Source organism: Lycium barbarum, chromosome 3 (assembly GCF_019175385.1).
Source record: "Lycium barbarum isolate Lr01 chromosome 3, ASM1917538v2, whole genome shotgun sequence".
NCBI classification, from domain to species: domain Eukaryota; kingdom Viridiplantae; phylum Streptophyta; class Magnoliopsida; order Solanales; family Solanaceae; genus Lycium; species Lycium barbarum.
The window spans coordinates 77,638,410-77,767,244 of NC_083339.1; the positions used below are offsets into that span (position 1 = coordinate 77,638,410).

Here is a 128,835-nt window from a genome sequence, read left to right on the forward strand (position 1 = left end):
CACTGTGATCATGGAGCCAATCCTTAAATTGCTCAAGAAAGATGCCCCGACGAACTGGATGGAGGAATGCCAAAGGGAATTCAACAAAATCAAAAAGTATCTCTCCAATCCCCTTGTTCTAGTGCCACCCAGGCAAGGGAGTCATTTCTTATTGTACCTCTTGGTATCAGAGACCGCTTTCGGTTGTATGCTAGCCCAGCATGACCAAGAAGGCAAGAAGGAACATGCCATCTACTATTTGAGCAAGAAGTTTACATCCTACGAGGCGCAATATACGCTCGTAGAAAAGACCGGTTGCGCTCTGACTTGGATCGCTCAGAAGCTGAGGCACTACCTATCGGTGTTCATCACCCACTTCATATCCCGAATGTATTCATCAAGATACATTTTTAGGCAACCAATGCCCGTGAAAAAGTTGGCTAAATGGCAGATACTGCTAAGTGAATTCAACATCATATACATAGCACAAAAGGCAACCAAAGGACAAGCCATGGCCGACCTGCTGGCAGAAAGCCCCGTCGACGACGAGCTTGAGCCTTTACAGACTTTCTTCCAGATGAGGAGGTACTAGCTATGGAGGAAGAGTTGATGGAACCATACACAGGGTGGAGGTTGTACTTTGACGAGGCGATCAATTACAAAGGGTCAGGCATCGGGGCGGTGTTGATATCAGAGACAGGACAACACTATCCGATGGCCGCGAAGCTCAACTTTAAGTGTACTAACAACATGGCAGAGTACGAAGCATGTGTCCTCGGTCTCAGGATGGCATTGAACATGAACATACCGGAGTTGTTGGTAATCGGGGACTCTGATTTGCTCATAAATTAGGTAAAAGGAAGCTGGGCGACCAAAAATGATAAGATACTCTCGTATGTGAATCTGGTGCAAAGACTATGTGGGAGATTCAAGAATATCAATTTCAGGCATAACCGGAGAGCCCAAAATGAGTTTGCGGATGCGTTGGCTATGCTAGCCTCTATGATCCAACACCCTGAGAGTACTCACATCGACCCTCTGGGGATCACAATAAGGGAAGAACAAGCTCACTGCACCCACGTCGAGGCCGAGCCGGATGGCCGACCGTGGTCCACCGACATCAAGACATACTTGGAGAAGGGAGAATACCCCCCAAAAAGTTCAGCAAATCATAAGAAGACCGTCCGAAGGCTGGCCAATGGTTTCTTCCTGAATAAAGAAGTTTTGTACAAAAGAATAGACCTCGACTTACTCAGGTGTGTGGATACTAAAGAAGATACAAAACTGCTGGGGGAGGTGCATGCAGGGGCATGCAGTCATCACATGAACATATTCGTCCTTGCAAAGAAAATCCTAAGAACAGGATACTACTGGATGACCATGGAGCATGATTCATGCAAATTCGTGCATAGATGCCATCAATGCCAAATACACGGGGATCTAATCAAGGTTCCTCCTATCGAGTTATAAGCGATGAGCTCGCCATGGCCCTTCGTGGCAGGGGGGTGGACGTTATAGGACCTATCGAGCCCCCAGCCTCCAATAGACACCGTTTCATTTAAGTCATCATCGACTACTTTACTAAATGGGTGGAAGCCACTTCCCGCAAGTCAGTAACCAAGATAGTCGTGGCCGACTTTGTCAAAAACAATCTGATATGCCGCTTTGGTGTACCGGAATCCATCATCTCAGATAACAGCGCCAATTTGAACAGTCATTTGATGAAGGACATCTGCGCGCAATTCAAGATAACCCATAGGAACTCCATCGCCTACCGGCCGCAGATGAATGGAGTCGTAGAGGCCGCCAATAAAAACATCAAAAGGATCCTGAGGAAGATGATTGACAACTACAGGAATTAGCACAAACAGCTGCCTTATGCTTTGTTGGGATACCGAACAAGGACTTGCACTTCCACCGGGGAAACTCCATCTCCTTGTCTACGGTACAGAAACGGTCATACCCGTAGAAGTGGAAATCCCCTCGCTCCGGATCATCCAAGAGCCGGAGCTGCAAGATGTGAACATCTGGTTACGATAGAGGAGAAGAGAATAGTGGTCGTATGCCACGGACAGCTATACAGGCAAAGATTGTCTCGAGCCTTCAACAAGCAGGTTAGAACCCGACTCTTCCAGATCGGACAACTCGTGCTCAAGCGAGTCTTCCCTCACCAAGAGCAATATAAAAAGAAATTCGCGGCGAACTGGCAAGGACCATACATGGTCAGGAAAGTACTCTCAGGCAGAGTCGTAGTCCTAGCTGAGATGGACGGACAAGAATGGCCCAAGGCCATCAACGCAGATGCGCTCAAGAGATACTACATTTAGGACTCCATTTTCTTGTGACTGCATTGTTGTTTCCTTGTAATCGTAGCTTCTGCTTGTAATCGTACTAGAATAGGAGAAAAACAAATCATCTATGTAATGAACTTCGCAATGACCTGACTTCCCCACGGTAGGATACATAGGCAGTCCATATCGGACCCGGTCACTTTATTATAAAAAACCAAAACTCGATTGCTTTATCCCGAACTACGTTTGACCTGAGTTCCTACTGCGACAGGATATATAGGCGCTTTCGAGCTCGGTCGTCACAAAAGAAAGACCCAGAAACCATTAAGAAAACTCCATAGACAATGAAGCAGGATAGGATCGACGAGATCAAACAAGGAAGACCGAGACACAAAGACTGGTCAGTATCGACCTCACACTGGGGTAGAATTTTTTAGAAAGAATTTTCTATTGAATGGAAGATGATTTTACATCAACAAGTAAAGGAAAAAATAAATTATTTAGTACTTACTTTTGATACTAATTCAAATTGCGTTGCTGTGTCAGAAGAAGGATAGCTATACTGATTCGGTATACTCTAAAGACGCCCTCGGTACAATATTGACGATCTCACAAAGATGCAATTTCAGTCAATTGTCATTTACTGATCTCATCTTTTACGGAATCGATCTTCTTTAGGATCTAAAAAATTCCTATCAGGAACAATCAATAGGGAGATAGCAAAATAAGACCCTATACTGGGGCAGAATTTTTTAGGGAACCTCAAAAATTGCCGCATGATGAGAAATAGCAGGGGCCGTTAGGGACAAGCCCAAACTTAGACAGAATTTTTGAGAAAGGTCTTAAAGTTCTTCCATCAAGATCAGGGATCAGCAGTCATACTCCCAGGAGATCCGAAAGACCGCACTCAAAGTCACATGTCATGACAAATATTTTCAAAATAATAATAATAATAATAATAATAATAATAACAAACATATATATATATATATATATAGAGAGAGAGAGAGAGAGACAGATAGAGAGAGAGAGAACAATGCTCTTCGATAATCCGTACTGTAGGTTTCTAAAAGAGCATACACCCTTAGTGTAAGTACGCTCTGAAACCATCTCTAGGAATACCGAGGCCAAGAGGGTTCAGAAGGACGCCTAGAGGAGCCACCAGATGGGAGGAAAACAAGGTTGATTGACCTTTTAGGAAACTCACAATTTTTCTGTGGATGCAGGTCTTAACAGGAAAGCGAAGGAGCTGCGAAGACCAAATCCGGTGAGAATAACTCGTTGGGCTATCATGTACGCCACAAGACGAATGGACGAAAGAAAGGCGCATTGGATTGAAGGAAGTAACTGACCAAAAGGGTCATGAGATGGACAAAGGACAGAGACACCGCTAACCAAAGGGTCCCAAAAGGGATATATAACAAAGGTGCAGTGGACCAAAAGGGTCATACGAAGAATAAACGACAAAGACCTATCTGGCCGCAAGGGCCACACAAAAAGCGAATAACAAAGACATATTCGACCAAAAGGGTCATGACAAAAACAAAGGGGCATATCCGGCCACGATGGGTCACAGCCCACACTACGGACAAAAGAAAGATCATCCTGCCGCAAGGTCCACATCCGTCGTCTTTTAATTACTTTCAATTCTTTGATTCTTTAAATTCCTTTCAATTCTTTCATTTCCTGCTGCCAAGAGGGCCATTGCACGTTTACTTTTTGCTGCCAAGAGGGCCATTGCACGTTTACTTTATGTTACCGAGAGGGCCATTGCACGTTTACTTTATGTTGCCGAGAGGGCCATTGCACGTTTACATTTTGCTACCGAGAGGGCCATTGCACATTTACTTTCTGCTGCCGAGAAGGCCATTGCATATTTACTTTCTGCTGCCGAGAAGGCCATTGCACGTTTACTTTCTGGTGCCAAGAGGGCCATTGCACGCTTACTTTCTGCTGCCACGAGGGCCATTGCACGTTTACTTTCTGCTGCCAAGAGGTCCATTGCACGTTTACTTTCTGCTGTCGAGAGGACCATTCACTCATTCATTCATTCATACTGCCGAGAGTGCCATTCATTCATATATACTGCCATTGCATATTTAATTTCCTGCTGTAGGGAGGTCCATTCATACAAGTATCGTGAGATGCCAGCAATATTGTTGAATTTCGGAAGCAGGCGCACAATCTCGGAGAGAGAGCCAACTTGTTGAACCGGATCCGGACAAATTGCAGAGCAAACGTGGAACTTTTCTTACATAATCGGCCAAGATAGGGTGCCCATGAGAGTCAAGCTCTCTGGCCAAGACTTAGAAGCCGTCCACTCTCAAACTCAGCTAAATTTTGTTTGCTTTACTAAAAATCGCGACCAGTCGAGTACACACCGGGAAATACGAAGGTGTTCCTGCATAAGAGACATACTCTTCTCCAGCGGATCGAACTACATGCGGCCTGATTCCCAAAGACCAGGGATATGTAGGCGGGCTCAAAACCAGAGAGTCAGCCACCCTCCGACAAGTCTGGAAAAACGGGCACAATACCGGTAATCTCAAGATTCTTCAGCTATGCACTTAAAGGTCTTTAGTTGAGTCGAACTATAAGTGGCCTAAATTCTCGTACAACCCGAGATACGTAAAAAACCCAGCAGCCCGGGTTCGGCCGCACTTATGTGATTTGCATGAAAATTTAAAGACATGATGAGTCGGGTCCGTCAAAAATTAGGGTTAGTCAAATTTCATTGCTCAGGGATGGTCCTTCCATCCCCGAACACCGAAGGAGCAGTTGTTGACACCTAATTTTTTACCTCCCGTAATTTATTTTAAGTGCTCGAAGTCCTTGGAAAATAAATAAAATCAGTTGCACGCCCTGAGGGGTCTGGGTAATTCTTATGAAATTATTTGGGATAATATTTCACCTTTTTTTAAATTGGTAAATAAATCTCTCGGGTAATTTTAATTTTTGTGGAGATTAATGATATTCAAAGAATTTTCTTTTATTATTGAAATTAATCTAAGGGGCAAGAAAACTCTTTTGATAATTATTTGTTTAATTAATTAAATCAAGAAAAATTATTAGTTTTATTTCGGTTTTATTGTCCAAGGCACTTTGGGTAACTAAAAGAAGTGATCATTTTGCCCTTTAAATCTTGATTTTGTGTGCATTTGCATAGTTGATTAATTATTATTTTTTATCTGGTTAATCCAAAGCAATATCTGCAAAATGCTTTCTATTTTCATTTATGAGTCATGTTTTAAATTATTTAAGTCCTAATGGACTATTAATTAGTTTGCTTTATTTATTTATTAGTTTATTTTTCCCCGACCTTTTATGCATATATATGTATAGACACCATGTATATACCAATATACATGGTGCATATACAATATATGTGTGTATATATAGAGAGGCCCAGCATTTCAGAAAAAATAGAGGACCAGGCCCGGTCAAAAGGACCAGGACCCGGTCCATTTAGAAGTTAAAGGGGGGGGGGGGGGGGGAGTATTATACTCCTCCACCCGTTTTAACAAAAGAAGGCCCTAGGGGGTCTGTTTGCAAATAAAGAAAGGAGAGGCGGCTAGGGAGCAAAACCCTAGCACAACCTCCTGTTCACCACCTACCCCGCTCCTTTTTGCGGTCCCGTCCCATGTCAACACTGATGGAGTGAAGAGAGAAGGCGAAGCCATTAATTCTTCGTCCTTCTCTCCACAAAATCAGGCCAAACAAACCATTAAAGGTACAATCTCTTCATTTTATATTTTTTCTGTCGTTGTTGTTAATATAGAGGCTTCTAAGCCGTTGATTTCATTGTTGTACCATAGATCTGGACCGTATGTTTGAGTTTGTGAGTAGGACTTGCATAAATTTGCAAGTCCCACATCGGTAGTAGTAGTTTTCAAAGCCATTCGGGGGTTTCTATAAATAGAAACCCCCATTCATTTGAACAAAGGAGTTGGAAACCACATATAGTTTGTTGTTTTCTTATTTATGTTGTGTTAGTTTAGTTTAGTTAATGAGATTCTACTTAAGGTAGCATTTTAGTCCATTGTTTTTCTTACTTGAATTCTTCTTATGTGGTGCATAGTTAATGGGAATATGTAAGATTTTATGAAGAAGATTAAGTAGTTATTGCTCTTTATGCTCAGTGTCTGTTTGGTGTGATGTTTAGGTAGCATAATTGTATGGTCTATGATGGGGTGTGAGTTAGTGTATTAGCTGGTCATCCTTTATATTTTGGTTCTTCTTGCATTATATCTAGTTAAGGTGGGTGTATATGGTTTAAGATAAGATGTCTAAGTCAATATTCCTGGTTCATTCCTTTTTCTTTTTAGTTTTGTGTCCACATTGTGCCTAGTCCATGTAATTGTTTGTGGTTCAAAACAAAGCTCAAACCTGGTGTACTTGTTGTGATTCCCTTTTGATTTTGTCTGCATTTTTACTCAATTAGGGAGTCTAATGTGAGCTATAGAACAATTTTCAAACTGAGTAGATTATTTTGGACTCAGCTTCTTAGTCTGGATTTTGTTCTTGCTTTGTATGACTAGCAGCTTCTTTTTCCTTATACCTAACCTAGGCTATAATACTAAGCTAATGAACCTGCCTCACTTAGATTTCCGTTTAGCTTCCCTACTTGTACCCTTGGTTGTTCACTTGTGATTAAGGACTTTTAAATGTGGCTTGGGACCATAGTCTGAGTTGAGAGAGTTTTGTCTAATGTGGATTTCCTTCTAAACTTTCTTGTCTTATCATGACTGTCTAAATATTTTTAAGTGTTCTATGTAAGGGTCTGGGTTGGGTTCATGCTAGTGTATTGCTTAGTATAAGTCCCGTGTTATGAATTAAGGTCAAGATGGGTCTGTTGAAGTCATGAATGGTCTAGTCCTGTGTATCTCATATTATAAAAATTAGGTTCATGAGGTTAGTTTGAAGTCACAAGCTCTTTTGAGTTACTTGATTTGCCTTGTGTCTTGTCATTTATCAGTGGGGAGTTTTGTCCTGGACTGGGGACTAATAAAGGGAAGGACCGTGAGGTCTGTCTGAAGTAGGTTACCTAGTCTGGTCATAGTTTGTTCTATGTGGTTATATGTTAGTTAGGAGTTTGATATCTTGAATCAGTTGATCATGATCTGTCCTGCTTGATCACAAGTGTCATTGGAAAGTTAAGCTTACCTATGTGTGAACCCAACATGATTATTGCTTGTTTAATGTGGTTATGTGTCAAAAATATAGTAAAGGCTCATCATGTTGAGCCTCAGCCTGGTTGCTAGTGTCTTGCCTGGTCATATACTTGTAGGAGAGACTGAAAAGTCTAAGTAAAATTAAACCCAGTCTAGGTATCACATTGTTAATTAGACCCAGTCTAGGTATCACATTGTCTTTTCTTAAATGATTTGGTCTGTTTGAAAGTTTGAAGTTGTCATGCGTTGGACCTGGCCAGACCATGTCTGTTCTCTAATGGTATTTTGATTCCAAAACTAGTAAATGTCATGTATGCTCTTTGTGGATTCCCACTTGTTTTACTTGGCAATTTGTTTGGCCTGATTCTTGTTGTCTCACCTAAACCTTACCCATTTGATAAAACTTGACACTTTGGGGATGCAATAAGGTATTGAAACAAAGGTTTTAAGGGGGGGGGGGGGGTAATTCTGGAGGGGAAGGGCTTTAGCTGGACCAAGGTGCCTCACTTAGCTTTGCTTTTTGTTTGGTTGTTTATGTTTATGGTAAATATGGGAATCTATTAGACTGCCTCTGAGTACAACATGTGGAGTGAGTGGATGTGATGTGATTAAGTCTAAACGGTTTCTCTAAAAGTTGTTATAATAAGTTAGGTCCAGGGCAGCTTTAAGATAGCCTATGTTTAATAAAGAGAAAGGGGAGGCAAATCATCTAGTCTAATAGGTTGGTTAAGGGGATAACTACCATGTGCTTGTCCTCACCTAGCAGATGGAATATGGCTTCTGATAAAACAGGTATAAAAAGGATTTTAGTGTTGATAGTCTTGTCTAGGAATGTATGCATGTGTGTGTGATCCATGGACCAGGTCTATGTCCAAGAAAACCTTTTGCTTTAAGAACTTGCCACCTAGTTGCACTGATAGGTAAATAAGGGATAAAAGAAAGAAGGATGATAGGATCTTTGGTACACCAGACACAAATATTTCTTAACTTATCCCTGTGTGGTCTTCTCTGAAAGTTGTGTTGTTTCCTTTTGATGTTGAGAGATAAATTCCTTTAAAAAGAGTGGTTATAAGGCTAAAATGATGATGTGGAAGTCTGTTGATTGTCCTCTTGTGTGGCCTGATCCCGATGGACAAGAAAATGTGTATTCTTTCCTTTTAATTACAATGTGGTAAAAAACAAAGACTTTTTCTTTTATCTTGGCTTTATGTTTGAAGCTGTTAGGGAAAATTGGTTTGATTATCATTTGTTATACGTCCATGGTGTGTCAGTTTTCCAGTACTCACAAGGGAATCTAATAAAAAGACTGTTTGGCTTCATTTTGTAAACTGTGTGATATAATTGAGTTATCCTAGATCTTCCATGGCCCTTAGTAGAGTCACTAGGGTATGAGGGGGAGGGCATAAAGGACAGGAAAGAGGTCTTAGGAGAGTGAAGGTGAGCCTGGGCGTGAACTAGAGGTAATGACCAGTGGAACCCAGGATCCCTTTGCTGAAAAGGAGATTCAGGAGGAGGAGATGGGGAGGTGATGACCCCACCCTATCCTGCTTCCCCTTTCCTTACCCTGAGATCACTTACTTTTCTTTTAGAACTCTTTTTCATGGCCTTGGGACACATAAAGGTACAAGGTAATTTTGGAACAGCTTAACTATGTCTAACAGGGAGGGAAAGACACACCTAGAACCAAATAAGCAACTACAAATACTTGCCAAGTCTGAGTGTTATGTGATCCCTACCTTTTTTTCTGAATCTTTTTGTCTGAAAGGTTTGTAGGTTTCCTGAGCCTTACTTAGTTGAAAATGGTTGTGTGTTAAAGGAGAATGGGGGATGATAGTTGTGCTATGTGAACCTGAGTTCATCTGTGAGAAACTGAGAGTTAATGTGTGTTATGTGTGTCATGTGCTTTGCTGTTGGCTATATGCCTTTGTCTATTTTTCTAATTTACTTCATCCGTGACTAATTTTAAAACCTACCACCTAGTCTGTTCGGTTTAGGCTTGTCCTTTATGTGGTGTTTGGTCTCTTTATTTTGCCAAAACTGGGATCATGCTGTCAATTCATTTCTTGCCTTTCTCTTCTTCCTCTTCTGTTCTTTGGGAAAACCCTTGAATCAGTCTAAAATATTTTGAAGGAAAACTTTTTCTTTTTGAATCAAAGTTGTTGACAAATTGTTTTAGTTGGCTTGTCCATTGAGATTTCCCTCCCCTTAGTAGAGTCTTTTCAAAGTTCACTTGCCTATTAATTCAGGGTCTTGCTTTATGTATCAGTCTATGGTGTATTAATAAAGAGGAGTAGCTTCAAGGGATGCCAGTCCTGAATATGTACTCTAAAAAGGTTTAAAGTTGGCCATGAGCCTTCGCTATCTATGAGGTCTTCATGGGTTTTCTTTTCTTTCTTTCCTCTGAAAATACTGTGTTTGTTTCTGGACCTGTTTGTGAGAAATCTTGAATTTGACTAGGATAGGATGAATGCTCTCAATTGAACTAGTGTCATCAGCATTATATCCTCTGGGCAGTTGGTTTTAGAACCTCAACAAATAAGTAGGATAGGCTGTTTTAACTTGGAAATCTGGGACCTGTCTTTTATGAGAAGTCCTGGGTTGAGTGACTGCTTGAAAAGAGACCAGTTGTGTTGGACCATGAATCTCTTGAACCTGTTTTGATACACCTGAAGTGTTCCAGTTTACTCCTTCTGTTTTTTTATGATTATCTTAACAAGTCCATGGTTTTGAGTGATCATCATCAATGTTCCTTTTATAGCAGTTGCATTTATTACCTTTAATTATGAAGCTGGATTTTCCCTCGTTTGTTCTTATACTTGCTGGTTGTCTAGTCTCACTTAATGTGCTGTTACTATTTGGGTATTAATGTCTCCCTTTAGAGTATGGCACTTGGCTGTTTGTTTGTATGAATTTGCTTGAAATATGTTGCTGCTCCCAAGTTCCATACTCCATTTTCCTCTTGTTTGGAGGCACTGGTTGGAGCTAAGCTATGATATTTTGGGATCGTTCAGGCCTTCTTGGTGTTAGCCATGCCTGGGGTTCTTAGAAGCCTCTTGAAACTTATGCGACATCAAGGATATAAGGCAAGGACTCAGCCCCCATGCCATTGCAAAATTCCCAACCAAGGCAAATCCATTCAAGGAGGAGAGGGGCAAGTATAGAACAATGCAGGTACCTTTTGTGTTTTTATATACTATTCATAGTCTTTATTATTTTGGTGATAAGTTCAGTGTTTTATAAACTAATCGGGTCCCCTTTTTCTTTTCCTCCTCCACTTGCATGACCATTCGGGTCAAAGACTAGCCTCCTGTTGTGCCAAAGGCCCAATAGGACCTCTATTCAATTAAGATCGAGTCCGAGAAGAAAATAACAGCGAGGGGCGCAGAAGGCCCAACCGTGGGTGAAAATGGCCACTAAGGGCTTGGTACGCCCTAGTTTAAATTTATTTCCATATATGTATGATTTTATTTGTATGTATTCATGTGTATTCAACTCATATTATAGTGGAAAATCCTTATGATTGGAATTAGACATCTTAGGATAATGGTTCTTATGTCGTTTAGTCGACTTTAGGTCCCCGTACGCGATTTTCAATAAACCACGAACTCAAACATAATGCCTTTTATAAACTAAAGTACAAAAAATGAGACCTTTGCGAAACTGCTTTCAAAAAATAAATCACTATTAATTTTCTAAGTTTAAAGGGTAATCACGTTTTATATAATAGAGGTATTTTCACAAAAAATGAGTTAATTAACTTAATAGATGAATTTCTCAAGATTCAGTTTTAAAAAGATAGATTGAACGCAATTGTCTTTAACGGTTTAACCTATATTGATAAGTCGCAAATCCTTTTTACAAAATATTGGACCGAGTTTTTTTAACTTAAACAAAAACCAAATTTTTTTTTACCAAGTTATGAATGCCCCTTTCTGGATCATAGAGGCAAAGGAAGGAGTTTTAGCACGAAACATTATTTTTGGCCCAAAGTTGGCCCAAGTTAGCTTACATTTTCAGATGTGAAACTTACATAAACAGCTACCTTTTAATAGCTTCTAGCAATTTATAGCTACTTTTTCTATATTTACAAATCGTAGCTAGTTTTTGTTGTATTTGGTTGTATTTCGCATTTTTGAAATATACGGAAATACACGGAAATACAAAATCTGGGAGAGTTCGCATTTTTGAAATACAATGAAATACAAAATCTGGCAGAGTAAAAATAGGTTGTATTTATGGAATAGATTCTCTTCTTTCATTTTAAATGGTAAGTCAAATTAAATCAACCACGTATGACGCATAACTGTTAAAGTTCCATAACAACCCACGTTTCTCTCTCCAAATTACTCCATTCTAAACTTTTAGAAATACTTTCAATTACAGAAAAATATACACTGAAATACAATGAAATATGGTTGATTGTTTAAGAAATATAAAATTGTAGTATGTGTATGTACACTGGAATACAATGAAACATATCAGAAAATATTTCATAAATTAGAAATACATAGAAATACAACGAAATATACAACTGTTTCATTTCACTATTTCTAACCACCATCAATCATAGTCGTCCAGCCAACATTACCCTTGGTAGAAACCAGACGAAATTCATCCATTGCCTTATTCACCAACCCATGATCAAGATAACATGATATCGTAACAGTAGAGGCAACAATATATCTTTGAGGCATTTCATCAAACACCTTCTTCGCATCATTATATCTCTGAGTGCCATACTTACTTGAAAAGATTGTAACTTGAGCATATGCATATCTTAACGAGAAGGAAAAAAAGATATTAACAGGAATGAGATTGAGGAATAGTTGTCATTTGGTGCATTTGCAGGAGTAGTTGAATGTGCTGCTCACTAACGAAATTACAAAGAAGATAGAAGATATCAAGAATGTGATGCTCACTAACAAAGAATGTGTTGCTCACTAACATGTCAACAAAGACAAATCAAAGAATGTGCTGCTCACTAACGAAATTACACTTGAACCACCTAATCTAGCAGAAAGAAGATAGAAGATATCAAGAAAAACACGAAAAAAAACTCAACAGATTTGAGTCGCATTTACATGTTGGTAACAACTCCAAGAAAAGTAGGGAATTGAAATCAACTTCTACTAGATCATTGAATCAGATATATACTGTGCAATCACAAAAGCTTAAGCTTTACGGTTGTGATGTTCATTATTCCAAATCCGATCAACTTGTTTGAAGGGAGCTCGATCTCAACCGATGGCAAGAGGAGAGAGAATTTTTTTCTAGCATCACCGACGGCAAGAGCAGCCTTAGCTGCGGTGGCGCTAAGGAGATGTCTCAGCCGAGGCGACAGTGAGGGGAAAGGGAAAGAGGAGAGAGAATTTTTTTAGGGTTTGGAGAAGATGATAAATCTTAATAGTGAGGGAGAATAAAGAGGTACATGTATTTCAAAAGTTACTGGATTAGTTATGAAATGTAATTTTGGAAAAATAAAGCTACAAAAATTAAATAAAAAATAAGGTAGTTATTATTCATAAATAAGTCTTAGAGGTAGCTATGACAGGTAAATTTTCCTTTTCAGATGGGATATACTTGTTCAAATATAAAATGCCTTTATAAACATTTAAAGAACCTACGTGTAATATAAAGTTCCGAATAAAACTGAAACATACCAATGCGAGTCAACCCAAGCCCCGGTGTATGAGTTCAAAATAAATAACATAAAAAGCGAATATATTCAAATTCTTCCAAAAAATATGATATGCATGACAATTCTTTTTTACGGGAAAATAAACACAAAATAAGCAGTTTAAGCAAATACTCATACACTAGAATTCGAAGGTCAACCGTATAGTATGGATCCTTAATACTAAATGTGCCTAACACCTTCCCCAGGGGATCATCAGAACCCTTACCTAGAACTTTGGATTACAAAGGTTTTCTCACGTTATTTGAATAAACCCTTCACCCCTAGTTTTCCTAATTTCCTAAAAATTAGGTGGTGAATCTTTTAAAACAAAGTCCGAAAGAGCACCAACAAGTTCGTAGTAGCCTCTTTACGCCCTAAACCCGCATGAAAAAGCGAACCGCGACAATCATCTGTGCTTGAGTTTTAATAGTTAGGTTCTTGTTGTTCCAAGATAATATCTTGATTGCCTTCATAGTGATTGTAGTAGGTATTGTGTTGTGTTTGTAAGGGACTTCTTTGGCTGTGTAAAGTCATTAAAGAGAGTTAGGGAGAGAGTAATAATTGAGAGAATTGTCTAGGAATAGAGAGAGAGGGTGGGAAGGGCTGTTTGGAACAGTTTCTTAGGTGTAAAAGTTGTCGTAACCTTAAAAGTTGCTCGAGTTTATTAGAGAGTTTGAGAATCCTACAAGAGGCAGGTCTTGGTTTTTCCTCCTTTGAGCAAGGAGTTTTCCATGTGAAAATTCTCATGTTGATTTACTTATTCCATACTTTACACTCTTGCATATCTGCTCAAAGAGCCTGGTTATTTGAGTGCACAGGTCGCAGTTGAACTAACACTTTCTTTTGGGTATAATGGGGGCCTTGTCTCAGCATTCTTTTCATTCACAACGTCACGGAGGGTCCATAAACGTAGTGTGCTAAATTATGTTTGGTCATTTATATTAAAGTCTCACAGGTTTAAAGATTATGATGTTTTATGGTATTTCAAACCTTTAGGCCAATGGTGTCACTTTTTATGATTGGAAACGTTTCTTCCAATGTTTAAGAATTGTAATCATGAAAGGATTATGTTAAGTATACTATGATAGGTTGGTTAACTCGATAGTAATTGTAAGGCATTGGGTGTCAGTCCCGCTTGTCCAATTTGAGGCGTGACAACCACTCTTTATAACAATATTTGGCTATATCACACATGTTTTCTTTGGAACAGGTTTTACGTTATATTTAACCTCTTTATAACAATCTTTTATCTATAACAACGTCTATAATTATAACGGTACACACTTTGTAAAATTACCTATCTATAACAGTCTTACTCAAAATATATCAAAAAAAGTTATTAATTATATTTTGTTGAATTATAAATTTATTAAATGTCTAAGTTCCAATGTGGAATCAGAACGTAAAAACTCTTTTAAATTTAGAACTGAAGAAATTAAAAGATGAAGTTGGGGACCTTTTGTATTCTACTATTTTTCTTTATTAATATTGTATTAGTTTCTTACATTTCTATATGGTTGGAGATACAAGAAATCAGTAGAGTTACGCAGATAAGGTTTTACCACATATTAAGGGAAGGACACAAATTGGCGGATGCTTTGGCAAATCAAGCACTTGATAAAGGTATTGTAATATGCCAAACATTCAAGGAACTAGAGGTAGAAGAAAGGATGATTCTTAACAATGACAAATCTCAAATCCCCTATCTGAGAAGTCGACCAAAAAAATGAACGAGCAAAATCATATGCATCTACAATACTCAAAAGGGGTGGGGGTTCCTTACATGAATATAACAACACAGATCAACAAGAACTACACAGAGTAGAGGGAATATGGAATATGGGGTACAGAAGCAAGTCTTATGGTACAAAGACACGACATATCACAAACAGAGGTCAAATAGGCAAATCAACAAGAAATACAACAACACAGATCAGATGCAGATCATTTTATCATCATTAACATCCAACACAGAGAAAAGATAGAAGAGAAGAGTGAGAACTCACCTGAGCGATAATAGTCGAAGCACACAGAAAGAAATACGTGAGATTCAGCTGCAAGAGATGAGGAAGAGCATAGATCGGCAACAGATAAGTTCAGAGCTCCTGGATTCGAGCTGATTGTGATGGAGGATTATTTCCATGAGTATCCATGGAGACAAGCCAGCCGACATAGTTCAGGAGCTTTGGAACAAATTAGGGAATTTAGATTCACTTTCCTTTTTATACTTTTTTCTTATTTTATTTATTGTTGTACTCCTCTACCTTTTCTGAATTTATAAAAGAGCCCCCGAGGGCTCTTGTCACGATTCAATTAGAGGGCACCCGGAGCTAACCTACCGAGTGCCTCCAAACATACATCTCATAATCATTTCCAAGTGGTCCATAAGCTAGCTCATATGCGTCATACTCTGTAAGGACATGTATCACAAGATAATGGCACGTCGCTATGTAATCATCAACAACCATACCCATAACATAAGCCAACAAGGCTGTCTAAATACTATACATCAATATGTACTGATAAGACTACGAAATATCTAGATACATGCATCGGTCTATGAGCCTCTATATATAGAATACATGAATCCATAAGGACGGGGCAGGACTCCGCCGTGCCCAAGTATATGCACAAAAGAGTAGTACCAATAAGCTGCAGCTCTAGGGCAATTGGAGCCTTTCTGAAATTCCGCTGATAAGGCTTCTAAGGATCAGGTCCATCTACCTGCGGGCATGAACGCAGCGTCCACAAGAAAGGACATCAGTACTGTTACACCTCGGAAGTTTTCCCGTACTGGTATGATGAGTGTATGGTGTTTCACTAAGTCGGGAATGGCTAATTATGAAATCTCGGAAAAATAATAAAGTTGCAGAGAAATTCACTGCCAGTGGTCGTATATGGCACTATACGGACCGTATAGTGGTTTACGGACCGTATAGTGCACTCGTCCTTCAACCTGCCAAAAATCTCAACTTTCTGGAATTTGTTGAATATGGCTAAATACGACCCAGTTTACGGCCCGTAAACTGGTTTACGAACCGTAAACCAGGTCGTAAACTGCCCTGTCCACCAGCCAGACTCTCTGTTTTGGAGAATGCTTAAATACGATCACTGGGACGGACCGTAAATCAGAATACGGTCCGTAAACTGCACTTTACGGTCACTGTTCATCCCGACAAAAATTCATTAAACATTAGCTTTTGAGTTATTAAAAGGAACATTTGGCCTCATTTTATTTCATTATTCATCAACACAACTCAAGAAACCTCTAGAACATTCCAAATTATTCCTCCACAAGAATTCAAGAGAATCAAAGGGAATATCAAGATCATCACCACTAAATTCATGAAAATAAGTGTAAGAACACATCAAAGGATCTTCTAAATCAAGAAATTCTAAAGAAGGGTGGAACTAGGGTTTTGGCTAAGTGAAGAATTTCAACTCAAGGATTGTTCAACCACTATCCAAGGTAAGTTTCATGATCATTCTATGTTGTTTGAAGTATTGAAAAGCTTAGACACTTGAAATGTAGAAGAACATAGAAATGGACCATTATTGAGTGAATAGTGCCATAAATGAATGATAGTGGGATTGAATTATGAATGTTGAAGTGTTGTGAATACAAATACATTATGAATGATGTTTACATCATGAAACAAGCATTAAACGCATGAAAACGCAATGACGAGTCATAAGGCTAAAAATGGGGAAATTGGAGGAAAATGGTGGATTTGCTAAATGTACGTAAATGACGATGGTCGATTGTGATATTATGAGTAATGTTAGGAATGTTAAGAGTTGAGATAAAACATGAGAAAAATAGTATAAACAAATGAAGCGCTGTCCGACTTCTCCTAGAATTAGCGATGCATTCTTGTAGTTAGTATGCTAATGTTGATATGAATTCTTATGAAGGTAACGACGCGATATTGAAGGAGAACGAGTGAGCGATATCTTAGATAAACGACCAAGGTATGTGAGGCTAGTCTTTCTTTCTAATGGCATGAATCTTTGATGTAATTTCCTATTCCCTTCATGAGCTCTCACTTTCTAAGAAGTTAAAAGCCTACGTTTATGAATGTCCATATGAGATAAGTTATACGATATGATGATGCTAGTATAATGATGATGTTAATTATTGCTTACACTCACCTTATGTACTAGTTCCTTCAAGGTGAGGCAGAGTATCAATAGTTGTTCCATAATGGAATCGGGGGATCACGACCTTACGTCACCCCGATAGAGTAAAGTTGATCTTGAGCCTTATGCATGTATTACAATGAGATAAGTATTTTATGAGGAGTATATTATTATTATGAGCATTTTATGATAAGCATGACATGAGCATTTCACACCGTGCCTAGTTGGCCGGGCAGTCACCGCCAAGGCGGGCATCTATACGGATACACCATGACCTTCGGGCATGGGCAGACACCACTAGTGGGCGGCATGAGATGGTACCCCGGATGCGGGAGACCTGGACGCGGGCTAATGATATTGATGATTACACCGTTCCGACATGGACGGGCAGCTTGCATATGATGCATACAGGTTATGATGATGAGTATGAGTACGATAGCATGCAATACTGCATTTATGATTACCAGTCAGATCCATATGTTTTATGTTGATGTTTTCCTTCTTTATGTATGCCTCTCATACTCGGTACAATATTCGTACTGACGTCCTTTCTTCGGACGCTATGTTCATGCCCACAGGTAGACAGGAAGGAGAGCTTGGCCCAGGTCATCAGTAGCTGTCAGCTAGAAGATAGCACTCCTTTGTTCGGAGGTGCTTGTGATTACTCTCTTTTGATGTACACTCATATATGTATATTCTGGGCATGACGGAGTCTTGTTCCGTCTATGTATTCCTTATGTTAGTAGTGGCTCGTAGATACTCAGTGTGGGTTAGATGGTCCCATAAGACGGTTTTCTATGTGTGTATATTATTTTGGCGGCCAATAGGCCAATGTATATGCAGTATGTATGTTTTAATTATATATGATTTTCCCACAATTAGTATGAAAAAAAAATTCATAAGAGAGTATTAAGTGAGCAGAATAAGCAGTAGAAAGAGCGGTGCTTGGTAAATTCTCCGGGTACCCGTTGCGGCCCCTAGTCGGGTTGTGACAAGTACGAATAATGTACTGAGTATGTAAGGCATGAAAATAACATAAGAAGAAGTATGGAATATAACATGAGATAAAGTTAACATGTACATCTGATTGCCTCGTAAGGCGGATATCATGCATGCTTAGCTTTCTTAAAAAAAAACATTTCTCATACATATATAACACAATCATTAGCCCGCGTCCGGGGTAACCATCTCACGCCGCCCACTAGTGGTGTCTGCCCGGCCATATAGGCACGGTGTTATTACCATTATCCATAGCCGCCCACTACAGTGGTGTCTGCCCGGCCATATAGGCACGGTGTTATCAAAATACATCAAGCATGCATGAGAGCCCAATTAAAAGCTACAATTCTATCGGAGTAACGTAAGGTCGGTAACCTTCGATTTATTTTATGAAGCAATCATCATCGCTATATCTCACCTTGAAGGAACAATTATCATAAGGTGAGATCAATAACAATAGGTGAAATCAAGGAAATCATGAAATAAGCTCAATAATCTCATAATAGCATCAAGACTGTAAACTTTGGAATCTCTAGAAATGGGATCATCATTATCATCATTATCATCATAGGAAACATCTATCTTTAGCAATATAAGAACTTTGAGAATCATGAACTTCTAGTTTTTTGGGAATAAGGATATTATGGAAAACATGTGTGGGTTCATAACAAAGGAATCATGCCTTTGGAAAGAAATGGACTAGCCTTAACATACGTGTTTGATCTCCTAATACTTAACGCTTATCCTCCTAAGCTCGTAAATCTACATTCAAGAGAATTCATACTACAGTTAGGCTTATTGACATATGCCTATCTTATGTCTTTAAATTAAACTCCTTTAGACTCTGTCGAAATTCGGGCAGTATCTCCCCTGTTTATATTCCTAGCCCGAAATCACAATACCAACAACCGACATAACAACAACAACTCTAACGTCAGCAACATTATCATCCATACCAAAATATTCCATAAAACATCCCACACGATGTTTATCCAATTTCTTAACCAACAATTTCATTATACGATCATTGAATAGCTTTTACCCCGTAAATAAACTTAAATCAATGTCAATAAGGAGAGATTCATACCTTGCTCCCGCTAGAGCCGCAATATCTTTAATACCCGCCTTGAATCCAAGCCAAAATCCCTCGCAATACGATATTATAATCGCAACAATACGCTGTCCGAACCTAAATTCGGAGACTCCACTTAATTCGCGCTAAAATTTATAAACGGAAGTTGGGGGAAAGTTCCAGAATGTTTGGGAAGTTTGGAGGGGTGTTTGGATGAAAAATGAGGGGGTAAGCTGTTACACCCCGTAGTTTTGTATGTTGAGATTCGACCTACCTTTCAGGAGATATATGAGATTATATGTGTTTATCTTATGATTGTGAGGGTTTAAGTTCATATAATAAGATATGGAAGGGTTGAACGGCAAGTGAATCAAGGAAATTAAGTTTGTTGGAACTTTGGAGAAAATATGAAGGGGCCATTTTGGCCCAACATGGAGAAATAAGACCTTTTGGTATATCAAAAGTTTCGAGGCAAAGCAAAAGCCTAAAGTGAAGTTCATGAAGTCTAGTTTCCAACGCAACAAACTGCTCATCGATACGACATCAGAGTAAAGAGATACGGACATTGCAAGTTTGACTAGCAGGCTAGGAAATTGCTCTGCACGAACGCGCCAAGAGGTGGCGCAAACGCGCAGAAGGGTGACAGGCAACCCAGCGCGAACGCGCTGAGTACTTTCTAGGTCGGTGCAAACCGACTCTAGACAAGTATAAAAGGGGGATTACCCCCTTATTTTCAGACCGAACACCCCCAAAAAGCTCCCAAACATTCTGGAGAATTCCCTCAACTTCCGTTCATTAAATTTTACCGCGCATTAAGTGAAATCTCCGGATTTAGGTCAGGACATAGTTGTTATTATAATATTGTATTGTGGCGAAACTTGGCTTGGATTCAAGGTGTTAATTGAAGATATTGCAATTCTACCGGGTGAAAAGGTATGAATCTTTCCTTATAAATATTGATTTAAGCTTATTTACGGAGGAAAAGTTATTAAATGATCATATGGGTTGAGAAATTAGATAAAACATCGTGTGGGATGTTTATGGAATATATTGGTATTGATTATATTGTTGTTGATGTTGGTATTGTTGTTATTGTTGTTGGTTGCTGGATTGTGATTTCGGGCTAGGCATATAAACAGGAGAGATGCTGCCCGAATTTTGACAGATTCTAAATGGATTTAAATTAAAGGATTAAGACGAGTGTATGATGGTGAGCCTAACAATAGTATGAATGGTTTTATATGTAGATTACAAGACTACGAACAATCGTAATAGATTGCAAGACGGGAGGTAGGTTGGAAAGTCGAGAAGTAAGCTTTCAGGTATGTTAAGGCTAAACCTTTCTTTCTTAAGGCATGATTCCTTTGTTGTGAACCTATATATGATATCCATGTTTCTAAAAATACCAAAGCTTAGAGTTCCCGATGTTCCTGTTATATCATTGAGCTTGTTTCATGGCTATTGATGTTATTCATTGATGTTGATCTCACCTTACTCTCTTGTTCCTTCATGGTGAGACGTGTTCATGATGATGGTTCCCTAATAATAATCCAACGAGTTTAGGAACAGGTTCTTAAAGAATGTTTTATAGGACATGAATAGAGTGCTAGTAGAGGATCCCTAATGAGGTATTTAATGTTCGAAGAGAGGTTTATGTTGTATTTTAGGACTTGGTTAATGTTTAGTCAAGCGGGAAGAAGTACTAATGGCCTGAGCTGTGCTTATAAGTCTTATGAGATTATGTAGACCCTACGGGTTAAGTAATGACTATGGGAAGTGTATAGAGAGTACTTGTAGAAGTTTGGTTATGATGTCGATTATAATTACCACTGGTCTACAACCAGTCGGGCAGATGTTACCACCGGGCTATGGTCGGTTGGGCAGATATGTGTTTACACTAGTCTACGACCAGTTGGGCAGCTATGTATTTACCACCATGCTACGGCTGGTTGGGCAGTTATTACCACCGAGCTACGGCTGGTCGGGCAGTTACCACTGATCAGTCGGGCAGTTGCGCTCTACCGTCGAGCGATAATCGAACGAGCAGTTACCATCGTGCTACGACCGGTCGGGCAGTTACCATTGATCAGTTGGGCAGTTAGCACTAGGACGATAAGTAAGTAAGAGATACAGTATTGTTCATGGATGTAGTGGAAGATATAAGAGTATTAAGGGACATGCGTACTAGATTCTCATTGGTAAGTCAGAAGTGCCATGTTGACTCTTATCCTTCTACTTGCAGTATATATTTATTGTATTACATTTCTGCCTTTCATACTCGGTACATTATTCGTACTAACATCCTTTCTTTTGTGGACGCTGCGTTCATGCCCGCAGGTGTAGATAGACGGGACGAAGATCTTCCGCGGTAGGCTGCTTTCAGGTACTAGTTTTGATTGGTGGGTTCCACTTCTTCCCGGAGCATTGCCGAGTCTGGGTTGTATATGTATTTTGTGTTAAGGGTATGTCGGGGGCCCTGTCCCGACTTATGTACTTCAGTCATGTTCTTAGAGGCTTTGCAGACAGATTCCTATGTACAGCTCAATTATGTTTTGTTAGTGGACATGTTGACGTCGCAGGCCCATTGTACATATACGTATGCATGATATTATATTCATAGTTGACCTTCTTGGCCTTATTTTGCCATTGGAGACATAGATGATGCAAGTACAGTTTGGTTCACTCGGCCCCAGTAGGGTGCCGGGTGTCAATCACGCCTCACCAAGGTTGGGGTGTGACATAAGCCCCCTTTTATAATGTTCTAGAGTCGGTTTGCACCGACTTAGAATTTGCTCAGCGCGTTCAAGCCACCTTGGGGCGCGTTCACGCTGAGTCATCCCCTGGCTCCTCTGCGTGTTCGCGCCACCTCCAGGCGCGTTTGCGCAGAGTTAATCCCTGCTCTGGCAGTCTGTCTTAAAATGCTCATAGCAGTTGATTCCGATATCGGATCGACGCGCGGTTTGTTACGTTGGAAACTAGACTTCCTGAACTTCAATTTAGGCTTTTGCTTTACCTCAAAACTCTTCATATGTTAAAAGATATTCTTTCCGTAAGTTAGACCAAAATCATCGTACAAAATCTTGCCTAACTTCTCTCCAAAGTTCCAAAAACTTAGGTGCCGTTTGGCCATAAAAATTATTCACTTTTTTCCGGAATTTTTTTCACTTTTGGGCGTTTGGCCATAAATATTCCGAATACAACTTGAAGTTGTATTCCGGAATACCAAAAACTCAAAAAACTTGTTTTTAAAAAAAAAATCACTTTTTTCACTTTTTTACGACTACATTTCACCAAAAACTACAATTTCAAAAAATATGGCCAAACACAACTCCAACTCCAAAAATTCCAAAACAAGTGAATTTATTTTTGGTATCTATGGCCAAACGCCTACTTAATCTCCTTGATTCACTTGTTCTCCAATCCTTCCATGACCTATTGCATGAGCTTAAACTCTCATATCCACAAGATAAGCACATATAATCTCATATATCTTTGTCAATAACTCCAGTGCCTATAATTGAACAACTAGCACCTAGCGAATTTCAACATACAAAACTACGAGGTGTAACAACTTTAATTTGTTTAAAAAGTAATATGTAAAATACTCCAAGAAAACAACTCTAATCAATCAAACAATTAAAAATGTCAATGAACTAGAAAGAATTATCGCAAGATTATTACTTTCTATTCACTAATAACCTTGTGATGCCCTGATAACTAGTAGTAGCATCTATTACTCCATAAAATTCAATTTCTTACTGACCAACGTAATGTAATGCTTTTCATATATATTAACTATATTTTCCAAAAATTGGGATGGGTTGAGTTGATCCTCTTTTAATTGGGATTGTATTTGTAAGATAAAAATACAACTGGGTTAAAATATAAAAGTTAAAGAATTGTCACTCATCGGAATGCTAGATTTTCAATCAATTGTAATTTTTGTGTTAGCAGGTAAAAGTTTTTTAATTTTTCTATTAGAAAACATAATTACATGACTCAGATGGAAAAAAGTCATAATTATGGGCTATTTACTTAAATGGACTCATAAGTTTTTCGAGTTAGAAATTAGGAGGGGTAAAGTGATATTCTCATAATTTGGAACTGTGTCAACCCGCGGATGAAAAGACGGTTCTTGTTCTTCTGCTACTCATTTTGAAATAATAAGGAAATTATACATAAAGGATGAGAAATCACAGGTTTTGGCTACCCATCATTGGGTCATTTAAATTACTCTCCAATCTAAAGAAAGATTTATCAACCAGAAGAATCCCTTTTTCCAGTCTTGTTCGTTTATATTCTACAGGTTCTTTCTACTTCCTTATATGCTTCTTTATAATTCAAAAAAACATGCTTGTTGTGTTATTTATGATGCTATGTACTAATTAAATGAAAACTATGCAGTGATTTGATAAAAATGGCATCTTTTTCGACTATATTGCTATTAGTACTAGTATGATTATACTACTTAATATTCTTGAACAACCCAATTATTTTGGTAAATTTGGGTTCTAAAGTGGGGGAAGCTATGAACTGAATATTAGGGCTTAGCATTTTAAACTGAAAAATGTGTGTGTACCAGTTAAAGAATTTTTATTTAATTCATGGCCATTGATTTCAAGTAAAAGAGCTTTAAGCTTATAAACAGAAAATGTGTGTACCAGTTAAAATATTTCTATTTAATTCATGGCCAGTTAACTATGTTACTTGATTCTTATAAATGGCAGAGGTGCAGCCTCAATTGTCTATTGACCTCATTAAAATAATGGAACAAAGGTTATCGGCAATTGAGAACGGGAGTGCTCAGCTTCAGCGTTTTTTAGATCAGGTGATTGACTATTCCTAGATGTTCTGCTCTTGTTTTCTAATTTTTATTTTTGATGACAGTGTGTACGGGCTACTTGTCTCGACTAGTCCATCGGCAGCTTGCTAGAACCTATAAGCATGAGTGTCGGGTAACTCCGTCCACCAAGGCTGAAGCAGGTGGGCTCACCCTATGTACTGCAATCAAATGCGTGAATGTTTCTTGTGACTGGTGCTGATGAATTTGATTGAACATCAATTGGAGGAGTGCCATCATTTTTGCACTTACAACTATTGAAATGTCTTTTTCTAAGAATTACCTGGTACTTGTTGCTGGCGGGAGGTGACAGGTATCCTGTGGAATTAGTCGAGCTGAGTGCAAGCTGGCCCGGACACCACGGTCATAAAAAAATGTCGCTTTCTAAGAAAGAAAGATAAATTTTACATTCTAAAGGAACTAACTTTAAATGTAACAATTCAGATTAACTCTACTGTGTGCTTGCTATATTGTTGTCGTCTACTAGTGATGTCGGAAAATAAATGCTTCTATTTTCTTTAATCTTTTGTATTAAGTGCACTCTACACCTATCTGAATCTTCTGTTTTTCTCCTTAATCTTTACCTTATATATTGGTTAATGGCAGCCAGAATTAACTCCTTCTGAATATTCAACGGCCAACAAAGAGCTCAGGAAGCTCAGAGATTCAGTAGATCTCATAAGCGAGTTAAGAGCGAAACAGAAGGTAACTCAACTTGATCTGGTGCAGGTTGACATCTTTAATGAATTCTTTCTAATGAGAAAAAATGATTGCTTAGTTAACTTGGCTATAGATCTGCATGCTGTATGAGCTGACGCTTTCTATAGTTCTGGTGTGCGTTTCATATGATATTTTAATGTTGGTAACTGTCTATACATCTCCTCCCCTACCCTTCTAACACAATGCTTGGTGTGGCTGGAAGGGAGACCAAAGATTCTACCTTCCTGTTTTACATCCTCTGCGATGACCCAAATTCTAAGGATCCTTGACCGGAGCCGGCGACTAACCTGCTGAGTGACCAATTAGCCATAGCAAATCTAGAGCATTAAAGAAAAACTTAGTCTTTTACAAGAAAGTACTAAGCCATAGTCCAATACATGAGTCAACGGAGCATCTAAGAGTACTATGACATTATAAAATAAACAACAATTGAAATTAAACCTTGCCGCCACAGTAGAAGAATGTACGACTCACTGCTGAATGAAAGCTCAAAAACTTTGCTAGCCACGTTGCTCACTAGTACCGAAACTGCATAAACATAATAAAAGAAACGGAAAAGGCTCAAATATGCCATCGAACTATCGGAAAGGGCTCATTTATGCCACTCGTCAATAGTTTGGCTCATTTATGTCATCGTCGTTACCAAAATGGCTCATCCATGCCATTTTTCATTAACGCCAAATTTACAATACAAGATATGATACGTGGCCTCCAGTTTTTCATGATCAGTAACTTTAGGATGAATATGACCATACTATAGGCATACAAAGAACTATATTTCGTATGCGGAAAAGGCTCAAATATGCCATCGAACTATTGGAGATGACTCATTTATGCCACTCGTCAGTAGTTAGCTCATTTATGCCATCGACGTGGACCTCTAATTGGAGGTCACGTGTCATATCTGGTATTGTAAAACCGGCGTTAATGAAAAATGGCATGGATGAGCCATTTTGGTAACGGCGATGGCATAAATGAGCCAAACCATTGACGAGTGGCATAAATGAGTCATTTCCGATAGTTCGATGGCATATTTGAGCCTTTTCCATAAAAGGAAAAAAAAAAAGGGAGGGCATAAACATAATACTCCCTCTGTCCCAATTTGTTTGACACTTTTCGCTTTTCGAGAGTCAAACTTCTTAATTTTGACCATGTGTTTGAACACAGAATCTTTAAATTTCTTGATATAAAATTTCCATATTTGGAAACTACGTAAAACGCACTATAAGTCACAATAATTAATAATTTAAAATATTTAAAGACATGAAAAAATTACAATCAAAGAACAACTCGTTTGACGCTCGAAAAGCGAAAAGTGCCAAACAAATTGGGACGGAAGGAGTAAAAGAAAAAAAGGGAGGGGGTGAGTGCAAACGTACTCAGTATGCATCATCAATCGTCCCCTAAAAGGTGAGACGATGCTTCATACATACAGAGAATAGTGCCATAATCAGTATCCTATATCATAAAGCATAAAGCATTTGAATTTTATATACATGATGAATCTGTCATTTAGCATATACGAGAATATGCATGAACATAAATGCAATCAGTAAGTCATAACATTCTGAACATGTAATGCAAGGAAATGAGTTGTCAAAATGATCATTTAAGGTGCGCTTCAGCCCTTAAACTCAGAAAAGATTAGGGAGGGTACTTCGCCTCGCTTATCCTGCGTTTTAGTATAGGCAAGGCTCTACGGCGTGTTCCTCAATGCCAAGAGATTTATCCTTAATAGCAATGCTAAACAATAAATAATCAGCAGAAGAGATATACTAATTGTTAGGAAAACATTATAACTGAATTTGCTACTTTCTTCTTGCATAACATATATACTTTTACTTTCTTCTTCATTGCTCCTTTGTTTACTGAAGCCCACTTACTGAAGCCAACACTTTAATTGCGCTTTGCACTTAAAGCCCCAACAAACCTGGAGCACTTTTTAAAGCTTTTTTCCTTTGACAGTACTCGCGAGAAGATGCAATAAAGTGGTAAACATAGATGAATGCAATCGAATAAGATGCTCTGTCTTTTGCGCATCTGGTATGTGCACTGAAATTGGAGGGAGAACACGGACGAGTGATGAGGGAATAAACGATGCACACACTACTTGATCAAAAAAAAAAAAAAAAACGATGCACACACTAATTATGCGAGTCACAGACCCCGACATGTCTATTTTAAATTCTTTTACTCTGCTCTGGGATGGGATGGGTAGTTAAGCCATCAAAATATTTAACTGTGCTCTTGGATGGACAATTAAGCCATCTAAACATTGAGCTCTATGTACTATAGCTAGGGCTGTTCACAGTTTTGGTTAAAACCAAAACCAAACCGAAAATTTAACCAAATCGAATAAAATAACCGACATTTGGTTTAGTTTGGTTTGGTTTGGTTTTAAATTTGAAAAACCGACAATATTTGGTTTGGTTATGGTTATAGTAAAATATAACCGAATAAATAACCGAACCAAACCGATAATTATATACATAAAATTTATAATTATTTATATGTATAATATTAGCTTTTCATAAATAATTAAAGATATTTTATACCTTTTAATTATTAATTTAATTTTGGTCTACTTATTTTTAAGGCCCATGTCTTAAAAGAATATGTCCAACAATCCAAGCCCAACTCTAATAAATCGTAAGCATAAGGGTTGTTTGTATTTTGAAACCTCTGTTTGACTTGTTCTTTTGAATCTAAACTGCGTTGCAAGTTTGGTCCACCTAATTTGCCAACAACGTGTCTTTCCCTCAATATGCAGCAAAGTTCACCTTTGTGGGCTATGGGGAAAAAAGAGTTTCATAAGAAATTTGAAGAATGTAGAGAGAAAATATTTGAATTGTCACGGCTAGTCATAAACCGAAAAACCGAACCAAACCGACAATAACCAAACCGGTGGTTATTATTTTACTTGGTTTGGTTATGGTTTTAGACATTTAAAAACCGACTAAATTGGTTTGGTTATGGTTTTAACCAATAACCGACCCAAACCGAACCATGAACACCCCTAACTATAGCATATAAATGAGCAAGTATCTTGTTGTAATGATCCTTTCATACATTTACAAAGCATATAAGAATACAAAGTTAAAGTGACTCTAAACAATAAATATAATCAGCAAAAGAGATATGCTAATTGTTAGGAGAACACTATAACTGAATTTGCTACTTTCTTCTTGCATTACATATATACTATATTTTTACTTTCTTCTTCATTGCTCCTTTGTTTACTGAAGCCCACACTTTAATTGCCGGTTTGCACTTAAAGCCCCAATAGACCTAGAGCACTTTTTAAAGCTTTTTGCATTTGACAATACTGGCGGGAAAATGCAATAAAGCTGTAAACATAGATGAATGCAATCAAATAAGATATTGTCTTTTGCGCATCTGGTATGTGCACTGAAATTGGAGGGAGAACACAGACGAGTGATGAGGGAATAAACGATCCACACACTAATTATGCGAGTCATAGACCCCAACATATCTCTTTTAAATCTTTTACTCTACTTTGGGATGGGTAGTTAAGCCATCAAAATATTTAACTCTGCCCTTGGATGGACAATTAAGCCATCCAAACATTTAACTCTATGTACTCTAGCATATAAATGAAAATATGAACGAGCAAGTAACTTGTTGTAATGATCATTTCATACATTTACAAAGCATATAAGAATGCAAATATCATACAACATCGGCATGTATTAGCTAATACCCATAACATAATTAATGCTAGCTATAACCATCTAAGTTGCTCGGAGCGGGTGTCCGATACGGGTGCAGATCTAAGAGTTTGGATCCCTCATGATTCTAAATTTTAAGATTCGGGGATATGGATCCAAGTATATGAACGAGCAAGTATCTTGTTGTAATGATCCTTTCATACATTTACAAAGCATATAAGAATACAAAGTTAAAGTGACTCTAAACAATAAATATAATCAGCAAAAGAGATATGCTAATTGTTAGGAGAACACTATAACTGAATTTGCTACTTTCTTCTTGCATTACATATATACTATATTTTTACTTTCTTCTTCATTGCTCCTTTGTTTACTGAAGCCCACACTTTAATTGCCGGTTTGCACTTAAAGCCCCAATAGACCTAGAGCACTTTTTAAAGCTTTTTGCATTTGACAATACTGGCGGGAAAATGCAATAAAGCTGTAAACATAGATGAATGCAATCAAATAAGATATTGTCTTTTGCGCATCTGGTATGTGCACTGAAATTGGAGGGAGAACACGGACGAGTGATGAGGGAATAAACGATCCACACACTAATTATGCGAGTCATAGACCCCAACATATCTCTTTTAAATCTTTTACTCTACTTTGGGATGGGTAGTTAAGCCATCAAAATATTTAACTCTGCCCTTGGATGGACAATTAAGCCATCCAAACATTTAACTCTATGTACTCTAGCATATAAATGAAAATATGAACGAGCAAGTAACTTGTTGTAATGATCATTTCATACATTTACAAAGCATATAAGAATGCAAATATCATACAACATCGGCATGTATTAGCTAATACACATAACATAATTAATGCTAGCTATAACCATCTAAGTTGCTCGGAGCGGGTGTCCGATACGGGTGCAGATCTAAGAGTTTGGATCCCTCATGATTCTAAATTTTAAGATTCGGGGATATGGATCCAAGTATGTATACGGGTGTGCAGATTCGCCCAAAATAATTCAAATATCTAAAAGTAGAGTTATTTGTCTAAATTATGAGACATTATGTGGAAAACTTACAAGGTATTCCGAGGAGAAAATATTGATCAACAGGAAATCCATGAGATATAAGGAAAAGGACTAGCATAGAAGTTTCTATACAAGGTATACCATTTTCTTTAATTTCACCTTAGCTCTTGTTTTGATTACAGAAATATTGCACATATATGTCCCGAATTTCTCCTCCGATTTTGGTCAAAGCACCCAAAATTGGTTAACCATATCCAGTACGGACCCCACACCCACACCCACACCCATGTCGTGTCGAAACGGGTACGACACCGAAAGTGAAGAGTCCGATCAACTTAGATAACCATAACCCAAACAGTAACCCGGTTCGTATGTATACGCTCGTCTTTTCGTATACATAGTCACCCCCATACTTGTAGTATTCAAACATCTCCATTAAAAAAGCTTAACTTGGGAAAACCACTTTAGAGGTCAAAGTCTCAACATACCTCTAGGCTAAGCTTCCTTATTGCTCCAACACTGCTTTACCCCACTCAAGTGGACTCGAACGTCTACAATCTATGAAAAATAACAATTCTCGGGGTTAATTGTACTCATAAGACTCATTTCTAAAAGTTTGGACTTTGGTTAGAGTCAAAATTAAGAAAAAAAAAAGTCAACTCTTAGTCAACAGGGTCAAACCCAAGACCTAATACCTTTCCGAATTACGCATGATCTAACAAGTCCAAATATATGTTCATATTCCAAATCCGAGTTCTTTTGGTCACTCAAATCCTTGTTTTTGTTATTTGGGGAAAAAGTCCACAGCTCTATGTCTAATTCCTTGAATTTGAAGATAAAACTTGGATTAAATCATGTAAATAGTCCATGGGTTTTTAGAATCCTTACCTTGATGATTCGTGACGACCCCCCTTCAAGAAGAGTGCAAACCCGTGACTTAAAACATAGGAGTGACATTATGAAAGAAATAACAATAAAATTTAAACTTAGCAACCACGGTAGAAGAATGAACAGCTAATTGCTGACTGAAAGCTCAGAAACTTTACTAGCCACACTGCTCTTTTTTTCCTTCCCGTATACTAGCCACATTGCTCACTAGTAAAAAACCAGAGAGGGGGTGAGTACAAAAGTACTGAGTATGCATCCTCGACGTCCCCTGAAAAATGAGACGAAGCTAAATACATACTGGGAATAATGTCATTATCCATATTTTATATCATCAAGCATAAAAGCAGCTGAAATTCTATGTACATGAAGAATCTGTCATTTAGCATGTTCGGGAATATGCATGAACATAAAGGCACATCAATGCAATCAGTATGTCATACCATTTTGGAACATTAAGCATATGCGATAATATGCAATAAAGTTGTAAACATAGATGAATGCAATCAAATGTAATGCTTAATTACTTATGCTTTATCGTTTGCGCATTCTGTGTGTACACTGAGTTCCAAGACGAAACACGGACCAATGACTCATGCGGGATGATCGATCCACACTCTAACTCTGGGAGTCATAGACTCCAAAACATCTCTTTTATAAATTCTTTTACTCTGCTTTGAGATGTATAGTTGAGCCATAAAAATCATTCACTCTGCTTTGGGATTGTCAATTAAGCCATCAAAACATTGAACTTTGTGTACCGTAGCATTTAAATGAAAATATGCACTTGTACTTAACTAGCAAGTATCTTGTTATAATAATCATTTCATACGCTGGTAAAGCATATAAGAATGTACATAGTCATTCAATATAGGCATGTATCGGATAACACACACAAAACACATGGTGTTAGCTATAACGATAACCATAACCCAGATTTTAACCTTGTTCCTATGTATACGTTCGTCTCCTCATATACAAGCACCCCCAAACTTGTAGTGTTCAAATATTTCTATTAAACATGCTTAACTTGGGAAAACCACTATTAGAGACTTGCGAAGGCAGATCCGGGTTGGTTGGTCGGGGAAGTCATGGGAGAGGTAGGTTAAGTAAAATAATATACTGGTGCTATCGATTATAGAATCATATGAATCAAACATGCTGGTCTAGTATCTTTTTGGTCGATATCCAGTAGTTCCAGTAGCAAGTAAAGTTTCAACATACCTCAAGTCCAATCTCCCCTTATTGCTCCAACGCTTCTCTACTCGGCTCAAATGCAGCGGACGTCCACATTCTAATAATTCTATGCTAAATAATAGTTCTTGAGGTTAATTATCCCCATAAGACTCAGTTCTAAAGCCTCGAGTTCGTCAAAGTCAGCCCAAGGTGGTCAACGGGGTCAAAACCCAAGACCCAAGACCTTTCCTGGTTAGCCATGATCTAGCGAGTCCAAATGTATGTTCATATTCCAAATCCAAGTTCGTTTCGCCACTCAAATCCTTGTTTTTCTTATTTGGGGTTCAGGTTTAGAGTCCATAATTTTATGGCTGATCCCATGAATTTGAAGTTAAAAACTTGGATTAAATCATGTAAATAATTCATAGGGGTTTTTAGAATCCTTACCTTGATGGTTCATGATGATCCCCTTCAGAAAGAGTGCAAACGCGTGACTTAGATCCTCCAGAACTTGAAAAATGGCTGCTGGTTTTCGAAGTCTGTCCGTGATCGCGGAGGCCCTGCGATTTATTTGTGACCTCTGAGGAGCCGTATGAGGTGAAAATCTCATGTACGGTTCTGTAATAGCAATGGGCACCGTGATGTTATCATCAACTGTGGTTATCTAATAGTTCTAGTACAGTTGATATAGTGTAAGCGTGGTTGCGCGGCCCTCCGCTATCGCGGTAAATGGAGAAGGGGCTGGGCCACCTCTCCGCTATCATCGAACTTGGAAATTCCTTCTTCTCTGCTATCACGAACTGGTGCACCAGATATCAGAAAAATACAGCAACTGCAGTTTTGGTTCAAAGTGTTTCAACACTCACCCAAGCTCCTCGGGTCTCAACCCAAACCATCCAACAAGTCATAAATAGTTATACAACTAAAATAAGTGTTAATACATAATTTGGAACAAATTAACTCAAAAAGAGTGGTTGGGTTGTATAACTATTATCCACATAGCAGTTCTACAACTAATGCAGAAAACTCTATTGTGTCATCTGATTCTTGATGTGTGCTTAAATTGATTTCTGTTGGGAGCAAGATAAGCTCAAACAAAGACGTTTAAATATGAGGATTAGAAAAATTGTCTAATTAGTGGTCCTATTAATCTTATCTCATTTTACTTATCAGTTTTCATAGTAGCAGATGTACCTAGCATCATTCTGAATTTTATTTTAAGGCTTTATTACATTTAGTGCAAATTGTTGTAAGCAAACACATTAGCTTTCCGTTTTTTCGCGAGATATCTTTTCTTTCCTCGCCTTTCTCTTGACATTTATATTAAATACTTTTTTTCTATATTGTCCCAAGGATCATTTTATCCTATCTTATTCTCAGTCTTGCTCTAATAGATCTTGCTATTTTGTCTTTTCCCCTTCTAGGAGATTGAGGAACTGAAATCAGTAATATCTGAATGCCAAGATGACAAAGACATGCAGCAGATGGCTTCTGAAGAATTGAGTGAAGCCACAGAAGGAGAGAAGAAATTTCAGGTTCTCCTTCTGAAGTCATTACTACCCAAAGATGATGCTGACGAGAGGGACTGCATTCTTGAAGTGAGGGCAGGTAATGAGCTTCATTGAAGCTAGACGTATCCTAACTTCATTTGACCTCTACTTCCATTGGACCTCTTTTGGTAATTCCAATAATGATCAATTAAAAAATTGTCAGGAACTGGTGGGGAAGAGGCTTCTTTATTTGCGATGGACATATTCAAAATGTGGGTTACTAGAACATGAGTTGAGTTCCTGGTTTTCCCTTGGTTCAACTAATAACTTCTCATTCCTGATGCTGATATTATTTCAACATCAGGTATGAAAAATATTCTGCGAAAAAAGGCTGGAAATATGAGGTTCTAGAAGTAGCTGAGTCTGATCTTAAAGGATACAAGGTTCGTGTACCATGCTTCATTCATCACCTGAAATATTTTTACCATTGTTGGTTTGAAATTGCGACTGACATTGTTGGATCAAAAGGAGCTTGTAAGCTTCAAATAATGGCATCAATGCCTCCAAGTAAATGATAGTGTACCATGTTTTTGTTGTCCCCAATTGTATGTTTTTGACTGTGCAAAATTTATGGCCAGGAAGCTATTGCTTCTATCTCTGGAGCTGGTGTGTACGGGAAACTAAAATTTGAGAGTGGAATTCACAGAGTTCAGGTAGTATCACCGTAAGTCTAGTGCTTGACTCCAGTTTATATAGCCAAATAAGAGATTTACTTCCTTTGCAGCGAGTGCCCATGACAGAGAAGGGTGGACGTGTTCACACCAGTGCTGTCTCTGTTGCAATTCTCCCACAGGCAGATCAGGTGAGAATGCATTTGATAGATTTAAAAGCATAAATGCAATTCAGCAAGGGAGCAGTGTGCACAAGGATCCAAGATGCTGCATCTAGGGACTTTAGATGCTCTGATGCAGGGCTCTTCAGCAGTTTTATCCTTTGAAGGAAATGATTTCCTTGCGATATTATTAATCTCATAATTCGCATATGCATGGGAAACACTAGGGTGGGATTGGGGGTTGGCTTAAAGGATCTTAGGAGGATACGAAGCATGTCCTTGTGAGTGATAGCATATTCATGCATCTACAGTGTGTTTGTGTTATACGATATATATACAAATATACATATATTGTATATACAAATATACGCATAGCGTGTGTTCTAGCATGCAATAGATGCACATCTTGTAACCCCTGCTAGAGCTCTTGTAACCCCTGCCTAGAGCACTTTCCATAGCTTGAGCCTATAGACATACTTTATTCTGCCCTTAAAAAAACAAAAGGACATACTTTATGTTGTATTATTTAAATTTCATGTGTCATGTCTGACTCACCTTAGAAGAAGGAACGCAAGGAGAGACGAGGGGGTGGAGGACAGGCTCATGCACATGTTCTAGTATATTTGGATTAGATATATGCGCTAGTTTCTTTTTAGTTGATCATTTAATGTTGACACTGTTGTTTCCTGACTGCTTAGTTAATCTTTGAATCTTCGCCAGCTAGATGTGAAGTTGAGGAATGAAGATTTGAGAATTGATACTTATAGATCAGGGGGATCAGGAGGTCAGCATGCAAATACCACAAACAGTGCTGTCAGAATCACTCACATTCCATCTGGGATAACTGTTGCCATACAAGATCAGCGCTCCCAGCATATGGTAAGGCTATCAAACTTTTGGCAGTTTGCCCCTTGGCCGTGTGTTTATTCACAGTCCTAGTGTAATTATGAGCAGCAATCTTTTGTTTGTTATGTGCATCTTGTTGTCCAAATGCCATGACAATCTTTGGTAAATCATAGAATTCTAATTTGCTTTCAGCTGCCCAATTCATCTTGTTGATATGTAACGTGCAAATCACATCAGTGTATTGCTTTTACTTACTTTCTTCTTGTACTATGTTCTGCATTACTATTACTTCTTCACTGACCTTTGATAGTGCGGTTGAATAGACAGCAAATTATAAACTTAATTTCTCATGAGGGTGTTGATCATTATCAAACATTCTTAGTGTTAAAATTATTTCACTATCTAACTGCCTACTTTTGTCGAACTTATCCATGTCCGGTATCTTTGTGCGGGAAACTACATTTGTCTTGCTGCTGGCGAATACCCTTGATTAAAACCTGAGCATAACTGAAAGAGTTTGGTTCAGATGTGGGATACCTATCCAGAAGTTTTCGCAACTTAATCATAGATGATGGAATCATCAAAGGGCTAGAATATTAACCTTGTGTCAGGACCTACAGCCAAGGGACAATCTAATGTAGGTAGGCTAGTAGTCACTTTCAAAACAAGCACAGAGAAAGCAAAGGTTGGTTTGGCCGAACATATGCACCAGCAAGGCATCTAGGTGAGCCGCAAATACGACGAGTAGTGGGGTCCTGAGCTGAGCCTTGGAAATCGTAATTGTCAAGTTGCAAATATTTAGTTACTAAGAAGGGGGTTCATTAGCTCATTACTTAGTACAAATCAAGTGAAATGACAGACCAGATCCATCAACAAACCTCGGTCCAATATTTGCGTCTGCGAGCTAGCCATCAAACTAGATTTGAGTATCATGTCGTAAGAAAAAAATGAATGGGAAAAAGAAATAATAGTAGTAGATCATATTGGATGAAAGAAAAAATAGAATAATTGGAATCCATAGCTGTGATGCATTGTTGTGGATTCGACGCCATTCCAGTTCAAAGAATTTTTTTAAAAAAATCAATTCTCAATTCTCTGCGACGTCTAGACCCTCTCTATTACCTATCCTGTGCTCGAGAAGGTCCCTCAGTTCCTCGGCAGCACCTCGAGGTGCATTAGTTGTATTACACGAGACGAGGTTGGGAATGTTAAAAAAAATATTACTACTTGATTTTTTGAATATGCCTATATCTATCTCTTTTCCTTTATTGATTTGATTCTTTCGGCAGTTTGCTAGTTACTTGAGACGTAACAACAAAAAAACCAGTGTAATCCCACAAGTGGGGTCTAGGAGGGTATTGTGTACGCAGACCTTACCCCTATCTCGTGGAGGTAGAGAGGAGCTAGTTACTTGAGATGAATTTGCAGAAATAAATAAAGCTGTAATTTGATTTCTCAATTCTTTTAGTCTCCTTGAGGAACATATTTAGCAATTTGAAGGAGGAAACAAGTGAGAATTTTGAGGATGTCCACCTCTTTTAGTAGCTAATCATAGTTTTATATGTTAAGCCTACCCATCATATAGTTCATTGAGGTATATATGTTCCTTGGCATCATTGCTGATTTTTCGGTTACGAGCCATTCTGGCTTGATTGCTTGTTAGCCTCCGCTTGCTTTGATGTCTCTTTTTTTTCTTTTTTCTAAAAACCTATTTCCCTGCTCATTTGCTTTTTTTGCTATTTGTTCAGAACAGGGCCAAAGCACTAAAAATATTGTGTGCAAAACTATATGAAATTGAGCGACTCAGCAATCAATCTAGTAGATCCAAGCTTCGAATGGAACAGGTAGAATTTACTTTGAGATGGAGCTCTCTTTTTTTTTTTTTCCTCCAATGTTTCTTCTGTTTCCTTTTTGGAATAATAATAGTATATTATTTACACATGTGGAATAGATTGGCAGTGGGGACAGATCTGAGCGGATCCGCACGTATAACTTCCCTCAAGGACGGGTTACTGATCACCGTGTTGGCATCACAACTCATTCCATAGTTGATGTTCTGCAGGGAGAAGATTTGGATGCTTTTATTGATGCTCTTCTATTGCAGGAGGAAATGGACGCAATTGCATCGTTCAGTTCCGCGTAATGTTAGCTTTCAACAATTTCGCTGGTTAGTGGTAACCCTTATATTTCCTTCAGATGGAAAGGGTTGGTGGGTGATTGTGCATTGATAAATTGTTGTTTCCATTGTGCTTCAAGCAGTCTTAAGAGCAGCAGTTTTTTCCGAAGAAGCTAACCTTCAACTACTTTAGATGGAGGGAAGTTAATAATACGTTTTAGGTAGGGAAGCTGGAAATAGTGTGCATATAATGTATGAAGTGCAAGTGTTATATGTGCGGCAGGTCCTTTTCTTACTTTTCCTTGGTCCAAACTCGTGGAGAGGGGGCTTTTCTCTCTTTTTTTGGTGCAATGTTGGAGACTCAAAAGATTTGACATTGCAACTACATTCTGAGCGGGTTTGGTAGGATGGAAGTCATTTTCATGAAACGTATTTTTCCGGTATTTGATTGGTGCGTGGACAATAATTTCCTGAAAAAATATAAATTCAAGATTAAAAATAGTATTACCATATCGGAGTGTTTGAATGCAAATTATGATACACCAAAGCCGGAAACATCTACCATTGTGCAAGATAAAGAGCAGTCCGATGCGCTAAGCTCCCGCTATGCGCGGGGTCCGGGGAAGGGGCTGGATACCGTAGAACTTGATCAGTTAAATCCGATTAGCTTGCGGCTTACAATTTCACAGTGTAGGAAGAATGAACTGTAAAGAAGGGAGAGACATACAAAAAGAATTAAGGAGAATATAGACAGGAAACTAGGAGGGTTCGATAAGTTTCAATGTACACATTAAAAAAGGGAAACACATACTATCATCACCTTTAATATAGAAAAATAAAAATGACTAATCACATTTGATTAACCAACGAACACTCTAAAATATACTTCGGGGCAATTACTCATTTTCTCTCTAAAGTATGCTCTCCAGCCAACCATTTCTAGGTTAGAGTTAATGAACAGTGCACATCATCAGGGGTGTAAGGGGGTTCAACCCCCTTCATCGGAAAATTACACTGTATATATAAGGTCAATTTATTCAGTTATTTATAAATATTAAGTTCTGAATCCCCTTAATGCAATATCAACTTCATCTCAGGGCTGGAGGGCATATGATCTTCCTGCACACCATGACATGCACCCATGTCCGGTTACATAGTTTCTCTTTATGGGTCCGGTTACATAGTTTCTCTATTTTGCACAAAGAAGAAAAAGTAGTTCCGAATCCAGTTTATAACTAAGGTAACCGTGTTAAACAAAGTCATAATTTTTCTCACATATTGGCGATTTCCGTATCAACAATTGAGAGCAGGAAGATCGGAAGGTTTGTGATATGAAGCGGACTCAGATTTATCAAACACTCGACTCCCAAATACTAAAAAACCAATAGTGTAACCAGCCACTGCCACCAGCAAGACACCAACGTTAAATGACATGACAGAAAGCATGACCAAGTAAGCCAAAAATATTCTAACGCCATACAACCCCGTTTGCAATAGCCCTGCAACTACGTTGTTTGTATCTGACCTTATAAATCTCGAATGTGACAGCCATTCCACCATAAAAGAAAGCACGAACACTGCAACCAAATCCAATACATACATCTGTAAACTTTCCCAGTTATTTCTTCCCCAAAAAAATGTCATCTGCTTCATTTCCATATATCTTTTGAAAACAAGAATACACACCAGCTGAAATATAAAAGTTGATGGATGCTAAAGAAGTGAATTTTCTGGCAATATTTATAAATCATAGAGCTTTGAAATTGGAAGTACGTACGTACCGCTTTTTCTTGGTCCAATTTGGTAGTACCAAATATTGGTTAGGAAAGAATTAATATGATTTACTTAGCCGTCAAGTTGATTTAAAAGGGACACGTGTCATATAAACCATATTATTATAGTTGTTAAAGGTTATCATTGGAGCACTTATTGTTTTTTCCTTAGATTTAAAAAGTGAGATTTGAATTAAGTGGATGACGTCCTTTCCTGCAATTGGTATACCTGTTGAGTTATTTGGGTGGCTTTGGGTGTTAGTTTCCGTTATCATTAAAAAGTTGTTGAGTAGGATTAGCACTTAATGGTGTACTGCAATCTTTGTGGTTACAGTACAAAATTAGGTATCAGCGCGATTCGTTTGGGATAGACATAAAATGTGTTTGATATGACAAAAAGATGCTTGATGAAATTATTTTGTCCACTGTTGGGTAATTTGTGTTTTATAATCTAAGGATAAATATTTTTTTACAAATATCTAAGTTTTTATGAGAATATTATGCCCTATAATTTCTTGACTCTTCTTTTTGCGCGGATTGTCCTTCATTTGGGGTGGCCTTTAATTTTTGTCCTTCAAATTGGTGGTTTTTAAGTTTTGCCCTACGCCTAATATCCCGAGGTTGTTGGTTCGAACCCCATCTCAGTTAAAAAAAAAATCGCAAAATGGAATTTTGCCAAATTCTACCTTGCGAATTTTTTTTAAAATTTTTTGACTAAATAGAGGTTCGAACCCGAAACCAAGAAATTTTTAGCAAATGGAAAAAGTTAAAGACCCACCAATTTGAGGGGCCCCGGCGAAAGGCAATCCTGCAAATTGCAATCCTGCAAATTGCCCAAATATAATTGCAGTAGGCAATTCGCAAGAATGCCCCTTATTCGGGGTGGTCTTTAATTTTTGTCCCTCAAATTGCTGGTCTTTAATTTTTACCCTTCGCGTAGAAACCCTGAGGTTCTGGGTTCTAATCCCGGCTCCAGCATAAAAATAAAAATTAATTTCGCAAGGCAAGGCTTGGAGGAAGTTATGCCGGATCTGACATAAGTGCCTTAAGGCATAACCAAAGTTATGCCGGATCCGGCATAAATTTTATGCCTTAAGGCAATTTATAAGGCAGACTTTTATGCCTTAAGGCAACCTCTACCGGAGACAGCATAAGTTGTCTTAAGACATAACTAAAGTTATGCCGGATCCAGCATAGGGCAAACTTTTAGTTATGCCTTAAGACAATATATGTCGGGTCCGGCATAACTTTAGTTATGCCTTAAGGAAACTTATGCCGCATAAGACAGACTTTTCTCAAAATCTTGCCTTGCGAAATTATTTTTATTTTTATGCCTTCGGGGATTCAAACCCAGAACCTCAGTATTTTCGGCTACCTTTTCAAGCGAAGGGTAAAATTTAAAGACCACTAATTTGAGAGACAAAATTTAAAAACCACCCCAAAAGAAGCACAATCTGTGCAAAAAAAAAATGACTGCAATATGGCCAAATATCTAGATAGCCCTTGAATTTGGCACAATTTGTAAGTTAAACATTCTAACTTAACTAATGACCAAATAGACACTCCAACTCGAAAGAATTGTACTCTCTCTGTTCCAAAAAGATTGTCCTCCTTTCCATTTTACTCTGTCCCAAAAATATTATCCCCTTTTTATATTTAGAAATAATTTAACTTTATGATATAATTTACAGTCACACAAATATATAAAGCTTATTTTGGACCACACATTTCAAAAGTCTTCCTTTATTTCTTAAACTTTGTGCGAAGTCAAAAGAAGACAATTTTTTTGGGACGGAGGGAGTATCTTTTAAACACACGGAGCCTACATGGCATATCACGTGTTGCTAAGTCTATGTTGAGCGTGTAACAAACAGAGAACCAAAGATATATTTGGTAAATTCTACTACCATTTATCTATCCAAAACAAGAATAGGATCCGAATTCTTCTACAACGTTCAAACAACAGCCAGTGAGCTTTATGATCCAAATGGGCAGGAAATTTGCGAGAACAGTGCAAAACAAGAACTAGGACCACAAATCGGTCCCAAAATTTAAAGACCTTCACCCGATACCAAGCCACATTATACGAAAATTAAGTATACAAGTTAATTAATAAAACATAAAATAGAATAGAAATCCAAATACTATATTTTCTCAACTAAAGAAAATGTAGAGAAAAGATGATTCATAAAGTTAGAATATGTAAGAAATTCCGACTTAAGGGATTTTCTTTTCGCAATTTCTGCTGTCAAATTTTGTGAATTCAGTTCAAGTCACAGTAAACGCTATAACAATAGCCATAGTTCAATAGCATATATCGCATAGAAGAAAAATGGAGAAAGAGGGTAAGTTCTGGTTTTTCTCTTGGAAAAGGAGAAAAGATTGGGGCTTGAAGTGGATGGGCACAAAGAAAGGGGAAATTTATTTTTTTATTTTTTATTTTTTGTTGTTTGGGTTTTTTCCTCTAACAACACGTGTTTATTTTTAACACATCTTTTTTTTAATCCGTCTATTGACATGTCATCGGAAGGTCAGTTTCATGCACTTGATTCTATTGATTTGTGTTTAAAAGACAATTTTTTATCAAAGTATCTATCTGATCACTTGTTAAGTTAAAGTGTAACTTATAAATTGTGCCAAGTTTCAAGGGATAATTGGGAAGGGAGGAGAATTGGCGTTGTGAGGGGGTGGGGGGGGGGGGAGGGGGGGGGAGGGGGGGTTGGTGTTGTAAAGGGGTAAATTCATATCATCATAGTAATGTCAAGATTTGCCTTTAGATTCTCAAAACAACCCGAAAATTATTCACTAAAAATGGAAGGAAAAGAAAAGGCAAATACAATATAACTTACCTTTAGTAGATGTACACCAAATCAAGTGCATCAACAATCAATATACATTTGCCATTTTGTTCGTGTAAAAGGCCTTGTTAAAATGGAGGCCTGAAATATCGCGTTTTCCAGCTCTTGATAGCTTCAATACCTCTCTTGAATTATTTTAGTAGCAGCAGCATGTTCTGCATCAGAGAGCAGAATAATTGATTGACCAGTCTGCCAGAGTGTCTGCAGGGATGTCATGGAACCCGAGGGTCGGCTCTTATGAGTATGTTCATTGTACAGGTCTCATTTTAAGTTATGCAGGGACAACATCTGGTTCAAGGGTAGATGAAACATCGTCATCTGCGGTTTTATTTTCCACAATCCTCTCAGCTTCCTCTTGGAACCCTTGCTTGAACCTATCATAATTAGTCATTTCACTTGCTTTGAAAGGCCTTTCACCAAGCACTTGGACTAAGTCGTCTTGGTGAAGTACTTCCTTCTCAAGCAGTAGCTCAGCAATCTGAGCCACTTGTTCCCTGTGTTCCTCTATTACTTGGACCGTCTTTTCATATGCTTTGCCTACCCATTCCCTTACTTCACTGTCAATAATTCCAGCCGTCTTGTTGCTGTAGGGCTTGGACATTTCAAATCCATCATCCCTCAGAGGAAACGAAAGAAGGCCAACTTTCTCACTGAAACCGTAAACTGCAACCTGGGCGTATGTCATTTTTGTAACCTTCTCCAAGTCATTCTGAGCTCCTGTTGAAATCCTACCCAATAAAACCTGAAGATGAACAGGAAAGGATAACTTAAACAAGAAGCATATTTGAGGAAAGCACGAAAACGTATATTTAAGCATCACTTTTTCCATTCTTTGATTTTTTGAGTTTGTCTTTTAAAAAAGTGGGGAAAGTGGAATGCCTTAGGTATGGCTCTTTTCAAGGTAATGTGCAGGATTCGGGGATCAACAATATATAATATTCCAACCATCTTCACCAATAACTAGTGGTGCATAGAAGTGAAGCTACCTGTTCTGCTGCCCGACCACCTAGTGTCATACAAGTCATATCGAAGAGCTGCTCCTTTGTCATGAGAAGATTCTCATTAGGAACGTACTGAGCAAAGCCAAGGGCTGCAGTACCACGGGGAACAATTGTCACCTTCAACAATGGTTCTGCATGTTCTAAGAACCACCCAGCAACAGCATGACCTGATTCATGGTAAGCTACTGTCCGTCGTTCAAGTTGGCTAATTACCTGTTGAGGATCAGTTTTAGAATATTAATCAAGGTCAATGCATACTAAAATGTACCTCTAAGCATATATGTACACCAGTCGCAAGATGTTTGTTTCATGCCTTTTGAGTCAATAAGCAGATATATGGAAGCAAGTTCAATGTAAGCATTTAGTCCACAAGGAGCACATCATAACACATAAACAACCAGAGTCGCTGACCTGAACCTTCTAAGAATTTCCATAAGCACAAGTTGACAACCAAAACGTGTTGTAGAGCATTCATTGATAGACTGTGATTAACCAACTACCAAGAACTGAATGCAGTAACTGTTTATCAGACAATCAGCCAAGCATCCTTTTGATCATTGTTAGATAGTAGTATACTTAGTGTCCCACATTGGTATATATATGTATTATGTACTGTGTAAGTATAGGTATATCAGGGCTCTCTGTTTTTTTTTTTTTTTTTTTTTTTTTTTGGAAAATGGTAATTGGTATTCTTCAGCATTATGGAGATGCTGGGGACCTTTAAAAGAAAAACAAAGAGAGAAATACTTACAGAGATGCTAATAATTCTACCAACTGTTCTGTTTCCTCTATATCTTTTTCTTTACACCAGAAATAAAAAGATACAATACAATTCCACTTAACCTTCTGAATGGAATTGGACCTATCTTCAAAATTTCTACTATTCCTTTCTTTCCACACTGTCCACCATATGCAGTGTGGGATTATCCTCCACCATGCCTTCTGACTCTTACTTCCCCCTCTTCTAATCCAACAACTTAGCAGATCTGCAGTATGTTCAGGCATGGTCCACTTTGTTTCTATGAGACTAAGAAAGATGGCCCAAATTTGTGTTGTGAAGCTGCAATGCAAAAATAAATGGTTGTTGGTCTCTTCTGTTTTCCCACATAATGAACACCAAGATACTACAATCATTCCTTTTTTCTTCAGAACTTCATGTGTCAAGCAAGCCCTCCTAGCAACCAACCGTGTAAAGCATTTTACTTTGGTTGGTGCTAAGTTTCTCCAAACCTTTCTCCACAAGCTTTTGCGTCTGTTGTTTTGCTGGTTGCTTTCCATTTTGTAAGCCCTGCTAACAGTGAAAGCCCCATCTTCACTATGTTTCCATCTCAATGAGTCGGGTGCATTGTTGGTGCCAGGAAACATCCCTATTTCTTCTAGCAATTTGGCCACTCTCTCCACTTCCCAATCATTTAGTAGCCTCCTAAAAGATAAATTCCAACCCTGTGGTGTCCAACAATCACTGACATTAGCCTTAGGATTGTTGCAAAGAATGAACATATCTGGAAAGGAATCTCTCAGAGGGGTCTGATCATTCCAAGCATCTCCCCAGAATTTTGTTCTCTTACCATCTCCCACTTTTATATATAAATTGCCTTCAAGCTTTGGCCATAAGTTTCTGATAGTTCTCCAGACCCCAACCCCATAAGTATCAATGCTGACATTACTGCACCAAGGATTGTATGTACCATATTTGCATTTGATAACATCCTTCCATAGAGCTTGCCCCTCTTCATTATATATCCAAAGTCATTTCATCAATAAACTATTATTCTGCTTTCTCAAATCTCTGATGCCCAACCCTCCACTGTCTCTGCTTTTCAAGGTGATCTCCCATTTAACCAGATTAAAACTTTTAATCTCTTTGCAACCATGCCAAAAGAAATCCCTCCTTAATTTGTCTAGTTTCTTCAAAACTTCAGAAGGTATTGGAAATAGTGACATTACATAAGTAGGAAGGGAATCTAACACTGAATTTATAAGGATATGTCTACCCCCTAAAGACAAGTATTGAGCCTTCCATCTTGCCAATCTCCTTTCTGTCTTCTCCACAATGCTATCCCATATATTTGTATCCTTGTGCTTATTACCTAATGGCATGCCCAAATAGACTGTAGGCATATTATCCACTTTACATCCCAGAATATCTGCCAAACTCTGAATATTAGCCACCTCCTTAATTGGGAACAAATTGCTTTTCCCCCAATTCACTTTCAAACCTGAAGAAGCTTCAAAGAACAGTATGATTATTTTGATGAATCTTATTTGTTCCTCCTGAGGTTCACAAAAAATAACAGTGTCATCTGCATAAAGCAGATGACAAATTTCTTTGACTTGATCACTGTTTCCCCCCATCTGAAAGCCTTTAATCTATCTGTTTTGGATTGCTATCCTCATCAAGCTATCAAAACCTTCCATTGCCAAGATAAACAGGAAGGGGGAGAGGGGGTCACACTGTCTAAGTCCCCTTTCTGAGGGAAAGAAGCCCACTGGTTCACCATTCACCAAAACAGAAAATCTAACAGTGCTGATGCAAAATTTAATCCACCCGAGCCATCTTTCTCCAAAACCCATTTGTTTTAAAGTATTCAGTAAGAACTTCCAGTTTACATGATCATATGCCTTTTCAATGTCTAGCTTGCACATTAGACCTAGTTCAGCACCTTTCAGTCTTGAATCCACACATTCACTTGCAATAAGTGTGGCATCCATTATCTGTCTCCCTTTTATAAATGCCATTTGATGCTTGTTGACCAACTTATCCACCACCTTTTTTCAACCTTTCAGCAAGTATTTTTGCTATCACCTTATATATGCCTGTGATTAGACTTATTGGTCTGAAGTCTTTCAACTCAGAAGCACCTGCTTTCTTGGAGATGAGAGCCACAAAAGTTGCATTGAAGCTTTTCTCAGTTCTTTGGTTAGCATAGAACTCCTGGACAACACACTTTATATCTTCTTTCAATAATTCCCAGAAAGAGAGGTAGAAAGACATAGGAAATCCATCAGGCCCCGGTGTCTTCTCCATAGCACAAAGTTTAATGCTTTCCAAAATCTCCTCCTCCTCAATTTGTTTTTGTAACTCTTCCTGCTCCTCTTCATTAATACAAGTAACCCCTTCTAGTTGTAGTTCTGGCCTCCACAATTCTGTCTCCTTGTATAAGTTTTGGTAGAAACTTTGAATTGCTCCCTTGATAGCATTAGGATCAGTGATGTTGCTCCCTTCCACATTCAGCATGTCTATGGAGTTAAACCTCTTATGTGATGTTGTTATCCTGTGGAATTATTTAGTATTTTTATCCCCTGCTTCAGCCACTGTATTCTGGATCTTTGTCTCCATCCTATCTCTTCATTTCTGGCCACTTCCTCATAGTTCATAGCAAGATTCGTCTTTTGCAATAGTTCATCATCTGTCAATCTTCTTTGTTCCTGGATGGTCTCCCATTTGGCCAGTTGATCAAGAATCTCTTCCTTTTGTTGTTTCCAGTTGCTCCTATTGTTCTTGCTACATTCCTTCAATTTCCCTTTTAAAAGTTTCAACTTTTCAGCCAAAACATAACCTGGTGAGCCAGTGACTGAGAAAGATAGCCACCAAAGTTTCACCCTCTCTTTGAATCCTTCAACCCCCATCCACCAGTTTTCAAATTTGAAATATGACTTCTTGAAATTCATGTCTCCACAAGTCAGATGAATTGGGTTGTGATCAGAACCCAATTTTGGCAGAGTGGACTGTTTGATCAAGGTAAAAAGCTCCTCCCATTGAGAGGAATACATGACTCCGTCAATCCTAGATGCAGTTCTGTGATTCTCCCCCCTCCTCCATGTGAAAGAACCTCCAAATAAAGGAGGATCTATGAGCTCCAACTCCTCAATACATTCAGAGAATTCAGACATAGCACCATTGATTCTGGAACAATTTGATCTTTCTAAAGGATATCTGATGACATTAAAATCACCACACACTGCCCAAGGCTCTTCACTAAGACTTCTCATAGCACCCAATTCGCACCAAAGATCCCTCCTCTCCATTCTCTTGCATTTAGCATACACAGCAGTCAAAAACCATGTTAGATCCTGGTTCTGACCAGTTAACTTGCAAGTGATGCTTTGTTCTCCAATCTCAACTAACTCCCCTTTCCAAACCCTTTTATCCCATAAAATTAGGATCCCTCCACTAGTACCTAGTGCCTCCAGATGCACCTCTCCCACCCACCTATTACTCCAGATATTTTGTATCAAGTTGCTAACATTTCCCTCACTTAGTTTCTACTACAACATAGATATCTGCCCCCCATTGATTGATTTGATCTCTAACTAGTCCCCGTTTTCTTTCGTCGTTTAGACCCCTCACATTCCATGACACTAATTTTACCCTCATTGTTCCACCAAGGTTAGGCTTCTCCCTCTAATTCTTGGCTCATCATCCTTGAACTTCATGTTGAAAATTAAGTTCCTTAATACCTTTGGAACTGTGTTGCTGTGGTTGGTGGATGAGTCATCTTTTGCTTGCTGATTCTCCCTTGGTCTGCTCTGCTCCAGTTTCATAATTAAAGAGTAGAACTCTTTTTCATGCCCCCTGGTAATGACCCCAAATAAGTGACTTAGTTTTATGAGATTGAGATGAAACTTCAGTGTGGCCTGTGACTCAAAGACGTCCTCTGCTATGCTATCGTCCACTGAAAGAGGTTTGGGATCATCATAGACCACCAATTGATCCTCCAGAAATTCCATATCATCGTCTTCCCCTTCATTGCCTACTTCCTCGAAGTTATTTAGCTCGCGTGAAACTGGGTCATATGATTCTGAGTTATTTTCAAATTGCAATCTGTCTTCATCTTGTCTTTGTGAACTTTTAGAGTTTTCAGCCATCCGCATGCAAAATTCCACGTCCCCATCGATGATAGAATGTTCGTAGGCTTTTTTTGTTTTCCCCAATTCTAAATTAATGAAATTTGTTAAGGGTTCTGTGAACCCAGTGGGCTTCCTAGAGAGAAAACCCATATGGCTTGAGTTCTCTAATAAGAGTTGGGCTTCCTCTAGAATCAACTGTCCAGGCCCAATAGAAAAGGCTTATACTGCTATTAAATCAAGTGGGACCCCATTTTCCTTTATCACATGGCTTACCTCAGACAGATTTTCCCTTTCCTTGTTTATTTCAAAAGCTGATATGCCCTCTCTTTCTTTTTCCTTTCCTTTTCGATGCAGACTTGCCCCAGACAGATTTTCCCTTTCCATGTTTATTTCAAAAGCTGATATGCCCTCTCCTTCTTTTTCCTTTCCTTTTCGATGCAAACTAACCCTGTCTTCTGCAGGAGCATAGCTGGCTTCTGCAATTTCTGCTACCACATCACTGTCACCTCGATTAGAGATCTCCTCCTTCAATGATCTGAAGGTCACCGGCGATTCACACCATATTGGCAAAGTGTAAATCAGATCACCATCTGTGATCTCTATCTTTGAAGGAATATTCTCCCTTGGCCCTCATACTTTGATTCTCGCCCATCTCAAATGGTTTTTGAGTTCTGTTTCTTCCTCGTTCTCCAACCAACCTCCACAATCATCCCCGATTTTCTTCATGACCTTTTTGTTCCAGAGGTGTAAGGGAAGCCCTAACACCCTTATCCAGAACCAATCAAAAATTGTTTGATCAGGGAAAGCCCCCTTAGTCGGGGACCACCAGTCCAGTTTCAAGATGATTCCCTGACGTCTCCTGACGTCTCCAGTCCCCCATGAGAACATGCTCCGCTGCCTTCCTTGTCTGAAATTCAAAGAGGAATTGGAATCCATTCATGTCATACACTTGAGTTTTAGGAGTATTCTTCCAGGTTTGCTGTGCCCACCTCCTAACATCATTTCGAGTTGGAACCTCTTCTCCTCCACAGAATCTACCAACAAGGCATCTTTAAAGGAGATCATTGTCTTCCAAGCTCGAGGTTGTCATCAGCATCTGATCTTTCTTCAGTACTTCTGCCTCTTTCTGATTCCATTTACTTTTATGTAACGCTTCTTTGTAATTTCCTCCCCCCTTGAATGTATTTGTAGCTACCACCCCTGTTGTAATAAATGCACAATGAATGTCTTTCTCTTAATGAAATTTTCCACCTTAATGGCCAAACTTCCCCAACCCTCATTGAATGCATTTTCTGGTAGAATAATCACTGTTCTGTCCTGTCCCTTCACAGTAATAACAGAAACAAACCGTCCATATTTATTGAACTTTTAAGAACAATAAATATGGGTCGAAAAGTCTCGACATCTCCAAGATTTAAAGCTCTTTCCTCTGTTATCAAAGGCTTCCTTGAGCCTGCTGCATAACCAGAGTAACCCTCTCTTGCTAAGCACCATTCTTCTGAGCGACAGTCTCGACGTCTCCACCCAGTCAAACCATGTTTCTGTACGAGAAATTGTCTCCGTGATATCATAAAATTTCCCCCCTGACCTGAAAATACAACCTATTCTCCATGCATGATCTGCTGAAGAAGCTGAGAGAAGAAAGGGAAGAAGAAAAGAGAAGAGAGAGAATGAGAGAGAGAGAGAGAGAGAGAGAGAGAGAGAGAGATGAAAAATCCGATGGTAGTAGGCCACCGGGGCTGGGATTCTAGAGACCCAGAAGGGATCCCTAGAAGGGCACCTTGGGAAGAGTGCCTGGGAGCATTTTTTTTCCTTGTAGATGGTTTTTGTTATTTCACATAATTTCAGGGCTTTATGTAATACAATAGTTGAGACGCATCTGAATAATATTTTCTCACATCGTATCAGAGCTGCAGTGAGAAACATTGAGACAGAAAAGACAATCGTCGATTTCCAGGGACAATTCAGGCTGTTTTTGCGTCACAACATTTTTGGTGAGTGTTTTGCAAAAACCAACACTACCATCAGATTCGGAAAGCTCCGGCGACCAAACCCCATAAAACAGCTCCAGCAGAACCCCCATCACGCGCACTCATGAGCCACCAAACTCTAATGCAGGCGACACATCTAACACGCGCTGGCCCAGGAGACCTGTTCTGACCAGTTTTCTGAATGATTTCTTTTCTTTCTTTTTTTTGTTGCGGTCGTCCCGTCCTCGCGAGCCCATCCTTCCATTTTCCTAAAGACTCCAGAACCCTAATCCGGCCACTCGGATATTTTTTCAAGCCAAATCAGCGTTTTCCAACAACCTTATTTAGTACTGTGGAGCTTGGCTGAAGCTTTTCCAGCCTACATCAGTATTTACAGCAAGTATTCGACACTTTTCGGCAGCCTTCTTAGTTATAGTTTGAGATTATTTGCTTAGAGCTCTCTTCAATCTATTTGCTTAGAGCTCTCTTCAATCCAACTATGTCTCGGATTTGATACTTTTACTTCCAAAAATATGGGAGTTAGAAATTCAAGTGTTATGATTACGTCGGAACCCTTAATGGGAAGTTCAAGCTATTTAGCTTGGGCTTTCCCGGTTGAGTTGCAGTACGAGGGTGTTCAAGATCATTTAACCAAAAAGACTAGTAAGGTAGATAAAAAGGCCCACTCACAGTGGGAGAAGGTCGATGCTCAATTATGTAGTCTCCTCTAGCGATCTATTAATTCCAAGTTGATGCCCTTATTTCTTCCATTCCAGACATGTTTATCAGTTTGGAAAAAGGCTCGTACTCTATACACTAATGACATATCTCGTTTTTAATGTGATATCTCGGATGACAAACTTAAAGAAACATGAATTGGATGTCTACTTACTTGGGACAGCTACAGACAGTCATGGAGGAATTTGAGAAGGGGATGCTAGTTAGTGAACGACAGAAGATGTTTCTAGTTCTTACACTTGCTGGAGTTCCTAATGACCTTGATTTCGTACGTGACCAGGCTAGTCCGACTATCCTTACAGTTGATGAACTATTCTCTCGACTACTTCGCCTTGCTGTGCCACCCAGTCACACAGTGGTCTCATCACCGACCGTTGACTCCTCTGTTCTCGCATCTTAAACAATGAAAAATTAGACACATCAAAATGTGGAGAATTGACGAGGAGGGGTCTGGTCTATGTGTGGTTATTGTCATAAGCCTGGACACACTCATGAAGTATGCTACTCTTTGCATGGTCGACCAAAAACATGTTGTCAGAACGACATTATAGGTAACCAGGGATTTTCTTTCTCTTTGTCTGAAGGGGAATATATAGAGTTCCTTCGGCATCGAGCAAGTAAGCAAACATCCATTCAAGTCAGAAAATTCCTTTAGGTAGCTCGGATGCCTTTGTTGATATCTCCGGTTCAATATCGGTAATCATTGATTGTTTTTATACGCTATATTGTCTTTAGTTGATCAATTTTGAGTCAAGATCCCTTTTCTTGATATTTGTAGAAAGTGCTTGATTCCTTATCTTCTGGCTGTGTTTCTTTGAGTTCTTCTGTCCTTAATATTCTAGTGTTACTCTTGTTCTTACTGAGTTCTAGCCATTCTTGTTCTTCATCCTTAGTGTTTGTGTGTTCCTTGATCCTTCTGCTGAATCTTCCGTGTCCTTGTTCTATATTTGGCCGTATATTCTTCTTCTTTCTTTGGCAGTGAAGGTTGCCCGCCTCGCGCTTTCAACCGTGCAGTCATGCTTTCTTATCAATCAAATCCCGCTCCCAAAACAAACAAAGAAGATAAAATCATGGTTTCACATACTGCTAGACTCTGAAGTGTTTCCCAAGCAGTCTTGCCTACTAAACTTAGTTGCAGTTAAGAAGAGTACAACTTTCTAAAAATGAAAAGGGTCCTACTATAGGCATTAGACTGTCAGAAGAATGGAGCATCAACAACAAAATCAGGATTTCAAAATCTTGCAAAGCTGGCATATTTCGCAATCAGAAAGCCCCAGCCACAGTCCCTCACATGACTAAGTATCAACTGCAGTTAAGAATTCTTTCAGGTTTTGATAAGTTCAACTGCCGATTAAGAATATTGGCATGATGCAACTAATATTCACTAGATTGATGCAATTAGGACCTCTATTGGCACATCAATACTTAAAAATTTTGAAGAACCGATATAAAGTCTAATGCTTACACAAATTGCCACCTGCCGTCAGCTGTTCAGCAGAATTGCAGGTGCTACTTTTCGAATCCAATAAAAGATAGAGCATGACTCGGACCCAATAACGGCAAGAAGACTTTTTAAATGAAAAATAACCTCCATAAGGTATAACACTATAGTATAAGGTTTGTATAGGATTGTCCTATAAAAAGAGTAATGTTTAATATTGTCAAAGAATGAAGAACGGGCCAGGACAGAAAAGCATGTTGAGGTAGACATGACATAGGCCGATGTAACAAGGTCAGTGAAAGATGAGTTACCTTATTTTTCTTCTCGAGTCCACCAATGATTCTATCTATAGCTGCATCAAAATGTTGCATCTTCACTAGAGTCTCCTCATGTCTCGCGGCAATTAATGCAGCTTCATTGCAAACATTAGCAATATCTGCTCCAGCAAATCCTGGAGTAAGGGCTGCAAGTCTTTGAGAGTAAAATGACGGTTCCTGATCCAGCTTGATTTTTTTCAAGTAGATCTGGAATATCTGTTCACGGCCTCTGATATCAGGATTATCTATGCTAATTTGTCGGTCGAACCGTCCAGGCCTTAGTAAGGCTTTGTCCAAAATATCTGGTCTATTTGTACCAGCCAGAACAACCACTCCAGAAGTTGTTCCAAAACCATCCATCTCTACCAGCAACTGATTAAGTGTGCTTTCACGCTCATCATTACCTCCTGAGAAACCCCCACGTCCCCTTGCCCGACCAATGGCATCAATCTCATCAATAAATATGATGCTAGGGGCAGACTGCCTTGCCTCTTGAAACAAGTTTCTAACTCTTGAAGGGCCAACACCAACAAACATCTCCATAAAATCGGACCCAGATATCGATAGAAAAGGCACACCAGACTCACCAGCAGTAGCTTTTGCCAAGAGTGTTTTTCCCGTTCCAGGAGGGCCTACCAAGAGAGCACCTTTTGGAATTTTGGCTCCCAGATCTTCATATTTTTTGGGATTCTTGAGGAAGTGCACAAACTCCATAATTTCCTGTTTTGCTTCATCACAGCCAGCAACATCTTTGAAATAAACCTGGATATTTTCAGGAAATGAAGAAAATAAAAGATGTTGCAAGTAAAAAGAATAATGTTTGTTCCATGTAACTTGAAATATCTACTAAAATAGCACAAGTGGAGTAGAAAAGTGAGCTAGCCTTGTTCTTTGCGTTCTTATCCACTTTTGTAACAGGTGCTTTGCCTATATTGAATATTCCACGGGCACCTGATCCACCTCCACCTCCAACACCAAGGCCACCTTGCATTCTCCGGCCCATAAACATCAGTGATCCCAGTAGCAACAATGTTGGTGCAAATCTCATAAGTTCATGAAACCATACCATTTCAGAAACATATTTAACAGGAATAAAATCATGGGAATCAATTCCTAGCGCTTCTTGGGCTTCCTCCAACTTCTCCTCAAAAGAATCAACACTTCCAATATTAAAATAGTACTTATACTTGCTTGTGCTTTTCCCAGCATGCTCATCCCTAATAGGCCTTTCACCATCTTGTTCTTCAAATGCATCACCTGTACTTGGATTACGTGGTGAGATTCTGACATACACTTTTGCAACTGATCTATTAGAAATGACGATATGATCCACTAGGCCTGGTTCAAGCAGCTTATTCTTGAACTCTTGGAAACTAATCTGTAAATGCTAACATATGAGATATGAGGATCCACGAAGTGACAATTCAATTAAAATATAAAGGAAAGTTTACAGCAAAAGAAACTAGGAACAAACAGACTTGATAAATAGGGAACATCCATATAAATTAAGTAATAAGGTGATAATAGGGAACATCCATATAAATTAAAAATCATGATATAGACGAAAACGCAATAATCATTTATGACTTTGAATGACGGAATCAAAGCGATAACAAGAAGAATCAAATAGAGCTAATAGACTTGTGACAACTTCAATAATCTCAATAATGAACTCAACATGGGGTGTGTTTGGTCACCCGTAATTTTTTTATGGAAAGTTACTCTCTGTGATGGAATCATTATACAACATGGTTATCTTTAATTGCGAAAAATACTTATTTTCTTCTATCACCCATTTTTTTAACCAATCAAACAGGCAGATGATCCAGAAAATGTTTCTCCAAGGTGAAATACTTTCCACGAAAGTTATTTTCATATTTCCTTCCAACAAAATACAGTCATGATAAATAAAGAAACCCTCTTGTTAAGCTGGAACCACCTCTTTAACCTCAGCCAACCATGTGAGAGAATAAGGGGAATTTAGGAGCTTTTGATTTATAGCCAATTCTTTATGGTTCTATAACTATATGTCTTGAGCCCCACAATGGTGTACGCAGGATTTTTCATAAGCGGTTTCCATATTTAAAGAAGAGAACAGAACACATTGACAAGGGAGATTCTCAGTCAAATCAGCTTAGAACGAGTTTAATCATTCTAACAACCAGATTAGCTACTGGCCCTTGGACATAATCTCGAAAGTCAAAATTCCTCTCAAAGTGGCTTGATTCACTTGGCTCTTGCCCATGAAAGCAGTCCCAACTCATGAAAAACTTAAGAAAAGGGGCTTCCACCTATGCGCTAGATGTTATATGTATGGAGAAGAATCAGAGACAACCAACCATCTTTTTTTGCATTGCAAGTTAACTGAACAGCTTTGGAGGATTTTCCTTAATTTAAAGGGGATCAAGTGGATGATTCCAAGAGATACACTTGAAGTGCTGGAACAAATATAGCACTCGGAACAGAAAGAAAGATGAAGATTGTCCCTGCTTGCATTTGATGGACAGTTTGGAAAGAGAGAAATCAAAGGTGTATCGAAGACAATTATAGCTCTATCCAGAAAGTGAAGATGAAGTGTCTAGCCCTTTTCTATTTTTGGTGTGAACATGAATATACGGAAGGCATAGAATCTTTTGTTGATGTTCTAGGATCTCTGTAAGTAGTTTATAGCTTAGTACATCGTCCTATATTCCTTTTATTAGTTATGGACAGCTGCAGTTTTTATGCTGCAGCAAATAGTTATACAAGAAAATGTTACCTCTCAAAAGTTCAAATGCATTATAGCAACTCTCTTTGCCGAGCTTTCATTTTTTGAAATGTATTCTTGATAGCCTCTCTAGAAATAGTAGTCCCTCTATCCTAATTTTGTGAAGGGATTCGAGTATGAGGGCCAAAACACTTAATTTCCGATGTGAATACGAACATGGATTTGTAACGATTCGTTTAGTCGTTTTGAGCTTTTTGTCTTGTTTAGTCGTTTTGAGCTTTTTGTCTTGTTTTGGGTTGACTTTTTGGACCCGAAACCTTTATACGGAAATATGGGTGTCTATGGGTTCGTATTCTCATGTAGATACCGTATTTGAACAGATTGGGCTTATTCGGAAGCCCAAAGGAAGGGGAAGGCTTCGGAATGATTCTTCGGCTACAGATTCAGGCAAGTTGAGACTTATTAGACCCTTTAGGTAGAGTGTTGAGTTGGTTAATATAATTAAGGGGCGTAATGGGGAATTGGGGGTCCTACTTTTGTAGAGAAAAAAAATCTCAGATCTTTGGATTTCTCTTTCTAAAAAAATGCTCCCAGACACAGATTCCCAGGTAAGCAAAATAGATCCAGATCTGATTCTCTCTCCTCAGACCACCATCACAGCCCTCACTCCAGCATGACTCCAGCTCTCTCTCTCCTCCATAGCCTCCATCTACAGCTTTTTCTCTCTCTCCTCCATAGCCTCCATCTACAGCTTTTTCTAGTTCTTTTGCTTTCTCTCTCCTCCAAATCTTTTCAGATCTACCCTCTGTCGACATCAGCGACCTCTGACAGTGCCGGATAAATTTTCCGGCGACCTGTCAATGCCGGAGAAAAAAAAAAAAAAACTCCGGCGACCTGAGTTGCTGCCGGCAGAATCACTGGTGACATCTGACAGTGACGGCGACCACATCAATCAACATAAAACTCCTTCAGTTTCAGTGACTTTCATTAGAAACATGCAGGGCTCACACCTTTTTTTCATCAGTGGGGATAAATCCTTTGAACTCAGGAATACAGGGGATAAATATTATAACTGGTTTTCATTAATAGAAAGGGGCAAGAGATATACAAGCAAGATCAATATGGATATTCAGAACCTGAGATGGGTGTGCGAAGCGCTTATTCAAGCATCAAAAGGCACTGGTCGACTATATAGAAGGTGGGGTAGAAAACAACAACACAATCTTTTCAGAGTTTACCAAAATTTCAATGTTTATGGTAGATTTGTTCGCATAGAGGTTTGGCATGGTTCATCTAAAGCAGCAGTGATAATCCCTGAGATCAGCCTCAACAGTGGATGGTCAGATATTGCGAAGAAAATCCTTCAATTTCTGAAAGAATTCAGCGAAGCAGAGCCACTGCTTCCTCCTCCCCCATTGACAAAATCTTATCGTGCAGCTGCTAGCATTGACAGATGGCCAGATATAAGTCAAGGAACCAACAAAGGAGAATTGAATGGAAAACATCCTTTGCACAGAAGCTTGGTTGGCACCTTCAATGATCCATTTCATCACAGTCCCAATCCCGAAACTATTCAGAAATGGTTCATTAGTAGATGGAGAGTTACTGCTGGCATCAAAGTCATACCTTTAGACCACAATCAGTTCCTCTTTGAGCTTCCTTCCAGGCAAGAGGCAATAAGGGTAAAGGCAGGGAATTGGTTCTGGAACGGAAGACATCTTTCTTTATCTTGGTGGTCGCATGACATTTTCTCATTGCAATCTGGTAACTGCTCGGAAAACATATGGTTGAAAGTTTTTGGAATCCCTCTAAATGCTTGGTCAATGGATACTTTTGAACATATAGGGGCTCGTTGCGGGGGTTATGTCGGTGTTGATGAAGATACGAAGAACAGAACCCACCTGATCTGGGCTCGCATCTGCGTCAAAAAATCAGCTATGAAGTTTCCGGCAAGTTTGAATTTTGAATTTGATGATAGGATCTTCGAATTGCCAATAATTAAGGAAATCCGGTCTTTTTCTTTACATGCTGGTCCTTCAACTGGTTTGCCCGAGGTTGGTAATAAGATGGGATCAAATTCTCTCTCAGCTCCACGTGCTAATACCATTAATGATTCACGTGACACACGTGTGGAAGAACCTGTGGAGAAAAGAAGGAATTCGAAGGATTTAAACACAAATGGGCCGGCCTTATTCTCTTCTAATAGTCAGGGTAGTAAGAAACACTACAAAGGGAGAACTTCATTAGCTTTGAACAACGGTTACTACACTAAAGGCCCACTTACAAGCAAACACTTCAAGCAACACAAAAAGAAGCAAGTGTGGAGATCATCTGTACCAAAGCTGGACCCATGCTGCTTCAGAGCTTCATCTTCCTTGAATGCTTCATTCTCTTTTGATCCTTTTGAACTAGAAATTCAAGCTTCTAGTCTCAGGGATTTAGAACTCATGGAGGGGACACTGTCCGAGCCTGAAGCAGATGATGAAGCGGTTCACGCAGGGCACTCGATGGACCCACATATACCCAAACCGATATTCTCAGCACTATCAGTTTCAAATGAATCTGACTCTGGTATCTCATCTCAGTCCTACAACAGTTTTCTTCCTTTGCCTTGGCATGATCCACAAATTCAAACTGTTGATATCCCTGATGTGGTGGAAACCTCAAAATGGACGAAGTTGACAATGATGAAGGCTTGCAAAGTGTTGGGGGTAAATGTTGCTGGGTTTGAACACGAACTTCTGGGAATTATTCTGAGAATGGAGGAAAAAAGGAAAGTGCAGATTCTTGAGCAAAAAAATAAAACAGGAGAATTAAAGAAAGGGAAAAGCAAAGCAGTTACTGAACTTAAAAGATTGGATTGGGGTCTCCAGGACGGGAGTGGGAAGAAAGAGAGGGGCAGGTCTCACAAGGCTCATTCCAGATGAGAGTTAAAACACTCAGCTGGAATGTGCAGGGTCTCAACAATAAAGACAAGAGAAGCACTTTGAAATCTCTAATTCACAAGTGGGGAGTTGATATTATTTGCCTGCAGGAAACCAAAATAGAGACATGGAATCCATCTCTAATCAGGCAAATTTGGGGAAACAGATGGATCTCTTGGGCAGAAGTCAAAGCAATTGGTACCAAAGGTGGGATATTAATAATGTGGGACAAAAGAGCTTGGAAATGTGTTGATTTTGAAGCAGGAGCCTTTTCTTTATCATGTAGATTCGAAAGTCTTGCTGAGGATTTCAAATGGGTTTTTACTAGTGTTTATGGCCCTCATACCAATCCAGAAAGGGAGGATCTTTGGCTCGAGTTAGCATCTATCAGGGGATTGTGGTCTGACCTATGGGTCATAGGAGGGGATTTCAATGTGTGCAGATTTGTGGGGGAAAGATTGAACTGCGTTAGAAGATCAAGGGCGATGCTGGGCTTCTCCAACACTATTCTAGACCTGGATTTGATTGACCCTCCACTTCAGGGAGCACAATTTACCTGGTCAAGAGGGGAGGAGTCTCTCCAAGCCTCTAGAATTGACAGGTTCCTTATCTCAACAGAATGGAGCGAAATGTTCAATACTATCAAACAGTACCCCTTGCCTAGAGTTTTTTCTGATCATAAACCAATTATCCTGGAAAGTGGAGATTGGGAGACCACACCTTCTTATTTCAAATTTGAAAACATGTGGCTTCAAGCTGAGGGTTTCATGGACATGATAGAAGGATGGTGGATTTCTTACACTGTATTAGGCACCCCAAACTTTGTGCTAATGCAGAAACTAAGGAATCTCAAGAAAGACATTACTAAATGGAATAGGGAGGTCTATGGAACAATCGAGACTCAAAGGAACAAGGCACTCAAAGAACTTTGGAAGCTGGACCAGTTAGCTGAGCTCAGAGCTCTCTCTACAGAAGAGAAAGGTCAGACATTGAATCTCAAACTTGAAATTCAGCAAATAGCAACCGCTGAAGAGATCTCATGGAGACAAAAATCAAGATGTTTATGGTTGAAAGAGGGGGATAAGAATACAAAGTTTTTCCAAAGAATGGCCAACTCTCATAGAAAGGGCAATACCATTGACAGACTCAAAATAGGGGATGAAGTAATTGAAGACAAAGGAAGGATCAAGGATGGTATTCTGGAGTACTATCAACAAATTTACAAAGAAACTGAATCTTGGAGACCCTCAGCTGTCTTTGAAGGTCTGTCAAGTCTCAACACAGTGGATAAAGAGGACCTTGAACTTCCTTTCACCGAAATGGAGATTTTAGAAGCTCTCATGACTTGTGCCCCTGACAAAGCTCCAGGCCCTGATGGTTTCACTATGGCTTTCTTTCAAAAATCATGGAACTTCATCAAAGCAGACCTGCTAGCAGCTTTTAATTTCTTTCATCAGAACTGCCAAATGGTGAGATCATGCAATGCCTCTTTCATTGCTCTTATCCCAAAGAAGAAAGGGGTCGCAGAGCTTAGAGATTATAGGCCTATAAGTCTTATAGGCAGTGTCTACAAATTGCTGGCCAAAATTTTAGCTAAGAGGCTCGGAAAAGTGGTGGATTCCTTAGTTTCTGGACAGCAGAGTGCTTTTCTGAAGAATAGACAGATCACTGATGCATCTATGATTGCCAATGAAGTGCTAGACTGGAAAATTAAAAGTGGTGAGACTGGGATCCTATGCAAATTAGATATTGAGAAAGCTTTTGATCAGCTTAACTGGGCTTATTTAGTCAACATTTTGAAGCAAATGGGTTTCGGGGAAAGGTGGATAAGGTGGATTTATTTCTGTATTTCGACAGTGAAGTTTTCAATTCTGGTGAACAGAAGTCCAGTTGGGTTTTTCTCTTCTCAAAAGGGACTCAGGCAGGGGGATCCATTGTCCCCTTTCCTCTTTATCATTGCGATGGAGGGATTATCTCAGCTGTTAGCAAAGGCCAAAGAACTTCAGTGGATTCAAGGGTTCCAAGTGGGCAGAAATCCTTCCACCTCAGTCTCAGTCTCTCATCTACTCTATGCAGATGACACCGTTATATTTTGTGGAGCTGATTGTCAGCAGGTCTCTAATCTCAACACTACCCTCACTACCCTCATGATCTTTGAGGCCATCTCTGGACTTCATATCAACATACGTAAGAGCACTATATATCCAGTGAATGAAGTGACCAACAGAGAAGCTCTTGCTGATATTCTTAGCTGCAAAACAGGCTTCTTTCCCACCACCTATTTGGGACTTCCTTTGGGTGCTAAATTCAAATCATCTGGGATATGGAGTGGGGTCATTGAAAGAATGGAGAAAAGACTAGCCACTTGGAAGATGCAATATCTCTCATTGGGTGGCAGGCTCACCCTCATCAAAAGTGTCCTAGACAGCATTCCCACTTACTTTATGTCACTCTTCCCTATGCCAACCTCAGTTCTAAAGCAAATTGACAGGCTTAGAAGGAAATTCCTATGGGAAGGTAACAGTGTTACTCATAAATTCTCTTTGGTCAAATGGCAATCAGTTATTCAACCCAAAGGCCAAGGGGGGCTGGGGATTAGAAATCTTAAGTTTCATAACAACAGCCTACTCATGAAGTGGCTTTGGAGATATGGTCAAAATGAGGCAGGGTACTGGAAGGAAATCATCAAAGCTAAATATGGTATTCAAGACCACTGGACTGCAAAGAAAAGCAATGAACCACATGGTGTTGGAGTATGGAAACACATCAGTAGTCTCCAAGAGGAATTCTTCCAGGCTGTCTCATTCAAGGCTGGAAATGGGCTCAAGATCAGATTTTGGCAGGACAAATGGCTTGGGGACACTTTAGTAAAAGATTTATTTCCCTCACTATTTCTGATAGCTTCTAACAAAGAAGCAACATTAGCTCAATATAGAGTTAACAACTGTTGGACACCAATTTTAAGGAGAAACTTACAGGATTGGGAAGTTGATGATTTTCTTTCTCTATTAGAAAGTTTGGGACAAAGTACTTTGGTGGCAGATTTTCAGGACAGAATACTCTGGGGCAATTCTAAGGAAAAGATTTTCACTGTGAAGGAATGTTACAACAACTGGTGCTCTCAAAATAGCCTTTTAGAGGTTTGGCCTTGGAAGCTTGTATGGAGAACCAGACAGCCTCTCAGAGTTACTTGCTTCACTTGGACTGCACTGAAGGAAGCATGCCTAACACAAGACAATCTTAGAAGGAGAGGTGTAATAGTTGTTAACATGTGTACCATGTGCAAGCAGACCAATGAAAGTGTCAACCATCAATTTTTGCACTGCCCTGCAGCAGCTAGCCTCTGGTTTTTCTTCTACTCTATGCTTGGTCTACAATGGGTAATGCCCTTCAACATCAAAGATGCATATGCTAGCTGGATACTCTGGAGAGTTGACAAATCCATTAAAAGAATTTGGAGAATGATCCCAGCAGTAATTTTTTGGACCCTATGGAAGGAGAGAAACAACAGATGCTTTGAAGGAATCTCAACTACTATTTGCTCTCTAAAGTCTAGGTGTTTAGTTAGTCTTTTTAGTTGGCATTTTTTTGCCCCTGTAAACAATGTGGGTAACTTTCTAGATTTTATCAGCTCCTTTTCTCTAGTTCAGTAGAGATAGGATATCTTTAGATTGTTCTACAGGTTTTGCCAAGCCTGCCAGCTTTTCCCATCTGTAACCTTGCATCTTCTTGATGTTTTACTAATGAATTTTATTACTTTACCCAAAAAAAAAAAAATGGGGAATTGGGGGTCCCGTATTCGTGAGGCGACGAGCACTTGTGCAGGTAACGGTGTATTTGTATGGGTAATTAATGTAAAATGGAATGTGCTTGTGACGGGAAATGTATGTTGAGCCTAAGGGCATTGGAGGAATGATAAATCTACTGGTTTAGTATGGTTGTTGATTATTGGTCTAACGATAGTCATGTTTGACATATACAGATATACTTGTGATTATTGATTCATTATGCATTCATCACGCCACATCTCGTCTAAATCATGAGAGAGGAACTATTCTTGATATTGAATTGATATTATGCATTTGCATGTTGTACGCATATCCATTTTATACGTTCATGATATTGTTGATATACGGCTAATGAGACATAAGAAATGGTCTGTAAAGGCCTGATTGGATATGGTACACGGTTGGAGTGATGATAATATGACAGCCTATTGGCTGGGACCCGATGCTGATCTAGAGGATCTGGAATTCCGGGTGAGTATATTGACATCATGAGTCTCCCATGGGTCACGTGAAACCTACCGTAAGAGCGTGTGTATACTGGTGCATATTGGCCATTGCATTGCATTACATATCACTTGCATATCATACCATTCACACTTGATTGAGTTGCTTATTTGAAATCCTTATTTGAACGTATGGAAAGGCGTAAGCTTATGACTTGATTGGATTGTGGATTCCTTATCTTAAATGCTTGAATGCTTATAAACTGTGAAACTTAATACTAACAAAGCAAAGAAGTGAGTATCGAAAGGACCAACCCTCGTCATGGGTACACGTGCTTCCCGTACTCACTCTACACTTGCCGCACCTTTTGTGTGCAGATTTGGATCTGAGTACGAGTAGAGGATGAGATCCTGTTGATCATTGAGGCATACTTTGGAGTCTAAGGTGAGCTGATGATGGTCCCACAACAATGGACTTCATTCCTATCTTTATTTCCTGTCTTTCTTTATTCCAGACATTATTATGTAGTATTTTCAGACTTGTATTCTGGATAGCAGCTCTTGCACTTATGACTTCCAGGTTTTGGGAGATGTATTGACTTAGACTTGCTTATGTTATTATTATGAGACTTATTATGGGTTGTTCGTTCTTATTTCCGCACTTAATTTATGTTATCAGACTTGGTTATTATTTGGGGATTTTGGGTCGTGACAAGATTCTTCAAGTTTTTTAAATAAAACTTCACATATTGCAAAAGAATACATGAAAAGCACTATAAGTCAACATAATTATTTATTCAAAGTATTTAAAAATAGTTTGAGAAAATCATAATCAACAAGAAAATTTTAAAATCCCCAAATAATAACACCTTCACATAAGATAAGACGGACGACAAACTAAATAGTTTTATATATATTTAAGGTTGCATACAAAAACTAGAAGTTACAAAATACTCACCAACACTACTATCAACATGCTCGAGGAGATTGTAAAAAGTCATGCCCACTATAAGATGTCATAAAAGGCAAGGGGAAGAAACAAAGGAAGAAAAGGGTATTTTCATAGACAACTGATACACACGAATAGGTTTGGATTTTGTCCAGATAAAAGGTTGTTAAATATAATTCGGGAAACGAAGCCAAAGCATGCTTCATCTATCACTACCACTAGTACTATTTTTTTTGATTAACCACCGAGTGTCCGGGTCTCTTTGAGACCCGACTAATCCCGGGGGTGCACAGGCCCTCGGCAAGGCACTACCACTAGTACTATTAAGGAGACATTAATATAGCCTGTTTGGCCAAGCTTCCAAAATCTGCTTATTTTGAAAATTGCTTTCGTCAGAAGTGCTTTTTATTTTATTTTTTTGAAACTGGTAACTGTTTCATCAGAAGTGCTTTTTGAAAAAGAACTTTCGAAGAGTAGCAGTTTGTGTTTGGCTAATCAATTTAAAAGGCACTTGACTTAGAGCAACAATTTGTGTTTGGAAATGGTACCAAAAGTGCTTAGGGGAAAAGCTATTTTTTAGCTTCTAAAAATAGCTTTTGTTACGACTCAAAAGCACTTATTTTTTCTTAAAAGCTAAGTTGCGCGGACTCTTCACTTTCATTGCCGCACCCGTGTCGGATTCTCCAAAAATGCACTACTTTTGGAGTGTCCGACACGCACCCGTCGATATTTTTGAATAGTCCGAGCAACATAGTTTAAAAGCTTGGCCAAACACCTCAACTCTCTAAAATAAGCACTTTTGACTTCTCGGCAGCTTAGCCAAATAGGCTTTTAAGAAGGGTCCTGAAATCAAGCACCATGATACAATTTTGTGCAGGCATAAATATACTAAAAGCATCTGCTTACCTCTTCCTCTTCACGGGAACCGAAGGAAAATGTTGACAAAACCAACCCAAGCATAAGTAGGGGAGTGAGCAAATTCTGAAAATGCTTCATAAAAGTTTCCTGAAAATTGCTCTGATCACCTGTGCTTGACTCCTCTGAAATACAATCGTACTCGTTTCAACAAAAAAATTACGAACTAAGGAAGAGAAGAGAACAAATGCGTGCAAGAGAAAGCTAGACATATCATATCCTGGAATCAACTAACCTCCTACCCTAGTATTATCAGTATTCACTGTAAGGCTATCAGAAAGCCAAGTTTAGCACACCTTACATCCCCATAAATATCAGCAGACAAGATATTGCCACAGAGATCCATACTAGCCCCACCATTCCACCCACCAATAGGACAAAGAATGAACAGGACAATTAGGGGGGAAAAGACATTGTCACATCAGTTATTACTCACTAAGACAAGCCCTTACACCACTATTTGGCGCCATGCATGGTTTTCCTCGAAGATTTCCATCCTAGAGCTAAGCCCCTCAATTATATAAAAATAATATAAAAACACCCCCCTGCCCTCCCCAAAAAAAAAAAAAAAAGAAGCAGTATTATCACCTATACAGCATGAGAAATGAATGGAGGGTTCAGGGGAACTATAGTGCTGTGTATCTTTTGACCAGTGTAAAATAAAATAAGAAGATTGTTCCATAACAGTGAAGGAATATAAGCAACTTTTCAAAAAGAAACTTCTAGCCTGAGAAGATTCTTACTATAACATGGAAAATTTATTAGCTAACTATATAAGCCCCTCATCTTTCCTTGTATGTATCCTAAAAACCATGTTGGTGCAGCAAAATGAAAATTCTTGACTTATCTGATATAAATAAATAACAATGTGCAATTCAGTCCTGCCTCAGGACTATGACAGAGTATTTTAACAAAAGGATCTATTGAATCAACATTGTTTTAAGTTCAGTGATTATTCTTAACAAATATGGTATTGTGCATTATGGGATGGCGGGTAGGAAGTCCTCCCCACACCCCAGTTCACCATCCACACCACTACTCTGCATTATGGAGAAGAACATCGAAGAAGCAAAATCAAGGACAGAGAAAACAAATGGGACATAGCATACGGAGAGCTACAGAAATGGGAGGGTAGGCAATAACAAGGACACAAAGTGGGTGGGCAAGGAAGCAGAGCACGGAGGGGATTTAGTTTGAATTTTTACATAAACTCTTATACGAGTGTATATCCACAATGTGTGAGGGTAAGCATCTGCGGATATGTCCTGTTTTTAGCTCTTTTTAGTGTCTTCTCATAGGACCATTACGACATATCTGCAGCCATATATTTTAACCCCATTCGGTATAACGGGACGAGCCAAATGAGAAGTTCATGTAACATAGTTGAGGGAGCAAGGAGAGGACTGGAAAAGAGGTACAGGAAGTGGCAGTTGGAAAATAGAAGTCATGGTTAGCTAAGATGAGGGTCAGTATTGTGGGCCAACATAGTGCCACCAGCATGCGAATTCAGTGGCCACATTCACCACTAAACACTTGTTGGAATATAAATTAAATCAAAGCAGAGTACGTGGACAATTTTGTCTCTAAATAATTCCCATTATAATATACCTAATTCCTACAGAAAAATGTGAATTCCAGACTACTACAAAACAATGTTCAATTGTATAAAAACTAGATGTAACAATTTAACATATGGAAATTGTCTCCCCTAATATTTTTTTACCTCTACAATCATCATAAATAAAAGTCCAGCTATTTTGGTTAAGAAGCCCACCTACGTGATGGACATATTAAACTTGTCGCAAAAGCTCTCTCCAATACCTTGTCCTAGCCTAACCACACAGTGTCACCAGCATCCACACCTATTACATCTGTTAACTTGCTTTTTATTGTTACCACTAGCTTCCTCAACTCAGCCATATTACTGAAAGATCTAAGCGCCATCATTGAAATATCACGCCCCTCTGTCTGTGGACAGATGACATAGCGCATCGACGCTTGCAATACTAATTTATCTCTAGAGAGAATGCTTAAACTATGTCTTTCTGATATTTATGACTCTGGCAAAAGATTCTGCTCATCAAAAGCCATTTCTTCTCTTAGGATGACTCAATGTATATATGAAGCTATCATTGACTGCAATTGAGGGGCTAGTAACTGCATGTTGAATACCATCACCTAAAACAGCAGGAACGCAACAACTGCCATACTAGCAATGAGCATATTTAGCTTTGTCCATCACCAGTCCTGTCCTGATTGATCACTGCTATGATCAGGCGTTCTATCTTTCGTATACAAAATCAGTAACTGCTCACTGAGGAAAAAATAGATGCCAAGAAGGAACAAGAGGAGGACAAGAAGAAGATGGGAAATTCTTTAGAAGTTCTCATTAGGGGCAGCGGATAGGTGCAAAGGCAAAGCACATTTCATAACGACTCAATTTTGTAATAGAAAACCCGGATAACCAGACATGATGGTTCATCTATCATGTACACATGCAAATAGTACCCTTCAAGAAATGCTATAAGAAATCAAAGCAGCGACATTTCTGCAACCTTCATAACCAAGCCTAAAAAGCTCAATATCATAAAAATAAGACAAAATACTTGCATGTGCTAGATACATCCATTCACTGCTAGATACATCCACAGAAATGCTTCTTGCAGCTTGTCCCTTTGACACAAACCATACCATGAGCATGGCTTGGCTAAGAAGTCATCTTTATATTTTTTTATTTTTTTTTATAACCGCGGTGGCCGGGCTAGCTTGCGCACCTCGACTAATTCCACGGGATACCCATCACCTCCCACCATCAATAGATACCAAGTAACTCTGTCCACCAAGGCTAGGACAGATGGAAAAAAATCACCTAGTGTTTTTGTCTCTGCTGGGATTTGAACCTGAGACCTCATGATTCTCAACCCACTTCATTGACCACTAGGCCACACCCTTGGGTACCTCTATATTTAGGCTACTCTAAAGACTAGTGGTAAAGAGAACTCTTTTTTTTTTCTTTTTCCTTTTCTTTTTTGGGTTGGGGGCGGGGAGGGGGGATGGACAGTAAACTTCTTGAAGGACAAGAAACCAACAAACACAAATCAGGAGTTTAATTTAATAAACCTTTAGATTGAGATTTCTGCTCATTTTGCTCCGGGACTTCCTTCCTTTGTTTCGGATGAAAGTTCTCATAATCTGAAGCAAACGACCGAAAATAAAACAAACAAGTAAGAACATAACTCAAATCAATTTGCTGTTTCAAATTTCAAACACAACATTGAAATTCTCACTCTTTTTCTTGGGTGCTTCACTGGAATAAAATCTGTGCAATCTGGGGTTTCTCAACGCGTAATTTAGATCTTGATTCGCCTTTATTGTAGATAAATAACCCCTCAAGAACCCCAAATTCATAACCTCATTATTACTTGTATTTACACTAGGAGCTACAAGAAACTCCTTTAACCTCCTATTACAAACACCATTGATCACATTCTGCAAAGTTTACCCCAAATTATATATATAAATTTCAAAAGAAAAGTGTATAGAACAATGTTATATTATATAAAAGAAAATAAAAAACTTACTCTTGAACGGGAGGACCGTGATAAAGAGCGGCTTATACGGGAAAAGATCATCTCTTTGATGAAGAAGAAGAATTTATTGGACAAGAAAAAATAAATAATATCCAAATTAGCTAGGGTTTATGGATGAATTGAAAGTGGAAGAGTTTCAGCAGAATACATAAAAGGGATGTGATTTGCAAGAATTATGATGAAAATTGTTATAAAGGGGAGATGCAGATGATTTTGTCCAGACAGGGCTGGGCTTGGATATTTGTTTGGATGCTGTTTTTGTTTATTTTGTACTTAATTAAGTATTTCCTTTACTTTACGTGTATGTAGTCATAACTCATATAGACGCGTGGGGGGCGGCCTTAACGGCGAATCTGCTGGCCAAAAGACACAACTTGGGAGACAGGGCAGTTTCGACTAAAAATGATACTGCTTCCATTCCATCATAAATTGCGTTTTAGGCTTTTCATTTATTTTAAAATAAATGGTGTTTTAGAATTTTAAAAAAAAATTGATCGTATTCTTTCAAACTTATCCTTATTTATAATCAAGAATCATTAAATAGCTTCTTCTTGTTCTAGGCATTAATTAGGAGTAAGTTAGTAAAAACAGTCATTATTTTCTAGGAGTAAGCAATTTCATAAGGGGTGTGCATAAACTAAAAACACTACTTATTATGGAATGGAGGGAGTACTACTTGGCAGTTGATGTTGATTCATCTGTACTCCCTGCGTACTAATTTAAGTGTTTTTTTTTAGAAAGTTGACAATTTAAATCACAAGATTCAAAAGACATTTTAGTATATTACACACATATTTAATTTAGGACCACAAGATTCAAAAGTCTCTGTTTATTTCTTAAATTTTATGTTCAAGTCAAACTAATACTCTTAAATTCGGACGTAGGGAGTAAGAGATTCACGAACATTTAACTGATACTCAGTACTAGGTAACTGCAGATAAAAGATTGTTTTGCCTCTTCTCTTCTTCTTTTATCTAGAATTTGAGATTACCAGATATTTTTATCCATTGATCTCGGATTTGAATTAGTTTTGTTTCGCTTTACATAAACAATAAGTTCACGATGGTAGGAAAGCTTGAAAACAAATGATTGTTGTTGGAAAAGCTTGAAAACATGACAAGCCACCATTACCCCAAAATGAGTTTGCTAGATTTGTCGCTGATTTGGTAATTTGATGATTGGGTTTGTTCTTTATGATATATGGAAGTTATGTTTCGAACTTGATTTTATTTGAGGTAGATTTGGGTGTTAAACAGTGACAGAGCCAGGATTTTTACTAAGGGGGTTCAAAATATAAAAAAAGTAAGTTTACGAAAGGAAGCCAAAAGGGGTTCAACATCTACTATATATACGTAAAAAATAATTTTAACCATGTATAAACAGTTTATTTTTTCGCCGAAAGGGGTTCGGATCCCTCGGCCCTATGTGGCTCCGCCCCTAATGTTGAATCGTGTGTTTGATTACTGAAATTCGAAAAACAAAAAAGTTGTTCACCTGAACTTCATGCGATAATTGCTGAAGTTTAACCAAATAAATGCCCTAACCTCATGCGAAAATGTCTGAAGTTGGGTCTTGCCAAGATCATAACTTCAGTAAAAAAATGTTTGAAGTTAGGCCTTGCCAAAGCCACAACTTCAAATTTTTTTAGCTGAAGTTACCTTAGCACAAGGCGCAAGATATTTTTCCAGTAATATAAATGTCTGTGACCTTAGCAATTGTAACCCTAAATGAATACCAAAACCTCATTTTTATGATATTCTCATCATTCAATCATTTTCCTTCCTCGTCATTAGGGGTGTACATGGACCGGGTTGGTTCGGATTTTTTAAACACCAAACCAAACCAATAAAATTCGAGTTTTTCAACCTCGGGTTATTAAGTTTTCTCAGGTTTTTCGGATTTTTTTTCGAAATTGTCTTGATACAAAACATATAATTTTTACTTCAAATATTTCTTTAGTCCTAGTAAGATACAACTATATAATTAAGGTGTTTCTTAAGAAAATAATACAAAATGTGAGAAGAGTGATGACATTGCATTAAAATATTCAACAAAAGCTAATAAATCGGTTAAAATAAATATTGCTAATTAACAAGCCATAAAGAAAATTGTCACGCCCCGAACCATGGCTTGGGAGTAACACGGCACTCGGGCCTTGCTTGCATGTGTCCGAGCGAACCTCATGGCTTGCTTGTCAACATGGGCATCAAAACAACATAATCTATATGATGCAATTTAAATGAATCAAGAAAATGTAATTTGCGGAATAAAGTCTTGAAATTTTCTCATAGCATGAAATATCATGAAAACATAATAGTCTGCAAACATAAAAGCACAACTGACTCTGTGAACTAACATCTGTCTATGAAACCTCTAAAACATGTCTGAATACTAACTATCAGGACATGGCCCTGGACTACCATAAACTGAATATTAATGCAGACTCCATGTTGAACCCCGAGAGAAGTGGGGCTCACCAATAAGCTGATAACTGAAGTGATCCTACTGCACAGGTGTATGCTCCTGAAAATCGGTATCTGCACCGTGAAGTGCAGGCCCCGGGAAAAAGGGACGTTAGTACATGGTGAATAGTACTAGTATGTAAAACCTGCTGAAATGAAGAACATGGCACAGTATAGATATAGGACATGAACTGAAACTGAATGTAACTTGGACATGAGCATAAAACGTGAGTAAAGTCTGAAAACAGTAAATCAATGGAAATACATGTATGTAAAACTGCTTGTAACGTGGGGAATGCTATAGTATAACCGACAACATGGTCTGGTACTTGCGTCCTACCAGTAGAACACTCACAACCTTGCCAGGGATATGAGATTTAAGTAATAATAAGCATGTAAGGATCCAAACTGCATAATGAAGGTGTTGCCTCCTTGCTGACAACCCTTATCCTACGGTGGCAACGTAGTTTTAGGCTATCTGAGCCTTCTCGGTTAACTTAGCAATTCCCAAAAACATGAACATGATATAGTTGGCTAAGAAGCCCATGATTTTCGTGAAATAACTTGTAATCATGATTTCATGAAATAACTTGTAAACATGGTTTCATGAAATATCTTGTAATATGGTTTCATGAGATAACTTGTCATAGTTTTGCAAACATGTTCTTGATTCATGAGTAATAACAATAGTTCATAATTATATATATATATATATATAATTGACTTGAAAACATGCTTGTAACTTGCTACATAAAATCATAAAGTTTCATATAAACATAATGAGAATACATGAGGAAGAATTCATGATTCATGGATTAAGGTAGGGTTCCTAATAACCGTAATGGAAGATTAGGAATACAATAACGAATATAGATACGAAATTCATGTACATAAATACATAAATACGGGCTACCAATATGTTGAGTTTAATGCCCTAGGGTTTGAACTTCATGGATATCAAGAAACGGAGCATGGGGAAGAACGTAGAGATTCCCACATGTGGATGGAAGTTCTACATACCTTAATTGCTCCAAAACTTGAATTAAAGACTTGAGCTTTGAAGAAGATTTCCAAAATCTTGAATTCTTGAACCTTGAGATGGGTTTTCTTGAAAACCCTAGTTTAGGAATGATAATTTCTTGTTTAGATTACAAGGATAGGTATTAGAATTGATTTGGAATAATTAGAGTAGGCTTACCTTGGTGTTCTTGATGATGCAAGAGGGTAGGAAGTCGTTCTAGGGCTTGAAGGAATGAAAAATAATGATTTGAACTGATATGGACGAATATATACTGTTCTGGAAAAATTCATTTTTCGGCCCAGTTAAATACTGGCCGTATTTCAAAATACGGGCCGTATTTTGAAATACGGACAGCACTGCCTCTCTTCAGTAAAATGGCCATAATTCTTTGCACAGATATTTGTTTGACCCCCATAATATACCGTTGGAAAGGTATTTCAAAGCTCTACAACTTTCATGAAGGAAGCTTTCCCAAATTCCAAATACATTTTTAAATACGGGCCATATTTTGAAATATGGTCCGTATTTAACCATTTGACATCAAATTGCCAAATTCCAGAATGCTCAGAAATCCTTGGTTTCAGTTTACGATTTGAAATACGGGCCGTATTGTGAAATACGGGCCGTATTGTGAAATACGGTCCGTATTTAACCATATGACATTCAACTACCAGTTTACGATTTGATTTACGGCCCGTAAACTGAAATACGGTCACTGTTCATGAGCGTAAACCACCATCTTACAGCTGAAGAGGAAATTTCCAATTCCCACATTCTTTATCTGGTTTTCTAAGTCTAGGATCATGGTCAAAGCTTAGGTTAAAGGTACGGGGTGTTACAATATCTCCCCCTTGGGATTATTCGCCCTCGAATGATGGGTCATGGTTAAGAACATGGCTGGACATGGCTTGAATTCATGAACATGAAAGAAACATGACGTAAAACCTAAGAGCTTGACATGGTTACGTGGGAACATAGTCATGGATCATGAGAACTGAGTACGTGATTACATGGAAACATGTACATGGGGAACATGAAACTGAGTAGCGCCTACATGAATGAGAATCATGAAACATTTGTCCTCGATTTATGACTAGTGGTTAAGAATCGCTACTAACTCTGGAATCTACAAAATTTATGGTAGGACTTCCTTCATAATCCGGACCCTCACGACATTTCTCAAACGCCTGCCAACTAACTAAAGTACCAACACACAACTCACACGGTATCTTAATATGCATGATGTGACATAACGTGATTACTGGATCTTGAATGTAGCTAACATATATACTGAGCTGGCTTGAACACACGGATATTGGCTGAATGATTATATGATTACTATGCATGGGGTTTGGAAGAAAATCCGTAGGCATGAATGACAGAAGTACTGGAAATAGGCACGAATATGACATGATTACCTGGGCATGAGACGCATGACGTGGGACATAAATACATGAAACTGGATGACATGAATACATGAGTGCTAAACTGTCATGAGATACGAATACGTGTGAAAATGGATATCGTAACATGGGATCTGAATATCGAAAACACGATTGTTACAACACGTGGGTTGAATACTAAGCGCGTGTAGGATTTGGATACTTAGAGACTTAATCACAGACGTTCGTATGTCACCATGGTAATATGATATAGGAGTATGACTTAGGCTTTGAATGTAAGCGCAACTCGATGCGAATGCAACAGACTTGAATCGTATAACAAGAATATGATCCTAACATAGGTATTCATAAATCTCTAGCATAGGCATGACATGAATACGTCGAATCTGAGTAGCATACTCTTGAGATAAGTACCACAGGTTATATGAAAAGTTATCTATTTGAATATAGGAATGCATCTTACTTCTGCTTATCTTGTTAGCTGTTAATCATGATTATGAATTCCTTAGCTCATCTTGCTCATTCTCATGAGCGAATTATAGAGGACTGAGAGAAAAAGAATTATTGGTACTATTCACATGAGATACTTTGCTCTAAAGAACAGACATGGCATGGTGCATTATACATGGAAGACGTAACATGGAACATGCGTATATGGGAACGTGATTCATATGGCATGAAACGTGAATAGGATGACATGGGGCATGGGACCATGAAAAATATGGCGTTTATATGAGTACCTACATACCATGGCGTATGGACTTGAGTTCATGAGTATTGAAGTAAGACTAAGGCGTTAGTCTGACTTGCATAGAGCACAAGTTGTAGGCTAACTCTTGGGTACTCAGAGACTAAGGCATGGATAAAATATTACCTTTAGAATTTAGATATACCGAAAAAAATAGGACATGGTTCAACATAGCTTACTCTTATCACCGTGAGTAAACGCCCGTGTTATAAATAAGGCACATGAAAGAATGGATTATAGGCATGTATAACTCGTTCCTCGAGCATCTAAGACATGGATAGAAAGTCACCTTGAACATAACGAGACCTCGATACTTAGCGAAAGGAAAAAAGGAATCATGTCGTCATGATCGTAAAACATTAGCTAAAGGAACATAAGCATGAATTACATAGAAGCATGGGTAGGACATCCATCTTGGTTCACCTTCATTATTATCTCACAAAATCATTGTTACAATACCGTTATAAATGGAATGCATAGCGAAATGAATTGGGGCACGAGTATGTGGTAACATGGATAACATAATCATAGGGGTCAAGATCATCATCAGATTTGAAAAGCACTTAGATGCTAGAACATGGACCTGATTATAAAAGCATGATAGATACGTGAGACATGAATGTGGTTTTTAACGTTAGACATGAGCACACCTGATGTGCGAAACATGAAAGGAAATTCCCTTGGATAACTTACTATCGTATAAAGTCTTAATTCTTGTATCTTAAACGCAGAGTATCAATCTCTAACATGGGCATGATATGGGTACGAAAGGCACGAGTAGAGTACGTCTGGGCATTAGTACCACATAGTACATGAATTACTCTGGAATTGGAACCGTTATACCTTTAAAACCCACTATTCGCTCTAGAACTTTATCTTATAACATAATTACCTAGTACTTGATCTCAACAATATGATAAAAATCACATTTTATGCATCTTATTTTGGGTTCATAAAACTGTGATGCTCTAACATAATCTCCTCAACACCTATCAACTTACGAAACACATAATCTATATCGGTACCTTATCACACAATCTCCCCCTTAGTTCAAAACTTAATATTTAAAGCTTGTGGATCTCTCGAGTTAGCGATAAGTGGCCATCTAGTGGCTCTGCTAATCTCCTCAAAAATACTGACGACTCATTTCTTCCGCTTACTTCAAGCAAGTCTTACTTACAGGGAAAACTGGATTACTTAAATGAACGGGTTTCTAATGTACATAACTCGCATGCTAGCTTTGTCAGTCTTGGGGAAAACTCTTTTCTGATAACTCTTAAAGACTCTTCTTCTGTAGCTTGCTCTCTTACTGCTTAGATGGTTTTGTTCTTTCACCAATTTCTATACCTCAAATTTATCTTAAACCGTTTGGGTTCTAACACGCCTTCGGTGTATTCAGGCAGTTACCTTAGTAGTGCTAACTTGACTAAGTAACTCAAATCGTACTTCTACTAACTCTGCTGAAATTTTCTAATTCACTGTGTCTATTCAAACTTACTCACTATGCTTCTGTTGACCACTTACTAGCATCATAATCTCTAATTCTTCTCTAAGTACTAAAGTGAAGCATAAGGTTATTTCTAACTTTTCCTCCTTATCTGACTCTATTCTGGAGTTGTATACTATCTTTCTGAACTATAGACATGGATCACACTTAGGGAAATTTCATCTGTCTTAAACAAGGAATTGGATCAACTAACCCCAAACTCTCTATACACTTTCAAAATTTATATCATACTATACACCAGGGATAAATATTTAATCACATAACCTAAGAGAGAATTGTCATATCTTTTATCTCGTAGTAATATCTGCTTCTTTTAGTAGCTTACTAACGTCATACTCTCTAGGTCTGATCTGAATAAGCTGAAATAATTTAAAACTAACCCTACAAAAATTTATATCGTCTACTCGTGGTTTTCTTATCGCATCAGTCCCTTCTTAGTCATGTGCATAGATCATATGACAAAATATATATATCCTTAAAAAAAAAGTCGATACTTTCTAGTATTACAGGTGATTGGCTTAGGCTATTTCCTACTTAAAACTACCGTGGACAATTTATGCCTGCTGTGGTTAACTTCATAACATCCTACCTCGTGGGGTCTTAAATATGAACCATCACCCTTATATGGTAGCTCCATGGTTAGATAATCCAAATAAACTTATTCTGTAAGGTATATAACCTATGTATACTGCCATGCCGAAACTTGTTTTTAAAAGGGTATTATCACCTGATAAACACACCATGCACTATTTGGTAAGTCTTGGGACTCGAATTTTCCTTCTCGCCGCTTACGTATTCGATACGTTTAGAATTCGATGGAAAGAGAATGTTACTTACTGCTCTAAGCTTCATGACACGAGTTAGAATAATTCCTGATGCCTCTATCGGAGAGAAACACATCGATAACGACTAGCTTTACATCTTCCTCATCCATTGAGACTAGGCGTATTCAGTAGAATGGGAAACAAACATGAGTTCGAGTGATTTCTGAGAACACAGCTCTATTGCATGATCTAGAGTTGAAAGAAGTGAGACAATCTTAAATGTCTTGGTGGTCAACTGTTTATATGTGTGGGCGCCACACACATATAAAAGTGACCCCACTGGACACGGTTTCATAGACTCCCTAAGACACTTGAACCTAGGGCTCTGATACCAAGCTTTGTCACGCCCCGAACCATGACCTGGGAGTAACACGGCACTCGGGCCTTGCTTGCATGTGTCCGAGCGAACCTCATGGCTTGCTTGTCAACATGGGCATCAAAACAACATAATCTATATGATGCAATTTAAATGAATCAAGAAAATGTAATTTGCGGAATAAAGTCTTGAAATTTTCTCATAGCATGAAATATCATGAAAACATAATAGTCTGCAAACATAAAAGCACAACTGACTCTGTGAACTAACATCTGTCTATGAAACCTCTAAAACATGTCTGAATACTAACTATCAGGACATGGCCCTGGACTACCATAAACTGAATATTAATGCAGACTCCATGTTGAACCCCGAGAGAAGTGGGGCTCACCAATAAGCTGATAACTGAAGTGATCCTACTGCACAGGTGTATGCTCCTGAAAATCGGTATCTGCACCGTGAAGTGCAGGCCCCGGGCAAAAGGGACGTTAGTACATGGTGAATAGTACTAGTATGTAAAACCTGCTGAAATGAAGAACATGGCACAGTATAGGTATAGGACATGAACTGAAACTGAATGTAACTTGGACATGAGCATAAAACGTGAGTAAAGTCTGAAAACAGTAAATCAATGGAAATACATGTATGTAAAACTGCTTGTAACGTGGGGAATGCTATAGTATAACCGACAACATGGTCTGGTACTTGCGTCCTACCAGTAGAACACTCACAACCTTGCCAGGGATATGAGATTTAAGTAATAATAAGCATGTAAGGATCCAAACTGCATAATGAAGGTGTTGCCTCCTTGCTGACAACCCTTATCCTACGGTGGCAACGTAGTTTCAGGCTATCTGAGCCTTCTCGGTTAACTTAGCAATTCCCAAAAACATGAACATGATATAGTTGGCTAAGAAGCCCATGATTTTCGTGAAATAACTTGTAATCATGATTTCATGAAATAACTTGTAAACATGGTTTCATGAAATATCTTGTAATATGGTTTCATGAGATAACTTGTCATAGTTTTGCAAACATGTTCTTGATTCATGAGTAATAACAATAGTTCATAATTATATATATATATATATATAATTGACTTGAAAACATGCTTGTAACTTGCTACATAAAATCATAAAGTTTCATATAAACATAATGAGAATACATGAGGAAGAATTCATGATTCATGGATTAAGGTAGGGTTCCTAATAACCGTAATGGAAGATTAGGAATACAATAACGAATATAGATACGAAATTCATGTACATAAATACATAAATACGGGCTACCAATATGTTGAGTTTAATGCCCTAGGGTTTGAACTTCATGGATATCAAGAAACGGAGCATGGGGAAGAACGTAGAGATTCCCACATGTGGATGGAAGTTCTACATACCTTAATTGCTCCAAAACTTGAATTAAAGACTTGAGCTTTGAAGAAGATTTCCAAAATCTTGAATTCTTGAACCTTGAGATGGGTTTTCTTGAAAACCCTAGTTTAGGAATGATAATTTCTTATTTAGATTACAAGGATAGGTATTAGAATTTATTTGGAATAATTAGAGTAGGCTTACCTTGGTGTTCTTGATGATGCAAGAGGGTAGGAAGTCGTTCTAGGGCTTGAAGGAATGAAAAATAATGATTTGAACTGATATGGACGAATATATACTGTTCTGGAAAAATTCATTTTTCGGCCCAGTTAAATACTGGCCGTATTTCAAAATACGGGCCGTATTTTGAAATACTGGCCGTATTTTGAAATACGGACTGCACTGCCTCTCTTCAGTAAAATGGTCATAACTCTTTGCATAGATGTCCGTTTGACCCCTATAATATACCGTTGGAAAGGTATTTCAAATCTCTATAACTTTCATGAAGGAAGTTTTCCCAAATTCCAAATAAATTTTGAAATACGGGCCGTATTTTGAAATACGGTCCGTATTTAACCATTTGACATCAAATTGCCAAATTCCAGAATGCTTAGAAATCCTTGGTTTCAATTTACGATTTGAAATACGGGCCGTATTGTGAAATACGGTCCGTATTTAACCATATGACATTCAACTACAAGTTTACGATTTGATTTACGGTCCGTAAACTGAAATACGGTCACTGTTCATGGGCGTAAACCACCATCTTACAGTTGAAGAGGAAATTTCCAATTCCCACATTCTTTATCTGGTTTTCTAAGTCTAGGATCATGGTCAAAGCTTAGGTTAAAGGTACGGGGTGTTACAAAAATGACCATAATCTAAAAATACTAAGTCATGCTAAAATAAGTACGGCTAAATAAGTATTAATTACACGACAAAGAAAAAAAATTTAAGTTATGTATTTTCATTCTCTAAATCATTTATGCAATACTAAAGAATAGATATGCAACATTATTGTCATACCTAGTGGTAAATTGAATTTCTTTTGTTAGCATTAGTGTTGAGTTGGTTGAGGTTTGGACTTTATTTGAGTTACTAACATCCATACGATATAAAATTTATTGACATTCAAAATTCTAAGTTCAAGCTTGAATAATATGATAATAGATAAAAAACTACGAAAAATTTAAGAAATATTTTTATGCATAAATTACATTTATTCATAAAATTACAAATAAATATTTTTATGCATAAAATATTTTAAAAATTGAATACATGTAATGTCGGGTTGGTTTGGTTCGGTTTGACTTTTTTTAGTTAAAATCAAACCAAACCATTTATAGTTGGGGTTTTTTTTTTCAACACCAAACCAAGTCAAACCAAACTAGTAGTCGGGTTTTTTTCTCGGTTTGACTCGGTTTATCAGTTTGGTGCGGTTTGTCGGTTTACTTTGTACTCCCCTACTCGTCATATTAACTGTCTAGCGTTATATCCAGTATGTTGGTCACGCTGCTCTATTCTTCGCATTTACTCCCTCCATTCAGTTTTATTTGTCCACTATACGAAAAATAAATTTTCACTTTTACTTGTCTACTTTAGCATATCAAGAGAAAAAATAAACTTTTTCTCTTGTTTTATCCTTAATATTAATTACTCATTTCTAAGTTTACTGAGACTATACACTAATTAATATGGATATTATGGTAAAATATATATACTTCATTTATTAATTATTAAGGAGCGTGCAAAGTCAAAAGTGAACGGAAGGAGTATCGCTTTTCTTTCATTTATTATCCGTTGACTAGTGCCATTTGGCCCGTGCTAAACCCGGGCCCAAACTAACGTTAAAATTAAATTTATATTTTTCTTACTCTTACTTTTTTTTTTGTAACATCAGTTGAACCCTTTCTAAAGACTTCTAAAATCTTAAGGTACAAAAAGGAATCTAAAAGTTAAAGAGAATATTTTTCTTAATTTATATATTAGACTTTTTAAAAACAAAAATTACATAAATGCATGCATGAAGGCTCTTATACTTTTTATTTTACTGATTTTTTTGAAATTATACTCTCTCCAGATTGAGCTTTATCATATGTAAAATTAATTTCATTTATTTCTTTAAATTGTACTCATATTGCTTAACTTATTTTTTGCAAAAGCACAATATTCAACTAATGTCAAAAATATGTAATGCTACATTATTGTTGTATGGTGAAATCAATAAATTTTACTTATAAACAAATATAGATACTTAAAAGCCTTGGTATTGCAAGATACTTTTGTAGATGTTCTTTCAAATTAAACCTCACAAAAAACAAATACTGAAAAGTCAATAAAACTAAATTGTTCTTACGTTAAGCTATCCTTTTTCCTTCCAAAAGATGCATGTTAAGAAATAACATTTATTCCGCTTAATTTAATGAACCTTTTTATGAAATCAATATTGTAATAACCTTTCATGTTAAACTTAACTATTTTGTCCTAAATTATGTAAACTATTGATTATCCCGTATTTTGCAAAATATTTTAATAATAAAAAAAGTGAGAAATATACTTTTGCAATTGTTTACTATTATTACTGTTTGGAGATCAAATTGTATTTTCATTAACAATAGTTATTTTCAAAAAATTTCAGAATATATATGAAAATAATCTTTTATAGTTCCCTTTTTAATATAATTTGAAATAAGTTTAATAATATTTCACATAAAAGAAAGACTCTAATATATATGATTAGTGTGCTTTGTGGGTCCCACTATCACCTTTTGCATGTCATCATCACTTCTAGTGGTATGGACAAACTCCTTAAAGTTCTTAACATTTACCAAAATGTGTGATAACTTTGTAAGTCATTATATTTAATAAGGGGCAAAAAGAAACAAAAAAACTCATGTGAGGACTACAAAAAATGGGTATTCTCCCTTATATATAGTAGTAAAGTAAAGTAATATATCGTAAATATTACCATGACCAGCCTAGAGAAAATGCTACTAGAAACAGAGGCAACCCCTATATTACCAATATTGTCACACCCCACACCCGATCCTGGACGTAACAGGCATCCGATGCTATGAACAGCACAGGAAGCACCTTATGAATTAATAACAACGGGTTCCTATTTAATAATCTTCCATTATTTAAATCCAACGAGTCATAAATATCTAAATGAAATCATTATCACATTTATAAAATATAACATAGCGGAAGTCTAATCGAATACTTAGTCATAAAACGTGGCCAAATGCCTCAATGAGTCATACGAGACTCCAACACATCACCCACAATTTGACAACTGTTTATGGAGTTTCTATGATAATGAATAAATGTCTAACTCATAAAAATGTAGCCCGGAAACTAAAATAAGTAAAGTAAAGATAGAATGGTTCCCCACGAACAATCATGTGGGCTCACCGAATGATCTCAAAAGCAGCAAGTTCTCCTAAGTCGTTGGCGTATCACGAACCTGCTCTTCTGTGTAACCTGACACACCATAAAAAACAACAATGGTATGCCTGAGTATTGGGTACTCAGCGAGTGTCTAAGGGGCAATAGTTAACAAAATAAAATAAGATAAATAAAATTTGTAAAATGGTATCAATGAAAGACAATTCAAATCCAGAGATAGAGTAAGCCAATAACCTTAAAGAAGTCATCAAGGAATCCAACAAAATATCAACCACTCGATACTCCGGGCTAAGAAACCACAGAGGCTAATCGTCATCTGGACTAGCGCAATAATAGTTGCATCGGGCAGCATGCCTCGGAGGTCAATCGTCCTCTGGACTGACACAACAATACTCGTATCGATACGTTATGATCCATAACGGATAATCGTCCTCTGGACTAGCACAGCTTGTCCATAAATGCCCAAACATAAACAATTACAATCATGGCATATAACCGAATCATCAATCATGGCTCATAGCCGAATTCACTTCTCAGACCATCTTCTCACAACAGAGGTATTTCATGTCACATTCCATTTAGAAATCATGTTCAAATCACCTATTCAATTTCAAGTTCAAGAACATCTATTCAAGGCACAACACATTTAAAACTTCAGTCTTTTAGAAAACAAATTCAATCATCCCATAATGGGAAAAACATGTTCATTATGATAGTTTGATTCGTTTAAGGTTCGATGCGGGCTTGACCCTACACGCGCATGACCTCATTAAAAATCATCTCACATTCCGAAAATAGATATGTGTTCAACATCAGGGACACATAAACGTCCTTGCAACCTTAAGACATCATCATCGGCACCTACGGTGAATGAAGTGTACTCACCCTTTTCCACTCCATCTAGCAGCTTCACCAGAAGTCCATCTTTATATTGCTTGGACTTAACTCCCTCCACAATATCACATCGCACTCGCATAACTCCCACTAACTCCTCTTTTTCAGTTTCATCGAGTTGGACTCCAAGACTGGCAAGTCTTCTTATTTCCTTACCCATCGGCATATCCTAAGCCCACAAATAAGCTAATGTGCCCATAGATTACTAATTATCTCCTTTGTCTAAGATTCAACTCTCGCTGCTTGAAGATATATTACAAGCTCTTGTGATCAGTGAACACATCACAATACTCACCATACAAGTAGTGACCCCAAATATTTAGAGCGAAAACCACAACAACCAGTTCCAAATCATGAGTCGGATAATTCTTCTCATGCTTCTTCAATTGTTACGAAGCATAGGCGATCACCTTACCATTCTGCATTAACACACAACCCAACCCAATTCTGGAAGCATCACAATAAACTACACAACCACCAGACCTTGAAAGCAGAGTCAAAATAGGAGTCGAAGTCAATCTCACCTTAAGCTCTTGAAAGCTCTTTTCATAGGCTTCAGATCATTGGAACTTAGAAGTCCTTTGAATAAATTTCGTCAGCGGTGCAGCTATAGATGAGAAACCTTCCACAATATTCCTGTAACACCTCGTAGCTTCGGGCGAAAGTTTGATTCATAAGATGATAATATAATGGAACCAATATGAGGGTTATAGGATGTCACGACCCAACCCCGTAGGTCGTGACTAGTGCCCGATCTGGGCACCCGAACCCATCTATCAAATGCATTCAAGTAAATAGCAGAAGCCGACAAGGCTATATTCCAAATTTAGATAATTTCCAGAAAAATTTCGGCAGAGTTTCCTTTGTTTTACAGACTATCCAAAATAACCCTGTACACAACAAACACCAACAAAGGCCACACAGGGCTAACAAAGCAACGTATAAACATATGCGGACCGGCCGCCTCGGCGTATGGGATCGCCCAAACAACATATACACATATCCATACAGAAAGACCCTAACCCACAAATATGTCCACAATAACGAACTCGGCTAGCACTTTATACAATAACGAGGCTAACAAACTCGACATGTTTTTACTTACCATTAACACTAGTAGCATAGTTATAAACATAGGCTAACAAACTCGGCTAGCACTTTATACAATAACGAGGACCATCAAAAGTACAAACATCTAACTGTACATATCTGTCTACGAGCCTTTAAGCATAGTACACATATACATAGGAAGGGCCGAGTACTACTGTGCCCGAATATATACACAAAATAGTACCAAGGGACTGAGGCTCCGGGACAACTGGAGCGCTGCCACTTACTGCTGATAGAACTCCTAGGAATCAGGTCCGTCTACCTGCTGACCTGCGCGGCATGAAACGCAGCGTCCACAAGAAGGGACGTCAGTACAAATAGTGTACCGAGTATGTAAAGCATGGAAGATAATAAAACAGAAACGTAAAGCATGATTATCAATATCATAGGGTCATAGGACATATAATGAGACGAGAAAGTAACATGTACATCAGAATACCTTTTTCAGGCCGGATACCATGCATGCTTGTCTGTCTTTGGAAAACATTTCTTTTTCATAGTCATAGAAAATAGAGCTTATATTATGTCATGTCTTATCATATCATATCATATCATATCGTATCGTATCATATGAGATCGTGTCATATCATATCGTGTCATATCATATCATGTCAAATCATATCAAGTCATAGCATATCAGGTCATAGCATAGCACCGAACAATGTCGGCTCGCCCATATAGCACCGAAATACATCGGCTCACCCATATATCCGGCGTCCGGGCATCCCGCGTCCGGGATGATAACGCCAGCTGACCAGGTGGCAATGAAACATGTTTCCCTTCCCATTCCCCATGTATCCCTTCCTCCACCCCATGTACATATTCATATCGCATATACATATGTCATATAAGCATGCAGGAGAGCCCAAAGAAAATCATGTATCCATCGGAGTGACGTAAGGTCGGTGACCTCCGATTACATTATGGAATGACCGTGGTCGCTTTGTCTCACCTTGAAGGAACTAGTATCATAAGGCGAAACTATCAATGAAGAATATCATTATGAGAAAACATAAAATAGGGTCATAAGGCATCGTTTCATATGCTTGGAACCTTTAAAGTAGTCATTACCCATAATAGAGTTGAGATATCAAGAAATAGTTTAACATTGTCATATTGTCATATTCGTAGTAGGAACATATCGTCAGCATATCTATCATAGACATTTTCTCATCTTTGACTTCATCGTTGTCCTCATAAGATCATATTCATCATTTTAGTCATAAGAGCTTCCTATCTCTTAAAACTTGGCTTTCGAAAAATATGGACATTATAAAAAAAACAATTATGAACTATTAGGAAAAGACTTATACCTTGAAGTTATAGACTTATAGCTTTTGCAAGTAACTAAGATATAAGAAAAACATTTGAGACTTTACGACTTGGGGATCATGCCTTTGGAATCTTTAGAAGATAGTGTCATAACCAAGGAATAGAATATAAGATCAAGAACTACTTTGATACTTTCATACTCATATTCATATTGGGTCCTTAGCTTAAGACTCTTAGTCATAGAATCATTCTTGTCATACTTACCATAGACGTATTCACTTCCTTAGCATTATCGTTATCATGGTCGTCATATACATATTCCATTAGAATAGTACAGTACTTATCGTTTGATAATCGGAACAAGGATCAAAAGTTTCCTTTGGATTCTACTCCAAAATAAGTCAAACGGAGCAATAGGGAAAATTCGGGAACAATGGGCCCATCTCGGGTCAAATGAGGCGGCGTACCAAATTTACGTACATTATATTTCATGACGTCACTTGTGAGGATTTTGAGGTAGTCGGGTCATATTTATGCAAGTTCTATATGTTTAGGAAGGTTTTCCAACATTTTACACAATTTCTAATTCAATTCTACTGAATGAAAAAGGGGAAACTTTAGGTGCGGATCCCGGAGAATGGAGTTGTCCCCGGGGCTCGTATCCAACCTAGTATGCCTAAGACATGCCATAGAAGGAAGGGTGAAGCCTTACATACCTCTTTCCGCTCCTTATGCTATTCCAAATTCAAGTTGCAAATCCGCCAAAATCTACAAATTGGTCACATTTACCAAACTTTGGTTAGAGCATTTAGAATTGGAATCTTAAGATAATACTTGGCTACCGAAATTTCGGCAACACTTCCCCTGTAAATACTCCATCCCACCAAGTTCAACTTGGCCAATTTCAATCAACAACAATCCCGGGAATTCAACCCGGCCAAACTATCAACATAATTTCAACAACCATACTAACAATTTCCATATTCAATCCAAGATACATTATAACAACTTAATCAATTTACTACTTCTTTCAAAACCTTCCAACTCCAATAAAAACAATAACAACCTTATCATATATATATTCCAACAACACCATACTAATATCATTATCTTCCATACATGTAAGAACATAATCTTCCAAGACAAGCCTCCAACTACTAATACTTCACTAAGCTCATTAGGCTTTTATTTGCAACATAAAATCCACAACACAACAACCAACATACCAAATAAAACTTGCTCACATCCCTTCATGATTCACCAAATATACACGGCTATACATCATGCATATACAACTACAACCTCTCCAAAATCATTCCACTTCCATTATCAACATAACATTCACAACAATAACAACCAATTACTAGATAAAAATAATTAAAACATGATTTCCACACACACACACATATAGCACACCTCACGGTCACAACATAGTTTTTCTCTTCCATGAATTTCACTCACTTTTGCATACTACAACATGCATAAAGATCCATAACATATAAGAAAAGAGTTTCACCTTACCTTTTTCTCCACTTCTTCACTTGATTAAAATTGGTAACTTGCAAGAATATGAAATCTTCTTGTTCCAATGAACACTCCACCTTGCTAGGAATCCTTGAATTGGTAGGAAATGATTTTTGAAGAATTTTTTTTTTTGGTCTTGAACTTGGCCGAAAATGGCCTATGGAGAAGTTTCTCCTTCTTTCTTTTCTCTCTTCTCTTGAAATGTCTAGAAGATTATGGGACTATTTAGAAGACTTAGTCTTCTTTTAATCCCATAAATTTTAATTTCCCATGGGCTTGGCCCATCAAGAAGGAAGTTGGATGGTCAACCTTGGCCCAAAGTGATCTAGCCCTTTTTTTTTTTTTTTTTTTTTGCAATTCATGAAAAATTATTTTCCAAATTCCAAATTTGCCCTTCATCCTCCTTATATTTCCACGAGTCATATTGCGAATTTTCCCTTTATACCCTTGACCTTTCTTAATATTCCCACTTCAAAATTTTCATAAACCACTTATGCACCCAACAAGATCAAAATTATAGTCTTGCTCTTGACCTTTCGCCACTATCTCGAATTATCCAAATACGCAAGAATGTGGGATATAACAAGCTCTGACCGGCCCCAGACTGTCCTGCACTGTCAAATCTCCTACCGGCTGGCTGTGTACCCCGGCCTGACGGAGGAGGATGTCTGCCTGACTGCTGCTGCTGAGGCTGTCCGCCTCGAGAATCTCCAGAATAACCTGCGGATCTGGCCCTCTTGGGCGGCCTCCTGTTCCGATCTCTGCTAGAATAATCAGCTCTATGTCGGTCCTCCATACCCAGGGCATAAGCCTGTAGTCGGGAAATATCCATGTCTGCCTGCAATGCCACCGCCATACAGCCATCAATCAAATAGCGGTCTAACCCCATCACGTATCTGTGCATCCGATCGGCCATATCTGCTACTATGGCAGGTGCATACCGGGCCAGAGAATCAAACTCCATATTATACTCAAGGACGCTCCGACCCCTCTGTTGCAGATGCAAAAATCGGTCAACCCGCGCCCGCCGTAACTCTGGGGGCAAAAAGTGGTGAGTGAAAGCAGTCACGAACTCGTCCCAAGTAGCTGGGGTAGCACCCTCACCCCTGGATAGCTCCCAGGACTCATACCAGTGAGCAGCAACATCCCGTAGTCTATGCGAAGCCAACTCAACAGACTCAGTCTCTGAAGCCCTGACCAAGTCTAGTGAGCGCCGCATCCCCCGAATAAAGTCATGGGGGTCCTCGTCGGGCTTAGACCCGTAAAACTCTGGAGGGCCACACGATAGGAACTCTCGAACTCTCAGGCTGTCATGCCTGTCGTCGTCATCATCATCTCTCCGCCCGCGTCTGCGAGCCTGTCCCGCTACCAGAGTGGTCAATAACTGCACAGCCTCTCTCAGTGTCCTGTCCTCCGCCCCTGGCTGAGGAGCTGGAGGCTCGGGTGCGGGTACTCGGGCCCCTGGAGCTGCTGAAGAACCTGCTCCAGGCTTCGCCGGTGGTGTAGCAGATCCCTCTGAATGGGGCACAACCTCGGGCAAATCATAAACACGAGCCCGGGTAACTCGCTGTGCCTGACTAGTCCCTGCTATCCCTGCCTTGCCCTTCTGGGCCGCCGTTGCCTTCTTCGGAGGCATCACTGCAAACACAATAACGAATCAGATCAAAATCATCCTAATAGCACAGCTCTAACGCACGATCTAAGAATCCAAAGAAAAGTGACACCCTAAATGCCCTGTAGCCTCTTGTGTATAGATGTGGTGCACAACACACCGATAAACAAGACTCTACGAGACACGGCCTGTGGACATTCCGAGGACAAACCGCTCTGATATCACTTTTGTCACGACCCAACCCCGTAGGTCGTGACTAGTGCCCGATCTGGGCACCCGAACCCATCTATCAAATGCATTCAAGTAAATAGCAGAAGCCGACAAGGCTATATTCCAAATTTAGATAATTTCCAGAAAAATTTCGGCAGAATTTCCTTTGTTTTACAGACTATCCAAAATAACCCTGTACACAACAAACACCAACAAAGGCCACACAGGGCTAACAAAGCAACGTATAAACATATGCGGACCGGCCGCCTCGGCGTATGGGATCGCCCAAACAACATATACACATATCCATACAGAAAGACCCTAACCCACAAACATGTCCACAGACCTCTAAACAGACCGACAGAATCATATGACGGGACAGGGCCCCCGCCGTACCCAAATAGTCAGATATACAGAAATATATATACATAGCAAAAGATGCATGTACCAAAAGTGGACTCCGGATCAAAGGGAGTACTCTGAAATAGCAGAAAGTGGAGCCTACAGTGGTGGATCACCTGTGTCTGTACCTGCGGGCATGAAACGCAGCCCCCGAGGAAAGGGGGTCAGTACGAAAGATGTACTGAGTATGTAAAGCATAGAGTACAGAAATATGGCCACAACTGAAAGCAAACAGATACAAAGGGAAGTACTGAATGATATATCAAAATTTGTATCAAAACATATATACATAATGCAAATAAAATCATGCAAAGCTCAGGAACGTGGTCACCACTCCGACGCTGGTGCCACACACAGCATAACACCAGAAGGTTCAAATCTCCGTACATCCCCGAACACACATATCATCATACATATCACCAGCCATATCACAGCATAACTCCAAACGGAACCCAGCCCTATGGCGAGGTCTCGGGAACCGTAACACAGCATACGGCCGAATTCATCATAGTACGCACGAATCATAACCGGCCCGGGAACCGGCGAACGAAATCATAATAAGGGCACGAGCGGAGTCGTGAGCAAACAATGCAATTTGTATGTCAAAATATTCTTTGAAACTTGTCAAAATCATAAGTCAATTTATTAGTCAAAATAGTCGAGCGATTAGTTAGTACGGAGTTCTTTTCACAAAGATATTTCCAAAGTAATATTTATGGTTCAAAATATAGTTTAGAATATCGTGGCAGTTATAACGGGTCAAGTCGAGGTGGCGGACATGAATCACGGACATTTGGGGTCTATGGAATCATCCATGGAGGATCCGAAGCGATTTGATTACATTTGCATAAGTTTCGAACATTTAATTACTTTGAAAGCAAAATAAGAACTTTGAGGTTCAATTCGATTGAATGAATAGTAGACATTCTCTAATTCGAATTTCGGGGAACAGGATTGCTCCCGGGGTTCCGATATCGACCTAGCATACCTAAGACATGCCAAAAGAAGGAGTGGGTAGCCTTACATACCTTATATACGTCTTACGCTCGCCCAAAACTCAAGTCCCGTTTCGCTCAGAATCTGCAAATGGTCAGAGTTACCTAATTAGGAATTTCAATACTTAAGAATGCACTTAATCCCATATTTGCCTACCGAAATTTCGGCAGCATTTCCCCTATATATATAACACCCCGAGACTTAGCTCGGCTCCATATACAACAACACAACAGCCCACAATATCACAAACATCATATGTCGCAACGAAATAAGTCTAACGTCAATATTCTTTCTTTCTACATAATTCAACAACTTTCATCCAAACTTCACAACATCAAACTAACATCCACATTATCATATTCATTTACTCATTCAAAGTTATTCAAACACATTCCAATAATATTCCAAGCGATGTACATGAATTCAAGTATGCCGCCACTTTCCATATTCTATCCAAAACTTCAACAAATGCGACAAACTATCAACTTGCATTGTTTTCATCCAAATTCATTAACAACGACCATAATTCACATTTAAAATCTTACTTCTATAATTATATAAAAAAAATCACATGAAAATTACATAATCTCCCATATCGACACAAGACCAACTTCAATGCCAATTCAACTCGTTTAACATTCATTTACATCAAAAATGCCACAACGACACAACTAACGAACTAAACAAAATCAAATTCACCTCCCCTCCACCACACTATGGCTCACGGCCAAACACACCCTTCTCACACACACACGCCATGCACAAACACAACACCATTCCATAGTCTTCATGCAACATCAATCACTATAACATATAAACCCATTTCATAACATAAAAACATAGATTTCTCACCTTTTTCTTGAAATTCCGATTTGCCGCAAACGTCGCTCTTTCGCCAAACTAATTGTATCACGTCGGAGAGCGTCTTGCACTTGCTACAACTACAAGAAAAACAAGATTTTTGGATTGAAAACCAAGCTAGGAAAATTATTTGTTGTTGGGAAAAAGGAGTTCGGCCGAAGGGGGTTTTTTTGCTCCCAAGGTGTGTTTGATTTTTGTTTCTTGAAAATTCTATGTATACAATGATACTTATCTTGATCAATGGTCACATGCAATGCACATGACCATTTAAAATGGGGCTTGGGCCAAGCCTTAATGGCCGGCCACCCCCATGGTTTTTGGGCCTCAATTTTCATTAACTTAATGAGCCCAAATAATCATGGATCCTATTATTATTATATTTTTTTTGTAATTCCCGAAACTAATTTCCGAAATTCCAATTTTTGCCCTTGGACTTCCTTCACATTTCCACACCAATATTTACATAAACAACATAGGCATATTAACTAAAATCAAAATATTTTCTTATAACATGCAAGTCTTAATTATTTTCACGATTTTCGATTATGCGAAAACACGGGATATAACATAGGAAGTGTTCTGAAAACCAATTAAGTCATAAGAAATGTCTTTGGGCAAAGAAAAGTTGGAAGCCACTCTACGGGGCATGTTTGCAAGTGAGTTTGTTGAAGGTCTTACTTCCAACGACCATAACCCCTTTATTAAATTGGAATTTGGGAAAAGCTCCTTGATAAGAGTTGTAGCCCTTTGAAATAGTTTTCCAACGGTATATTATGGGCCTCAAACGGACATCTGTACAAAGAGTTATGCACATTATACGACAGATTGTCCGAGCAAACAAATTTCGACAGACCATTTGACGGTCCGTAGAACATTTTGACGGTCCGTAAAACAATTATACGGTCCGTCAAATTGTTATAGCCCGTATTTTGTACGTTTGGATATTTCAAGGTCGTCGTGGAGAGTTAAGGGCGAGACCATTTTCAAAACTTATTTTTGTATACAAGTTGGTTATGAATATTATTGGACGAAAACATTGAGAATGGTTAAGGGCAGAAAGGAGAAATTGCAAAATGGTAAATGGTAATATTGAGGAAAGTCGAGGGGCTTAAGTGTATATACATAGGTAAATGGTGGACAAAATAAAAATAAGACATATGGATAAAGCTTATGAGATAAGCTAAGTGGTCATCTTTTTATTTAAGAAAATTTCAAGAAAATGGAGGAAAACTCTAGGCAAAGAAAGAAAGTGAGGCATGTGGTTATTTCATATTAAGTGGGGGCTAATTGTAAATAATAAAAACACATGGGGCCAAAGCTTTCATAAGAAGACAATTAGTCTTCTTTGACCAATATGGGAAACATTCAAGAAAAAAGGAAGAAATTCCGAGAGAATTCTAGAGAAAGAGGGCATGTGCCCCTCACATGATATATACATATATATATATATATATATATGATTATTAGTCATATTCTTACAAGAAAAGAAGACTTGAAAAAAAAAAAAAAAAGGAGAGAAGGGAGAGGTTCGGCCCTATGGCCAAGAAATTGAAGCCATGGAAGACTTATCAAAAAAATATTTTCTTCTAGTTTTCCAAGCAAGTGGAAGGTCCTCTACAACATGGAAGAGTTGTTGGAATAAGGAAATCATTCATTTGGACAAATTCATGACCTTAGCCAAGAGAAAACTTGAAGGAGATAAGGTAAGAACTAGTCTTCCTTTGTATGTTATAAATGGTTTGTGAATATTATGGTATGTAGAAGTGGGTGAAAAACATGAAAATGCATGAAAATATGTAAGAAGAGGTTATGGTCAAATAAGAGGCGTTTTGGTAAGTTAAGGTAAATCGATGTTATTTGACATTCTAGTTGTCGTCGTTATGGATTATGTGATGAAGAATGAAGGTTGTTGTTGAAGTTAGCATACATGAATGATGATGACATACACGGTCGTTGTTGAATTGGAGTGTTTCGGGCAAAGTAATATGTTGATTAAGTCGTTGAAAGATTATGTGAATTGAATTGAATTAAATTGAATTGAATTGAATTGAATGTTGGAATGTTGCTAGAATGAATTGCTAATATAGTTGTTGGTTTGGCCGAGTTCCATTCTCGGATTGTTGTTGCTAAATTTGGCCGAGTTAGAATCTCGGGGGTGGTGTATTTACAGGGGAGATGCTGCCGAAATTTCGGCAGAATATAAATGAATGTGTTTGAAAGGTTAAGGCAAGTATATGACAAAGGATCTAACGAATGTGTGAACTCCTTTGAATGTAGATTAACAAGTTGGACGAATAAGCGTACCTAGTAAGGCGCGGCGCAGGTATGTAAGGCTAAGCCCTTTCTTTCTATGGCATGAATCATACGATATAGTCTTAAAAATGCTCCCATAACGTCCTTGTTTTCAAAAGCTAGAAGTTATGAATTCAAAACATGATTTCCTTTCTAAAAGTTATAAATGTTTTCCAAAATATTCATTTTTCTCCAAAATCCAAGCTTTACGATTTCGAAAGTTTTTATGATTAAAACAACGACTACGATACTATGACGATAATAATGATTCTAGACATGATAAAGTGTCTATGACGAATATGTCAAGGATATGTTCTTACCATGACTACGACGATATGAAATGTTAAGCTATTTTTGGATAATGACTATCTCGAAGGTTTCAAAGTATATGAAATAAAATGTTATGATCCTGTTTCATGTTTCCCCGTGATGATATTCTTCATTGATAGTCTCACCTTATAATTGTTCCTTCAAGGCGAGACATGACGACCAAGATGATTCCATAATACAATCGGAGGTTACCGACCTTACGTCACTCCGATAGACACATGACTTTCCGTGGGCTCTCATGCATGCTATATATGTAAATGGAAGGGGGGAAGGGATACATGTATATGGGGACATGGGAAAGGGAAACATGTTTCATCGCCACCTGGTCAGCTGGCATTATCATCCCGGACGCGGGATATATGGGCGAGCCGACATATTTCGGCGCAATGTGGGCGAGCCGACTTGTTCGGCGCAATGATATGATATGACCAAATAAGCATGCATGGTTTCCGCCCTAAGTGGCATTCACATGTACAGGTATCTCAGTCAGCCTATGATATGCTATATGTCTCCCTAAGATATGATATGATATGATATGATATGACCTGACATGATATGACACGACAGGATATGATATGATATGGTATGACATGACATGATAGGATATGACACGATATGATATGACATGATATGTACCCTATGAGATGCCCTATGATTCCTTTGTGATTATCTCCACTGGTACCTCTCATTGTGTTGTCGTTCATGCCTTACATACTCAGTACATTGCTCGTACTGACCCCTCTTCTTCGGGGGCTGCGTTTCATGCCGCGCAGGTATACCCAGATGAGCCGAAGTCATTATAGAAGGTGTTCCAGCGAAGTTGGCGAGCTCCACTTGGCCCTGGAGTGTAGCCGAGTCAGCGTACTATGCTATGATGTCCTTGTTCAATGTTAGAGGCTTTGCAGACAGAGTCGTGGGTACAGAGTGTCAGCTTTGTAGATGGCTTCGCCAGTCAATATGTTATTACGTTTCATGTCACGGGTCCCATATGATGATAGACATTACTTATGAAAAAAAATAAAAATTGGAGAGCTTACTATGTACTTTACTCTTAAGTGATTCAAGAGTCTATGTATGTAATAAGAGTCAGTGGGTTCGCTCGGCTCCAGATATGGGGTCGGGTGCCCATCACACCCTAGTAAAGTCAGGGTGTGACAACGTGGTATCAGAGCAGGTCGGTCTAAGGGGTTGTCTGCAAAGTCGTGTCCAGTAGAGTCCTGTTTATGGGTGTGAAGCCGGCCACATTTATAAACAGGAGGCTGCGGGGCATCTAGGAAATGTTGACCTTCTTTCTGTCTTAGATCGTGCGATAGAGCCAAGTCATAAGGAATAAGAATTCCCTATATGAGCTATACGTACGACGAAAAGAAGACGAGCGAGGCTGTGGAAGCTTATGGAGGTAAGTCCTGACGGAATTGTTCTGCTACCTGAACTGGAAGTACTAGATGGCGGGGATGTGCCATATAGCCGTACGTTCTGTGAGGCATCGATGACATTGGCCGCATACAGATTTTGAATAATAGGAACGGTAAAGGAGGTTTTGCCAGGACGGGTACGCCCCACAGGAAGAAACATGGAAAAGAAATACTGTGAATAGGTAATAAGTGAAACGCGTTGGTTCAGAAATGATATAGATTTGTCACGGCAAAGAAGATATATTTGCCACCACTGAAAATCTGGGAATCTGGGATGAAAGGAAGTGATACACGAAGGTGAAGGCTAAAACGGTAATTATAAAAGAAAGGACGTGCTACGAAAATGTTTCGAGACCTGTAAGACTTCGACTTGCTCCAAAGCATGTAATAAATGTCATGTGAGATAGCGGACGCGAAAATGTCAGCATTAAGACACCGAATTTCAGTGAAGTTTTTGGGTTAAGCGTGCTCAGGTGGGAGCAATTCCATGATGGGTGACCCCCTGGGAAGTTTACAAGAAATGCTGCATATTCGGACATAAGGGACAAATGGGAGATTAGGGTAGCCTCAAGAAAATTAGAGTATATGGGATGGCTGGAAACCTTAAGAGGACGCGTAAGACAAGGTGGATTAGCCCGGTAAAGAGACAGGGAGTACATTACAGCCCTAGAATTAGGATAGGCTTGAACAGGATTTGGACGTACTTTGTGGGGTAGCTGATAGTAATTATATACATATATATGTGAAGATGTAGAATATTCCAAAATGATTGTATGGGTGAATCTCAGAGTTCCAGTAACCGGCACTATGGCAAAGAGGGCATTAATCAAACAAAGGAAACAAAGCCCGAGAGATAGCGAAAGTAAATGGTACTGGTGCTATAAGGTAAGCTGTTAGTGCCTCTGCGACAGATTAAGGCTGGAGGATCTAATATATTAATAGTTGGGAAAGGAAAAAAAGAGTGAGCTAATGGAAAATAAGGAGACCAGAGGGCACAGAAGGGTGAACGATAAGAAATCGCAGTGAAAGAAAAGTAAGAAAAGGTAGTAAGGGAAAACCCGAGAGAAACTATCGATAAGACACGAGACTACTTGGGCCAAGAATTTAAAAAAAAAATAGGTGTGAGAAGGGATAGAGTGTGGCAATATAGATCAAAAGGGAAAAATGTGTAGTTTAAGGACCGATTCCAATAAGTAGGGCCAAAGGAATAGTTCCTAAGTTTAGAACCCATATGAAGACATAGAAAGAGAAGGAAGATACTCGAAGGCGGTCAGCATATAAGGAGTCCCCTAAAGGGGGGAGACCATATTAGACCTAAAAAGGAATTGCAACACTATCAAGTGTCAGAAAAGGAAATCTATTAGCTTGGAATCAGAGTTTAAAATATGTCGGCATGTCGCAAGAATACTTGGGAGAAGAGTAGAAGCGAAATAACAATGAGTATATTAAGAGATAGACCTGAGGATAAAGAAATAGCCTATGACTACATCGAATCGTTAAGTAAGGATTGCGTACTAAGGCGTGGCTTCCGTTAAGGTGTGGTGACGGGACAATAATAGAAAGGAAAGGACCCGGAAAGAACAAGGATAATGAGATGACACAGCGAGTTAGAAAAACCTATGACATGGAGCAATGACTCATGAAAAGTCAAGGAGTTCGATTATAAGGAAAATAAGGTAAAGGATAAGGAACGGGCATGATGGAAAGAGTAGCTATAAAATAAACCCATGACATGGAATGAAGACTCATGTAAGGATCCAGGAGTTTGATAGTAAGGAAAGTAGGATAACTGATATGGAATGGACTCGAAGAAAAAGGGCACCCCTCGGAGTGCTACAAGACCCCATAAGGTTGGTTGAACATTCGAGGACGAATGTTCTAAAGGGGGGGAGGATGTTATAGCCCATATTTCGTACGTTTGGATATTTCAAGGTCGTCGTGGAGAGTTAAGGGCGAGACCATTTTCAAAACTTATTTTTGTATACAAGTTGGTTATGAATATTATTGGACGGAAACATTGAGAATGGTTAAGGGCAGAAAGGAGAAATTGCAAAATGGTAAATGGTAATATTGAGGAAAGTCGAGGGGCTTAAGTGTATATACATAGGTAAATGGTGGACAAAATAAAAATAAGACATATGGATAAAGCTTATGAGATAAGCTAAGTGGTCATCTTTTTATTTAAGAAAATTTCAAGAAAATGGAGGAAAAATCTAGGCAAAGAAAGAAAGTGAGGCATGTGGTTATTTCATATTAAGTGGGGGCTAATTGTAAATAATAAAAACACATGGGGCCAAAGCTTTCATAAGAAGACAATTAGTCTTCTTTGACGAACATTGTATTACGCTCAAAGGATGGAATTAAGGTATGTGAGGCTAACTATCTATGTTAGTGAATGTTCATGATTCTCCCTACGCCTCATTCTTCATACTTGTCAGTAATATGACTCAGAATACATCTTAGCCCTAATTTCGTGATATGTTGTAGAACTGTTATCTTCTAGGGTTGCAGTTACAGAATTCGTTCATGGTTGTCACTTTGAATATCATGGACTCAGTACGTAATCTTTATAGACTTATGTATTGTTACCACATGAGTCTCAGTCTAGAAATTCAGTATGCTCAGAAACAGTCAGTGTTTTTAATTCAGTCCAGCATGTCTATTTCAGTTCAGCATTGTTCATTATTGTTATGGTCTCAGTCCTTATTAATTAACCATAATTATACATATGTGATCTTGCCCGAGAGCACAACACAGTCTTGTGTATACGTATACGTGGCCGAGGCCATTGACTGACGCACTACTAGGCCGAGGCCATAGCGTGCATTTATTATTGGGCCGAGGCCCCACATATATAAACACAGATAATACAGATGATTCAGATACAGTGCAGGGAGTATTCATATCTCTACTTCCTTACTATTACAGTTACAGTTATCAGTTTCAGTTTCAGTATTTTATTGCTTCAGTTGCTTTACATACCAGTACAATTCAAATGTGCTGATGTCCCTTTTTATTGCTTGGGGGCCTGCATCTCGCGTTGCAGGTAACAATACACAGGTTGACGACTCAGCTAATTAGGAGTGCACGTATCAGCTACTGGTGAGCCCCACATTCCTTCGGGGCGTTGTCAGCTATCCAGTTATTTCAGTTTATAGACAGCCCTATCATTCAGTACTCTTAGAGGCTTCATAGACACAGTTTAGACAGTCAGATATTTATTATTTTAGCATTGTTGGCAGTTGTTCAATCGTCTTGGTTTAGCCATGTTGGCTACTGTCAGATATATTTCAGATTGTCTAAGTAATTCCGCATTATGATTTTAGTCAGACTTTTAGTATATCATCATGTGTTTAGTTGTTTCCACATTCAGTTACGTTTTGATATCTCATGTTGATTCAGTCAGCCAGTTGGTTCGCTCGGTCACATGCAGTTAGGCACCGGGTGCCGTGTTACGTCCAGGCCAGGTTCGGGGCGTGACAATTCCAATAGTAACTTGCCAAACCCAAGAAGCTACGAATATCCGTTGCACTTGTGGGCCTCGGCCAGTCCTTGACTACCGAAATTTTCTGAGGGTCAACTTTGATACCTTCGCTAGACACTACATGGCCCAAGAATGCCACAGAGTTAAGCTAGAATTCACACTTAGAAAATTTTACATAAAGCTTGTTCTCCTCAAGCGCTTTCAATGTTATTCTCAAGTGACCTGCATGCTCCTCACGACTCTTCGAGTACACCATAACATCATCAATAAAGACAATGGTGAAATGATCAAGAAAAGGGTTGAACACATGGTTCATTCGGTCCATAAATGCAGTTGCTGCATTAGTCAGACCGAAGGACATCACCAGAAATTCGAAGTGCCCATAACGAGTAAGAAAAGCTATTTTCGGAATATCCTGCTCCTTTATTTTCAACTGATGATACCCAGACCTCAAGTCAATCTTGGAAAAGAACTTAGCACCCTAAAGTTGGTCGAATAGATCATCTGTCCTAAGTAAAGGATACTTGTTCTTAATGGTCACCTTATTAAGTTGAAATCAACAAACATTCTAAGTGAACCATCCTTCTTTCTGACGAACGGACCGGAGCACCCCAAGGTGAGGTACTTCGTCGAATAAAACCTTTATCCAACAAGTCCTACAATTGGTCTTCAACTCCCATAGCTATGCCGGAGCCATACGATATGGTGGAATAGAGATAGGTTGGGTATCGAGAATAACATCAATTATGAAATCAATAACTCTATTAGGCGGAATGCCTGGAAGGTCTTCGGGAAATTCATTAACTATAGGAACAGACTCAAATTCGGGTACTACTGTTTGTGTGTCATTGACAGCAACTAGATGATAAATACACCCTTTCGAGATCATTTTATGAGCCTTAACATAAGAAATAAACCTACCTCGAGGCGTAGTAATTTCACCTTTCCACACAATAACTGGTTTATTAGTGTCACACCCTAGCAACGGTAGGGCATGACGGGTTCCCGACTCTCATTAGAGTCGAGCGAACCCTTATACATTCGCTCTACTAAAACCTGTCATTTCAAAAACTTTTGAGAACATAAAATTTTTCAAATAGAAATCATTATCTCTATAACGATTATGAAAACTTTCAATCAATAAGTGCTTTAGACCAATCTAAATCATCTAAAATACATACTCTTTTAAAATCCATAGATGACTCAACTGATAGCATTTTGTCGACATCTCGACAAACATACCACAGGACACTGTCTGCAGAAGTCTCTAAGAAGTGAACTGGACATTATGAGTCAGGACAGGGCCCTGACATACCCATAATCATACATATCTATACATGACTCAGCACAGCTCCAGAATGAGGTGGAACTTGCAATCCCAGCAGACGCCAGAGCATCCTAGCTATATACTTAACCTGCCAAACAATTGGGGGCTGTGGGCATGAACGCAGCGTCCCCAGGCAAAAGGACGTCAGTACGGACAATGTACTGAGTATGTAAGGTGGTAACAAATCATAATTTGATTTAAGATAGAAGAAATCACAATCTAACTCAATACCTGCAGCCTTCGCTGGAAGAAACATAAATGTATACACGAATTCTCAAAACAATCTTTAAGTAAATAATGCAATCCAACACACATTCTTTAAGTAAATAATGTAATCTAACACACATGCCGCTTCCGACATATTAACAAAATGGTCCCTTCGGACAGCCGCTTCCGGCTAATAACACAATAGTCCCTTCGGACGGCCGCTTCCGGCATAATAATGATGGCCCCTTCGGGCAGCCGCTTCCGGCTTAATAATAATGGCCCCTTCGGGCAGCCGCTTCCGGCTCAATAATAATGATGCTATGGAATGTAAACATAAGTCGTAAATGGAATGAAATAGTAAAACCCCGCACCCCCTTCGGAGTGGTTTTGAAAATCTAAATAGTAAAATCTCACACCCCCTTCGGAGTGGTTTTGAAAATTAAACTTTATGTTTTCTTTAGTATAAAACTAATTTCCTCGAAATCATTCGTAAAACCATATACACAACTCAACTGGCACCTTATAGGTGTTCCCTTCGGAACAGAATAGGAGTACAATATCAATAAACCATCACAAGAAACATTTAGACCTTACTCGTCTAAGAATGGAATCATATGGAGTACATATAGAATGAATAGCACAAGAATCATGAATCACATTCGGAACCTATGAATAGAGTTACCCCAAAGTTCATATCATTCATCACTTATATCTAAGACATGTCAAAAGAAAGAAGGGTTAGCCTTACATACCTCGATTATCGATCCGCCAATCACAATAAAACCACCGTCTCATCCAAACTTATTCTTAAACCAAAATGAAACAACCTGCCTTGCCCCGAGTATACAAGAACCAAGCAACCACTTAAAATGGAATACACGTTACTGCAAGGTGCCACTTAGTTGCTACCCAACTTCCAATTACACTACAAGCTAAGTGCCTTGCGGCTCCCTTCTTTCTCAAAATGAAGTGCCTAAAACGTTGCTGGTCGTTAATCTTCTTTGAAACAAAAATGTAAAACGTTACTGTCCACTTCTATATCTTCCATTAAACTAAAGTAAGAAGAAGAAATATATGTATCTTCTTTACATATATAACTGAAACGTGAGAGCTAGCTATATGTTACGTACATAGCCAAAATAGTGATGTAGAACCTATATATATATATATCTATATTTCTCAAGAAGTCTTGTACTCTCCAAAAACAAGACAAGTTTTTATAGAATATGTATTGGATGGTGGAGCCCACCACTAAAAGGTATTTCGTTGGATGAGGCTTGCAGATCTGTATGTAAGTGACTTAGTCACTAATCACTTCTTCTACTATGCTTCCACGTGTAGGGGGCTGCCACCTCATAAACCATCCAGCAATACAATACTACCTCTTTATCCTTGTCCGATAATACAATAATTAGTTCCTTGCTGTCCCACTTTATTTCAACATCCACTAACTACCCACATAATAACAATAACTATTTATCCGATTTCCAATATAACTTTCGTAATTCTTTTATCTAGCAACGTAGATACGACTCGAATAACTCAAATATGTCTAGGAGAGAGGATTTCTTACCTTATATGCAAAAAGTACTCTTCTTCCACCTTACATTACTTTGAAGAAATCTCCTATTTGCTATCACCCGGAGGAACCCGAACACCCTTATGTCGTATTTTGCAGCATCAATGTAGGACGTAGTACTTCTTGAAAATATCTTTACGTACTTCTACTATATTAAAGACCAAAAACGTTGCTAGTATAGTTGCTGGAAATTGTGTATCATACGTGAGACTATGATATCTTCAAATGTAGTCCGTTCCTTAATTTATTGGAAAGTGGAGTCCATTATAAAATACCTTCAACTTTTCACTCTTAAGATGACACCTATATTGCTACTAACCTTACTCATCACTTGCTCCTTTTACACGCGGATAATGTCCACTTGAATATAAATCCATAATTACTTATAAAGGGTATAATTCCCTCGTGGGACCCACCTTAACATTTATGAATTGTAAGAATGTCCTACTATTGCCACCAGATCCGTATGCATGCATATGAGTCAATTATTCCTTTTATAAAATGGTGCCATGTGGAAAGGTGCCTCTTGTTACTTACCCACTTAATTATTAGCTAATCCCTTTTTGTCTCTCACTAACTTCAAAAATTTAACAAATTACCCATATAAATTTCTTGATCACAATTCATTTAAATAAGAATCATTTTTAACACACTTCATATACTCATTATCATGATCACGTAATATAACACTAGTCCATAACTCTTTTTCCACACATAAAATATTATTTTCAGTCATCGTCGTCACACTCTTTCGTCTTAAATAATTTTGGGACTTCATCCTTGTACACACCGAGCTCTTGATTTTCCTCCTTGGATATGATCGAATTCTCCGGGCTCGGGTAAATTTGCTCATGCTGGACGGTTCCATTTCCTAGTCCAAAAATACGGGAGATTATAGCTTGGACCGTATTTCACTCAAATAAATTTCAAATCTCGACGAAGCTTATTTTCTTCAATTTGTTTAACTTCAAATCCTTACGGTACATGTGTACCATCACTTTAACCACCTATAAGCATGGGGGATAACCTCGTGTCCATTACTAATATCATTTAACTCGCACACTATCCAACACATGAGAATACGGGATATAACAATTAGGGAATTCAAAACGAACTAATTTATACCGGCAATCCACATTTTCATAACACTCAAACAGCCAATCCATCCCCATAATCACATCAAAATCTACCATCTCTAGTTCAAAAAAGTCTACTATAGTCTCACGACCTTTAATTACAACTACACAGTTTCTATAAACTCTAGAAGGAACAACGGGAACACCAGCAGGGGTATGCACAGAGAAAGGTTCTAACAATAGTTTGGTCTCAACCCCAAAATCAAGAGAAAAATACGGTGTCACATAAGAGATTTGAACCCGGATCAATCAACGAATATGCATCAAAAGAGCAAATAGTAAGAATACCTGTGACCACAGCATCTGAGGCTTCAGTTGCCTCCCTACAAGTCAAACGATAAAGTCAGGCTTGACCCCCATTAGCGGTGTTAGCAACTGCTTTACCAGTCCCATTACCACGAGCATTAGAAGCATTGTTAGTATTACCAGCAGGCGGATTCCTAGTAGCAACAGGTGCAGACGAATTGTTTCTCTGACCAGAACAGTTAGCCATTTCATGAAGCCAGTTCCTATAATCTTTCTTGATATGACCCCTTATACCATAATGATGACAAATACGATCCTCCCATCCAGATGAGTGTTTATTCGCACCTTGAGAATACCTGTTCTGATTGTTGTTCCTCTGACCTTATCTACCAGACTGAGCACCAGCATTAGAATAAGCGTCAGTCTGTGCAGGTGCAGAATACCCTTTCCTTTGCCCTCCATTTTGTGAACCACTGAACCCACCCTCAGATCGGGCTTCTTACTTTATTCCCTTTCTAGCCTCTCTTCACCATTCTAATTCTCTTGTTGCTTAGCGAACCCAATCAAAGATGAAAATGTACAAGTAAGAGCTATAGCCACAACAGCACACGCAGACTTGATACGTGGTACTAAACCATGCACAAATCAGGTAAACTTGTGCTTTTCAGTCAGAATCATATACGTTGCATACCTCGCAAGAAGGGTAAACTTCAAGCTATACTCACGAACAGACATAGTGTCGTGCTTGATCTTCTCAAATTTAGTAACCATAGCAAACCGCTCCTCGTCAGATAGAAACCTCTCCATAAACGCCTTCTCGAACTCAGCCCAAGTAGGAGTTGAAGCATCATTACCCCGCTCAGTCTCCCACAATTCGAACCAAGCATGAGCAACATCTTTCAATTGGTATGCAGCGAATTCCATAGCTAGAGAATTGTGAGCACCCATTTTCCTTAGAGCTTTGAAAGTCTCATCCATAAAGTACTGGGGATCATCCTCCTCTCGCGAACTAAAGAACTTGGGCGGATTCAGCCTAAAAAAATGCTTAAGTCTTCCTCCACACCAAGTGCCGGATCCGCACCCCTAAGGCTACAACAAGGGTGGTAAGTAGGAGCAGCTGGAGCAGGTAGTGCTAGCATTGGTTCTTGGTCTCCATTGTCGTTTCCAACTCTAACATTAGTCTCAACAGTGGTACAATTAATGATTCTAGCGGCTCGTCCGCCTGATGACGAATTAGTAGCACCATTCCTCTCTTGGCAAGCAACTCTCACACGAGTTAAAGCCTTTTCTGCGAGGCACGAATTAACGAACACATCAGAACAATCCTAAGGGAAGTTCAAGCTTTATAGCGCAATCTAGAATAAAGAAGAATGAGAAACACCAATAAATGTTTGGGTAGTCTTTTAATCATGCAGGGGATCAGCCTGCACAAGGAAGACTCCACTAGACACAGCTCCACAGACGCAGACAAATCCTAGGACAAAACAAAACCTAGGCTCTTACACCAAGCTTGTCACGCCCCCAAACCCGACCTTGGACGTAACAGACATCCATTGCAATGAACAACACCAAAAGAACATTATGAATTGATAACAATGAGTTCCTATTTAATAATCTTCCATTATTTAAAACCAACGAGCCATAAATATCTAAATGAAATCATTATCACACTTATAAATTATAACACAACGGAAGTCTGATCGAATTCTTAGTCAACGTGGCCAAATGCCTCAACGATCATATGAGACTCCAACACACTACCCAGAATCTGACAACTGTCTATGGGGCTTCTAAGATAATGAATAAATGTCTAACTCATCGGGACAAAGCCCAAGAACTAAAATATGTAAATTAAAGATAGAATGGTGCCCCACGAACAATCATGAGGGCTCACCAAATGATCTTGAAAGCAACAAGTTCTCATAAGTCATTGGCGTATCACGAACCTGCTCTTCTGTGTCACCTGATACACCATAAAAAACAACAACGGTATGCCTGAGTACTGGGTACTCAGTGAGTGTCTAAGAGGCAATAGTTAACAAAATAAAATAAGATAAATAAAATTTGTAAAACTGTATCAATGAAAGACAGTTCAAATCCAGAGATAGAGTAAGTTAATAACCTTAAAGAAGTCATCAAGGAATCCAACAACGAAGAACACATGAAGTTAACTCATTACCGTTACCGTGTCAAGTATTTCACTTACGAACTCAATATAACCACAAGCCACTCACAGGCAACAAAATATCAACCACTCGATACTCCCGGCTAAGAAACCACGGAGGCTAATCGTCATCTGGACTAGCGCAACAATAGTTGCATCGGGCAGCATGCCTCGGAGGTCAATCGTCCTCTGGACTGACACAACAATACTCGTATCGATACGTTAGGATCCATAACGGATAATCGTCCTCTGGACTACCACAGCTTACCCATATAGGCCCAAACATAAATAATTAAAATCATGGCGTATAACCGAATCATCAATCATGGCTCATAGTCGAATTCACTTCTCAGACCATCTTCTCACAATAGAGGTATTTCATGTCACATTCCATTTAGAAATCATGTTCAAATCACCTATTCAATTTCAAGTTCAAGAACATCCATTCAAGGCACAACACATTTAAAACTTCAGTCTTTTAGAAAACAAATTCAATCATCTCATAATGGAAAAAACATGTTCATTATGATAGTTTAATTCGTTTAAGGTTTGATGCGGGCTTGACCTTACACGCGCATGACCTTATTAAAAATCATCTCACATTCTGAAAATATATTCGAAACAAGAATCCACCAAACAAGAATTTTTCAGTTATGTTCATATTTCAAAGAACGATTTCAAGACACATATATTCAACCACACACATAAAAAAAAAAGAGCATACTTTAATATGTTTCAATAAAGTTGTCATGCTTCAAGAAAATTTCAAAACGTAGACATACCTCAAATCCTGCTCAAACGTAATTCCCAAGGTTCAACAGTGACACTACAATGATTTTAGATGAGAAAGTTTAAACTTTACACCTTTCCATAGAATCCCTACCCTTTTTGAAAACTAAGGTTTCTAGGCCAAATTTCGTGTTCTTGCTTTCACGTAATTCAGCCATGGATTCTGACCATATATAAATGATCTATAAACCCCAAACAACTGTTACACCTCACACTTTTATATCATGAGTATGCCACGTACTTCACGGTATTAATGGAGTATCAGAGACGTTCGATGAAGTTTTGGAAGGCACAAGCCATGGGAAGAACGTAACAGCGAAGTAAAGGATGCATCACAATTTCGTAAGTCTTAATCGGGAAGGACAACCTTGGAACCAAAGGAAATGACCATTATCAAGTATTATCAATGATAAATATCATGTATGGAGAGTTTCGGAAGATTCCGGGACCAAGTAAAGCAAAGAAAATAAGTTTCTCGAAAATTTGGAAAAACAATTTGGCAGAATTCTGGACAGAATTTTGGATCAACTTTGGAGGGGTATATCTCTAGGTATATAGGGTGTTTTAAGGTGTTTTAAAATCCTAAAATGAAGTTCTTCGAGTATAGTTTCCAACGCAACAAACCGTTCATCAATGAGACATCAGAGCAGGGAGTTATGGACGTTACAAGTTAGGTGGAAGAAGTAGAAAAACGCTGCTCAGTACCCGGGTGCTACAGTAATCCAACCCACACACACCTATAAATAACCCTCTAACCCATTAATTTTCATCAATTTTCACCATTTTCTCATCCTCCCCACTTCTAAAGAGTTCTATAATTCTCCTCAATTGTCACGACCCAGCTAGGGGCCGTGACGGGTACCCGGGGCTAACCACCGAGCACCGCTCATTCTACTACTTATCATGCTCATTAAAAAATCTTGTATCAAATTCATACTCAAATTACAAGAAAGTCATCTTTCATTTAAAACATAAATACTTTTATATACATAAGCCTTTCGGCTATGAAAATAATAACAATATATGCATATATACAATCATAGCATCGTGAGACCATACTACCCACACATGCGTATCTACGAGCCTCTACTAGAGTACTAGACATATGGACGGAACACGACCCCGTCGTGCCCAAAATACATATACATATATATATATACACACAAAAGAATGAACCAAGTAGCACCTCCGGAACAATGGAGTGCTCTCTGGTCAGCTGACAGCTCTTACGAGTCAGGATCAAGCTCACCTCCCTGTCTACCTGTGGGCATAAACACAACGTCCAAAGAAAACGGACGTCAGTATGAACATTGTACTGAGTATGTAAGACATGAATGAAATAAGCATAGTAGAAGAATCATAAACAATAGGATATGGATATAACCTGCATGAGTTCTATAGATGAGTACATTTCATACATATATCATATTTTTACATAATCATGGAACATGTATATCATCATAGCACATACATCATCACATCATCATCATCATCGTTAATCCGCGTCCGGGTAACCATCGTATGTCGCCTACAAGTGGTGTCATGTCCGGCCCTCTAGGCACGGTGTAATCATAGCAGCCCGCATTCGCGGTGACATGTCCGGTCATTTAAGCACGGTGGAATCATAAGCAGCCCGCATTAGCGGTGACATGTCCGGCCATCTAGGCACGGTGTAATCATAGCACCATATAATCATGCATACTTAACATTTCAGGCCTCGCATAAGTATATCATAACTTATCATTAATCTTACATTAGAACTGGGAGGTAACTATGGCTATGTCGAGGTAACATAAGGTCGTGAACACCCGACTACGTTATGGAGTAATCGTAATCGTCATGTCTCACCTTGGAGGAACTAACATTTTAAGGTGAGTGTGCACAATGAAAATAATCAATGAAACTATATTTAGGATCATTAGCTTCATGGACATCTTATATTACTCTAGGATTCTTCATACTTATATTCATCATCATCATTATCATACTTGTAACGTATCTCCTTTCTTTGTCATTAGCGTATATAGCTATGTATGGTCATAGACTCAGAATTGCCATTATATATGAAGATCATAGAGAATTAGGAAGATTCATGCCTTAGAAGGAAAGGATTAGCCTTACATACCTTTTTGTCTAGCTACTCTATCGCTTGAACGCTCCTCTTCAATATTCACGTTTCTACCTTCAAGATAATTCGCATTAACATTAGCTAAGCGATTATAAGAACGTGCTTACTAAAGCTAGAGAAAATTGGGCAGCATTTCCTTTATTTATGTGACTTCCTCCATATTCCATATCAACTCCCAAACATCCGTAACATCATTCATAATATCATAAATAACAATCATCATTTATCTACATTATCCACATTTCACAATTTCACTTCAATTTCCCCATAATCATGGTCATAGTTCACTATCACGTTCTTGCGCGTATAATGCTCATTCCATGTTCTAAATATCATTCATAATCTACTTACAATCACAAAATATCCATATCCATGATTCATTCCAAACTACTACTCAACAATAGCACTATTCCCACATTTATGACACATTCTCTATATTCTCCCACAATCCAAGTGTTTCAACTTCTCAATATCTTAAACATCCCGAAAGAATCATAAAAATTACCCTAGATATTGTAGGAACAAGCCTTGAGTGGTATTACTCTTCTTGCACCAAAGCCCTAGTTCACTTCTCTTGAAATTTCTTGGCTTAGATGACTTTAATGTGCTTCACACTCTTGATTTTTGTTGGTTTGATGAATTTGATCATAAATTTCTCATGAATTCTTGTGGATGAAGAGTGGAGAATATTCTAGAGAGTTCTTGGCTTATATAGGAGAGAAATAAAATAAAATGAACTTGGGTCTCCTTTTAATAACTTAATATCTGATCCCGTCGGACAATTATACGGACACTTATACGGTCCGTATAAGTGACCGTAAAACAGCTCCAGTGACCATCCCAATCTGTGTCAATTTGACGGCACATTATACGGGCCGTATAATGTTATACGGTCCATATAAGTGACCGTAAAATCAACCCCTCAACCACTTCATTGTGTGACAATCCTAAGGTCCATTATACGGGCCGTATTACATTATACGGTCCGTATAATCGACCGTATAACTCATCTTTTCATTGATTTTTTTCTTGTCACTTCGTTTGATCTCCAATCCATAGGGAACCTTCTTAGCACTTGTTTATCACCTCGTTAATAATCTAAGGGACGTTATAACTCTTCTCCAAAACACCATTTAGTTATCATTGACTCGTTACTCGTAATTTCCTTCCGATACACATCGTATGCCTTGCCTTCTCTCGGCAAACTTTCTCCTCTTATCTCGATTGCCTTTGAAATCGTAATTAGGGTTATCAAACGTCATTCCTTTCTTATTAAAATATCGAATACTTATATTCTTCGTTAGTCTATTCACTGTACGTAAATAGGAAATTTTCCGAGGTGTAACATTCTTCCCCCCTTTTGGAACATTCGTCCTTGAATGTTAAACACTCGGGAATTCTACGAAAATTTCGCCAGAGTTTCTCCTATAATATGGCACTACCATCCTGTCACAACAGCCCATAATATCATTGCCTCACAGGGCCGCAACATAATAGCGACATAAATCGGCCCCACACGACCAAAAACATGAAAAGAAAGCATACATACCTTATAATGTTAGTGTTTCATCCTGAATCTCTCCTGGGGGTTGGAATAAATGCGGATATGTGGATTTCATTTTGTCTTCCGCCTACCAAGTCATTTCTTCTCGGGTGTTGTTTCGGCACAAAACTTTGACTTAAGATACTTCCTTATTTCGAAGTCTTCGTACTTGCCTGTCTAAGATGGCAATGGGTACCTCTTCATATGCTAGCCTTTCTGTCATTTGTACATCATCTATTGGGACAATTTTCGTGGGATCTCCAACACACTTACGGAGCATCGAAACATGGAAGACTGGATGGACTGATTCAAGCTCCGAAGGCAAGTCCAATTCATAGGCTACATGACCCACCTTGCGGATGATTTTATAAGGTCCAATGTATCGAGGACTTAACTTCCCTTTCTTGCCAAATATCATCACCCCTTTCATTGGCGACACCTTCAGAAATACCCAATCATCAAGCTGGAATTCCAAGTCTCGCCGGCGGTTCTCCGCATAAGATTTTTGGCGACTTTGGGCTGTCAACAATCGATCTCGGATATCCTTGACTTTTTCTACCGCTTGCTGAATCAATTTAGGGCCTATTAACTGTGCTTCTCCTGTTTCAAACCATCCAATTGGGGACCTGCACTCCCTTCCATATAGAGCTTCATACGGGGCCATTTGGTTACTGGAATGATAACTATTGTTGTATGCAAATTGGATTAGAGGCAAGTGATCATCCCAGCTACTACCAAAATCTAATACACATGCCCGTAGCATATCTTCCAAAGTCTGAATAGTACGTTCAGCTTGTCCATCGGTTTGCGGATGGAATGTCGTGCTAAGCTTCACTTGGGTACCTAGACCTTCTTAAAAAGACTTCCAGAACTTGGCTGTAAATTTTGCTCCTCTATATGTAACGATGGATAGTGGAATACCATGGAGTCGCACAATTTCTTTAAGATACAACCTTGCATAGTCTTCTGTTGAGTATGTGGTTCTGACTGGAAGAAAATGAGCTGCTTTCGTCAATCTATCCACAATCACCCATATAGAATCATACTTGCCTCGGGAATGGGGTAATCCTACAATAAAATCCATATTGATAACTTCCCATTTCCACGAAGGAATTTCCATCGCTTGCAATAATCCTCCTGGCCTTTGATGTTCGACCTTTACTTGGCAATTTGGACATTGGGCTACAAATTTGGCTATGTCTCTCTTCATGCCATCCCACCAATATATTAATTTAAGATCATGATACATCTTTGTTGCCCCTAGGTGAATAGAATATCGTGAATAATGAGTTTCCTCTAGGATTCGATGACGTAATTCTGCGACATTCGGAACACATAGCCTGCCTCGATATCTAAGAATCCCATCTATAGAGGTTTCACATGGAGCTTTTTTTTCATGAGATGCATCTCTATAATGGCTCAACTGAGGATCTTCATATTTCCGCTCTTTCACTTCCATATCCAAGGACAAAATTGTGGGATCATTAATACTAATTCCTGCATTACACGAATCAATTACACGTACTCCGAGATTAGCTAGTTGGTGGAGCCCATGAATCAGTTCTTTCTTTTCCGGAGGAACTTCACATAAGCTGCCCATTGATCGGCGGCTAAGTGCATCGGCTACTACATTCGCTTTTCCGGGGTGGTATAAAATACTCACATCATAGTCTTTCAACAATTCTAACCACCGCCTCTGCCGCAGATTTAACTCCTTCTGCTTGAAAATGTATTGAAGGCTCTTGTGATCTGCATAAATATCGACATGCACCCCATATAAGTAATGTCTCCACATCTTTAATGCATGAATAACTGCAGCTAATTCGAGGTCATGAGTTGGATAGTTCTTTTCATGTTTCAGCAGCTGTCTCAAAGCATATGCAATAACTTTACCGTGTTGCATTAGCACGCATCCTAACCCAACGCCGGAAGCATCACAATACACCACATAGCCATCTGGCCCTTCTGGAAGTGTTAAGACTGGAGCTGAGGTTAATCTGTCCTTCAACTCTTGGAAGCTGCGTTCACAAGCATCATTCCATTAACATTTGACTGACTTCTGGGTTAGCTTTGTCAATGGGGCTGAAATAGAGGAAAATCCCTCTACGAACCTTCTATAGTAGCCTGCCAATCCCAGAAAACTACGGAACTCCGTAGGTGTTGTAGGCCTTGGCCAAGTCTTCACAGCTTCAATTTTCTGGGCGTCGACTCGAATGCCATTATCTGAAATAACATGGCCCAAAAATGTTACAGAATTCAGCCAAAACTCGCACTTCGAGAATTTTGCATATAATTCTCAGGCTCGAAGAATTCCAAGAACGATACGTAAATGATCTGCATGTTCTGATTCTGTGCGAGAATATACCAAAATATCATCAATGAACACTATCACGAATAAATCCAAAAGTGGCCTGAATACATTATTCATCAAATTCATGAACACTGCCGGAGCATTAGTCAACCCAAACGATATCACCCGGAACTCATAGTGGCCATACCTCGTTCTGAAAGTTGTTTTAGGAATATCTTCTTCTCTAACTCTCACTTGATGATAGCCCGACCTCAAGTCTATTTTGGAAAACCACTTGGCACCCTTCAGTGTATCAAACAAATCATCAATTCTTGGGAGAGGATATTTGTTCTTTATTGTCACCTTGTTTAATTGCCTATAGTCGATGCACATTCGTAGGGAACCATCTTTCTTTTTCACGAACAAGACTGGTGCTCCCCACGGTGATGAACTGGGTCTAATAAACCCCTTCTCAAGCAAATCTTTCAACTGTGCCTTTAACTTTTTCAATTATGCCGGAGCCATTCGATAAGGAGGAATAGAAATAGGCTTGGTGTCCGGCAACACATCAATAGCGAAGTCAATTTCTCTTTCTGGAGGAAGACCTGGAAGCTCATCAGGAAATACATCCGGAAATTCATTCACTACCGGAACAGATTGGAAAGTTGGCGACTTTGCTTCTGTATCATGAACTCGGACTAGATGATAAATATAGCCTTTGACTATCATATTTCTTGCCTTAAGGTAGGAAATAAACCTACCTCTTGGAGTTTCCGTATTACCCTTTCCATTCAAGCACGGGCTCTTCCGGAAATTGAAATCGCACCACTTTCATTCGGCAATCAACGCTAGCATAACACGATGCCAACTAATCCATACCCATAATCACATCGAAATCCAGCATTTCCAGCTCAATTAAATCAGCTTGGGTCTGACGATCGCATATCGGAATTACACTATTTTTATACACTTGTCTGGCTATCACGGGATCACTAACCGGAGTAGATACCTCAAAAGGTTTAATTGGCTCGGGTTTCACCCCAACACAACCAGCAACATACGGAGTAATATAAGAGAAAGTAGAACCCGGATCTATCAAGGCATACACATCATGGGAAAATATGCATAATGTACCTGTAACCACATTTGGGAGGACTCGAGATCCTGTCGTCCGGCTAAAGCATACACACGGAGCTGAGTGGCACCTGAAGTAGATGCTCCCCCTTGGCCTCTACCTCGGCCTGCTGGAATCTGAGAAGTCTGCCCTACCGGGCGCACTGAAGATGAACCCGCTGCTGACATTGTGGGTTGAACCCCACCTCTACCATACCTTGAGGGACAATCTCACATCAAATGCCTAGTCTGTCCACAAATATAGCAAGCATCCGTGCCCTAATGACATGGCCCCGAGTGTAATTTTATGCACTGGCTACATCGTGGAACTGGTGGTCTCCTCTGACTATAATCACCCCCAAACTGAGAACCCGAAGCTCTCGAACTCTGACCCTGTCCTGAAGGAAAGGAGCGATCAAATCTCCTATCTGCAAATCGTGGAGGCGCACTAGTCACCGACTGACCTGAATGTCGGGGATAAGTCTGCCTTGATCCCCCTCTATACTCACTATCTGCCCCCATAGATCTGGCTCTCTTGCTCTGCCTTCTATCAATGTCACGATCACCCCTTTGCGGGTGTCTTGTCCTTCTAAATTCTGGGCATGGGCTTGTATTCGAGAAATATCTATCCCTTCTTGTAACGAAGCCGTCAAACAATCCTTGAACAAATGTGGCCCCAAGCCACTCACAAATCTATGTACCCGATCTCCCATAGCGGCCACCATAGTCGGGGCATATCTAGCCAAAGAATTAAATTGCAGGCTATACTCCCGGGCACTCATATTTCCTTGCTTCAAATTTAGAAATCTATCCGGTCTAGCTCGGCAGACCTCGGGTGGCAAATAGTGGCGAATGAAAAAATCTACGAATTCTTGCCAAACGGGAGGAGGCGCATTCTCTTTTCTCGATGCTATCCAATTATTATACCACAATACCGCCACATCTCGGAGTCTATACGATGCCAACTCCACGAATTCAGTCTCAGCAGCATGAATAATCCTCAATGTTCTCAGCATCTCATCAATAAATCCTTGCGGGTCTTCATCCGGCTTTGACCCGAAAAACTCCGGAGGATTTAAACTCATAAAGTCACGGGCTCTGGTACTAGTTGACCGATTACTTGAACTCACATTCTGCCGCTGTGCCTGAGCGGCAACCAACTGTGTCAAAAGATGAATGGCCTCGGTCACTTGTTGCCCCGAAGCGACCGGTGGAGGAACTGGAGCTGAAGCTCCTCCTTGTTCTCCTACATCGGGCGGGGTGGAGGAAGTATTATATGGGGCCTCATTATGTGACTCGCCCTCTTCTACATTCATTGGAGACTCTCTTTCCACCCGCCTTTTTGTCGTAGTCTTGCCCTTTTGGGCGGCTGTAGCTTTTCCCTTTGGCGGCATTTCTGAAATCATAACACACTATCAAGAGGGGAAAATCTTATAACTCAGCTCTATCGCACGATCTCTTAAGATGAAAGACGGTCATTTTTTTCTAAATTCCCTGTAGCCTCTTGTTTATTAGTGTGGCGCGCAACACACCATAAACAAGACTTTACTAGACACGGCTCGTAGACACTTCCTAGGACTGAACTGCTCTGATACCACTTTTGTCACGACCCAGCTAGGGGCCGTAACGGGTACCCGGGGCTAACCACCGAGCACCGCTTATTCTACTACTTATCATGCTCATTAAACGTTCTTGTATCAAATTCATACTCAAATTACAAGAAAGTCATATTTCATTTAAAACATAAATACTTTTATATATATAAGCCTTTCGGCTATCAAAATAATAATATATGCATATATACAATCATAGCATCGTGAGACCATACTACCCACACATGCGTATCTACGAGCCTCTACTAGAGTACTAGACATATGGACGGGACAAGACCCCGTTGTGCCCAAAATACATATATATACATAAAAGAATGAACCAAGTAGCACCTCCGGAACAATGGAGTGCTCTCTGGTCAGCTGACAGCTTCTACGAGTCAGGATCAAGCTCACCTCCATGTTAGCGTCCAAAGAAAATGTTCGTCAGTACGAACATTGTAATGAGTATGTAAGACATGAATGAAATAAGCATAGTAGAAGAATCATAAACCATAGGAGATCGATATAACCTGCATGAGTTCTATAGATGAGTACATTTCATACATATATAGTATTTTTTCATAATCATGGAACATGTATATCATCATAGCACATACATCATCACATCATCATCATCGTTAACCCGCGTCCGGGTAACCATCATATGCCGCCCACTAGTGGTGTCATGTCCGGCCCACTAGGCACGATGTAATCATAGCAGCCCGCATTCGCGGTGACATGTCCGGCCATTTAAGCATGGTGGAATCATAAGCAGCCCGCATTAGCGGTGACATGTCCGGCCATCCAGGCACGGTGTAATCATAGCATCATATAATCATGCATAACTTAACATTTTCATGCCTCGCATAAGTATATCATAACTTATCATTAATCTTACATTAGAACTGGGAGGTAACTGATAACGTCCAAATCCACCCTATTAATTGGAATGGGCACGGTCGTATGCAAATATAATTTACCCAACTATGAGTCGGGGTCGAATCCCACAGAGAACAATATGTAGGTGATTTAAGCAGATTAGGAATTTTCACCAACTACGCTAAAGCCCAACGATAGATAATATTTTGGTTTTGTTTGAGAGAAAATTATAACTAACGCAAAAATGTAAACTAACCTAGAAAGCAAGTAAAATGATCAATGGCCACAAGCATGGATACAAGGGAAACTACGCTCAAGTAACGATCCAATGTACTTCATGATTTACAAATAATGGTGAGTTTATATTACTTAGCCTCGGATAATGACTCTAAATTAGCTTCTTCCGAAGACTAACTAGACTACCTAATTGAATATCCCTAAAGCAATTAGGAGCATTAAGAACACCCGAATATGGCTACAAGTGGTGTCGCCTATTCCTAGGTCGATTTCCATTAGATGAGGGTTAACGCCCCAAATTCTTGTTAATTAATCTTTCCCAATCCCGAGTTTGCCTCTTCCAAGTTTAAACCGAAATAAATGGGCAAGTCTTAGGGTTAGCTACTCCCTTAAGAATCATTCAAAATGAGATTAATTAAAGAAACAATAACTCACTTCATTAGGAATAAAATCATTCAACACATAAGCAAAACAAGAGATTCAATCCAAACTTTAATCAAGAATATTTCCATAAACGAAATTCAAGTATTGAAATGAAATACTACACACATAAATATTCAATACATAGCAAGAGTAGAAGAAATGGGTAAAGAATTTCTCATTGGTGTCTCCAAATCTTCTCTTCCAAGGTGTTGGTGATGAACCCTAGCCTCCAAGAACTTGTGTGTTGTGCCAAAGATAAATGTTTTCTGCCCTAAACCTCTATTTTATTCCCCATTTTTCAGATTTGCAATTCTGCCCGTTTTTGCAGATCTGGCCCGTTTTTGCAAAACTGTCCAGTTTGGACAGTTTTGCAAAACTGTCCCATTTGGCCTCTTTTTGAGTTAATTTTCACTTGGTTTCTTCCGATCACTTCTAAATCACATAAAACCTGTAAAATAGATGTAAACGATATTAAATGCACTATTTTCTCAAGCAAACATAGCAAAAATATAAGATTAAAGAAGAGATAAGTTGGTAAAATACCAACTTATCAAACCCCCAAACTTAAACTATTGCTTGTCCTCAAGCAATTCAAAACATAAAATCTCTTTCTAAGGAATTTACTCAATAGTGCACCAACATCATACCAAGTTAAGAAGTCTACTTTAAGCACAAAACATGACTTTGATTGGTACCAATAATTAATTCAAAACATATGAATCACCAACTTCTTCTTAAAAACTTCATTTTCTTTTCAAGTGCTCAAACACCAAGTTAATCAAAGTAGCAATTAAGTCATGACAATAAAGCTTCAAAATTTGCCTCCTTATCACAAAACAACTTTCTTTTGTTCATTCCTCTCAATTGGAAAATGGAACAAGTTCACAACTTAAATTCTCATGTGCCCTCACACTCAAGAGAGAATCCCACACTTAGAAAATGTAATTCAAAACACAAATGGGATATTTAAATAGAAAGAATTAACTCTCTTCTCTCACAAAGATGTTCAATTGCACAAGTAGTACCATAAGCTTGCCCTTCATGTATTTCTCCACTAATATAGACACACTTGGTTCAAAATCAATTAGGACTTAAAGGGTTGTAATGTAGGCTTTTGGTTAAGGTAGGAACATAATTTGGAAATAGTGACTCAAAAACCTCCCTAAGCACTACAATTTTCAACAATCAAAGCATACTTCCTTTGAAATTTTTCCACCCCTTTCTTCATTTTTCCTTTCACCACTTAGTCTTCCCATTATTCACACACTAGTTTTTTTTTTTTTTTTTTTCATTGCACCGTAACACCGTCGACGGACCGTCGATCGTGTTACGGGCCGTATCTCCAACCGTAACTCAAGTTATTCATTTATAGCACAGGAACCGTAACTCATTCGACGGACCGTCACACGTGTTACGGTCCGTAACACCTCACCGTAACACCACCCAAATTTCCAGAAAGTTTTACATGGAAATCAATGGTGTTACGATGGGTGTTACGGTCCGTAACACCTCACCGTAACGTCATCCAAATTTCCAGAGAGTTTACTTGGAAATTTAATGATGTTACGATGGGTGTTACGGTCCGTAACACACGTTACGGTCCGTAACACTGAACGACGGAACCATTTAACAGTTCAATTTTTTTTTTTTTTCTCCTTTAAAGTAACTCCCACATAACAACTTTTTCCAACCATCACCCCCAAACTTAGGCTTTTCGCCTATGTTTGCACTTTCAACGCACTTAAGGAGGTAGGGTACCAAAAGATGGATCAATGAAGAACAAAAGGTTAAAGCTTGTAACATGGTTGCCAAAGAAAAGGTTAAAGGCTCAAAAGGGGTTGACTAGGGAAAATATGCAAAGGTAGGATATTTAAGGCACAAAAGCGGTTCAAGGAAGGCCTAACATCATTTTTCAAACCAAGTGTAGTCTAGGATTTCGCCTTGAAACTCATTCCGGGCAAGTTCTAGACCACAAATAATGCAAAAGAACTCACAAATAAACCTCATCACACATGGCACATGAAAACTCAAGTAGAATATGTATCCAAGAACCAATTGAAACAAATGAACTCAAAAAGTCACTCATAGCCTAAAGCGACTAATTAGTGAAAGTAAGAGCCAAAAATTAAATCTAAAAGTCACAACAAGAAACCTTACTTCAATCATTTTTCTTTTTCAACAATCAAGAGTTCATATGTTAAGGTTTAAATAAGTTAGTACCAAGCAAGCCAAAAATTAGCCAAGGGGTAAAAAATCACATCCCAACACCATTTTTACTCCTAAACTACCTAACTAAGAACAGAAATAAAATAACAAAAGTGACTAATTCACAACATGCAAAACGAACGAAATTTTCAAGAATTTGAGCAAGTTCCATTTGTAACGTTTATCCACAGCCACACCAACAGTCACAAAATAAACCCGACAAGGGCACACAATCAAGCATAACCAAAATATAACGTGCTACCACATGCCACCCCCAACTAAAAACATTGCAGTGTCCTCACTGCACAAGCAAAAACTGGACAGTTTCTGCAATTTTCAGCAGCTACTGGTTTGGGGCTGTCCGAAAATTCAACCTGCTCAAAACAACTCCAAAAATTCTGAAACTTTGCAGATTAGTCAAAAACCATAAACAAAACTATTCTAAAAACTCAAATTTCAAAAATAATTTAAAATTTTTAAAACGATGGGTTGCCTCCCACCAAGCGCTTAAGTTAACGTCGCGGCACGACGGTTACCTTTTACCACTTTTCCCTCCATTTGGAAGATATGAATTTGCGCCACAACTTTGAATCAAGATTCCGGTGATGCTCATGAGGCGGTGGTAGGAAAGCAAAGAGGCCAACTTTTGGGTATCGCATTTTGCACTTCTTGGCCCGTGAGTGAGGCATGCCATTTTCTCTTCTTGGCATAGCAAACTTCAAAATGAAAACGCTTTCTCGTTCATCTCCAAAAATCTCCATTGGCTTGATTGGTTCAACTTCCATATCATCCACCAAGCACAACGTTGAAAAATGGCTAGAATGAGGTCCAACGCGCTCAAATTCTAAATTTGCATGAATTTTTGCATCCTCACCCAAAAATGAACTAGAGTCTTCAAAAATTATTTTATGAACTTTTTTATGCAACTCTAGTATCATTTCTTCAATCTCGACATCTTGCATTATTTTCGGATTGGTCGGTTGACAATTCACCATTAGCTCATGAAAATCAATCTTGACCTCTTCTTCATTGGAAACCAACTCAAAATTATGATCCATGGCCCTTTGATATTGAGCATTACATGCTTCAATCTTTGCATTCAATTCGGCCTCCAATTTCCGGATATCAATTTCAAGTAGCTCCACTTCTTGACTTTGCTCAACATGCATTTTTAGATATTCTTCCATCATCCGTGAAAAGCCTTCACGGTGATCCCCATAGACTTCAAGATGTTGAGCTTGATTCATTAGCCAATCTTGGCTCACCATTTCCATTTTGTCAAGATTTTCTTCATGGTGAGAATCGTCCAAAGCTTGTAAAAATCCTAACATTGTGAAATCCATGTTTTGGATAGTTTCATCATCTCCATTTTGAACTACTTCCCACCATTTGGCCACTATTTTCCCATATTTTTCATTTCTCTCCATAATGCCACTTAACATTTCCTCAATTTCCTTTTTTCGAGTGTTGGAGATTTCTTCTTTATGACTTAGCTCATTTTCTTCAAGTTGAACCACTTCTTCAATTTCACAACTCTTGTTGTGGTCACAAGAATTTTCGGGCTCATCTTGTAAATTTGAAATCTCTTCTTCAACTACATCATTTTGAGGAATAGGCACATCCATGGAAATTGAAAAATTTTCATCCTCAAGTGATTTGTTCATTTCTAAAATGGATTGCCCGATGAGTTCTCGCTCCTCCTCCCTTTCCCGGTCAAAGTATGCTTGGAGCAATTCCATGACACCTTCATATCCGGTACTTTGCCCTTCGTTTGTCATATCATTGTTCCTATCAAACTCAAAAGCACAACTAGTATTTTCATTAGAACAACTTGGGGGAGGGGAAGGAAAATAATTAGGACAATCACTCCAATGTCCATTTTGACCACCACATATATTACAAATATTCCCATCATAGGATTTAGACGGTGCACACATCTCTCTCCCGGGAGCATTTTCACAATCTTGCCAAAAGTGAGGTCCTCCACAATATGGACATGGGTCATCAAAGTATAAACAACTACCATCCAACCAATTTTCATTATATGATGCCATTTTTTTTTTTTTAGCAAAAGCAAAAACTGGACAGTTTTGCAGAAGCAAAAACTGGACAGTTTTTTTTTTTTTTTATAAAGCAAAGAAAGTTTAAACCAAAGCAAGTTAGCTTAAATCCCAAATTAACCCAAATACGTCAAATTGTTCCCCGGCAACGGCGCCATTTTTGATAACGTCCAAATCCACCCGATTAATTGGAATGGGCACGGTCGTATGCAAATATAATTTACCCAACTATGAGTCGGGGTCGAATCCCACAGAGAACAATATGTAGGTGATTTAAGCAGATTAGGAATTTTCACCAACTACGCTAAAGCCCAACGATAGATAATATTTTGGTTTTGTTTGAGAGAAAATTATAACTAACGCAAAAATGTAAACTAACCTAGAAAGCAAGTAAAATGATCAATGGCCACAAGCATGGATACAAGGGAAACTACGCTCAAGTAACGATCCAATGTACTTCATGATTTACAAATAATGGTGAGTTTATATTACTTAGCCTCGGATAATGACTCTAAATTAGCTTCTTCCGAAGACTAACTAGACTACCTAATTGAATATCCCTAAAGCAATTAGGAGCATTAAGAACACCCGAATATGGCTACAAGTGGTGTCGCCTATTCCTAGGTCGATTTCCATTAGATGAGGGTTAACGCCCCAAATTCTTGTTAATTAATCTTTCCCAATCCCGAGTTTGCCTCTTCCAAGTTTAAACCGAAATAAATGGGCAAGTCTTAGGGTTAGCTACTCCCTTAAGAATCATTCAAAATGAGATTAATTAAAGAAACAATAACTCACTTCATTAGGAATAAAATCATTCAACACATAAGCAAAACAAGAGATTCAATCCAAACTTTAATCAAGAATATTTCCATAAACGAAATTCAAGTATTGAAATGAAATACTACACACATAAATATTCAATACATAGCAAGAGTAGAAGAAATGAGTAAAGAATTTCTCATTGGTGTCTCCAAATCTTCTCTTCCAAGGTGTTGGTGATGAACCCTAGCCTCCAAGAACTTGTGTGTTGTGCCAAAGATAAATGTTTTCTGCCCTAAACCTCTATTTTATTCCCCATTTTTCAGATTTGCAATTCTGCCCGTTTTTGCAGATCTGGCCCGTTTTTGCAAAACTGTCCAGTTTGGACAGTTTTGCAAAACTGTCCCATTTGGCCTCTTTTTGAGTTAATTTTCACTTGGTTTCTTCCGATCACTTCTAAATCACATAAAACCTGTAAAATAGATGTAAACGATATTAAATGCACTATTTTCTCAAGCAAACATAGCAAAAATATAAGATTAAAGAAGAGATAAGTTGGTAAAATACCAACTTATCAGTAACCATGGCTATGTCGAGGTGACATAAGGTCGTGAACCCCCGACTACGTTATAGAGTAATCGTAATCGTCATGTCTCACCTTGGAGGAACTAGCATTTTAAGGTGAGTGTGCACAAGGAAAATCATCAATGAAACTATATTTAGGATCATTAGCTTCATGAACATCTTATATTACTCTAGGATTCTTCATACTTATATTCATCATCATCATTGTCATACTTGTAACGTATCTCCTTTCTTTGTCATTAGCGTATATAGCTATGTATGGTCATTGACTCATAATTGCCATTATATATGAAGATCATAGAGAATTAGGAAGATTCATGCCTTAGAAGGAAAGGATTAGCCTTACATACCTTTTTGTCTAGCTACTCTATCGCTTGAACGCTCCTCTTCAATATTCACGTTTCTACCTTCAAGAGAATTCGCATTAACATTAGCTAAGTGATTATAAGAACGTGCTTACTAAAGCTAGAGAAAATTGGGTAGCATTTCCTTTGTTTATGTGACTTCCTCCATATTCCATATAAACTCCCAAACATACGTAACATCATTCATAAAATCATAAATAACAATCATCATTTATCTACATTATCCACATTTCACAATTTCACTTCAATTTCCCCGTAATCATGGTCATAGTTCACTATCACGTTCTTGCGCGTATAATGCTCATTCCATGTTCTAAATATCATTCATAATCTACTTACAATCACAACATATCCATATTCATGATTCATTCCAAACTACTACTAAACAATAACACTATTCCCACATTTATGACCCATTCTCTATATTATCCCACAATCCAAGTGTTTCAACTTCTTAATATCTTAAACATCATGAAAGTATCATAAAACTTACCTTAGATATTGTAGGAACAAGCCTTGAGTGGTATTACTCTTCTTGCACCAAAACCCTAGTTCACTTCTCTTGAAATTTCTTGGCTTAGATGACTTTAATGTGCTTCACACTCTTGATTTTTGTTGGTTTGATGAAGTTGATCATCAATTTTTCATTAATTCTTGTGGATAAAGAGTGGAGAATATTCTAGAGAGTTCTTGGCTTGTGTAGGAGAGAAATGAAATAAAATGAACTTGGGTCTCCTTTTAGTAACTTAAAATCTGATCCCGTCGGACAATTATACGGACACTTATACGGTCCGTATAAGTGACCGTAAAACTGCTCCAGTGACCATCCCAATCTGTGTCAATTTGACGGCACATTATACGGGCCGTATAATTTTATACGGTCCATATAAGTGACCGTAAAATCAACCCCTCAACCACTTCATTGTGTGACAATCCTAAGGTCCATTATACGGGCTGTATAACATTATACAGTCCGTATAATCGACCGTATAACTCATCTTTTCATTGATCTTTTTCTTGTCACTTCGTTTGATCTCCAATCCATAGGGAACCATCTTAGCACTTGTTTATCACTTCGTTAACAATCTAAGGGACGTTATAAATCTTCCCCAAAGCACCATTTAGTTATCATTAACTCGTTACTCGTAATTTCCTTCCGATACACATCGTATGCCTTGCCTTCTCTCGGCAAACTTTCTCCTCTTATCTCGATTGCCTTTGAAATTGTAATTAGGGTCATCAAACGTCATTCCTTTCTTATTAAAATATCGAATACTTGTATTCTTTGTTAGTCTATTCACTGTACGTAAATAGGAAATTTTCTGAGGTGCAACAACAATCTTCCATAACTTTCTATAATTTTCCTTAATCCTCCATAACCCTCCATAATCTTCCACAACCTTTCTATATCATCAAGAGAGAATATCAACATCAAAATCTCAAAGAAAATTTATGGAAGATAATTGTTCTTGTTTCTCTTCAAGGTGGTGATGAACTTGATCTTGGAAAGGGGTGAATGAAGTGAAGTTCTTCTACTATAAAGTATGTTTTTCCTATTATTTACATGATTGAGATGATGTAAAGGTTTAGAAATTCTTAGAAAGGAAAGAATCATAGGAGAAAAATCATAAAGAGTTGAATTGAAGTTAATGGCCATGAGGTGAGTTTGAAAGAGAATTTTGGATTAATTTGAGACTAAATTGAATATAATTCTTTGATTATGGTATTATGGATGTTGTTATGGTCGGTTTGAAAATTGGAGAAACATTGTATGTGATGTTTTATGGAATATATTGGTATTGATATTGTTGTTGATGTTGTTGGTATCGTTTGGGAGTTTTTTTGGTATTTGGAGGAGGTAAAGAATATAGGGGAGATGCTGCCCGAATTTCGGCAGATTCTAAAAATATTTCATTTGAATGCTTGAGACAAGTGTATGATATTGAGCCTAATAATAACATGGATGGTTCATGTGTAGAGTTTCGAGCTTGGAAGAATAAATGTTGAACGACTAAGGCGACCGAAAGGTATGTTAAGGCTAAACCCTTTCTTTCTAAAGGCATGATTCTTTTGTTAAAAACCTTTGTGCCATATCCATAATATCCTTGCTTCCACAAATGCTAGAAGTCTATGGATCTCATGATCCTTAAGATATTAGTGAGCTTATTCATGATCTTGAGACTATTCTTTGTGATTGATCTCATCTCATAATACTTGTTCTTTCGAGGTGAGATATAGCGATGACGATTCTATTTCTAATGCTATCTAAGTTCATGATTCTCGAGGCTCCCATGACATCGTCGACTTCACCTTAAGATAGTTGATATTCTAAGGAAGGATATAGTGATAATGATAATGCTAATGATGATATTGATTTCATTTATGTATTTTTATGTATATGTATGTATGTATGCATTGCACTCCCACTGATCAGTTGGGTATAACAATAAGTCCCGAAAGGTCCGTGTACGGATAACAACGAGTCCTGAAAGGGCCATGTACAGATAACAACGAGTCCCGAAAGGGCCGTGTACGGATGACACCGAGTCCCGAAAGGGTCGAGTACGGATGACACTGAGTCCCGAAAGAGTCGGGTACGGATATGACAGATGTATGTATAGTAAGTGTATATGAATGCATATGTATGTATGGTGTGTATGGATGTGTATGAAATGTTTTTTTCCTGTAGACGAGTAGTTTACATGACAGAGATCTTGAGAAGAGTACGAGGTATAATTACTTACTTTATCTTATGTTATCTTCATTTTGATATCATACTACTATTCATGCCTTACATACTCAGTACATTGCTCATACTGACGTCCCTTCTTATGAACATTGTGTTCATGCCCGCAGGTGTAGATAGACGAGACGAGGATCTTTCATCGTAGGCTGCCTTCAGGTACTGGTCTTGAGTTGTGGCTCCACTTCTTCCTGGAGCATTGCCGAGTCTGAGTCTATATATATATATATATATATATGAATTGTGTTAAGGGTACGTCGGGGGCCCTTTCCCGACTTGTATACCTCAGTCATATTCATAGAGGTTTTGCAGACAGTTCCTGTGTACAACTTAGTCATAGTGTGACAGTAGTAATGTCGGCATCATGGGTCTATTGTACATATACTTATGTATGATATTATGTTCATATTTAGCCTCTTGATCTTATCGTTGCCATTCGAGACATAGAGGATGTGAGTAGTAAGTTGGTTCGCTCGGTTTCCGTAAGGTGCCGGGTGCCAATAGGGTGGGGTGTGACAACAACCCCCATAACTATACTTGAATTTTAGAAACTTACCTCAGGATGAATTCCCAACAATTTTCCTCTTCAACCGTTCTTGAATCGAATTCTCACAATCTATGGAATAAGTGATGTTTCTAATGTTAATCTTCATTAGATTGAGGTAATAATCATTGGAATTGATTAAGAACTTACCTTAGATGTTTTGGGGAAGCCTTAGGGTTGTTTGCTCTTTAAAAAGTCATCCTTCAAGGGTTTTTACGAAGTTGGGATGTCAAATGAATGAAATTTAGAGTTAAGTGCTGAATTTATAATACTGTGCATTTGGACCCCCTGGCTCGCCGAGCGAGCTCCAGTGAGGGGTGACCTCGCTATGGGCCGCGCTCAGCGGGCTCACCCGTCTAAAAGGACTTCAAAGATTTTCTTAATTTTTTTTCACTTTTATACCCCCCTACCCCGCTGAACGAGGGCTATGGCGGGCTCCTATCTCGCCGCGAGCTCCCCTGCCCATTTCACACTTAGTCAAAATTTTACGATTTTCAACTGTTTCGACATCATTCAGTAAAATAGGCATAAATCCTAGCACAACGCTCCGTTTGAGCTCCACAATATATGGTTGGAAAGGTATTTCAAAGGCTACAACTTTCATGATTTAAATTTTCTCAAATTCTCAAAGGATTTTCACGTAAATTGGCTGAAAGGCAGGCCTACCGAAAACTTAATCGATTCTATCGAATCTTACTCACTCCACTATTCGTATTGATCTTAAAACAACTATTTTCACCCAAATTCATCTCGATAGGACTTCATATGTCTAAATGCCTCATTAAAATTCATTCAACACATTCACACCTAATCCGAATTTACGGGGTGTTACAAATATCTGCTCACCTTTTGTGTTCATCAATATATATGAATTTTTCCAAGGTCATAATTTTTGTCAAAAATGTTTGAAGTTTTGCCTTGTCTAGTCTACTACTTCAGTCAAAAAAATCGGCAGTTAATCTTGGCAAGTCGTACCAAACTTCATGCTGAAATGTTTGATGTCTGACCTTCACAAAGCCTCCCTTCAAACAAAAATATCCCAAGTCATACACGAATTTTTAATTTCAGTCACATACGTATGAAGCTGGCCACAAAAAGGGTTAGCAAGAAATTAATTCGAGTATAAAGTAAATGGTGGTCCCAAAAAATAGGTATTGGTACATTTCGCTCTTCAAATATAACCCACTTTTGTAAACTGGTATAAGAAATAGCCAATATTTAGCTCTCGTTTGGCAATAGATTTTGGCAGCATATGTCACACCCTAGCAATGGTAGGGCATGACGGGCACCTGACTCTCATCAGAGTCGAGCGAACCCTTAGACATTCGCTCTATCAAAACCTGTCATTTCAAAAACTTTTAAAAACATGAAACTTTTCCAAATAGAGAGCATTATCTTTATAATTATTATGAAAACCTTCAATCAATTAAGTACTTTAAACCAATTGAAATCATCTAAAATACATACTCTTTTAAAATCTACAAATGATTCGCCTGGCATCGTTTTGTCGACATCTCGACAAACATACCACAAGACACTGTCTGCAGAAGTCTCTAAGAAGTGAACTGAACATTATGAGTCAGGACAGGGCCCCAACATACCCATAATCACGCATAACTAGACATGACTCATCACAACTCCAGGATGAGGTGGAACTTGCCAATCCCAGCAGACGTCAGAGCATCCTAGTTGTATACTCAACCTGCCAAACAATCTGGGGCTGCGGGCATGAACGCAGCGTCCCCAAGCAAAAGGACGTCAGTACAGACAATGTAATGAGTATGTAAGGTGGTAACAAATCATAACCATAACTTGATTTAGGAGAGAAGAAATCACAATCAAACTCAATACCTACAGCCTTCGCTGGAAGAAACATAAATGTATACACGAGGTCTCAAAACAATCTTTAAGTAAATAATGCAATCCAACAAACATTCTTTAAGTAAATAATGCAATCTAACACACATTCTTTAAGTAAATGATGCAATCTAACACACGTGCCGCTTCCGACATGTTAACAAAATAGTCCTTTCGGACGGCCGCTTCCGGCATAGTAATAATGGCCCCTTCGGGCAGCCGCTTCCGGCTTAATAACAATGATGGCCACTTCGGGCAGCCGCTTTCGGCTTAATAATAATGATGGCCCTTTCGGGCAGCCGCTTCCGGCTTAATAATAATGATGGCCCCTTTGGGCAGCCGCTTCCGGCTTAATAATGATGATGGCCCCTTCGGGCTGGTTTTGAAAGTCTAAATAGTAAATTTCGCACCCCCTTCGGAGTGGTTTTGAAAGTCTAAATAGTAAAATCTCGCACCCCCTTCGGAGTGGTTTTGAAAGTCTAACTTTATGTTTCCTTTAGTATAAAACCAATTTCCTCGAAATCATTAGTAAAACCATATGCATATAAATCAGTTTTTAGGACTCAATAGGTAAGTGCACTAATCGACACTTGAAGGATCATAAACACGTCTCGATTCAATTCGAGTTATCACAAGAAATTTATGGACGTTATTCATTACAGAAACCTTTATGAACGTTTCAAAGCAATCCGAGTTAGTATATGAAAGTTAAGGGCATCAATCCTTATAGGACCCTTTTAGAAACAGAAAATCTTTATGCTTTGCTCGTTATTCCATCATACAATAAGCTCGACCATACTAAGCATGCTCAAATCAAGAAGTGAATAAGAATCATAAACAAGCTCGGAATTAAAGAATAGAGTTACCCCAAGGTGCGTGTCATATCTTACTTTGCTCTAGGACATGCCAAAGAAAGAAAGAAAGGGTAAGCCTTACATACCTGTTCAACCTCCTATTAGCTACGCTTATTCGTCCAAGATCGTAAATCTACATTCGAGAGGATTAGCACTACATTAGTCTCCATATCACACGCTTATTCCGAGTTTCAAATTTTTACTATTCTATATTCTGCCGAAAATCGGGCAGCATCTCCCCTGTTTATATGCCTAGCCCGAAATTACAATTCAGCAACCAATTAACAACAACAATAATACCAACATCAACAACACTATTATTCATACCAATATATTCCATAAACATCCCACATGATGTTTTTCAACATACAACAACAATATACACTTTTTTTCATCCCAACCAAGGAGTATAATCTCATCAACACACCAACAATGTTAGATACCGTTTTTACACGCATAAAATTTCCAAACAACCCATAAACACAACAACTACAACACAACACTTTATGACCCTTCCTCCATAACTATCCTCGTTTTTTTTTAAAGCTTGCTAGACCTTCGAATAAACTCAACATAAAAGATGGGATAAATAACATACCTTATACTTGAAAAAAAACTCAGCCACGTCAACCTTTTCCAACACCAAGCTTAAGTAGAAGCAAGAACAATCACTTTTCACGGACTAGTTTGGCGAAATCTTGTCAATTTCTTGATTTATCGGACTATAATGTTTGGGAGATGTTTTGAGAGAATTCTAGGAACTTTTGGAATGTTAATTTGCTGAAAAAAACGAGTTGATGGGGGTATTTATAGCCCCCCTAGGTCGGTTCCACCGACCTTCCCATGTGGGGCCCGCGGATCCACTTAGGCAGCTTAGGGTCGTGTTCTTAAAATGGCCATAACTCTTGATTCCGACATCGTGTGAGGGCCCACGACCTATGATTGGAAAACTCTTTCAATTATCTACAACTTTTATTTCTGGGAGTTTTCCCAAATTCCAAACTTATAATACCGTTTTGCCCCTCCAAGTCAGATCATCCGAAAATATTTCCTTAAATCGTCCTTTTGGATGGCTTATGTCCATATTTGGCTTATGGGTCCCTCTTAGGACTCGCTCAACTTCACATGTACTACCCATATATCTCTTCATATGTCTTTTATAAAATCCCGACATGTGGGCCCACCTTAACTTATGGTTACGAGGGCTATTATCAGGTAACTTGTTAACTGATTTATTCCATACGATCTCCAAATGTCACATGAATACTCTTATACGCAGATAATACAATCTTCATCCCTAATTCTTGTATAACTCTGCTCTCCTTTGAGCTCATACTAAGCCGCCGCCAGTCTTGGTGACACAAACTTTCCGGGGTGTAACAGCATATTTGGAAGATTTGTTTTCATAAAATTTTGACAGATTTTGAAAACAAATCTTCAAATCCCAAATTCTAGCTCAAACCTGTTTTTGGTCCAAAATCTATGTTTTGGCCTTTTCAAAGTTTTTAAAAACTACCCCAAAATTTTGTATTTTATAAAACAATCCAATTTATTTATGACCCAATTAATTCTATCTACCATGTTCCTCCATTAAAGTCGTATCTACCATGTTTCCACAATCAAAGCAGCCTCTTTTATAAAGTGAACGATCTAAGTTGTGCCCAAACAATAGAAGAAGAAACCATAGGGAAAATTGCTCTACCAACTGTAGAAATCCGTTGCGAAGATAAAAATGGATCTTTGTATTTTAATTTGAATTGTAGTAGCTAGTAAGTGTGTTATTAGCAATTATTATTTAAATATCTTGTTCTGCATAATTTGGGATTAGCAAGTATGTATGTTTTGTATGATTGGGTATTCTTGATAATTTTTAGAACTTATGGATATAAGTAATGTTTCATATTTTCCAAAACAAAAAAGTGAAACCTGTTTTGAAAAAACTATGGCCAAACGCTTTTTTAAAACTTGAAAAAATTCACCCAAATCAAGTTTTTCAATTTTTTTTGGAAATCTATGGCCAAACGCTAGCTTAGTTAAAATAAGCCTGAAATAACTTTTTTGCCTTTAGTTGCAAAAATTAATTCCTTTAGGCTTTAGACTTGAACCTGATGTTGGAATTAAAGGAGAAAAATATATTCATGGCGGCAGAAGAATAAATAAGCAAAATTTCTCTTAAATTCCTATCATGATCAAGGGCGGATCTACCTTGTGAGGTAGGAAGGCCACGCCACCCGTAAGCTTCGGAAAAAAAATTCAAGTGTATATGTAAATATCTCTGCAGAAACCTTTAAATACATTAACTGGCACCCATACTGCACAACGCAGCTCTGGTGCCATTGGTTCGTGTAGGCCGCCGAAGTTTTTTGATTCCCGATGTGTGCGAGTTCGATTCCTGGTCCAGGCATATACTGAAAATTGTTTTTTTACCTAGGGCCTCACCACGCTTATCCTCTTTTTTCTTCTTTTTATTTTCCGTTGTTGCTAAAAAATCTCTTGAGAAAATAACTGTTTTGGTCCCTTTGTTATTACCTTATT

General features: G+C 38.6%; 2 protein-coding genes and 1 long non-coding RNA gene across 7 annotated transcripts; 1 reads left to right on the top strand and 2 right to left on the bottom strand.

The window, feature by feature from the left end:
• The first annotated feature begins 23,140 nt into the window (after positions 1-23,140).
• Positions 23,141-37,346, top strand: LOC132631579 (peptide chain release factor 1, mitochondrial). Of its 4 annotated transcripts, XM_060347172.1 has the most exons (12): positions 23,152-23,635; positions 24,057-24,157; positions 24,776-24,874; positions 33,091-33,274; positions 33,380-33,428; positions 33,521-33,599; positions 33,795-33,869; positions 33,941-34,018; positions 34,709-34,867; positions 36,583-36,678; positions 36,786-37,001; positions 37,094-37,346. In XM_060347172.1, the coding sequence occupies exons 1-11, from the start codon at positions 23,515-23,517 to the stop codon at positions 36,975-36,977; spliced, it is 1,233 nt and encodes a 410-aa protein (XP_060203155.1). In that variant the 5' UTR covers positions 23,152-23,514; the 3' UTR covers positions 36,978-37,001; positions 37,094-37,346. The 4 variants fall into 4 exon arrangements, 3 of the variants coding, with proteins under 3 accessions (XP_060203156.1, XP_060203155.1, XP_060203154.1); XR_009578903.1 differs by lacking the exon at positions 37,094-37,346 and having other exon boundaries at positions 23,141-23,635; positions 36,588-36,678; positions 36,786-36,923; XM_060347173.1 differs by lacking the exon at positions 24,057-24,157 and adding an exon at positions 24,217-24,312 and having other exon boundaries at positions 23,143-23,635; positions 24,780-24,874; positions 36,786-37,346.
• Positions 37,124-38,959, bottom strand: LOC132631580 (uncharacterized). The gene is made up of 3 exons (XR_009578904.1): positions 38,476-38,959; positions 37,513-37,654; positions 37,124-37,420 (listed from the first exon to the last, which is right to left on the bottom strand). It is a non-coding gene; the product is annotated as an uncharacterized LOC132631580 (long non-coding RNA).
• Positions 38,960-41,468: 2,509 nt separating this feature from the next.
• LOC132631581 (ATP-dependent zinc metalloprotease FTSH 8, mitochondrial-like) lies at positions 41,469-67,496 on the bottom strand. Of its 2 annotated transcripts, XM_060347174.1 has the most exons (8): positions 67,206-67,496; positions 66,912-67,113; positions 66,745-66,816; positions 63,616-63,749; positions 52,782-53,276; positions 51,893-52,660; positions 42,567-42,794; positions 41,469-42,322 (listed from the first exon to the last, which is right to left on the bottom strand). In XM_060347174.1, exons 1-8 carry the CDS (start codon positions 67,254-67,256, stop codon positions 41,852-41,854), a joined length of 2,421 nt encoding a protein of 806 aa, XP_060203157.1. In that variant the 5' UTR covers positions 67,257-67,496; the 3' UTR covers positions 41,469-41,851. The 2 variants fall into 2 exon arrangements, with proteins under 2 accessions (XP_060203157.1, XP_060203158.1); XM_060347175.1 differs by lacking the exons at positions 66,745-66,816; positions 66,912-67,113 and having other exon boundaries at positions 67,206-67,495.
• Positions 67,497-128,835: the final 61,339 nt, after the last annotated feature.

Bases quoted from the DNA above. Each gene is read 5' to 3' on its own strand.
- LOC132631579 (XM_060347172.1), top strand. From the start codon at position 23,515: ATGAGAAATCACAGGTTTTGGCTACCCATCATTGGGTCATTTAAATTA. The intron at 24,158-24,775 runs GTGATTGACTAT...GGTTAATGGCAG, and splicing joins TTCAGCGTTTTTTAGATCAG to CCAGAATTAACTCCTTCTGA. The intron at 33,870-33,940 runs GTAGTATCACCG...CTTCCTTTGCAG, and splicing joins GTGGAATTCACAGAGTTCAG to CGAGTGCCCATGACAGAGAA.
- LOC132631581 (XM_060347174.1), bottom strand. From the start codon at position 67,256: ATGATCTTTTCCCGTATAAGCCGCTCTTTATCACGGTCCTCCCGTTCA. The intron at 52,661-52,781 runs GCTAGCTCACTT...GAAAATATCCAG, and splicing joins ATAAGAACGCAAAGAACAAG to GTTTATTTCAAAGATGTTGC. The intron at 42,323-42,566 runs GTAGCTTCACTT...GTTCATCTTCAG, and splicing joins GTGGTCGGGCAGCAGAACAG to GTTTTATTGGGTAGGATTTC.